Source organism: Tiliqua scincoides, chromosome 4 (genome assembly GCF_035046505.1).
Source record: "Tiliqua scincoides isolate rTilSci1 chromosome 4, rTilSci1.hap2, whole genome shotgun sequence".
NCBI classification, from domain to species: Eukaryota; Metazoa; Chordata; class Lepidosauria; order Squamata; family Scincidae; genus Tiliqua; species Tiliqua scincoides.
Window position 1 is genome coordinate 74,728,006 of NC_089824.1, and position 141,061 is coordinate 74,869,066.

General features: G+C 43.8%; 1 protein-coding gene and 1 pseudogene across 1 annotated transcript; one reads left to right on the plus strand and one right to left on the minus strand.

Moving 5' to 3' along the window:
• Window positions 1-62,198: 62,198 nt before the first annotated feature.
• On the minus strand, window positions 62,199-117,888 carry RNF144B (ring finger protein 144B). Its single transcript, XM_066626229.1, has 8 exons — window positions 117,646-117,888; window positions 101,104-101,291; window positions 82,419-82,523; window positions 71,137-71,197; window positions 70,294-70,498; window positions 67,749-67,893; window positions 65,806-65,895; window positions 62,199-65,692 (listed from the first exon to the last, which is right to left on the minus strand). Exons 2-8 carry the CDS (start codon window positions 101,266-101,268, stop codon window positions 65,552-65,554), a joined length of 912 nt encoding a protein of 303 aa, XP_066482326.1. The 5' UTR covers window positions 101,269-101,291; window positions 117,646-117,888; the 3' UTR covers window positions 62,199-65,551.
• LOC136650271 (5S ribosomal RNA) lies at window positions 105,015-105,134 on the plus strand (annotated as a pseudogene).
• Window positions 117,889-141,061: the final 23,173 nt, after the last annotated feature.

Sequence of the window (141,061 nt, forward strand, 5' to 3'; positions counted from 1 at the left end):
TCTTGTACTAACCTTCATCTTTCCAGATGATGCATATTCTTCTTCTACAGAGTCTCCATCTATTGTTGCATTTTCTTTTGCAATTTAAAATTGTGGAACGTTTTCTTCTGAACATTCACTTTCTAAGAAAACAAAGTTATCTGATACATTTTGCTGATTTCTTCCTACTATCACTTCACAGTGTTTGGAAACAAAAACAATTGTCTTTTAACATGTTAGAAGATTGTTTATAGTTTCAGCGATAGATAGATAGATAGATAGATAGATAGATAGATAGATAGATAGATAGATAGATAGATAGATAGATAGATAGATAGATAGATAGATAGATAGATAGATGTGTCTCTCTGTGTGTAGGGCTTCCCCAAGCCTCCTAATAAGGAATTTAAAATGCCAGTTCTGGTTTCTCCATAAAACCAGAAGTCACATGCTCTGAGCTCTAAAGCTTAGTCTGAGCCCAGAAAGGGCACGAATAGAGGTCCACAGCCTCTGATGAGCTCAGAAGTCCCTCCAGAGGCAAGAGGAATGGTGCTCCTCTCACCTCCAGTGGGAGCACGTGTGGGAAGGTCTGGACCCAATCTGCAGATAACTGAATCCATGGATATGGCCTCCCTCCTGTATTTCTTGTACCTCTGCTTATTGTACCCATGCAAGGGGTGAAAGTTCCCTACAAGGCAAAGAGTGAGCCTCTTTGTCAGTTTGAAGTCATTTAACTTACATATTGTGGGAGAGTTACACCTCCATCCTATCCAGGATTGGGCTGCTGGCTGGAGCACACCGAAACAGTGGAAGGCACTTTTGCTGTTGCAAAATGGCCACTAACAGTGCACAGAGTACTCCATCAGTTGCCATTTTGGGAGCACTGCGCAAGATGTGACAGAGTTCCGTGGCCATGGCCAGTTCCCACCACACCTGCTAGAGCAGGTATGGCAGTGGCAGGGGAAGCCACTACTATTTTGCACCTTTTCAAGGGTGCAATGAAGAACTTGTGACAAGTCCTGGTAGTCAGTAGCATGAACTCCTTGATTTAATTTGGCTATTGAGTTGGTGGTGAGAGCAGCTATGGTTGGAGACCCTTCTTTTGGGTGACTATGTCTTTGTTTACTCCAAGTCAGGAAACTGCCAGGATGTGACTTTTGTCAGGGATGGGCAAATCCAGTGTGATTTGACTCAAGTCAAGTCACAAGTCTCCATTCCCCTGCGACTCAACTCAAAAACAAGTCATAATGGGAGCACTTTTCAAGTCGCCCTTTCACAACTCGAGTCAAATAGCTCTCTTTAAAAAGCCTGCCATGGGAAAAAAAACAGGACTGCTGCCAGGGCATGTGTGTGTGTTTCAGAATTCTCTTTAAACACTCCCCTGATGCCCCCCTCATCTGTAAGCAAGATGGGAGGCAGTGGGACAGACTGAGTGAGAGCAGGACAGAAGCAGCAAGAGGGAGGAAGATTACACGCAGCAACCTCAAGGCTTACCAGAAGTAGTCCCACTACAGCCAGACATTCAGTGAGACTCCCTCCTCCTAAGTTACAACAGAGCTTACAGCAGCCATACCATGCGATTGGCAAGCATAATCATTACAAACCGCCTCCATCCTTCTCCCTGGATTTCTGCAGCCAATCATAAGGCAAGAACCACCTGGAGATCATCCTTCTGCCCAACCTCAGCCAAAGAAAATATCAGAACGCCCATCTTTTGTCCAATGATCATTGCTTCCTTCTTTCCTATCAGAGATGGGCAAGAGAGCTCCCACCTTCACCCCCCCCCCCCCGGGCTCAGATGCAAAAGCAAACATTAACCATTCCCTGCCTCTAAGCTAGAACTTCCCTGCTGCCTGCCCAGTCTGAATGATGGCACCATGAAGGGCGACTTGAATGTAAACAAGTCAGCAAAAAATGCTGATTATCACAACTCTGAGTCAAGTCACCTGACTTAAGTTCCCATCCCTGGCTTTTGTTTTGTGCAAGCAAGGGGAATTCTGCAAGAAACAGACAGGGAAGGCTTCTTTCAAGCTTGCCTGAAGGGGGAACCAATTAGTATGACAAATAAATGTGTGATCTACCTCTTAGCCTGTGGGGGCCCCTCACCATCAGTCCAGTTTTAAAGGCACATTATTGGTCTGGGAAGCACATGCTTCCCTGGCAGGTACACAGCACCATGTACATAGGTATACATGCCACATACATGCCTTTTAGTCAAATAAAAGGAATTAAAAGGCTGTCAAGACTTTGGTGAGGGACTTTGTCAAAAGCATTTTGAAAGTTCAAGTATTCAATGTCAACAGGATTGCTCTTTATTCCCTGCCATTGGCTACCTTCCAGTCCTCTGGCATAGAGGTCAACTTAAAGGACAGGCTACATATGGTTGTGAGCAGATCAGCAGTTCCTTAAGAATTCTTGGGGGGATGCCATCTGGACCTAGTGATTTATTAATAGTTCATTTGTCAATAAACTCTAGAACCTCACCCTTTCTAACTTCCATTTGACTCACTTCATCAGACTCTATCCTTGAGAAGGTCAGTTCAGGCACAGGTGTCTGCCCTACCTCTCCTGCAGTAAAGACATATGCAACAGAAGTCCAGACTGTGTTGGGCCTCCTTCATAACTTTCCAATTACATTTATGTTGAACTCATTAGTAATATGGGTCACTGTTCCTTAATGGTTCAACAACACTTCCATCTCACACTAACTCCAGGGTGCCTCTGTAGGATTAAGCCCAGGGGTGTCTCCCCTCAGATGGTTTCCAAGACCAATTGTTCTCAGGCACAATCATTTCACAAGTTTAGAAGGTTTTCCCTCTCTTCATTATGCCAATGAACATGAATTTACCCAGCCTACATGTGGGTAATTGAAATCACCCATGACTACAATGTTTCTGTTTTATTTTCAGGGGGACTTGCCAGCACACACTAGCTGCCCCCCTTAACCATGCATTCATCTCCCCAGGTTCACTAATATACAAGCAGAACTAGCACTGCTCTAGAATAGGTTATCTGAAACTCAAAATATATCTGAGCAGCTGCAGCGTGTGAGCGTGTGAACTGACAGGCTGCATGGTGCTTTAGTGTTCATGTGAATGCATGACACTAGAGGGGAGGAGTCTGATTTTAGAGATAATAATAATAATAATAATAATAATAATAATAATACAGGTATTTCTATACCGCTTTTCTTGGTCCTCAGATTTCTCCTTAGACTTTATTCAAGGCGGCTTACAAAGGCAGGCAATTTTTAAATCCCCGTAGGGATTTTTACAATTTGAAAGAAGGTTTCTATCTTTCAAGAAACCACAACATTCAGGTGTTTCTTTCTTGATCTGGCCGCACATTCTGGCCTCCATCCTCCCACGCTCAGAGCAGATGGAATAGCTCGGCTCAGCTTGTCAGCTGCTTCAAGGTCGCACGGTGCCGGTGGCCTCGAACTGGCGACCTTCGGATGTTATCTTCAGGCAAATGGAGGCTCAACCCTCTAGACCCTCTAGATATTGGGAACAGCACTGAACTCTGAAGAATGTCCGCTCACGCAACTTGCATGAAAAGTCCAATTCTATCCTTCCCCTACCAATGCAGCTGCACCAAAAAGATGCATGCTGCATCCAGTGGGCGTGTGCAGATTGGGAGTCTTCAAAGGAGAAACGGGAATTCTCTCCCCTTACCCCTCCACAAGTCTCTCATTCTGCAGTGGGTCTCCTTGGACCTACATCAGCAAGTTTGGTATATGTCCAAGAAGAAGAAATGGGCTGGGAGGCTTGAAAAAGAGGGAATAGGATCTGGTGTGCTTACAGCCTCCCTGCCCCATTTCTCCCCACTATCCCCCCAGTTTCACCCCTCCCTCACTGCTGTCTTACCTTGTCCAGTGGGCACAGCAGGGTCTGTCAGAAGGGTTGTGCCACTGCTGCTTCTAGCAGCAGCACTGGCAAAATGGACTCTGCTCTGTCGTAAACCCTTATGTGCAAGAGCTCAATCTTGCATAGGGTTGGGTTGCAAGTGTTTTAATAAGACAACCCCAAACAGACATAGTAGTAACACCAATTTCTCAGGAACAGGTATCATACATGTTACGGCATATTTAAAACTGCATTCAAAATGTCATCCTCCATTAAGCATCAGCTTGGCTGGTCAGGCTGTGCTAAGAGAGATTAGGCAAAAGGAAGCTATGACCTTCACAGAAGACTCTACTGCTATTTTACAACAGTTATGTTTCAAACAAAGCTGTGCAAACTTTTGGACCACTTACACTTGGATCAAAAGTCAGTATTTACAGATCCACTGAGATTCCCCCATCCACACCCCTCTCCATATTCTGCAGAGGAACTCTTTGTAGCAGAACCTCAGTGGTGTTTTCCAGATCAGAAGGAATCTCATCTCTCGTGTTACTAGACTCCAATTGTTACAAAGCATCCAGGCAAAACACAGAACATGTATTTAGTGATCTCACTTGAGGTAGGCAAAACCAGGGAGATGTTGATAGGTGTTTAATTCCATGTAGTTGCTCTCCCTCTAGTGACTACTATAAAAATTGCAAGTCAGTGATTCAGTACAAGCACTAAATTGTGGCACTGTACAATATTTTAATCAAAGATTAAGGCCATCATCACCCCAACCCAGTTTAGGAGATCTGTGCGCAAAACCTTCTATATTTGTATCACTTGTTCATATTAGGAACTATGAATGGAATTGGATGTGCACCCAATACGCATTTTGATTGAATATCCAATTCCATGTGCACCCCACATTACTTTCAAAACAATGCAAATGCTAATTTGAATGTGTATCCCCTACCTCAACCTGGCACAGCTAGTCACATGTTAATATTTTTTTTGTTCATGTGTGATGACAGCTGGATCAGGACATGTCTTCCTTTATATACCTGGGCAAGAATGGAATGAACAGCCATCAGTCTACATAAGACCTTGTGTTTTGCTAGTTTAAACTTCAGCAAAGTCATGGGCATTTAGATCTGCCTCTCCAATGAAATAAATGGGGAGGTCCTGCAGGAAACATTGTGAGTGCATTGATGCCTTCCAATACGCAAAGAATTATCTGAATGGAGCACATATAACTAGGCTGGGCAACACTTCCAAAATACTTGAAAAATGAATCCTACCATCTCCCTATTCATAATAATCCAAGAGCCACAATCTGGTGATACTTTTTGATTAAGACAAACCAAAAAGACACAAAATCTTAAGCAAGTTTCAAGTTGCCCAAGCTGAATATCATCATCAGACTGGATGCTACCAAAGCAAGAAGGGTAGAAAGATAATAGTCATGTTATAGGAGCCCCAAACTATACACTTTTAACAGACTTAAAACAGAGTTATACAGGAACAGTTATGCACATTACCAGTTCAAGCCTATGCATGTCTACTCCAAAGCAAGCCCCACTGAGGTCAATGGGACTTACTCCTACATAACTGTGTAGCGGCAGTTTTCAAACTCTCTGGGAGAGTTCGAACCACTCCAAGTTCTTGCGGGGGCGGGAGGAAGCAGCGGGGGGTGGAGGAAAGGCAGCAACACGATCCCCAGGATGGCGTCACTGAGGGGGCTGCAGGGCTTCCGGGGGGGGGAGCACTGTGCGGCCTGCTGCAGGGCTCCCCGAAGCTGAAGAAGTGAAAGAGGAAAGATTACACTCCACTTCCGATTTTGCAGAGGCGAGGCGTGATCGCTCCACTTTCGCTTTTGAAACTTCAGGGAGCCCTGTAGACAGTCGTGCAGGGCTCCCCACACCCCTGGGACATTGCGGGAGGCTCTGGTAAGTACAGCCAAGCCCCTGCAGCCCCCTGAGCAACGTGATCCTGGGGATCGCGTTGTTGCCTCCTCGCTGCCCCGCCCCTTAAGGGGGCAGAGGCCAGGGCCTTCAGGCTGGGGCGTCATGACGGCCCAGTTTGAAAACCTCTGCTGTATAGGATTGTAACCTTACAGCCAAATCCTAAGCATATTTACTTGAGCCATTTCTGCCTCATGTTGCATATACGCAACAGGGATGAAATGTGTACACCTGTGGGCTGGGCAGAAATGGGTTAAAACTCACTGTGTTCAATGGGGCCTACTCCTAAGAATGTATGCATAGAATTTGTTTCGGCTACAATCCTATGTAAACTTGCCAGGAAATAAATCCCATTAAACTCAGTGTGTTGTGTGCTTTATCCATTCAGTCATGTCCGACTCTTGGCAAGAGCTCTCTATGCTACCCTGTCAAGCATGGCTTCTTTCAATTGTTGAACATTCATCTTTGTATCTGTTTTGATGGTATCAAGTCTGCGGATTCTTTGCCTGCTCCTTCTTCTTGTTCCACTAACGACTGAACTCAATTGAACTTACTTATTAGTAGACGCATAGGATTGCACAGTTAGGGCACAATCCTAACCAATTTTTCAGCACCGAGTTAAGGGCAATGCAGCTCTGAGGTAAGGGAACAAACATTCCCTTACCTTGAGGAGGCCTCCATGACTGCCACCCAACAGCAGGATGCTGCACATGCCCCATTGGCACAGCTATGTCAGCGCGGGAAAGTTAGCTAGGGTTTGGGTCTTAGCCTCGCAAGGTGTTTTAACACTGATGTCAGGATGCGCCCTAGGCCTCTGGAGCAAAGAAACAATGGTTGTTCCATTGTTACAGTTACAATATAAAATCTAGCAGTTACTTAGTTCAGAGTAACGGGGAAGATTGTGGTTCTTTTATTTTCTCTTTTTACCACACCATATTTCTAAAAGCAGATTTTTTTTTAATGTTTGAAGAGAGTAACAGACTGCAGATGATTCTTTCAAGTAAACATACACCTTCTGCCCACCAGCAATGAGGACTTTGCATCATGCCAATTTAAAACTTTTGTCTGCTTCAGCAAAGACATGTGCATACAGATCTACTGCCTCCGTTGAAATAAATGGGGGGTCCTACTAGACAGGGAAACATGAGTGCATTGATGCTCTCCATACACACAAAGAATACATGGTCCAATGTCCAGAAATGTGTCTCATTCCATACTGGCCAATAACTAAGAGATTTCTAACTATAGAGAATCCATAATCTGGCTCATAGCATGAATCAAAGGTCCATATGAAAAGATATATATCCCTCATTTGTATGGATAATGCCATTATCAGTATCTGCTTTAACTAAACTAGAGACAGAATGTTGCACAGTATGGGGTTCTGCTGCTTCAGAGTCCAATCCTTTCTAAGACTGGACAGCCCAATCCTATCTAGGATTGGGTTAGCACACGCAGGGCTTTATGACAGGACAACTCAGTTCCACTGTCATAAAATGGCATGGAGCACTCCATTGGAGACCACTTTGGGAATGCTGCCACAAGAAGTGGCAGCGCTCCCTGACCACCACCAGACTCACCTAGCACCCACTAGAGCAGGTAAGGCAGCAGAGGGAAGGAGGTGAAACTGGGTGGGGAGGGGGCGGAATGGAGTGGGGAGGCTGCAAGGAGGGGTGGATCTGGCAGCAATAGTGTGCCCGGATCCTATCCTCTCTTTTTTCAAGCCTTCCTGCCCCTTTGTCTCCTCAGACAGTGAAATCGCGAGCACAAGACTGAGGAGCAAGAGGCTTACAGAGTGGTAAGGGAATTTAAATCCTCTTTCCCCTCTGAAACCTCCTGACGTGCCCTCCACTGGATGCAGCACACTTGTTTTGGCACAGCTGCCACATGCACCAGTTGGTGGGGGAGGATAGGATGTTGTAATGGATGTTGCTCCTTGCCCTTCTGCAGCCCCCCTCAACGGATCATGGCCTGAAACTAACAGCACCACAGGCTTACCACACCACAGAGCTAACACCAACCTGCCACCTCCTCCTCCAGTACTGGCAAAATACAGTAACATGACTTTTGGGGAGGAGGTAGATTATATAAATGTATTAAAAGGAAGAAAGATAGCAGCAAATATACAGTTTAGGAATTCAGCAGGTAGGCTGAAAACAACAGATGTGCGCGTGTGCACAGGTGACTTTCTATACCTTTAGCTCACCTTCTCAAATGTTCCCACCAGTCAGAATGGCTTAAAATCATGGAAGGGACTCAAAGACTGATGAAACCCACTCTTTCCCTCACCTAACCTAAACAGCACAGCAGAAGCCAATTTCTAATAAGCGGTGCAAGCACCTTGGCTTTGCAGCAATCAAAACATCTTGATAATGCAGGCACTTCTCATGACATATTTCTAACGGCCAGTTCCCCCACCCCCACCCCCCGCTACAGGGCCCAACAGTAGCAGAGCACTTTGATAAGCCCAACTGCCATTCTCATGGCTTTTACCATCTTTTCTCCTAGCAAGGGTGACAAGGGTTTGTCTTAAAAGATGCATTCCGAGGCATCACAAAATGGAGACTCAAATTCTTTACAGATGCATTTTGTGCCACATTAATGGAATCAAGAAGAATTTTTCATCTCTATCATGCATGGAGTTGGGGAGTATGGGATGTCTTCCCTGGAGCATGTGCCATGCTCCACTCCTGAAGTTAGTCACTGAAGCTATTACTCTGTATGCACTTGTAATGCGCCTGTTCTTTGTACCACACTGGGGTTAAATTGGAGTTCTTAAGGCAGTGTTTCTCAAACTGTGGATCGGGACCCACTAGGTGGGTCTCAAGCCATTTTCAGGTGGGTCCTCATTCATTTCAATATTTTATTTTTAATATATCAGACTTGATGCTACCATGGTATGTGACTGCATTTGGGAACATGTTACAGACCTGTACTTGTAGCAAGTTACTTGTATATTATTGTAACCATGACAGTAAATGGGACTTATTCCTAGGTAAGTGCGGGTAGGATTGCAGCCTAGGATTGTTAAAAATTTTCCTGCTTGATGATGTCACTTCCGGTCATGACATCACTTCCAGTGGATCCTGACAGATTCTCCTTCTAAAAAGTAGGTCCCGGTGCTAAATGTGCGAGAGCCACTGCCTTAAGGTCTACAAGATCATTTGTTGTTTTTGCTGCAACAGTCTAAGAGCCCGATCCTGTGGTCTGCTCCGTTCAACTGCAATCAGTTATGGGGCTTACTGCCGGGCTCCCGTCAGAGCTGGCTCAGCTCCAGCCAGCGCTGAGCCAGCACACAGCAGGCACCTGGTTTCCGCAGCTCAGCGGTCTCCGTGACCGCCAGGCTGCAGAATGGGAGATGGGGGAGTGGTCGGGGGTGTGGGGGAGGCATTCCGGGGAGGGGGGAGGCGTGTCAGGGGCGGGGGATTGGCGGATCTGCGAAACCGAGCTCCACAGGATCCAAGGCGCTCAGGTAGGGCTGCACACCCTACACGAGCACCTTTACTTTAGCGGCAACGAAACAGTCACCGCTTAAGTGAGTAGCCCCGTTGCGGGGCTGCTTCCCTTACTCGGGAAGGGGACGAACGCTTGATCTGGCGGAAGCCCTCCGTGGAGCCACCGGTTCCCGCAGCTCCGAGCAGCTCAGGATTGGGCTGCCCCTCAGCTGCCCCTTTGAAAGTTGGAATCCATGACAAAAGCTCATCTGTAACAGACTAGTACTATAGCTAGAAGATCATGCTTTTGAATGGGGAGTTGGACTATGTTACTCTTTGATCTCTTCCGACTCAATGCTACTGGACATTTAATCCCAGGACACTTGGAGTCAACTGTACATAAAGCACTTAAACCTGTATACCAGTTGTAACTTGCAATGTATTGCAAGACAGCATTCTCAGCTTCGTTTCAATGTACAGCAGAGGTTGAAGTTCTAGTTAGTATACTTATAACAGTTCCATGCCCTTGCTACAGCTACACACTAACCCCCTCATTCTGGCATGATTGCTAATACAAGGGATTCTTGTTGTGTAATAAAGCCTGCAATAACATCTGTCTTCCTCCCAAGAACTGGCCTTGTAGATAGGGCTGCCAGATGTCCTATTATTCCAGAACACATCACAGCTCAGAAGAGCACAATGGATGTTCCATAGAACAAAACACTTCTGTAGCACTCAACAAAACAGACATCACAGCTCCAGGCTGTCATTTATATTATCAATGGTTTATTGAAGTTATTAAATAAAACATCCCATTAAATATGTTTAATGCCTTTCTTCCCACATCACCAACTAGACCCCAATTGATCACATTTGTGTCACCACAGTGAAAGGGGCAACTAACCTGTGATCACACATTCTTGCATGGCAAGGTTGCTGTTGAAAACAGCTTTCCCATGCAAGTGGTCTTTATTCACAATGTTGGAAAGCACATGTGTGGAGCTCCTCTACCACACTGTTAATCCCCACACTTTCAAGTTTCTGTGGGTTACTGCAGAGACCAAGGACACTCCCAATGCGATGGTGGAGCTCCACAAATATTTGGGGAGGCAGTTTGCAGCAATATCCAGAATATTGCTGGCCTGTCATCACATAGCTATCCCCATCATAACAATATTCTGTGATGACAGCACTGCATCAACAGTTGCTTGACAGCAATGCATCAAGCAATTGTTAATCAAAATTGTTATTCATTTGTCTGTGTCATGCAGGGGTAGCATCAGGTGTAGGCTGGATGGGGCACTTAACTGAACTGACACCTGACACCTCAGACCCATATCTTTGCAAACTCCATAGCAGACAGTGAACCAACTGGTGCAGCCAGACCGCACTGGCACCTATATCTTGGTTGCAACACAGCCCTATTGGGAGAAGATTATTGTCAACCCCCACCTGCATGTTTCAGTTCCACAAAAACATTGACTTGATCAACTGAAGGCCCAGTTGCAGTCCCCTAGCAATGAGACACCCCTGCCCAAGGAAAACACAGATACAGTGGCCACAGTCAGACAACCCCATCTAAAACCCAGGGAGACGCTACCAGAGCAGTCTGGGGAAAGTAACCCGAGGCACGGGGGGAGCCAGAGGAGAGGGTATCAGCCAGCAGCACCGAGGAGCCAGTCAGCCAGTCATCCTGAGATTAAGGGCGCAATCCTAACCCCTTATGTCTGTGCTTTCCAACACTGGCATAGCGGTGCCAATAGGACATGTACTGCATCCTGCAGTTGGGCGTCACTCATGGAGGCCTCCTCAAAGTAAGGGAATGTTTGTTCCCTTACCTCAGAGTTGCATTGCCCTTATGTCAGTGCTGGAAAGCACTGACATAAGGGCAGTGGCATAGCTAAGGGGGTGCAGGGGGTAGCAGTTGCACTGGGCATCAAGCTTTAGGGGGGCAACAAGCTGAGCTTGACACTAGTGACCAAAATTGTGAAAATATTGGTATGTATGAATAATACCATCATGTTATAAATCATTGGAAAGGTAATTTAATTCAGAATGCGATGAAACAAACTGCATTGAAATAGCTGTATATATAATATCTGTATTATATATGGCCAATTAACCATAAAATAAAAACACAACTGCTTTATGGAACAAAAAGTGAATTTCTTTAACTCAAAACTGACCTATGAAACTGATTGTTCTGAGAGGTAATGACATGTTATTATGTTATTGACGTGTTGCAATGACATGCTATCATGATACAGCATGAAACCAATAAGGTGTTAATACGAGTCAGCTCTCATTTCCATGTATCATAATAAAATTACCACTGTTAACTGGGTAAAAAGGCACTTTTTCAAGTGGTGCCCCTTTTATATTTAGCAAGGGGAGAATAACCATCCCTCTTCACTCCAGCACAGTATCTCTGACTGATAAGGGGCATACTTTTTATATATATACTTAATTAAATTTGATTGCTGGGGGAGGGTGGGCTACAAATCTTCTTTGACCCCAGGTAGCAGATAGATGCCTTAGCTATGCCACTGACTGAGGGGAGGCAACAGAGCAAGTGGGTGGTGAGCTGCTGGGGGGAGGAAGTGAGTTCCTCCCAATTTTCACTTTTTTAAAAGCCCGGGTGTGATGTCACTTCCTGTTGTGACATCACTTCTGGGGCAACATTTTGAACTTGGCACTGGGCTACATGATCATTAGCTACACCACTGCATAAGGGTTTAGGATTGCGCCCTAAGTCCCATTTAACTCAGTGGTGCTTCCTTCTAAGTAGGCATGGATAAGAATACACTGTAAACCACTGGTCCTTCAAAAAATAAATAAAATATGAGATTGGGGACCCACCGCCAATGCCAATCCACTCATTCCCTGCCCGTGTCTCTGCATGCCCCCTCCCCACAATTTGAAGAAAGGTCCTGCAGAATCTCACTGATCCAGAATCATGCATACAATGTCCAGTGCGCACAGCTGAGCTGCCTTGCAAGTTGGGCTTCTGAGAGGAATTTTACCCAGTAGTAGAAAGCTTTTTAGGGCCCCTTCCAAAGTGGGAGAGGGTGGGGAAGTATAATAGGGGCAGGTATGGGGCAAAGCAGGGTGAGTTAGGGTGGCATGGGGCAGGCAGAATGGGGGCAAAACAGGGCAGGGGCAGGGTGGTGACAGCCATAATTGTCTTGGGAGCTTCCGGGTCAGCAGCTGGGTATAGTAATACAGAAAAGTAAACAATTCTAGGTCTCTCTAAAATCTTTTAAATATAGAATTGCACAAAATTAGCAACACTGTATTTAGGTTCACACTAGAATGGAAAGTGTACTGTGTATATCAAAATGTACGTCTGCAGCAGCTGTAGTCCCGCAGCTGTGTCACTGAGCTCCTAGACACTCCTTCATAGTAAGTGGATCCACAAGCCAAAGAGCTACCGTAGCAGGCCGGTTTCCTTCCAGATTTGACACTGTGTTGAGGAGAGTTATGTATGCATTCCTGGTAGCAGTAGCCAACACTACGTGCCCAGGGTAGGGCTCCCAGCATCCCCCGTGGCCGCGAGTCTGGGTGAGACAGGAAAATGTAAGATCCCAGAAAATTTCTGGGCCCCCTCCTTCGGCTCCTAGGCCCCCTTTTTGACCCTGGGCCCAGGTACAAATTACCACCTTTACCTCCCTCTCACAGACCCTGCTAACAAGGTCAGAATCCACCTTCGCCATGTCACCAACAGGACTGCATGCAAAATCTCACAGGATGGGGAGGCCAGGCAAAAACTTCTCTCCTCTGCTGTCATCATCATCCTGGTGAAGCCATGGAAGCTGGCCATTTTGTTGTTGCAAGTTGCTGCGACCCCGATGACCCACAGGTCGAAGAACACTGCTGTAATCAGGTTGTGGGGTGCAATGCTCACCAAGTCAGCTACTTCCATGAATATCAGTAGCCATTTACATGGAAGAAACTACCAGCCTGGATCCACCCCAACATTTCCATCTTCTCATATAGGGAAGTTCCCACAGGATCATTCAAAAACGAAAAGTTCTCAGAAATAATCATGGGACCCAGTGCTGACTACAAACCCTATCAGTGAATGTTCATCAATGATGCCGATTTACCAAGACAGATTTCAAACAGAAAAACTGTTCAGGTCAACTAGATGAATATTAAGTGAAGACCACATGGGCTGGGGGGAAGGGTGGTCCAGTATAAAAAAAATTTAACTGTGGAGCCCAAGACCTTTTCTTGAGCCACAATTCAAATGCAAGATCTGGATTAAAAATATAAAGCAGCCTTGTGAAGACCATGCGATGGACAAGGGGATTGTTCACATTTTATAAGCTAAAATGACTACCATGTCACCTTTCTCTATAGGTGACTGGGCAGGTGGGTGAGTGAGCATGAATAGGAAGGAGGTTGACTCTGCTGTGAGAGCAGGCTACTCTGTGAGGGCAGGAGGATATTGAAACCAGATGCGCTAGCACCAGCACTCAGCAGCAGAAGTCAGCTCTTGTGGGGTATGCTTATGACTCCAGGAAGTTTGGACTAAAGCCAAGGCCGACAGAAGAGTCATGCATCTCTCTTCTTTTCAAGGACAGCTCCAGCGAGTCATTCCAAGGATGCTCACCAACATACTTTCTGGGAAAGCACACCACTCAAAACAGCAAGGATACTGTCTCTCAGTGGAAGATGCTGCATTCCGTGTATGATTTATGTAATGTGCTATACCTCATTTTCATGCTCTGCGTGATGTCTTCCTAAGTCTTCCATCTCCTTGGAAGAAGACAGAAAGGGTCAGATAAGCTTATTTTGGTTTATGTGGTGGGGAAGAGCAATGACTCTGGGTGACACCAGCTAGACATACAATGTATTGCAAATGTTCAGGATGTTCCTCTATTATCCTAATCTACTCTGTGAACGGAGACAGGATAGTTAGAAACACTTGGGAGGAGCAAAAAGGAATTATGTATTGGATGAAATTTTCACCTTTCATAAACCAGAATCATTACGGAAACTTGATCCTAGAGTCAGGGCAGTAAATACATGCCCCAAAACCGTTTTCAACTTTACATGCTAGTCCTACTAAGACGGACCCTCATTAGAATGTTTTCTTCTCCTAACACTTATTTCAACTTTGAAACCTATCATACTTTCTTTAAAGAAGGAACTCATATAATCCCAACTATTGGAATAGGTTGTAATAGTTTAATACATATATTGTATATTGGCAACCTTCAGTCTCGAAAGACTATGGTATTGCGCTCTGAAAGGTGGTTCAGTCTAGTGTGGCTGAAAAGGCCAATCCAGGAGTGACAATCCCTTCCACACCGGGAGCAAGTGCAGTCTGTCCAGTACAGACAGTTTACAGTTTAATACATGGACTGTATATTTATCACAAATTGAAAAATACCTTATCAGTTGTTCTCAAACTGGTGAGTCATGACCCACCAGTCCTAGAAGCCCTGTCTCTGCCCCCTTAAGGTGCAGGGAGGGGGGATGATGGTTATACAATCATGAGGATTGCACCACCACTGGGGACACAGGGGCTTTTTTTTTTACATACCTCTGTCTGTGCCAGGCTCTGAGAGGGGGGGTGCAGGGAGCCCCCTGCAGACCCCTCTGCAGGACTCCCTGCACCTCATAACACTGAAAAAAATGTGGTTGCAACCCACTTCTGGTTTCACAATCGCAACCTGGAAATGGGTCACAATTTTTTCAGTGTTCTGAGGCACAGATAGCCCTGTAGAAGGTTCTGCAAGGCTTCCTACACCCCCTGGATGCAGGCACAGACAGAGGAAAGTAAAACAAATGCCCCTCTTTCCCCAGTGGTGGTACGATACTGGTGATCACGTCACTGCCATCCCCCCACAAAGACATCGCAGTTCTCAAATTTCCAGACAGCTTGAGAACCACTGCCTTGAATAAATATAAAATGTATATTAGAATGCTAGCCTAGGCATATTTACCCAGAAGTAAGTCTCACTATGTCCATCAGGACTTACTCCCAAATCAGTTTGCATAGAATTGTTGCAGTGCAACATGAACTGCCTATTGTCTCTCAGGTAGCCCTTGAAAAAGACAATGTTCTAGATTCTAACATATGTTCTCAGCACACTTCTCCCATTTGCCTCCTGCTGAGCCTGGTACTTCTTCTCAGCTGGAGTCCCATGAAAAACATTTCAAAGGTGGCACTCCCGATAGTAACATCAAGAGTTCCTGCCATAGAAGTCCCAGGCCAGGCTCTGCATTCCAGTGGCTAGAGTTCTTGGCGTAGGCATGGGGAAACTCAGGTACAAGTTCCAGTTCAGCTATGAAGCTCACAGGGCAGCTTTGAGTAATCTCTGTGTGTCAGCATGGTCAACCTCACATGCTTATTGCAAAGCTACAACTCTGCTCAGACTTGTGAGGAAGTGAGGCCTCTCGAATAGGAGGTTGCTACAGTCAGGATAAACAGTTAGGGGGAACAATATCTCTAACAGTTGTTGTTCAGCCAGATCAACTTAATTGTAAATAAGTTGTGCTGATTACAAAATGTGTAGAATATGTCTGAATGGCCACTTGAGAGAAGTGGTGAGGGTGGTATTTAAAGATGGTTCCAATCCTATACAGCAGAGGATTTCAAACTGGGATATCATGACGCCCTAGCCTGAGGGCCCTGGTCTCTGCCCCCTTAAGGGGCGGGGGCAGGGAGGAGGCAGCAACACAATCCCCAGGACTGCGTCGCTCAGGAGGCTGCAGAGGCTTGGCTGTACTTACCAGAGCCTCCTGCAGCCTCCTAGAGGTGCAGGGAGCTCTGCGCGACTGTCTGCAGGGCTCCCTGAAGCTTCGAGAGTGAAAGTGGCGTGATCATGCTCCACTTCCGGTTTTGCGGAGGCAGGGCGCAATCGCTCCACTTTTGCTTTTGAAGCTTCAGGGAGCCCTGCAGATGGTCACGCAGGGTTCCACACACCCCCGGGAGGCTGCAGGAGGCTCTGGTAAGTACAGCTAAGCCCCTGCAGCCCCCTGAGTGTCGTAATGCTGGGGATCGCGTCACTGCTTTTCACCTGCCTCCTCGCTGCCTCCACCCCTTAAGGGGGCAGAGTCCAGGGCCCTCAACCTGGGGCGTCGCGATACCCCAGTTTGAAAAGCCCTGCTATACCTGTTGCTTGGTTGTTTCCTGAAGTTGGAATCACTGAAGAAATAGCCAACCCTCCAGGATGGGCCTGGAATCACTCAAAATCAGTACTGATTTCTGGGTGATTATGACAAAAAGCAATCCTGGAGATTTCAACAGGAATGGCTTAAAGACATTATGAGAGTGATCATTCCCTTTCGTTCAATTTCAACATCTGGAACTCAGAGCAATATTGCCTCTGAACATGATACTGGGTGTACTTTAAAACATTTCACTTTTTTATTGTTGTCTTCTTCTCAAGGCAGCTTCACACATAAGGTCTTCCCTAAATTTTCACTAATATAAAACTTAAATTGGTGACCATGTACATTCAGCTTTGTTTCCCCAATATGTCCTTCATAGCAACCACCACAAAGGGCACAAATAATATTAGAGCAGTTCAAAGGTATATTTGAAGCTTTGTAAGCAAAAAGCACTTTATCCAAACCACTCACTGGTTAATGGAATTTCCAATAGGTCTTGAGATGCTGTCAGAAACCATAAATTCTAAGAGGTGTAGCATGATTTGCCCATCATAAGGCTTCCAAGCTTGTCACAAATCTCCTTGATTCACACCCAGTTCTTGCTGCTCACCATGGTACACAGATGGGACACAGACTGGAAATAAACATCTAGGGTGGTGGAGGAACTATAGTTCAAACTACCTTACACTTAAGTTCTGTGGGGTGTTTTCTCAGCATTTTTTTAAGTGACATTGTTGGGCAAGCTGTGACCATTGGGACAGAAGAAAGGGTGGAGAGATGCTGCTTAACCTTGTCTCTGCTGGTCATTTTTCAGATCAAAATCACCAAGCTGCTTTTTCACTCATAAGAACAAAGACATCAGGAAGATAGGAGGGCTGCATATATTTTCCCTCATGCGTGAAAGAACAGGTTGGGAAGAGGTATTCTGAACTGAAAAAATGCCTGGAGGGAAAGAAGTTTAAGTAGCATTTCTCATCTACCCTTTCTGTATCCTGACTAGCAGCTTCACCAAGCAGATCTGGCATTTTAGAAAGGCAAATAACATATAGCATGGAGGTTTTTAAGGGATGTAGAATCTCTCCTAATTTAACCCCACTGTCCATGAGTTCAAAACATAAAACATTAGTTACTTCCAGAACTTCCTGAAAGCTTGATTTCCTGAAAGTCCCACATTCTGTGCTGTTAGGAAACTGCAGACAACAAGAAAGCTACAGAATTGAATGTGCCTGAAGGGAGATGGAAAACTCTTTCTACAGAGTGACTCAGCCATTCGCTGACATTAACATTTCAGCTTCAACCAGCTGGACAGCTGCGCTGGCTATATGAATAGAATGGGAATGTTTTGTTCTTAACTGAGATCAGAAGAAGAAAAAGCACCCATGGCTGCATATATTTATGCCACTGTTCTATGGTCTCAGCAGTTAATGACCCCCCAAAAAGTTCCACACTGCCTGGAAATCCAATGCTAACAATCAGGATTGAAATCAGTTGTGATGCTTCATACATTGGAATCAAACTATTTCACCAATAATGATAAGCCCATTGCAGTCAATTCCAGAGTCTCAACAGGAGGCTGGTCTAATAATCCATTTTACACTGAAAGCATCAACCTCATAAGCATAGAAATTCTGAGAATGTGTCTAACATCACTGACTGTGTGCTGTGATTTTAGAAACCAGTGTTTATGAAGCTTCAGTATCATGAGACACAGGAAGGACTCTGTGTTCTGTGGAGCTTGAGAGCCCAATCCTATGCATGTCTACTCAGAAGTAAGTTCCATTAGCGTTAATGGGGCTTACTCCCAGGAAAGTGTGAATAGGATTGGGCTGTGCATAATCTAATATAATGAGTAAAATTTAGGACAGTTCACAATAAGAACATAAGAACAGTCCCACTGGATCAGGCCATAGGCCCATCTAGTCCAGTTTCCTGGATCTCACAGTGGCCCACCAAATGCCCCAGGGAGCACCCCAGATAACTAGAGACCTCATCCTGGTGCCCTCCCTTGCATCTGGGTGGCCACAATAAAAAAGAGGTCCAGCAACCCTACCTGTGCAAGCCACTCAGAATACACTGTTCTAGTTGAAGCACAGAACAGACCTTAGGGCAATTTGACCAGTTGAGCCAAATTGGGGCTCCCACCTGGAGTCTGCAGAGTGCCCACACCTGCAGCTGACACCTCACTCTGTAACTGACACTCCAGCATAGAATCTCCATGCCAAGGCATCCCAAGGAGAGCATGGCAAGTGGAGCATTGCTGCTGGGTGGCCCTCCGCTCCCGCCCACCCGTGGGTCTGTTTGGCTTGAAATTGGGGACGGTGACACCACTGCTGGGTGCCTCACAACTACCACTCATCCTGGTGAGTAGGGGGGCCTGCAGGAATGGGGGGGGCGCAAAAATGTTTTGCATTGGGTCCTGTAGCTCCTACAGCCAGCTCTGCTGAAGCGTATCTCCAATATTCAACCTGCATTTCTGCCCAAAGAACCAAATTTTAACCAGGAAGAGTTCTGTATGCAAAGCAATGTAGCCTCTGGCTAGTCAGGTGTTATTTAACTTTTTTTTTTCAAAATTGGTGAAGACAATGTTTAAATATTTTGAAAAAAACTTCTGTATATGCAAGTTTTCTTTTTAAGCAGACAAAAGAGGAAATTGGGTTATCCATTTTGAAATAATTTCTTCATTTTCATTGCAAAGACTTTCCAAATGCTGAAAACTTATAAAGGGCGCATATAAACACTTCATTTTTGTTTCAAAAATATAATGAGAAAATTCAAGAGCAAAAAGGTCTTGAACTGTTGATTGGAATATTTGCATGCAGAGTATTATTTTCTTCTCCTTGTTCCCTGAATAGCAAAACAAAAAAATTATATGTAATTAAAATGGAAAAAGTATCAATTAGCAGTGATTCTCAAGAGCTGGGATTTTAGTGGGCTAATGAGAAAGATCCCATCCTTTGGCAGTCTCATCACAGCAAGGTTGTTCTGGAGGAAGAAGAAATTCACTACCTAGTAAAATCTAAGTTTAAAAAACAAGAGAGAGACAGAGAAATAATGAAAAGGCTCCAGACATCCTTTATAAACCTTTCAAAGAAATTAAGAGCCTGATCCAACCCCAGACCAGCACCAATCTCCTGCACACTGGCTGGGAAACGGCCATCGCAAAAGTGCAATAAGGCATTTTGCCATGGCCAGAATGACCGAGGTGCCAGCAAGGAGGCCAGCACAGGTGGGGGCTGGGCCTCCATACCAGTCAGGAGAACCCTGGGAGCCATCAGGTTTCCTGCCAAGTGGCAGGAGGCTTTCTGGGGCAAGGGAAGACGGGGTGGAACTGGGAGGTGGGGGGGTGTTTCAGGCCCAAAAGGGGGTGCAGCAAAGGCTGCCACTGCATCCTATCCCCCCCTCCCATTCCTGAATGCATTACACGGGTTGACTTGGATCTGTGCCCGCGATTGAGCTGGTCCAGCTCTCAGTAGATCCATAGTGGCTACCGAGGCTCAACACAAAGTAAAGGAACAAATGTTTCCTCATCTCAGAGGGACCTCTAGCTGCCTCCCTGGCCCTGCAGCATCACTGTACCGCGGCATCGCATGGGCAGCCCCATTAGGATTGGGCTGCCTGGCTGCAATCTTATACATATGTACCCAAGAGTAAGTCCCACTGAACTCAAATGAACTTACTTCTGAGTAAACATGCATAGCACTGTGCTATAAGATTTGTACAAAGCTGTTGCACACAATACATAATTTGATGTGTTGCAGAAATATCAATGGCAAACCAGTTCTTATTCAGATCAGCATAGAATCAGTTGAGATGACCCAAATAACCGCGGTTTTTGGGTCATACACATGACAGAAAGCCCAATCCACCATAACTCCCCGTATGATAATGCAGCTGTGCAAATGTGGCACTCACTGCATCCCATGGGGCAATTCAGCCTGTAGCGGCCTCTTTGGGGTAGGGAAACATTTGTTCCCTTACCCCAGACTAAACCAGTGTCAGCCCACCAGGTCTTTTGGGACCTGTACCAGTGATATTGCTAGCCCAAGTCACAGCATAGACCCAGGTTGGGGGCTTGAGACCAAGAAGGGGAATAGGTTTCAGTGTGCACTGCTGCCACTGAAACACCTCCTTCCTAGTCCCAATCCACCCTCCTCCCCACCAGTCACTGCCCTGTTTCACCCACCTGTGCCCCATTTCACCCATGCTCCATCTCTCTTCCACCCCCTGCATGAACATAGCAGTGCTGGCAGGCATCCATTGAATTAGGGATCATAGCCTGTGATTTGGTTGGGAACAGGGCAATATTAATATGATTGTATATATATATGACTGCATCAAAGGTTTTTTGTGTGTAGTGTTTACCAATGAGCATGTCCACAAGGATGCATTGATAAAACAGAACCAAAAAGCAACCATGATATAATTGGATGTATAGTTGTAACAATATTCTTTCTGTGTAATTTTTACCAGTGTGCAGAATGCCATATTCGGGCATTAGTCCTCTAGGAAGGACCAACAGACATCCAGAGGCAGCCTTGGCCAGACAGTGTATCAAGATGGCAGCGTGGCTAATTGGCGTGCTCTTGTTTGCCCTCTGCATGTGCTTTTTCTACATGGAAGACTAACATCTTCAGTGTGAGTAGTGAAAGATAGGAAGACACTTACCAGTTTGCATTCTGGGATTTCATTCTGGTTTCTGCTTGTCTTTTAAGCTCTTTGCTAACTTTACCAAATTCTGTTTTGAGATAGCCCTGCCTCCTTTTCGAGGTATGCCCTGCATTTTTTAATCATCAACTTCCTCTCCCTATTTCTTTTATTTTCCTTGCTTATTCCATCTTCCAATAAACTCCTTGTTATTACTCTTTATTGCCTGCTTGGTCTCAGTCTCCCGGCCAGCAAGCTGCCACATTTCCCAGATAGTTCTGTTCTCACTATTGTTGAGTTTTATGTGGGATCCCCCTCAGACCAGGGACCCATTTTCTAACCTGGGGGGCAGTTTCTCTCTCAATCTTGAGTGGTGGCAGCAAAAGCTATCGGTTTTACCCATGCCTCCCAGTCTGACAAGCGGGAAGTGGGTGAGGAGAAAAGGGTCATTGCTAACTGCTAACCATTTGCTAACTGGAGCCATTTGACTCCATTGATCCTCCTTTCTATCCCTTTTCCAAATGTGCTGTCAACTCAAAAGGTGAGGCTTTTCTGACTGTTGTATCCACAACACAAATACTGTAATCCAATTATATTGTTAATGAAGAGACATATGCATATTTTTCAATATGCTGAATGTTGGGCAAAGCTCATAACCTGGAAAATGAAATAAGCTATTCATTGAACAGGTTTTCTTGGCTCTAAAACATATCTTAACAATATTGTATTTGTTTAATCAAACCGTTCACCTTTAATTAGAACTACACTGGGTTGTATCCAGATCTTGGTTTGTATTCAGAGTTGTGCATTGGCATGAGCAGTGGAATTTTTGACTTCTTCCTTTGGCGAGACAGATCCCCAGGCCCCATCACAACCTGCTTTCAAACAGCAGGAAAATGTTTGAAAAACAGCTTGTGACGTGGCATAGAGATCTGTCACTCATTAGAAAGAGATCAAAGATTTCATTGGGTGGGCCCACGCACATTGTGGGATTTGGCCCAATATTTTTTTTTCTTTTTGGTACCTGACACAAATATGGAGAACTTTGATAATATGGAATTATGTTCACGCCTAAGACCATTTGTTAAATGCTAAAGATTTGTGTGCCTGTAAATTTGGAACCCTTACTTTTGTTGTTAAGAAATAAAAATAGACACGAGTGCAATGTTGGGGAGAAACATGTTTGGCTCCTTTAAACATCCAGGCAGAAGGTGTTATAGACACATTAATTGTTAGAAATTTGCTGATAATTTTGGTGCTGTTTTCATGCAGCATCAGAACAGCTTCTGGGCCATTCTTCAGGCTAATGTATATCTCATGATAAACAAGGGACAACAGAAATTGCCAAGGCTTGAAATGTGACACCACACATCACAATTTAATGAGGCCTCCAGGGCTGCCAGAAATATTGCTTCTTTCTAATGACACACAAACCCTGATTCTGAACAGTGTGCGACTTCCAGAGTGCCCCACAGACTTAAGTACAGCAAATATATGATTTCCACAAGAATTTCCAGCTCCTTGGCAGCCCTTTCCTATGAATCAATGCACCTGCCAATACTGGCACATACATAAGATGACACCTGTATTCCTCAGATTAGTTGACATTGAATAGCGACCACTTTTTTCTGCCCAGCCCACAGGTGTACAGTTTTGATCCTTTTTGCATATATGCAACATTGAGCAGAAATGGCTTAAATTGGACTTGCTGTCAGGCAAGTGTGAATAGGATTACAGCCTCAGGGCCCAATCCTATCCAGCTTTCTAGCACCAATGCCACCATGGCAATGGGGCATACATTGCATCCTGTTGTGGTGGGGCAGTCTTGAAGGTCTCCTCAAGGTAAGATAATGGTTGTCTCCTTACCTTGGGGCTGCATTGTGGCTGCATTGGCACTGAAATGTTGGATAGGATTGGACCAGTTATGCATCTAAATGCTTTTGCTCCTGTGCTCACTGACTTGTGCTTTCACTGGTGATTCAAGGTGGCGCAGAAACATCATTTTGATACAGCAGCACAAGTTGATACCATGAAGCCAAGAGCTACCATTGCCACGTACGGTAGGCACAAAGAAGCATGATGGGACTACACCAAGAATGGGACCAGAAGAAACTCACATGTGCAACTGTCAGAACCCAGTTCAAAGATCTCTGTGCTTCAGAACTTGCCAGCAGTTCAGGATTCTACAAAGCTTAATTTCTAGAAAAACAGGTCCTGGGGCCCAACCTCTCAGGGTTTTTGACTGTGTAAAGAGGCTGTGCACATACAACGATACATGCATAGGCTCCCCTTTAGACATTGCACCAAATGTGCAAATGTTAGGGGGAGGGGCCAATGGGCATAGCAACATTGGGGGAAGGACCAGCAGGTGAAGTCCCAATCTCCCCTCAAAAATATTTAGTGAACACATGGAGGGGATCGTATGAACACCCCTGGTACCCCAAGTATTGGGAGGATACCATCTTTTTCCCGGATGTTATTTTGTACGATTAGTATTAGTATTGTGACATATTCTCTCTCCATTGCATGTTCTTCACCACATCAGCTGAACGTCTTTCAATCATTCAGTGAATGCAAGGGAAAGGGACAACAGGACCGTGGTGGCATTTGCTACCTCTTGCTTGTTCATTCTGAAGGCCTGCATAGACCCTAAAAGCAGGAAACTGTCTGCACACAGCATTGCATACAATCCAGAACTTTGCATACAATCCTGACTGTGTGAAGGGAGCCCTATGTATATACAGCTATGCCAACCTTCAAATGAATCCATGTCCAGAGAAATGCTGCTTTTAATTCATGAATCAAGTTCCTCTTGAACTTTACTATATACAAAGAAGTCATCACTAAGATTTTTCATTCCTAGAGTTCCTGACAAGGATTCATGAAGGACATCATGGTATCTCAACTGCTGAAGTGATAACAAAATGAAGTCACTTATGTCTCCTTTGAAAGGATCTCCTCTATGGAGAACTCGTGCAAGGAAAGCGCCCTACAGGTAGACCACAGCTGCGATACAAGGACATCTGCAAGAGGGATCTGAAGGCCTTAGGAGTGGCCCTCAACAAGTGGGAAACCCTGGCCTCTGAGCGGCCCGCTTGGAGGCAGGCTGTGCAGCATGGCCTTTCCCAGTTTGAAGAGACACTTTGCCAACAGTCTGAGGCTAAGAGGCAAAGAAGGAAGGCCCATAGCCAGGGAGACAGACCAGGGACAGACTGCACTTGCTCCCGGTGTGGAAGGGATTGTCACTCCCGAATTGGCCTTTTCAGCCACACTAGACGCTGTTCCAGAACCACCTTTCAGAGCGCGATACCATAGTCTTTCAAGACTGAAGGTTGCCAACAATGATGGTGGTAAATGTAGCAACAAATCTGGAACTGAGATCTAGCTCCAGCTGGTGATACACTGAATCAGGTTGAGCTTGGAATGCACTTATCATGCCACCAATAGATGACATAATTAGACCTCAGTGGCATACATGTCTGCATTGCATCATGGTCATTCAGAATACCTATTCAGGAGTTTAAGTGCTCCAGTTAAAAATGATACCATCCATGAGAGTGGTCCTTCAAATGGTACAATATCCAGCACTTCTAGCAACTACAGCTCCACTTTTTGTCTATGGAACAGAATTTATTTTTGTGGCCATATGACTGGCTTCATTCTATTATAGAGATTTTCATTTCTAATATTAAGTCCTTAAAACAAACAGCCAACTAAAGGAGGAAGCAAAACATTTAAGAAGAAGGAGAAGGATGTGACTACAACGTCACCCCAGAGTAGTAGGGACTCTATGGAGGGGATAGCTGTATGACGCAGTCTCCAGATGTATGATCTAGTCTCCAGATTGTAGCCCAGGGTCTGGCTCTATCCCTTTATTAAAAGTATTAAGTGGGAAAGAGTCTTGGCTTCAACTGACCCAACTCACTGAAGTCTACATCAGTTTGAGTCCAAGACCTCCTGATACCTGAGGCAGCATGTCAAATCCTGCCACCCTTACCCAATGATGTGCCAGCCTTCCCACCCCTCCCCAGATTTCTGTCTTTGTCCTCCTCTGCCTTTTCCACTCCTGGGAGTGGAAGGAGAAGGAGGCACAAGAGAGGCAAGTGGGAAGAGACAGGCTCACCAATCTACTGCCTAAAGTGACTACTTCAGTTGGTCTCATGGATGGGCTGGCCAAAATATTTAGCACCTTTTACCACCAGTTCAGGCATACAAAAAGACTAGAGGCAGAATGGCCTCAACTGCTCTGTCTTCTGCTTACTCTCTAGATTTAAACTGGGACAGAGCAGTTCTCTAAATTGTGACCTGGCAATCAAAGATATAGCTTCAAGTAGCTGGAGGCCAGTTCAGACTGAACATAGAATGGGATTCAGCCTATGAATGGACAACGCTTGTTTGTGTTTGCTCAGTAGGCTCTCAGCCTTTCAAAGGTACATCACCCGCCTGCCTTTTCTGGACCAATATAGAAGAAGGAAACATCAAAGTGCCTGAGAGGAGCCTAGCCACTCCTAGACAGTGGGGGTCAGATGCTTCTGCTTGTTTCCTTCCTCAGGACCCTCAAGAAAAGGGAGAATGCCCATTAACCAGCATATCAGTATTAACCACACAGTTTGACCAACTGATTTGCAGGGCTTCTGTATTTAAGCACATAGAATGCCAAAGACCAGATCCCCACCAGTTCCACTGTGCCCTTATTTTAGAGAAGTTGATCTGGCAACCCCACAATAGAGAGTGAATCGAAACACTTTGGGGGGAGGGAGGAGGGCTCTTGTGCGAGACAAGCCAAGCAATTGTTTCCCGCCTCTCATGTTCAGATGTGCCCTGCGGTAACCCTTGTGCTCTGCAACACTCATATTAGTTATTTCAAAGTTGGGTGCGGAGCTGTGCTTTCCCATGTCTGCCACTAATGACTTGCAGCTGTTGCTAATCTGTGCCTCTGATTTCCTTTGATTACTATGTGTATTGATGCCTGTGGTAAATAGGCATCTGCCAGGTGCCAGCACAATCGGGCAGGGGGAGGGGAGATATAAAAAGTTCCCTGTTTCACATTCAATGTGACATTGTGTGAGCCAAGAGGCGGCCGTTTAACTATTTAAGAGGGGGACCATTTCCTGGGATCGTCACTGGCTGCCTAGTTAGGGAAATTCCTGTATTTGGGGAGAATACAATCCTTTTTTCTCCCTCTCCCACATTCCTTTTCAGGAAACAGTTATGAGCAAAAAAAAAATTGGATTAGCTGAGGCATGTGCTCAGAAGTAAATCTTCCCTTGACTCTGCTTGCAGGCCCAGTCCTTAAAACTCTTGTGGTAAAACTGCTAGGGTTGCCAACTGACCCCCAGAATGCCTGGCCTGTTCTTGTGCCTTCTTGTGCAGCCTGATCTACAGAAATCAGCTGATTACATTTTTCACAGCATGGAGATAAGCACTATCATTTGCTGATGTCTACCGATCATGCTGCTGTTGGAGGCACAGCTTGTGATTGAAGTCATCCACTACAATGAAGACACAGGGGGTGAAGGTGAATGTGGTGGTCATGAGATCTTTTATTTTAAGGCAATAAAAGATAGTTCATATTCTAAGGGAATGTTTCTCATTACAGAACATGCCAGCTCCACTGACTATAACAAACTACATTTCATTTCAGAAAATGCTAGCTAGCTCAATAGCACTTCCTACTAGCATTGCCAGTTTTACACCTTGCAGGACTCCTGTATCTTCAGCGGCAGGTAGAAAACAGAAGAGGCTTTTCTGGGGTGAAGATTCAGAGATTTGAAAAGCAAACATCTGCATTTCTGTCTAGTGTTACAAGCATAAGAGCCCTACCAAGCACAAATTTGGCAACCCAAATATTAATGCCTTCCTTGAGTAAATAGGGTGAATAACAGAGTTGGTAAAGAAGAAATTCTCTTACTTAAGGATCTGAGAACATCTCATATTTAAAAGAATGTCCCTTATTACAGAACATCTAATGGCATCAGTTATGATGAATATATTCTGCTTCAGGACAGATATAGCCGCCCTGGGTCCCTTTAGGGAGAAGGGCGGGATAGAAATAAAGTTTATTATTATTATTTATTATTATATCAGCTCTGGAGAGCACAGACCTCATTCTTCATTGTCTCTCAGTTCTTTTGTTTTTTCTTTTTCAAATGTTAGTCTGCCATCCTTGCCTCACAGCCCAAGCTGAGAACTAGAGCCCTGCATGTGTTTGCTCAGATGCCCACCCTACAGATGCCCACCCTACAAATTTCAATATGGTTATGGAAAGGATAGCTAACCAGGTCCATCACCCAACACTGCTGATGTGCCACTGGCAGGGCACAAGCATGTACCCATCCACACCCCTCCAAAAACAGTCTCTCCTCATCCCACTCCTTCCTTACATGGCCTCTTGAAATAAAACAGGAAATCCCACACTTCCTGTTTTTTGAGAAGAGCCACACATGGTACAAGCAAGATAAAGAAGTTGATCCATGTGGCTCTGTCTGCAGTGGGGAGATGGTAATGTGGCTCTGTCAAGGGGGGAGATGGTAGCAGACTCAGGGTGAGGGTTGCCCTGAATTTGCTGCTTTCCCCCACCTATCATGCATCTTTTGCTCCATGGATGGGTTACTGTCAAAAATATCCCTCAAAAATATACATCAGGTAAGGTTACCAATTGGTCAGAAATGAATCAGCCTTGCCAGAAATTGTTTCTCTAGCAGCAGCTTGGTAAGTAGGAATCAAATCAGCAAAGGAACCCATTTTTGCGGCTCCCCTTTCTTCTTGCCGGTCCAGGAGGGACTGGAAGATCCGGGGTAGTATGATAGACACCCTGCTCCTTGACCCCGCCTTCAAGATGGACATCACACCAAGTCATAAGATTTGGCAAATAGGCCAGAGGTGTTCCCCGGTTGCCTCAGCTGGGTAGAATTGGTTGGTTGTTTAATGAATTAAGCAAGATAATGGCTTCAGAATTATTTGCAAATGATGCAAAAGAATCAACTCTTTCACAAATCTGTTTGATTCTACTCAAGCAAGATTTGGCTTAGCTGGCAAAGAATTCAAGGATAGCATAACAAAAGCTATTCAACAGAGCTGGTAAGCCTCTTATTGGCTGTTTATCATGTGCATCAACATTGTAAGCATCTGTGGCTGCTTGAATTGTTAGATGCTTTCTTTAAAAAAAAAAAGGATAATCCTCATTCTGAAGTGTTTCCCCACTTTTCAGATAATCTCAGGCCTACAGTCTTTATTCCAGGATACGAGAACACCTCGAGGCCCCAAGTTGTTTCTCTGTACTGAAACTCTCCATTATGAAATCACTACCCTTTGGGAGCCTGATTCTTCATGTCCTAAAAGCTGTATACAGGTTGCGTACCACATGAAGAAAATAAAATGTGATACCTATTGAGCAACACTTAGACCTTTTAAGGTGTATTCCTATGCATGTCTACTCAGAAGTCCCATTGGTTTCAATGGGACTTACTCCCAGGAAAGTATTATAGCAGCTTGGAGAGTTTGAGCAGCTTTAAGTTCTTGCAGGGGTGGGGGGGAGGCAGTGGCAGCGAGGGGAAGGCAGTGGCGCGATCCCCAGGATCGCACCGCTTCGGGGTTCTGCAGGGGCTTGGCTGCACATACCTGAGCCTCCTGCAGCCTTCCTGGGTGCAGGGAGCCCTGCGCGACCTTCTGCAGGGCTCCCCTCAGCTTCAGAAGTGAAAGTGTGGCAATCGCCACTTCCGCTTTAGTGGAGGTGGGGCGCGATCGCTCCGCTTTCGCTTTCAAAGCTGCGAGGAGCCCTATAGAAGGTCGCGCAGGGCTCCCTGCATCCCTGGGAGGCTGCAGGAGGCTCAGGTACATGCAGCCAAGCCCCTGCAGCCCCATGAGCGGCGCGATCCCCACACCGCTGCCTCCCCCCTGCCTCCAGGCTGCCCCCGCCCCTTAAGGTGAAAGTGGCCAGGGCCCACAGGCTGGGGCGTCATGACGCTCCAGTTTGAAAAGCCCTGTATTATAGGATTGCAGCCTTGGTGACTTCTTTCTGACTTTTAAAAAATGAATTTCAATAGATTTCCACAAGCAAATCTTTGGAGCAATCACTGCTACAGACATCATTCTAAACTAGGGGTGCCCAAACCCCGGCCCTGGGGCCACTTGCAGCCCTCGAGGACTCTCAATGTAGCCCTCAGGGAGCCCCCAGTCTCCAAAGAGCCTCTGGCCCTCCTCCTTTGTTGGAGCCCGCACTGGCCCGACGCAACTGCTCTCAGCATGAGGGCGACTATTTGACCTCTCGCATGAGCTGTGGGATGAGAGCTCCTTCCACTGCTTGCTGTTTCACATCTGTGATGTAGCAGCGGCAGCAAAGGAAAGGCCAGTCTTGCTTTGTGCAAGGCCTTTTATAGGCCTTGAGCTATTGCAAGACCTTCATTCATTTATATGTTCATATTTAATATATTCATTTATGTAAATTTATTCAAATTTTAAATGTAAATTAATTCTTTTTTTCCCCTGGCACCCGACACAGTGTCAGGGAGATAATGTGGCCCTCCTGCCAAAAACTTTGGACACCCCTGTTCTAAATGTTTGCTCCTCTGACTAACCTACAAAACCATTTGTGAACCAGAGCGTAAGCAAGGCCCTTTCCACAACTAGACTAGTGAAGAAGCTCTGTGGATATTTACTCATACCATTTGCCATGCTATTTATTCTACCTTCAGTTCAAGCCAAGGGGTCCTCCGGGCCCTGTGCAGCTGCTCCTCGCTTGCAGCCATCATTGCTGTTATGGGTATCAGGTAATGACTTCCAGCTGTTAATTATCCAGGACTACAACACCTGACCACATTCTTTGCTTTCAGTGTTGCAGCTTTCAAAGCAAAGCTTCAGTGGCAAATAAATGAAAGCCAATTATCTGGTGAAGACCAAAGAGAACCACCTGACTTTGAGGCATCCTGCAAGGGGGATCTTGTGAAGAATCACTGCATTGCTGACCATTTTGCTATCTGGACATTTTTCTAATCAAAACCATATTGAAAGAGAGTGTTAGCAATATCTTCCCCAAACACACAAATTTTAATTATTTCTTTGGGAGGCATCTTGGTCTGTTGGTCAATGCATTGTTTCTTGAGTTGTCATGATCCTCCATAGGTTTTATTTGGAAATAAGGGTTGGGTTGCAAACTTTTTATTGTGGAAGTACACCTGTGCTTTTAACAGGTGTGTGACAAGAGAAAACGCAGATGTGAAACTTTTCACACCACTGCATCTCCAGGCTGGGGGAAGCACCACAAACATTTCTGCTTGAGAGTCAGCTGTAAGAGGCGAGGGGAGGGAGTTGGCAATGTGAGATTGGAAAAATCAGCATTATTTTCACAAGTGTTGCAAGATTTTGACAAGTCACCCTTTCATTTCCTGGAAAATAAATGTTGAACCAACACTGCTCATTTTTTGCAAAAATGCCATTACAATTTTCTAGCATTATTATTATTCACAGTATTTATATACCGCTTTTCAACGAAAAGTTCACAAAGCGGTTTACAAAGGAAATCAAATAAACAATAATCAAATCCATGCAACAAACGCTTGTTCATTCTCATTGCTTTAACTTCCTCCCACTCTCAAGTGCCCTTGTCCTCAACAATATTCCTATGTGGCATTGTAATGTTGCTGTGTGATTCCTTGATCAAGTAGGACTGCCTGTGTGTCAGGCTAGAGCAGTGATTTTCAACCTTTTTCATTTCACGGCACTCTGACAAGGTGCCAAAATTGTCAAGGCACACCATCAGTTTTTTTTTTACCATTGACAAAGCACACCATACTGTTGGTAGGAGGCTCAAATCCCCCAACTGCACTACTAATAAATGACAGTCCCCAAAGTCCCACGGCATACCTGTGGACCATCCACAGCGCACCAGTGTGCCATGGCAGAGTGGTTGAAAATTGCTGGGCTGGAGAAAGAAGCCATTGTTGACAGGGTGGGTGAATGAAACTCAAGCAGTGGCATCGCTAGGGGATGCGGGAGCTGTGGACCGCACTGGGTGATGCGCACAGGGGGGTGATGCTCACTGGGGGGTGTGAAATGCTAAAATTGCGGTAGTTAGGAGTAATACCATCATGTTATATACTGTTGGATGTGGAATTTCGAGAGGAATGCAACGCAAAAAACCACAGTGAAATATCACCTTTCTATCAAATGTTATGGCCAAAAAACTGGAGAACAAAAAATGCATGGATCCCTATGGAAAGTGAAAGTGAGCCATATCACGCGTTTACTCATGAGTAGGCAAACGTGCCTTAGACCATTGGAAAGGGCAGGCTGAGAGCAATCCCATAACACCAAAATGGTCCTAATCCAAAGAATGCAGCCCCCAAAAATACCTAAGAAGGAAGTCCCTCCCTCCAAGCAGATGAATGTATTGAGCCCTATGGAAAGCGAAACTAAGGCTCACTGTCAAGTTTAGTTGACTCACGGTCAAGTAAGCAAAAGTGCCTTTTACTGGTGTGGAAGATCAGGTGAAGGAGAATGCAAGGCTACCAGAATGGTCCTGATCCTATGCACCTGGAGCTAAACAAGTGCTCCAGAAGGCAGCCTCCCCACCCCCACTATAAAGGATCAAAACAGAGTCTGCAGCTGATAAAGTGAACATTTTTTACACTTGCAAAGCCAGGTGGATCCTGACAGTGATCTGGTTTAAACAGAAGTTCTTAAATTGAACTGGGCACTGGGTAGGGCTGAAAACCTTACTGGTTTTGGAGGGAGGGGGTGTTATTGCAGGCAGGCTAGAGAGGAAATTCACTTGGTGGAACAGGGCTGGCTTCTGCTTATTTAATTATTCGTTTTACTTTAATTATTTATACTTATTTATTTTAATTTGCCTGATGATGTTACTTCCACCATGACATCACTTCTGGTGGGTCTTGGACAGATTGTCATTCTAAAAAGTGGGTCCCAGTGCTAAAAGTTTGAGAACTGATGCAATAAGGTGTTAGTAAGTTGACACCCTTGGGGGGGAGGGTGACACCACTAGTGACCAAAAACACTAAAATCATAATTTGGAGGAATAATACCATTATGTTATACAGTATATCAGTCAATACGTAATTTCATGCAGAATGTGTTCCATCTTTGTCCTATCACATGTCAGCAGGACATGTGAGAAAAAGGGAAAATCTGTACTGGTTGGGGGGGGGGGCTCCATGGGTGCACAGAATCTAGGCCTGTCACATGGAGAGAGCACATCACCTGGCCATTTCAAGTGCTGGGCTGGGACTGCCAGTCTCTATTTTGCAACCTAACATATGTCACAGGGTACTTGTGAAGGTGCAATGGTAGAGCAACCATTTACGATGCTCTGAGCTCTTTGGTGAAAGAGCAGTATAGAAATGTAATAATAATAATAATAATAATAATAATAATAATAATAATAATAATAATAATAATACAGCTATTTATATACCGCCTTTCTTGGTCTTTATTCAAGGCGGTTTACATAGGCAGGCTAATTTAAATCCCCGTAGGGATTTTTACAATTGAAAGAAGGCTCTATCTTTCAAGAGCCACAACAATTCAGATGTTTCGTTCTGATCTGGCCTCCATCCTCCCACGCTCAGAGCAGATGGAAATAGCTCGGCTCAGCTTGTCAGCTGCTTCAAGGTCGCACGGTGCCGGTGGCCTCGAACTGTCGACCTTGTGGATGTTATCTTCAGGCAAATGGAGGCTCTACCCTTTAGACCAGACCTCCTGCCCACATAAAACATAATAAAATCTTCACAGAACTCGAACCAGAGCTGAAAAAGATCTCTTCCTGGAGGATGTGCTCCAAGATACAGCGTAAGTCTGGATGGACAGGGCAGGATTGGCCTTCTGTCTGACTTGGCATAAAATGGTGCTTGATATATTCTTGGGGAGAGATTTCCAAGATGCAGTGCACGCACAGAAACAACATTTTTCAAAAACAGTGTTACATGAATGATGCGTCAATAGTGGGGAATTGTTTTAAATTCCTCCAGGTGTTCTTGTAGGTCAATGAAGCTCTTAGCAAACAAACAAAGGAAATATAACTTTTTTAAATTAATTAAAAAGAATTTATTTTCCACCAGCCTTGCAGTTTCAAGCTAAGAAATACTAAGAAATCGTTTAGTGTTCCCACCCCCCCTTGCAAATAAAGTTCCTTGACTGCGGTGGAGGAAACAGAAAAAAAAAAAATTAACAATGGTGTCCAAGTTCACAACCTTTTCCAATTAGTATGGTTACACTGACATCAAGAAGTCAGCAGGCTAAGAAAATAGCTTTCTCCAGTGTGACAGGGGATGAATAAAAGTACAGAAAGGTGTTACCTTTCACTTCAGAGACTCCCAAAGGTTCTCTGAAGAAGTTATAAGTTATTCAATACGCACCAAAAGAAAAGAAAAAAGAATTCCCACTTGGGTTTTTCTTTTGTTTATGGTATGATTTGTGTTCATGAGCCAAGAGAAACCTGTGAGGGAAAAGTGTTTCTCTTTTTAATGGCATGAGGGAGATGGGAAAGTTATGTTATTATCCCTGTTGGCATATCTTGTTTATGGAAACCTACATCCTATAACTTATGGAAGGCTGAACTATGTGTCACCACGCAGGGGGCCAAGTAACTGCGGGGAAACTTTGGGTCAGAAATAAAAACAGAACATTTTTTTTCTCCCAGGATGCAACTGAAATGTTTGCCTCACCTCTACTAGCAATGTTCAAGATGGACATATACATGAGTATATTGACTGTATCATTCAGATGACTGAGGGCCCAATCCTATCCAGTTTTTCAGTGCTGGTGCAGTCGTGCCAGTGGGGTGTGTGCTGCATCCTGTGGTGGAGGGGCAGCCACTGGGACCTTCTCAAGATCTGGGAAGGAAAGAATGATCATTGGACAAAGGATCAGCATTCTTATATTTCCATTGGCTGGGGGGGGGCTGAATAACCCTATACTGCAGTGGTTCTCACACATTCAGCACTGGGACCCACTTTTTAGAATGAGAATCTGTCAGGACCCTCCAGAAGTGAGGTCATGACCAGAAGTTACATCATCAAGCAGGAAAATTTTTAACAATCCCAGGCTGCAATCCTACCCACACTTACCCAGCAGTAAGTCCCATTATCCATCATTGTTAAAAGCATAGACATAGTAGCCTGTTCAAAGTACAGATCTGTAACATTACACACATACCAGTCACATACCAGGTAGCATCAAGTCTAATATATTAAAAATAAAATATTGAAATGAATGGGGACCCACATGAAATTGGCTCGTGACCCACCTAGTGGATCCTGACCCACAGTTTGAGAAACACTGCTATACAAGATCCAGCAGTAATATCAGAAATAGAAGGCCTGTGATAAATATTGAAGATGTTCCATTGGCTCACAATACCACCAGTCAAAGCTACACCTACAAGATTATAACTAGTAAGAGCCAGTGATGTATTTAAGTCCTTTACTCCAAGTCTCGAGTCAAGTCTCAAGCATTCTCCCTAACACAACCCCCTACCCTACCCTACCCTACCCCCTTGAATCTCCCTCCCATTGCCTCTGCTCTCATGCCTCTACTTGACAGCCCATTGCAGATGCCTTCCAGGATCGCCCAGCTAGGATAACCCCAGGAAGCTTTGCAGGGCCACATAGATGCAGGCAGTGGGCCAAGCCCCAGACAATACATATAGCAACTTGCTCAACTAAATAATAGAATGTTTATTGTTTAATATGTTGAATGTTTAATTAATAGAATGTCAAGTTGAGCCTCATTGCTCCCAAGTTGAGTCACTGATGCAACAAGTCTGACTTGGGAGCAAGTCAATCAACTCAAGTCTACATCACTGGTAAGAGCATATCATCTCAACAAATACCTACCTCTTAGACAACTCAAATTTCTGGATACTCCCAAAAGAAAATTAGGTTGCAGTGCAGGATCAGGCAACAGCTTGCATCTATTTACTGAAATCTGCACCATATTTTGACACTCATGGCTAGGGGAGATCGTGCATGCATGTGTTCGTGTGTGGGCGCAATCCTGCTCTTCACTTGGGCTGGCGCAAGTCCCTTGCGCTGGCCCAGGGGGGTCGCAAACGTGCCATAAGGCACATTTGCACCTCCTCAGGAGTTGGCTAGGCTGACACACAGAGGCGCACCAGACTGTGGAGGCTGGAATAAGACCCTGTGCTGATAGAGGCACCGAGCCTTGCGTCGGCCCAGCTGGGCTGATGTAAAGCTCTGAGGTAGACGGGGAGGGGGCGGGAGGAAGGCGTTCCTGGGCAGGGGGAGGGCAGATGGTGGGTGGCCCCAGGGGCAGGCGGGTGGGGAGCGGGAGGCAGGACTGGGATCTGCCAGTTATGCTGTATCCCAACCCCCGTTCCCGGGGAGATTGGAGCGACTTGAAGCCGCTCCACTCTCCTCGGACTTGCACCACCTCAAGAGGTAGCGCAAGTCCAAGGAGACCCATAGGGGCAAGGGCTCCTTCCCCAGAGATAAGGGGAAAAGTTTCCCCTTGCCTCTGGCTGAGCCGCTTTTGCTGCTGTCCTGCGCTGGAAACAGCGCAAGCCTCCAGGCTTGCCTGTTCTACCACAGGGTAGGATTGCACCCTTTGTATGTGATTTCCCCCCCCCCAACGTTTCTTGATTAAAATAGCAAATTGCGGTGTTATGTATTTTTATCCAAATTCTTACTCAAATGGGAATTACGGCATACTAAAGCACAATAAATATTTCAACTGCAAACTCCGTAACATTTTAGAGTTACCAAACATATACACATACATATTCATTGGTTTTCCAAGCTTCTCAAAAGTGTAGCACCACACAGACAAGCAGAATTTTTTTTTAAATCACTGTATCCCCCCTTCACATACCAGAATGGTATAAAATGTACAAAAAAGCCACAAAATGATCAAGTCAAGGTCCAGTACGATACAGAAAAAATAAAATTAGAGAAAGGCTTCACTGAGCTTTGCTTGGTTTTCCAAGTTTCTCAAAAGTGCACACAAGCTCCAGAAAAGGCAATTACAGAGCGTGGCTTGGGGCAGATCCAAGCACTTTCACCTAATCACAGATCACATACAGATCACAGTTTAGAACTCAATCACCTTGTCTCCAGATTACAGTACAGTGCTGGTACCCTACCTGGACATCCCACCCACTCCCCACACACTCATGTCTCCCCCTCCAGGCACCACACATGTCCCCGCCCTCTAGCAGATACTTTTACTCTGCAGATCCACCATCAGAAACACTTCAGGAGCTCACTGCCTTAGTGAAAACTACTTAGTGAAAACTTACTTAGTGAAAACTTACTTGAAAAGTAAGCAAAATTTTATTTATTTTATTTACTATATCTATATCCTGCCTTTCTCCCTGAAGGGACCTAAGGTGGCTTACAATAATAAATAAAAGAATACAAAAAACATAAACACAATTAAGAGCCCAATCTTGAGGTCTGCGGCACGGTTCCGCGCCGCAGACCACAGTTGCAAACGTACCATTAGGCACGTTTGCGGGGCTCACCACTGGACTCCCGCCGGAGCTAGCCCAGCACCGCAGCGGTTGCCCGGGTTCCGCAGCTCTGCGGTCTCCTGGACCACCGGGCTGTGGAACATGAGGCAGGGGCATGGGGGGGGGCATGTCGAGGGAGGGGAGAGGGGGATTCGCAGAAATGAGCTCCGCAGGATCCGAGACACTCGTGGATGGCTGTGCGCCCTACATGAGTGCCCTTACTTTAGCGCCGACCTTTTGGTCGGCGCTAAAGTGAGTAGCCCCATTGCGGGGCTGCTTCCCTTACTTGGGGAAAGGGGACGAATGTCTTTCCCTTACTTGGGGAAAGGGCGCAGGATCCAGCGGGAGCCCTCTGTGGAGCCGCCGAGCCTGGGTGCTGCGGGCAGCTCAGGATTGGGCTGCCCAACAAGTTAAAAACACTTCACAAAAAACATCTTAAAAACAGTAATCAGACATTTAAAAGAGTAAAAGAGCAACAGCAGCAATTTTATAAATGCCTCAAGTCTTTGAACCAGATGTTAAAAGATGTTAAAAAGACCAAGTAATCCGAAGGCTTGTCTAAAAAGAAATGTCTTCAGGCCTCACTGGAAAGTTTCAAGAGAGGGAGCAGTTCATAAATCAAAAGTGGTGTCATTTTGTGAAATGAGTGGCTTTTTGTGTTTTGATCTTAATATGCAGGGTGAACCAAAAGTAGGTGGACAGTAGCTGGAATAGGGTTTGTGTTAGGGTTATACAATAACGATGGTGTTCATTATAACAATGGCGTTTGTGTTATATTATATTAAATTATATTTAATTGTATTAGTTAATATAACTGTATATGTAATCTCAAAATAAATGTTATCATTTATTGTCCACCTACTTTTGGTTCATCCTGTATTTATATATCGCGATTTGAGCAAAAATTCTCATTATTTTGTGTTCTGTGTTGGTCACTGAAGAAACACCCCTACTCGTGGCTTCTTCACAAGGAACTTTATTTTTCATATTTTTATACTGCCCTTTCCCCAAGGAGCTCAGGGTGGTTTACATATTTCCTCCCCTACTTTTGTCCTCACAACAACCTTATGAGGTAGGTGAAGATAATGACTGGCCCAAGGTCACTCAGGAAGCTTCATGCTGAATGGGGATTTGAACTTGGATCTTCAAGATCTAAGTCCAACTCCACAGCACTGAAGCCATCATGCACCAGAAATTCTTCCATCCACCTGGGATGCTGCAGCCCCTGACCTTCTTGATGACTCTCAGTGCAGCTGACACTTCTCTCATTACTGACATCTTGAGCATTATGCATACGCAATCTCCATATGTTTTTAATGGCTGTTGTACTGTAGCTACTATGATCATTGCACCCTTTAGAGCATTAATTTTCAACCAGTGTGCCACAGCATATTGGTTTGCCACAAATGGTCTGCAGGGGTGCCCCTTGAGTTTGGGGGGGGGGGTGAGTCATTTATTAGGGGAGCCATTGAGGGATGTGAGCACCCCTCCAGCAGTACTGGGTGCCTTGTCAATGGCAAAAAAAACTGATAGTGTGCTGTAATCATTTTAGGACCTTATCAGTGTACTGTGAAGTGAAAAAGGTTGGAAATTGCTGCTTTAAAGGATTTGGTGGTCCTTTCAAGGATGCCATTGCATCAGCTTCTGTGCAGCAGGTGTTTTAAAAGCTGACCATATTTAAAGGGCCCATCTAAGTTGTTACAGGACAGGCAATTTAAATCCACAATATATAGTTCATTTTGAAACATTGGCAGCAGCACAGAAATCATGGTAAGAGAGCTGGCAGTTTCCTGGGTGGGACAAGGCAATAGCTGGAAGTGAATTTCAGTAGTTCAAGTCAGGCCAGTTCATGTCAAACCAAATCTATACACTCAGAACTATCTCAGTTCTGCAGCCTTTAATTTTTTGGATTTTGATCAAGTGTTCCTAATTTCTAGTGCCCTACAGTTCAAAATACAGTAGAACCTCCAAAGATGACCACCTCTCTATAATGACTGCCTCCTTAAGTTGACCTAATTTTCACAGAATGGACAGACACTGCATATACACTATGGGAGACCAACCTATCTATATTGACCACTTCCGTAAGTTGTATCTTGACCACTTCGACCATTGCACAGAGTATTAATTTACCCTCCGTAAGTTGCCCACTGAACGTGATACTGTGGGCCTGTGTTTTGTCTGGTTTGTCCCATCTTGGAAAAGCAAGAAGCCATGCAACAATCCCTCCCCTATGCCTGCTAGCGCGTGTGTGAAAGGGTTTTTATAGGTGGGCACACTGCACATAGTTGACAGAGCTGCGCCAGCTGCCGATTGTACCTGGACATGTACCAAGTTGTGAGGGAAATGAGGTTGCTTGTGCATAGTGAATCCACTGTCCTTTCACTTTGGTTCCCATCACCAGCACATTACTTTACACTTATACTGAAACACAACTGCTATTTTGCTGCCTATGCTCCTGGTTTGGAGAGATCCTTCTGGAGCACTTCACAATCCCATCTAGTCTTCACCACTCAGAAAAGCTTAGTGTCATCCACAAACTTGTCCACCTCCCTGCTTATCCCTGTTTCCAGGTCATTTATGAAGATGTTGAAAAGCACCAGTCCCAGGACAGATCCTTGAGGCACTCCACTTTCCACCTCTCTCCACCTTTTTTGTCAATTGCCCATTGACACCCACTCTCTGTTTCCTGGTCCTCAACCAGTTCCCAATCCATGAGAGGACCTGTCCTCTTATTCCCTGACTGTGGAGTTTTCTCAACAGCTTTTAGTGAGGGACCATATCAAACACCTTCTGAGGAGACCCGGCCAGGCAGCCTAAGTAAAAAAGTGTTTGTTTTTTTAGCTGTTGGGGCTATGTAACATGCTACATGCTATGGGCTGGCAAGGGATAGCATTGGTCTGCCTGTCTGCTATGAAACCAAGTATTTTTTTTTAACTTACAATTTTTTTTAAGCTTATGAATTTTCAGGGTTTTTTTTTTAAACACTTTAAAAAATAAATAGTAAGCATCACAAGAGGATCAATTCTCATTGATATTTGCAATAAAACTTTTTAAAAATCCAATCTAAATAATAACTTGGCGTGCATTTGTTGTCCTGGGAGCTAAACATGATAATATTTAAATGCCTTTTTTTCCTTATGTTGACCACCTCCCTATGTTGACCAATTTCCTCCAGTCCCTTGGGTGGTCAGCTTAAAGAGGTTCTACTGCTGGATAGCTGGATAGTCTAGACACGTGCCACATCATTCAATACCAGGTTATTATAGAGCAGGTCACTCCATATTCCACTTGACTATGCAAATATGCAAATTTCCTCCAGTCCCTTGGGTGGTCAACTTAAAGAGGTTCTACTGCTGGATAACTGGATAGTCTAGACATGTGCCACATCATTCAATACCAAGCTATTATAGAGCAGGTCACTCCATATTCCATTTGACTATGCAAATCATTTAAAAAATACTTGTTAGATCTGGCAGAGGAATACAGTGAGGGGAAAACCTGATTCATGTCCAAGCTTCATATTTTACCCGTCATTTAACATGACTTTGAAAATAGGTTAAACAGATTAATATCAGGCATATCGTACATCCTTGGCTTTCCCTCTGTGGCCCTTCATCCGTAAGTGATAATCCACAGAGTGAAGGGAACATACTTCACTCTAATTAGGGAGGAGCTAATTATCTCCCATCAATTAGATCCTACAACACTTATCTGTAAACAGTTGTTGGAGACACACATAAACAGATTAGGGACTGAAAGCCTAATTAATAAGGAGTAATGAGCTCCCTCCTAGGCAAGGTGGAAGAGCTTTGTTCTTCCTCTGCAGAGGCCACGGAAGAAGTGCCATAAGGAGACACAGGATACATGATGGGTGACATTTTGCCAACCACCTCTACCTAATTAGCAAGGTGCTTCGCCTACTTCCACCTCCACTACTATTACCGCTAACATTCTGAATGTGAAATGCCATTAACAACCATGGCATGTTATAGAACAGAGTGACAGATGGGAGGAAAGATAATGAAGGGGAAAGAACAGGCAAAAGGAAATGGCTGTGGTTTAATAGCGGGATGTGTAAGTATTTGGTTCAGCTCTTGAGTTCTTCAGTATGATCCTGTGGCTGCATGGCTGAGAAGACCATGAAAGATGTAGAATAAAAGCAGAATCTTTACCAGTTAGTTATGCTAAGGTCAAGATGATAATTTTTCAAACGAAGGAACAGCCCTAAACACAACTGGTGCATGGATCATTGTCAAGCTGACCCAGTCAAGTACTTGGCTATGCGCTTTGCAACAACCATCATTTGAAAAGTATGTTTGCAAGAGGCAAATTTAAAAGTAGTTTAATCATTCTGAGTTTTTGGAGAAAGTGCAAAGGAAAGCAGTTCACTCCTATGCTGGAAAAATAGAAAAGCTACACTACCAGTTGCCAGTTGATGGGGGGGGGTGTGCAAATCCCAGGGGAATTTTAAATTTTGGAGATCTTGAAGTTCTCTTAACATAAATTCTGAGGAGCTTTGTTGGGGTGCCTCTAAGTACTCATTTCTGTTGCTCAGAGCATCCTGAGGGTGCATGGCACTCATGCAGAGTTTACCTTGTGGAGCTTGGTGTTCTGGAAGTTCAGGGGTGATGTAATGATGTAACCACAGCACCCTTGACCTTCCCCCTTATCATATTGCTTTTAATGAGACAGGCCCGCCTCCAGACCGCCTCCATTTAGCAGTCTTTGACCCTCTCTGGGTGCAGTCGCTTCATGTTCTCACTGGCAGGCAGCTAAAACACAATTGTTGGCAAGAGCACAAGCTGAGGTGGAGGGAGTTTTCTTGTACTGAATGACCATTTTCTAGTTTTGAACTATGGACTATATCAGTGGTGTCCAAACCCCAGCACTTGGGGGCTCTAAATCCAGCCTGTGGGAAGCCCCCAGTCTCCAATGAGTTTCTGGCCCTCCAGAGACTTGCTGGAGCCTGTGCTGGCCCGACACAACTGCTCTCAGCATGAGGACGACTGTTCGACCTCTCACATGAGCTGTGGGATGAGGGCTCCCTCCACTACTTGCTGTTTCACGTCTGTGATGCAGCAGCAGCAGCAAAGGAAAGGCTGACCTTGCTTTGTGCAAGGCCTTCATTCATTCATATAAGTTCCATCTTAATATATTCATTTATGTAAATTTATTCAAATTTTAAATGTAAATTAATTCTTTTTTTCCCCGGCCCCCAACATAGTGTCAGAGAGTTGATGTGGCCCTCCTGCCAAAATGTTTGGGCACCCCTAGACTATATAAAAAGAAGTCTCTCTGGTTTGACACTTGGCAACATTATATACTGCTTTTCAACTTCAAAAGCTCACAAAGCGGTTTACAGACAAATAGCTCCCCATCCCAAAAGGGCTCACAATCTAAAAGGGCATCATAAAAACATAAAACAATGTATAAAATCACCAGCAAACAACCACTAGAAAAGACACTGTACTGGACAGTGGGAGGACAGTTAGTCTCCCCCTCCTAAATATAGGAGGAGCACCACTTGAAAAAAGAGCCTCTATGCCCAGTTAGCAGGGTGACATCAATCACATTGTATTGTATTGGCAACCTTCAGTCTCGAAAGACTATGGTATCGCGCTCTGAAAGGTGGTTCTGGCACAGCGTCTAGTGTGGCTGAAAAGGCCAATCCGGGAGTGACAATCCCTTCCACACCAGGAGCAAGTGCAGTCTGTCCCTGGTCTGTCTCCCTGGCTATGGGCCTTCCTTCTTTGCCTCTTAGCCTCAGACTGCTGGCAAAGTGTCTCTTCAAACTGGGAAAGGCCATGCTGCACAGCCTGCCTTCAAGCGGGCCGCTCAGAGGCCAGGGTTTCCCACTTGTTGAGGTCCATCCCTAAGGCCTTCAGATCCCTCTTGCAGATGTCCTTGTATCGCAGCTGTGGTCTACCTGTAGGCGCTTTCCTTGCACGAGTTCTCCATGGAGGAGATCCTTTGGGATCCGGCCATCATCCATTCTCACAACATGACCGAGCCAACGCAGGTGTCTCTGTTTCAGCAGTGCATACATGCTAGGGATTCCAGCACATTCCAGGACTGTGTTGTTAGGAACTTTGTCCTGCCAGATGATGCCGAGAATGCGCCGGAGGCAGCGCATGTGGAAAGCGTTCATTTTCCTCTCCTGTTGTGAGCAGAGAGTCCATGACTCGCTGCAGTACAGAAGTGTACTCAGGACGCAAGCTCTGTAGACCTGGATCTTGGTATGTTCTGTCAGCTTCTTGTTGGACCAGACTCTCTTTGTGAGTCTGGAAAACGTGGTAGCTGCTTTACCGATGCGTTTGTTTAGCTCAGTATCGAGAGAAAGAGTGTCGGAGATCATTGAGCCAAGGTACACAAAGTCATGGACAACCTCCAGTTCATGCGCAGAGATTGTAATGCAGGGAGGTGAGTCCACATCCTGAACCATGACCTGTGTTTTCTTCAGGCTGATCGTCAGTCCAAAAGGATGCCCTTATCTGACACACTGTACAGCCTGCTCTAGATAGAGTGGCTCTCCCCTTGAAACATCAGGTCTGCACTTTGGTCCTCCTCCTGGATAGGTAGCAAATATGGCCAGGAATGCCTTTGTAGAACTTTGCCTAGCCAAGAGTTCTCATTAGCTCTGAAATATGGACCAGTGGCCCATAGCTTTGTGAGAGTGTATCTTATAATACCATTGTACACATCGATGGTAAGGCCGCACCTGGAATATTGCGTCCAGATCTGGTCGCCACATCTCAAAAAGGATATAGTGGAAATGGAAAAGATGCAGAGAGCGACCAAAATGATAACTGGGCTGGGGCACCTCCCTTATGAGGATAGGCTATAGTGTTTGGGGCTCTTTAGAAAAAAAGGTGCCTGAGGGTAGAAGCTGACTGAGGCATAGAAAATTATGCAGGGGATGGATAAAGTGGATAGGGGGGTGTTCTTTTCCCTCTTATACAACACCATAACTAGGGGACAGGGGACATCTACGAAAATTGAGTGGTGGGAGAATTAGGTCAGACAAAAGAAATTATTTCTTTACCCATTGTGTGATTAGTCTGTGGAACTCCTTGCCACAAGATGTGGTGATGGCATCTGGCCTGGATGCCTTTAAAGGGGAATTGGACAAATTTCTGGAGAAAAAGTCCATCACAGGTTACAAACTGTGATGGATATGTGCAACCTTCTGATTCTAGAAGTAGGCTACTTCAGAATGCCAGGTGCTAGGGAGGGCACCAGGACACAGGTCTCTTGTTGGCTTGTGTGTTCCCTGGCCTGAGGCATCTGGTGGGCCATTGTGAGATACAGGAAGCTGGACTAGATGGGTTTTTGGCCTGATCCAGCGGGACTCTTCTTATGTATTGGATTGTAGAACTCCATGTCTTCCTAGGAGGATCCACAATTCACCTTTCCCTCCTAATTTTCTGCAAGAAAACTGGCGTTCAGCTTGTGTTATTAAGCCCTCAGTGGGCCACCACATTTGCTGGGTAGAGTATGTTTGATAAGGAGCCCAAGTTGAACAACCCCAAGCTGGCAAAAAGTTGCTCTTGAAAAAACTGCAAGCCCCATTTTTTGTTGGTTTCACCCTCAACTGAATGAGACGTCTTCCAAAAAGGTATGGAGTGCCTGGATCTTCTCCAAAATCGATCCTGAACTCATCACACGTCCACAAGATAACTCACCGAACATTGGCACATAGGTTCATCAGGCACAGCCACTTTGGGCTAAGCTATCACTGTTCCAAACAAGTCACCTTCATTACCATGATGTGTATTAATGTTGCTACAGCTGCAAAGTCCTTGGACTCAAAGTCACTAAGTTCTATGCCAGTTAGAATTCCTGGGTGTTTTTTTACCTTTCACATCTAAAACTTTCTTGAATTTTCAAAGCTACTCAACTGTATAAGTAAGCAGACAAATAAGACTTATTTATTCCAGATGGATACCTCATTAAATGGTCTGAACAGTCTCATTTTGTTTTCTGCATCTTAAGTTTGCCTTTAAAGTGTTTTTCAACCCAAGCTGTTACTTGTGAAAAAGAGGGTTGATTTTCCAAATAGGTTTGTTTTCCCCACAAGAAGCAAAAAGTTCTTCTCTATATCTGTGTAACCTTTTGAATAATGATTTATATTAACAAATGACAATGTACATATATTAAATTAATTGCATTACGGTGTACTCAATCCCTGCCTACAGCAACCTATACAGGCTATGGTCAGACATGGGAAACTCAGGCTGCAATCCAAACCACACTTTCCTGAGAGCAAGCCCCACTGAACAAAATAGGACTTACTTCTGAGTAGACCTGGTTAGGATTGTGCCGTCAGCTACAAAGCCTGCCATTCTGACCCAATAAGTTGAGTTCTTAGAGTCCTATGCTTAAACATGTCAATATTATTTTTTTAAAATGCCCTGAGTTTGATAGAAGAGCTGACCAACCAGTTTAGAGAGCTGTTTAAGTTTAACTGTGGATTTTCTTTTTCAGCTTTGAGTCCCTGGTGGTTGATCGTGTGAGCTTTATACACTAAGAGTGCAGTCTTGACAGATAGATTGTCCAGCGCAAATCCCCTGCACTGGTCCAGGAGTGTCACAAACTTGGGCAGGGATGGACAGACCGGAAGGTGGATCAGGAAGGGATGGGATCAGCCACAGCAGCGCAGGCAATATCCTAAACCCCTCTCCCCCCCCCCCCCCTTACAAGGGCCACTCAATTTTTCCCAGCAAATTCACGGGTGCAGATCCAAGTAGCCCCATAGGGTGGCTGGCGCATAACAAAGCATAAGGGGGAAAATATCCTCTTACCCCGAGTCGCACTCCAGCCAGCACCTAACTTGCACTGGGTTCAGCGCAGGCCATTTGGGTTGCATGTTCCAGCACAAGTTAGGATTGGGCTGCCCGACATTCTAGACAGAATGGAAGGCATGGAGTCTTTGTCATTTGTAGTATTTCTGTTTCTAATAAAAAAGACAAAAAATCTGAGTCAAAGTAGGAATGCATCAAGCAAGAATGGCCTTGTCTTATTTGTGTATTATCTTGATTGGGTACCCACTGGAGGTGGCAAGGAGAGCCTGACAGTTAATGGCAAGATGTAACCAGAAGTTATAACTGCAAAAGAGTCATGAACAAAGAGTAATATGAAAACTATTCACCATAAGGGAAGAGCATTGGCCTTTAGAGACTATGCTCTGTAGCAAACTCTCTTTGACTTTACCCTCCTGAGGGTCGTTGGGAAAACATGCAGGAAGTTTTTGACTTTGAGAATCAATTCAGGCTTTGCATCCTCCCAGCATTCAAAAGGTACCAGATGCCTTTCACAGAGAAGATGGATACACCTTTAGAGACACTCAGTATTGCTTTACAGCCTTGTTATGAGGCTTATCTTCTCAAGAACATCCCTGACACATGGCTCCCAGATCCACTGAAGTGTCTTATAAATTCCCCCATGAAACATGCATGTCTCCAGCATATGTGAAAGAGTAATCTCCAGTGCCCAGTTCTCTAAAGGGATTACCACTGATTTTCTACAAAAAGGGAAAAAAATTCTACATATCCATATTTTGCCAGGAGAAATTACACATTTGTTCTTTGCAAGAAGTCATTAACCTTGTTTTAAGCATCTCCTTGCAATGTGATTGTAAAATAAGGCATTGTGCCGCAATGCACCCTGTGATCTCTGCCCAAGCAGAGTTAGATTGTAAGAAGAGTGAATTAGGAGGGGAAACTCCATAATGGAAGCACTGACCACTTGCAAGAGCTATCTTCCCATATGGAGAAAGGATAGCACATTTACAACCCAATCCTATGTTGGGCTTACAGTGGCAGATCTCACAGTCTGCCACTGTAAGTCCCAGTTGGTGGCACAGCAGCACCTCCACTATTTAGCGGGCTGCATCCAGCAGTGCAACTGCCAGGAGGCTGTGTACAGGTGACAGTGGCTCATTGAACTGCTGCCATAGTCTGCTGCCATTTGTAAGTTGGTGGTGGGAGTGGTTTGGGGAGAGGAACATGGGCAGGTCAGGATAGGGAAGCAGGCCATGCCAGGGGTGATTCAGGGGGGCAGATCTCAGCAGTAGCACATGTGAAGGTCTTATCTATGTTTTCCTGCCTGAACCTACCCCCAGGAGTCTCCTCAGACTTACACCAGCAAAAGAGCTGGCATGGGTCCAAGGAGACTCATTGGAGGCCAAACAGCCTATGGGGAGGTAAGTAAAAAGATTTTACTTAGTTCCCCTGGACCATCTGGTCATTTCACCCATAGCATGCAAAGTGTGCTCCATCCATGGTGCTACGTGCTACAGGCTTGCAGGGGATAGGATCAGTCTGCATATATGTGTCACAAGGCCAATGCAAAGAGACTGAGCAGTGAATCAGGACTTCCCCAGTTCCAAACTAATCTCTGTCATGTTTCACTCCGTGGCTGTTGGCAAATCACTTCCTTCCCAGCTGTAATACGGGGATAAGATTTCCCTTAAAAGCTTGTAGGGATCTAATCAAGATAAGACCAGTGAACAGGGAAGGGTGACTTGACTCTGAAAACTCCTACTTGAGTCTCAAAACACGCATTTTTGCTGATTTGTTCACACTGAAGTCACATGTGTTTTGAAACCAGAAGTGACTTGGGATTCGGGAGTTTTTCTTGGGAACAAATGGAAATCACAGACTTGAAAATTCAAGTCTTTCAGACCACCACTTCATTTGGTGTGTGTGTGTTTGCTTGCTTGCTTACTTTTTTTCACGGCTTCCAAAGGACCTCGTGGGCGATCAGGAAACCACATTCAAACTGTCGCGAGAAAGAGACTTGGAAAGAGGAGGATAGATTAGCAGCAGTGGAGGAGAGGTGGAAGGGAGGAGGAAGGTTTAATTTTTGTTTGGGGGGCCTGCCCACCTGCTGCTTGCTCATGCTGCCCATCTCCTCCTGCCTTGCAGGGCTGGGACACCTTCTCCTCCCCTACTGTAGATCCATCCGTGCTTAGTACACCTTCTGATGGCAGAATCAGGCACCATTATATAAACGGGGGTGGGTTCGTGACTGGGGTTCATCAGGAACCGATTGGTACTTTCAGCACTGCTGTCCTCACTTGAAGAACAGCAGAGCTTTTGTTTACAGATGGGATGGGGACGTCAGGGGACTGTTAAATGTGAACTCTGACACATACACACACCTTGCCAACAGCTCTGTTTTTTCTGCAGAGCTGTGCCTGACTCGTTTGTCAAGAAGACTTGCACTCAAGTCAAACCGAGTCCCCAAAATGCTCTGGACAAGTCCCCATGGCCACCTATTAAGACTTGAGCATGAGTTGAGTCAAAGGGTGTGGGGTGGGGCTAGACGGTGAATTGGTGCATCCCTGCCAGTGAAGTGCTTAGCAGACTCAGAAAGTTATATACAAGTGTAAGTATTAATAATAATTTATTATTTTTTTCATTAGATGCAAGTCTGGGTAATTAGCTTTTGGGTTTTCCTGTATTGAAAACAGTTACAAAATTCCTATAGGGATGTTTCAAAAAAAGAAACCCATCGGAAAATGAAGTGCAAATGAGTTGTTGTTGAATCACAAATATGGACATTAATCATTGGATCATTTATTCTTCAAACCAGTGGCAAAAAGATTGGCAATGGCTGCTATGTCACCAAAGCCTGGCATCTATCTGACAATAAAAGATCATCCCACATCGTGTCCAACAATGCTCAGTTAATCTTAAAGACACTAAGCTGTCGTGGGAATCCTACTGAACGTGGTTATCTGTTATATGTTGACCTACATGACAGCACATTAAATCCATTCAGAGAATCTACTACTGTGCCACTTGGCACACACTGAAATCAGTGGAGAAAAGTTGTTTGCAACTTTACTGTGCTACCAGCAGGGGGTGCAAAGATACTATGCTTCAGGATTCTGGTCTGTAGGAAGTTCCTTAAAAAGAGCAAGCTGGAAATAGGTACAGACTCAGTTTGCAGTGAGAACTCATAATGGGATCGTGTATGGGTCAGATTGATCCACTACAGACATTCTTTTTTGTACTTATTTTGTATTGTACATGTCAGCAACACATGACTACAAATTAAGCTGTGTCAATGTTGAAAAATAATAAATGGGGCATCATTCCTTATAGGATTTGGTTTCCAGAGTGTTCATCCTTTTAGCTGCTCTTCTCAGAACCCTTTCAAACTTATCAGTGGTTTCCTTATAATGCAGTACCCAAAACCGGATGCAGCATTCCAAGTTAGGCTGGGCAGGATAGTTGAGCCAAATCAGACTTCTGTTTTATAGGGCTACACCATTTTGGGAATCAGCAAAAGAAGCTGAATTCCATATTCTGCCTGTCTGCCACCCAGTAGCAAGACCTGGCTTTCCTGTGCTGTTTCATCCAAACCAACTAACAGTTGCACAGTCATTAAATACCTGAAATGCTGGCAGGAGGGGTCCAAATTTTTGGTGAACCTAAATGTTCAAGGCCTAAGAATGCTTAATCTAATTCATCTTTTCACAAGCACTGCTTCTTGCCATGTCAATGGACATATTACGGGATGAGATATGCACACTCCAAATTCTTCCTAGATACTTCCATCTCTACACAAGTACTGTAATAAGATACAGACGATATGTTGAAAAAAGTTGTACAGTGATCTAATGTTAAGTTTATAATAGTCACTTTGGGTCCCCTGTGGGGGAGAAAGGCAGGATAGAAATATGGTTGGTAAATAAATAAAAAAAGAAACAAACAGGACCTGCAGAATTGATTCATTAAACCAATTAACTGATTAAAATCGCTATTTAAATCTCGCATTTTGGTAGGGCAGGCCACTGGCATGAACAGTGCTCATTTGTGTAGTACATCACACAGGCTAGCAGCAGTTGTACATTCAAACACAAGGCCAATGCAACTGTGTATGCAAATACATAGGTTATTTTAACAGTTAGTCAGTGTTCAATTTTAACACACAGGTCAGGCTCACATACAATGTTAATTCATGGTTTAACATCAGGAGCAGAATCAGGCAAGAGCTTTGCCCTCAAGCATGCTCCACCTTCTTTCCTCTTTTGCCTAAGCTGTGAAGGAGGGTATATAACACTTTGTGATTTGAAACAAACTGCAGTTTTCTGTATTATCCAAAACAAAAACAAAAAACCCAAAAATGTGGTTTGTAAAAAACCACAGTTACTCACAAACCAGAATATCCAATAAGGGTCAAACTTACTTTGATATCCTGATTAGTTAGCTAACTGTGGTTTGAACAATGCACAATTTCCTATATTGAAATTATACAGGAAACAGCAATTTGCTCCATGGCACAAAAGAAAACAGGAAATGTACTAAACGCACGTATGAGGGAGGGAGGCAGGAGCATGATCCTCAGTGGCGTAGCTAATGATCATGTAGCCCGGTGCCAAGCTCAAAATGTTGCCCCAGAAGTGATGTCACAACCAGAAGTGACATCACGCCTAGGCTTTTTAAAAAGTGAAAATTGGGAGGAACCCATCTCTTCCCCCCCCCCAGCAACTCACTACTCACTTGCTCTGCTGCCTCCCCCCAGTGAGTGGCATAGCTAAGGCATCTATCTACAACCTGGGGGAAAAGAACATTTTGTAGCCCCCCCCCCACATGACAAAACCAAATTTAAGTAAATAAATAAAAAGTTATTGGTTCCATGCTGTATCATAATAACATCTTATTGGCACTCAGAACAATCAGTCTCATAGGTCAGTTTGGAGATAAGCAAATCCACTTTTTGTTCCACAAGGCAGTTGTTTTCATTTTCTGGTTAATTGGCCATAACTTTTGATAGAAAACAGATATTCTAGTGCTGTTTGTTTCATCGTATTCTGCATTAAATTACTTTTCCAATTATATGATGGTATAATTCATACATACCAAGATTTTCACAATTTTGGTCACTAGTGTCAGGCTCAGCTTGTTGCCCCCCTAAAGCTTGATGCCCAGTGCAACCGCTACCCCCTGCACCTGCTTAGCTACGCCACTGATGATGCTCACACTTGCTTGTACACAGGATTCTCAGTCACGGTTTAACAGTCAAGCCTGTGAACAGTTCTCAAATGTTTTAGCACTGGGACTCACTTTTTAGAATGGTAATCTTTCAGGACCCACCAGAAGTGCTGTCATTAACCTGGAAGTGATGTCATGGATGGAAGTGACATCATCAATTTAGGCTGCAAACCTAAGCCACAGTCAGCAAAAGGTCCTATTACACAATGTGCTCATGCTGTTATTTGGCATAGCTTGGAATTCAAACATTCCAGCTTGGAAGTCAAAGCAGAACACAGACTTGGATTCTTCTCCAACCACACAGCCTTTCCCCTTTCCAGTGTCCCATCTTCTCACCAGTTCAAGGCAAAGCACCAGGCCTCTCTCCCACAGGAGCCCGCCCTGCCCAGCCGCTCTGTACCTTGTATTTTCAGCTCTGTATTTGCAATGGCAGCTGAGCTACGTTCTCTACACCCCACCTGAAATTGGCTCACACCTCGTGGTCCTAGCACACAGTTTGAGAAATGCTAAGCTAACTAGTGCAGACATACTAGAGTGAATACTAACCAATCAGGTCTTCATTTCTGCTTTTTGTATTTTAATTGTTCAGGTCATCACATAATTTATGTTGTTGCTTGTCAGAGATCCCTTGTTAAAGATATAGGCACTGTATCCACCAATCCATTCCCTTCCTGCCACATAGCTTTTAAAAAGTTTTAATACAAAACTTTCCTATTCTTTTGGTCTGGCAGTTTTTTTAGGAAATGCTAATTTCACATGTTACTTTCCTCTATGACCTATTAAGTAGTATTTTTACATATATCAGTGTGTTGTTCATATTTTACTCATTTAAGATATTTATGGTCTGCCCTTCAATGTTCGCATGTTCACATCTTCCACCAAATGCTATAAATTTTCAGAACCCAGTATTGCTGTTCAGGCACCACAGCAAGAAAGTTAAATTTTCTCATGGCATAAAACCAAATAGCCTTTCTGAGTCTTGCACAGTGAAAACTCCATAGGATCTTGTACAGCCAGAAGCAGAGGGAAACAATTAGGGAGTTTACTTTCTACTGCATTTTGTGACGTGGGAGACACAATGGATTACAAGACCACTTCCAAGCAGTATACAGTTAGCAATTAGTTTTTGAGATTGGTGAAGTTTACATCACGTCAGCTGAAAGCTATCATATGTACCATTGCTCAACCAATGCATTCTGGACATCCCATCCAGGACCACAAACAGAAACAAGAAGGGTGCTATTTTTAAAAAGAATGCCAATGTGGAATTGATCTAACAGTGCCTTTCCAAACAAGAGTAGGATTTAGAAAATCTGAAGCAATTCAGAAGCTCCATGCAGATCATGCTGTGCAATAAGAAGAAATTCAACTGATAAAGATTTCCCCAAGTAGTGATTGCCAAAGCAGGTGAATTTAGACTGCTCTGCCAATGTTATATGCAACCAGAGTTCCTGTTCCTGTCCTTTATGTCATGGCCCAGAGCAGCCAGCCAGCCAGCCACTGCCTGTTACCAGGCAAGAGAGTGACAGAATATTGGAAGACAAGTAGGATGCCTGATAAAATAATATTTATTATCAGTTTGCTCCAGTGTCATCTCCTTGTTTCAGGGAGGCATTGAACGAGAAGCCTAAATAAGCCACCCTTAATATGAGAGGTGAGTCTCAAGAGTCTCAAGAGTTTGCCTCACAAACCTTTTAGAATTGTTTGAAAAGGTCAACAGGCATGTGGATGCAGGAGAACCTGTGGATATTATATATCTGGACTTTCAGAAGGCCTTTGACATGGTCCCTCACCAGAGGCTGCTGAGAAAACTCCACAGTCAGGGAATTAGAGGGCAGGTCCTCTCCTGGATTAGGAACTGGTTGAGGTCCAGGAAGCAGAGAGTGGGTGTCAATGGCCAATTTTCACAATGGAGAGAGGTGGAAAGTGGAGTGACCCAAGGATCTGTCCTGGGACCTTTACTTTTAAACCTGTTCAAAACTGACCTGGAGGCAGGGTTGAGCTGTGAGGTGGTCAAGTTTGCAGATGACACCACACTTTTCCAAGTGGTGAAGACCAGAAGAGATTGTGAATTGCTCCAGAAGGATCTCTCCAAACTGGGAGACTGGGCAGCAAAATGGCAGATGCGTTTCAATGTAAGTAAGTGTAAAGTCATACACATTGGGGCAAAGAATCAAAACTTTACATATAGGCTAATGGGTTCTGAGATGTCTGAGACAGATCAGGAGAGAGATTTTGGAGTGCTTATGGACAGCTCGATGAAAGTGTCGACCCAATGTGCGGCGGCAGTGAAGAGATTCCATGGTTGGGATCATTAGGAAAGGCACCGAGAATAAGACAGATAATATTGTAATACTGTTGTTCAAATCGATGGTAAGGCCACACCTGAAGTATTGTGACCAATTCAGGTCGCCATATCTCAAAACGGATATAGTGGAGATAGAAAAGGTACAAAAGAGAGCAACCAAATGATTACTGGGCTGGGTCACCTTCCCTATGAAGAAAAGCTACAGCGTCTGCACCTCTTCAGTCTAGAAAAAAGGCACCTGAGGGGTGACATGATTGAGACATACAAAATCATGCAGGAGATGGACAGAGTGGATAGAGAGATGCTCTTTTCCCTCTCACATAACACCAGAGCCAGGGGACATCCACAAAAGTTGAATGTTGGGAGAGTTAGGACAGACAGAAGAAAATATTTCTTTACCACTCATGTAATTAGTTTGTGGAACTCTTTGCCACAGGAAGTAGTGATGGCATCTTGCCTGGATGCCTTTAACAGGGGATAGGACAAATTTCTGGAGGAAAAGTTCATTACAGGTTACAAGTCATAGTAGGTATGTGCAAGCTCTTGGTTTTAGAGGCAGGCTGTCTCTGATTGCCAGATGCAGGGGAGGTCACCAGGACACAGGTTGTGTCTGTTGTCTTGGGTGCTCCCTGGGGCATTTGGTGGGCCACTGTGAGATACAGGAAGCTGGACTAGATGAGCTTTTGGCTTGATCCAGCGGGGCTGTTCTTATGTTCTTAAGAACTCCCTTGGTAGTAGTTGTTTAAGAGAGAGAACGTAGACAAGCAAGAGGGTGGTTGGCAGCATCTAACAGTAGTAACATCAGGGAGTCCTGGTCTACATTGTAGACTATCTACTAGGCCTTGGCAGGTACCTAACCATGCCTACCACCAACACTGAGCCCAGGTTGTCCTGATCCTCAGATTGTCATGTGCAGCACCAAAATACATCCTACTGCATGGAGAGATATGAACAAAGAGCTGTATGCACTGGGGAGTGAATTTGAAAATATTATATCAGTAGAATGACCCAAAACCCATTTTAAAACGAGTCCATATTTTAAAGGTTTAGTGTAACTGCCCTAATGTTTGGGGTGGAAATGCTACCTTATATATAGATATATATATATATAGGCAACCTTCAGTCTCGAAAGACTATGGTATCACACTCTGAAAGGTGGTTCTGGCACAGCGTCTAGTGTGGCTGAAAAGGCCAATCCGGGAGTGACAATCCCTTCCACACCGGGAGCAAGTGCAGTCGATCCCTGGTCTGTCTCCCTGGCTATGGGCCTTCCTTCTTTGCCTCTTTGCCTCAGACTGTTGGCCAAGTGTCTCTTCAAACTGGGAAAGGCCATGCGGCACAGCCTGCCTCCAAGCGGGCCACTCAGAGGCCAGGGTTTCCCACTTGTTGAGGTCCATTCCTAAGGCCTTCAGATCCCTCTTGCAGATGTCCTTGTATTGCAGCTGTGGTCTACCTGTAGGGCGCCTTGTAGCTGCCTTGTAGCCCACAGAAACTATCCTACTAATGTTGAAGATCAAACCTTCTTGGACAAAAGTTCTTCTTTCCCCAATCCGAACAAGGAGTTAGGTTGCCCATAAAAGTACCCATGAGCACTTGAAGTAATGGAACAATAATCAATAACCTTGTCTGACAATCTATAATCATACTTTAAATGGTTTCAAGTCAGTAGAGTCAGACCAACATTACTCCAGCCACCAGCCTACTAAGGAGTTTATAATGACTGTGATGCAGACTCCTCAGAAGATGTTGAGTGGGCTGAAACTTTTCACATTCTCATTCCACCTTTAGGAGGATGTTGGCATCCTGTTCTTCCTATAATTATGCCTGGTTTTTTGTGACTCTCTACTGTATCATGCTCATCATTAAAATGTAAACACTTTTGAGGTAAGAATAGCAGTATTGATAATCAAAGTGGGAGGAATAGTGGTCGGATACTCCGAACTGACTCACCAAATCACTCAGCCTACTGCCATGAAACCACACAGGATGCTATTTTGTATTATTTTTCATATTTCGACTGCTTTAAATTCCTGGTGTGTAGTTCTGTTTTTTTGCCAAAACCATAGGTACACAAAAGGAAAAAGAGGCGCCAATAACCTAAGTAGAGCATTGTTGTCCCCTGACAAGTTACTATTTATAGTATCACCTTGGATCCTCATTATAAAACATGTTCACTCAATTCCATATGGTCGGATCTGAACAGGATGCATGACAAGATGACAAAAACTTTCTACACTCCAAATCTATATTGCATTTATACCGGTTTAGCTGACATGCTTCCTCCAAAGAATCTTGGGGATCTTACTTTGTGGGAATTCTCTGCAAGGGATCACCAGTCCCCCTCATGAACTAACAGCTCCCAGGGTTCCCTGTGGAGAGGCAATTACTTCCACCAGAGGGTAGATATGGCCCTTGTGACCTCTGTAACTTATAAGAAAATGCACATGCAACTTTAAAGAAATTTAAAGTCATCATTTACTACGGTCTCAAAATAATGTTCACTGTTCTAAGTCTGAGACCTCCATCTCACAAGTCCATTTTCTTAAGTGCTATATTACACTACAACATTATTACCCTTGGAAGGGGAAAGGCAATATAACTGGAAATCAATCCCACACAATACCCCTAGTGGAGAATGAGGGTGCCATCAGAACCGTCATTGAGATATCTCCCAGCACAAGGCTTTTGTTGTTATCTTTTTGGACAGAAAACCCTTCCCATGGATCAAACTTGCTAAACAGCCACTTATCCCCTCCAAAGTGTTTTGAAATCTGCATGTCAACAATAAAAAATCTCACTGGCCTTGGATTTAAAATTAACTGTGCGTTAGAAAAGGTTTCACAAAGGACTAGCAGCTAAGGATTTCATTCCCTTCCTTCTGCCCCCATTGTTCAACTGTACTAGGATTGTGACATTATGAAAAACATAACCTCTTGAGAGCAACCAAGAGCCTTATTGTCACTGTCATTTTAAAAAGACCAGATGAAATATAAATGGCAACCATTAACATTAATAGCAGGCTTTTAGCTATCTAAAACTATAAATAAACATGGTTTGGAATTTTTGTCAAATGCACAGTGCCCTGGAGAGGTTGGCAATGCATCTTATATACTATGAAACTTTTCATCTGGTGCACTTATTAATATAGAAACACCCAAACCATTGCCACCAACCTTATGCTGGTTAGTTGTTTGTTGGCAACCTTCAGTCTCGAAAGACTATGGTATCGCGCTCTGAAAGGTGGTTCTGGCACAGCGTCTAGTGTGGCTGAAAAGGCCAATCCGGGAGTGACAATCCCTTCCACACCGGGAGCAAGTGCAGTCTGTCCCTGGTCTGTCTCCCTGGCTATGGGCCTTCCTTCTTTGCCTCTTAGCCTCAGACTGCTGGCAAAGTGTCTCTTCAAACTGGGAAAGGCCATGCTGCACAGCCTGCCTCCAAGCGGGCCGCTCAGAGGCCAGAGTTTCCCACCTGTTGAGGTCCACTCCTAAGGCCTTCAGATCCCTCTTGCAGATGTCCTTGTATCGCAGCTGTGGTCTACCTGTAGGGCGCTTTCCTTGTACAAGTTCTCCATAGAGGAGATCCTTTGGGATCCGGCCATCGTCCATTCTCACAACATGACCGACCCAACACAGGCATCTCTGTTTCAGCAGTGCATACATGCTAGGGGTTCCATCTCGTTCCAGAACTGTGTTGTTTGGAACTTTGTCCTGCCAGCTAGTACATAACATTATAAAGGTGGCAGAGCAGCTTTTAAACTGATCCCTGGGGGGAAACCAACAGGAGCCGAGGGGCATCCGGTTCGGGACTCCTCATCCCTATGGGACGAGGATGGGGAGGTTAGATTGTATTGTATTGTATTGGCAACCTTCAGTCTCAAAAGACTATGGTATCGCGCTCTGAAAGGTGGTTCTGGCACAGCGTCTAGTGTGGCTGAAAAGGCCAATCCGGGAGTGACAATCCCTTCCACACCGGGAGCAAGTGCAGTCTGTCCCTGGTCTGTCTCCCTGGCTATGGGCCTTCCTTCTTTGCCTCTTAGCCTCAGACTGTTGGCAAAGTGTCTCTTCAAACTGGGAAAGGCCATGCTGCACAGCCTGCCTCCAAGCGGGCCGCTCAGAGGCCAGGGTTTCCCACTTGTTGAGGTCCATCCCTAAGGCCTTCAGATCCCTCTTGCAGATGTCCTTGTATCGCAGCTGTGGTCTACCTGTAGGGTGCTTTCCTTGCACGAGTTCTCCATAGAGGAGATCCTTTGGGATCCGGCCATCATCCATTCTCACGACATGACCAAGCCAACGCAGGCGTCTCTGTTTCAGCAGTGAATACATGCTAGGGATTCCAGCACGTTCCAGGACTGTGTTGTTTGGAACTTTGTCCTGCCAGGTGATGCCGAGGATGCGTCGGAGGCAGCGCATGTGGAAAGCGCTCAGTTTCCTCTCCTGTTGTGAGCGAAGAGTCCATGACTCACTGCAGTACAGAAGTGTACTCAGGACGCAAGCTCTGTAGACCTGGATCTTGGTATGTTCCGTCAGCTTCTTGTTGGACCAGACTCTCTTTGTGAGTCTGGAAAACGTGGTAGCTGCTTTACCGATGCGCTTGTTTAGCTCGGTATCGAGAGAATGAGTGTCGGAGATCGTTGAGCCAAGGTACACAAAGTCATGGACAACCTCCAGTTCATGCTCAGAGATTGTAATGCAGGGAGGTGAGTCCACATCCTGAACCATGACCTGTGTTTTCTTCAGGCTGATTGTCAGTCCAAAATCTTGGCAGGCCTTGCTAAAATGATCCATGAGCTGCTGGAGATCTTTGGCAGAGTGGGTAGTGACAGCTGCATCGCCGGCAAAGAGGAAGTCACGCAGACATTTCAGCTGGACTTTGGATTTTGCTCTCAGTCTGGAGAGGTTGAAGAGCTTAGGTTAGAGAAGGACAAGGTAAAGGTTAGACAAGGGGAGGTTAGAGAACAACAAGGTAAAGGCAGACTAGAAGAAATTGGGAATGGTAGCGTGATGGGATGTGATAGATGGTTTGGCACAATTAGAGAATTTAGGGATAAAGGAGCTAATAAGTAGCCCATCCTGGGGCATTCCGTGTACAAATGCTTTTATGCAAATGCCTGAAGTCTCCGAGCAAAGATGGGAGAACTGGAATGCCTGGTGACAAGGAAAAACATTGACATAGTGGGCATAACGGAAACCTGGTGGAATGCGGAGAATCAGTGGGATACCGCAATCCCGGGCTATAAACTCTACAGGAGGGACAGGGAGGGGCGGGCTGGAGGTGGGGTGGCCATTTATGTTAAAGAAGGGATAGAATCCAGCAAAGTAGTGATTGAAGGTGGGTCCAACTCCATAGAATCTCTATGGGTTAAATTACCAGGCCTGAGGAGCGATGTAATACTGGGGGCATGCTATCGTCCTCCAGACCAGAAACTGGAAGGAGACCTTGAAATGAGGAAGCAGATCAGGGAGGTGACAAGGAGAGACAGGGTTGTAATCATGGGGGACTTCAATTATCCTCATATAGACTGGGTCAATTTGTGTTCTGGTCACAAAAAGGAGACTGGATTCCTTAACATGCTAAATGACTGTGCCTTAGAGTAGCTAGTCATGGAGCCCACCAGAGGACAGGTGACTCTGGATTTAATATTGTCCGATACTCAGGACCTGGTTAGAGATGTCAATGTTACTGAGCCATTGGGGAACAGTGATCATGCTGCGATCCGTTTCAACATGCACATCAGGGGAAGAATACCGGGCAAATCTCTCACAAAAACCCTTGACTTCCAATGAGTGGACTTCCCTCAAATGAGGAGGCTGGTTAGAAGGAAGTTGAAAGGGAAGGTAAAAAGAGTCCAGTCTCTACAGAGAGCATGGAGGTTGCTCAAATCAACAGTAAAAGAGGCCCAGCGGAAGTGTATACCGCAAAGGAAGACGGGCTCGACTAAGTCCAGGAGGGTGCCTGCATGGCTAACCAGCCAAGTTAGAGAGGCCGTAAAGGGCAAGGAAGCTTCCTTCCATAAATGGAAGTTTTGCCCTAATGAGGAGAATAAAAAGGAACATAAACTGTGGCAAAAGAAATGTAAGAAGGTAATACGGGAGGCCAAGAGAGACTATGAGGAACACATGGCCAGTAGCATTAAGGGGAATAATAAAAGCTTCTTCAAATATGTTAGAAGCAGGAAACCTGCCAGAGAAGCGGTTGGCCCTCTGGATGGTCAGGGAGGGAAAGGGGAAATAAAAGGAGCCTTAGAGATGGCAGAGAAATTGAATGAGTTCTTTGCATCTGTCTTCACGGCAGAAGACCTCAGGCAGATACCGCTGCCCAAACGGCCCCTCCTGACCAAGGAATTAAATCAGATAGAGGTTAAAAGAGAATATGTTACGGACCTCATTGATAAATTAAGGATCAATAAGTCACTGGGTCCTGATGGCATCCACCCTAGAATTATTAAGGAATTGAAGAATGAAGTTGCTGATCTCTTGACTAAAATATGCAACTTGTCCCTCAAAACGGCCACAGTGCCAGAGGATTAGAGGATAGCAAATGTCACACAGCTCTTTAAAAAGGGAAAGAGGGGGGACCCAGGAAACTATAGGCCAGTCAGCCTAACATCTATACCGGGTAAGATGGTGGAATGCCTCATCAAAGATAGAATCTCAAAACACATAGACGAACAAGCCTTGCTGAGGGAGAATCAGCATGGCTTCTGTAAGGGTAAGTCTTGCCTCACGAACCTTTTAGAATTCTTTGAAAAGGTCAACAGACATGTGGATAGGGGAGAACCCGTGGATATTATATAGCTGGACTTTAAGAAGGCCTTTGACATGGTCCCTCAGCAAAGGCTGCTGAGAAAACTCCACAGTCAGGGAATTAGAGGGCAGGTCCTCTCCTGGATTAGGAACTGGTTGAGGTCCAGGAAGCAGAGAGTGGGTGTCAATGGGCAATTTTCACAATGGAGAGAGGTGAAAAGCGGTTTGCCCCAAGGATCTGTACTGGGACCGGTGCTCTTCATAAATGACCTGGAGACAGGGTTGAGCAGTGAGGTGGCTAAGTTTGCAGACGACACCAAACTTTTCAGAGTGGTGAAGACCAGAAGTGATTGTAAGGAGCTCCAGAAGAATCTCTCCAAACTGGGACACTGGGCAACAAAATGGCAGATGCGTTTCAATGTAAGTAAGTGTAAAGTCATGCACATTGGGGCAAAAAATCAAAACTTCACATATAGGTTAATGGGTTCTGAGCTGTCTGTGACAGATCAGGAGAGGGATCTTGGGGTGGTGGTGGACAAGTCGATGAAAGTGTCTACCCAATGTGCGGCGGCAGTAAAGAAGGCCGATTGTATGCCTGGTATCATTAGAAAAGGTACTGAGAACAAAACTGCTAATATTATAATGCCGTTGTACAAATCGATGGTAAGGCCACACCTGGAGTATTGTGTCCAGTTTTGGTCGCCGCATCTCAAAAAGGATATAGTGGAAATGGAAAAGGTGCAAAAGAGGGCAACTAAGATGATTGCTGGGCTGCAGCACCTTCCTTATGAGGAAAGGCTATGGCATTTGGGCCTCTTCGGTCTAGAAAAAAGACACCTGAAGGGGGACATGATTGAGACATACAAAATTATGCATGGGAAGGATAAAGTGGATAGATAGATGCACTTTACACTCTCACATAACATCAGAACCAGGGGACATCCACTAAAATTGAGTGTTGGGAGAGTTAGGACAGACAAAAAAAAATATTTCTTTACTCAGGTGTGGTTGGTCTGTGGAACTCCTTGCCCCAGGATGTGGTGACGGCATCTGGCCTGGATATGTTTATAAGGGGGTTGGATAAGTTTCTGGAGGAAAAATCCATTACGGGTTACAAGCCATGATGTGTATGTGCAACCTCCTGATTTTAGAAATGGGCTATGTCAGATGCAAGAGAGGGCACCAGGATGAGGTCTCTTGTTATCAGGTGTGCTCCCTGGGGCATTTGGTGGGCCGCTGTGAGATACAGGAAGCTGGACTAGATGGGCCTATAGCCTGATCCAGTGGGGCTGTTCTTATGTTCTCTCTTGTCCTGAGCTGAACTCAGGTCTAAGGGTACCTGACTTGTTTTTCCAACAGTAGTGAAGAATACATTGGCCCTTGTTCCTTATATTCCTGAATGGGTAGACATTCCAGGGCTCCAAAGCCCAGGATATGCGTCTTTGGATGAGAATGCAATGGTGGCTTTGGGCATCCTTATATTTACATAAGGATTTATGTACATTTACATTTACATAATACATCCTTATATTTACAATACATAATGCATTTACAAATATACTTATGGTCGAAGGAGAGACAAACCGATGCTCCTTCAGCTAGGAGCAGCTCTCTAAAGAGCAAGTTGTGTAGTCTCTCTGAGACTGCATCCCTACTCTCAGCTCCTTCCTGCTCAACTATTGCTGCAGCTGCTTTCATATGTACACATGCTTTAGAACCCGAGTCTGAGATCCAACCCCTGCAGATTAAATTGCTCATTCAGGAAACATCTACATCTAGGGGGAGCATATGGCTAAGGTCTCATGTCCAGAGGGCCCATCGTCCAGGTGGATCCCTGAACTCTCAGTAACATTGGCAGTGGTAGCATCCATTATGCAATGAGGGGCAGTGCAAGGCCTTGCTTCAGGGCTCATTGCTGAAGACCACAGATTATCTTGCAGTTTTTAAAAAGATGAAATGGTGTTCACATTTGGGAGTTAAAAGTGTGTGAGAAAAACAAAAGTGGTCTACAAGATATTATCAATAGTTCACACTTCATCACAATGGCCTTGGTGTAAATGTGCATAGATTTACATGTACAAAAGAACCAGGGCAAACGTCACTGACACTTTCTCTCTATTAAGTCAAAGGAGAATTGTAGTGAGCACAGAGTAGGATTTGACTTTTTTAAGGAATCAAGTTTTGACTTGTAGTCACTTTGTCTGATCAAGATTTACATATTTTCTCTGTCATTTGCAGCTAATTAGCTCGTAGGTGAGAACAAAGTGCTTATTTCTGATAATCACCTGCTTAATGACATCACTTCCTGCTTAATGATGCCACTTCTAGCCCCCAGTAGGCACTATGAATGTTAACTTCCCTGTATGAAATGAATTTGATATCCTGCTCTAGGGCCTCTAAAACATTTGAGAACCAAATGAAATAGGCCCATGTCTTTCACCCTGAGCTCCTTGGAAGAAATGTAGGGTCCAAGATTGTCATCGCTGTGCTGTGTTGATAAATCTACCAAGATTCCAGAACTGCACTTATGGCAGGCATTTTTCTGGCTGCCTTTTCTGCACATCCCCCACAATGATCTTAAAAATGTGACAGATGGCTTTGCAGCATCCTCTGTTGGTAACAAAACTTTACTAAATGTTCACATAATCGGCCTTAGAAGTAGCTTGTTGAAGACTGAAGCTGAGACAAACTGCTTTTGCTAAATTTTTAATTTTGCACATGTTGCATATTGTGACATTAGAAGGGGGGGAAAGAGCAAGAAACCTCAGCAGCTAAAAAGATGTCTGTATATGCTGAGGGCAGGACAGTGAAGTAATTTCCATGTTTAAAACTTCCAAATGCTGAATCATAGATCTTAAACCACCACTTGCAGCATCTCCACACACATCTGCTTTCTTTAAAAAACATAGAATAATAGTTTCTAATGAATCTTACAAAGATCACAGCTTTGGCTCTTCGCCATGCTAAAAATGGTGAAGAAAAGATTATTTGCTGAAAGCAATTAAGCCCAAGGAACTAAGAAGTACTAGTAAACAATGTTTTCTTTTGGATGCTTACATTAATTGTGAAGATGTATCTGGAATAGCTTAAAAATGTCTAGGGATGCAAAACTAAATATGCTTACCTGGGAGTAGGTTCCATCAAACTCAATGGGACTTACTTCTGAGTGACATGCATAGGCTTGAGCTGTTGGTTTTTTTCCCCCTTATTCTGCAAAATAAGTCCAATTATTCTATGAACCAGGAGATTTGTTCTGCCTTAATAGCTCTCTGTAAGTAACATCTATGAGATGGAGGAGTGGGAGGAAGGTATGTGGTTCCCTATAGCTGGGTGGAACATCTGCCACAAATATGAACAGCAGCTTGCTCTTACGAGGTAGAGCTATCAACTCCTTTTCCCAAATGTGACTCCTGTGCCTTGGTTACCAGCAGATGATCAATAGGTGGAACCTGCACACAAAAGGTGGCAATTCTGTCCCTCGCAGATAAGTGAATTCACATATAAAGAGAACTGACTGTAATTGCCATATTTGCTTTGTGTATGTACATACGTACACCCACAGAGAGAGGGAGAGGGAGAGAGAGAGAGAAACATACACTATGAGACATAACATGGCTTTTCCTGAAGCATCAGTTTTATTTACATTAGCAGTCTTCCTCTGGGTTTCTCAGTACAGAACAAAATGAGGCTACACTTAAGTACAGCAGTCAACCAGAAACTGCAGGTGATGGCATATGCAACCCTACTGAAAAGTGCTTCTATGCCTTACAGCACATTCCTATGCATGTCCACTCATAAGTAAGTCCCACAGTGTTGAAGGGGGCTTAACTCCCAGGAAAGTGCATATAGGATTGCAGCCTTACTTATACAATGTCACTTTTTACCTTTGGATTTCAAAAACAGCTTAGGGCCACATTAGATATGCACTAAACATGTGCAGTGTAAATTGTGCTTCCAACTGGAAGATCTTTTTTCTTTTTTAAATAAAATTGGCTGATTGGAAGGGCAAACCCGGACAGTGACTGGGCCACGTTGGGGTCCACTCTTCCCCTCATGCCACGTTAAAGAAAAAAAACCTGGGTCCCCAAAATAGCAATTTGCCTTGAAAGTCATAATTTTTTTCAAATGGTTCCTTCCAAGATAAATCAGGGCAGTTTTCATCTTTAAAACAGTGTGAAGGACAAGTAGACCTCCCTCCCTCCCTGTGGCCTGGCCAGAGTTTTCCCATCCAACTTGCCACTTTTATTAAAAACAAGAAACAGAGATTCAGTCAAAAGCATGATTAAACTGCACACACTTGCATGCACATCTAATGTGATCATTATTTTGATGGAGCACAGAATGACTCAGAATGACTATCCATATGCAGATACAATCAGGGGAAGACAAACAATGGGTCAGTTCCCTCCCCACACACTCTTTTGGTCTGGATGGTGCAGGTGCTCCTTCTGTCACAATCTAACCATTTCTCTGGGACTATGGCTCTTGCTATAAATGGGAGGCAACCAATTCATCTAAGAGTTTGCAGTCCTCAACCCTGTTTATACATAGGACCTTTTTTGCAATACACTTGCTGATGTTATTTTCACAGTTTCTGACTAACTCTGAGAAATAAAGCAGCGCATATTTGTTGTTGCATCCATATTTCACCAGTATGAAAACATCCCTAAAATAAAATAAAAAAATCAGAGGTGTACCATCAAAAAAAGAATGTGCCTGTAAATAAACATCTATTTTTCACTGAAAATATTGTTTGCACCAATGACAGCCAACCTTTTTGACAAGTGGACTGCAAGGTGTCACAAGTGAAGCCCCAAATCTGTATGGCACTCTAGTGCCACTGTAGCATATACACAGTAGACTCATCTACTGAGCTGGTCCAGAGGAACAGAACGGCAGCAGCAATGTTTGACAAGGAGTGACTGGAACATGAGCCTGACCCTATGTCATAGCTGGGCCAGCAGGTCCTTTGGCATACTGCGAATCTCCACCTCTTTGTGCCAGCCACTTCTAGCACCAGCAGCATATGTGGGCCACCCACGGGTTATACAATGCTTGACAATAATTTACACCTCAGTCCTCCTAATTGTTGGTATTGAGGTACTTTCTTGGCATATTATCATGCATCCTTGCAACAGCAGCTTCATGTCATTGTTGGTAATGCTGCACCAGTGCAGATTTCAGTTCCTTTTCTTGGTACAGGGTCTCAACTAGGATTTTAGCAAATGCACATTTCCAAGATCCCCTGCACATGCCTGATCTTGTCTGATCTTGGAAGCTAAGCAGGGTCAGGCCTGGTTAGTACTTGGATGGGAGACCGCTTGGGAATACCAGGTGCTGTAGGCTTATACCATAGTCTTTCAAGACTGAAGGTTGCCAACCAAGATCCCATATCCATTATGTTCAATCCATAATTTCTCCTATTTTCCTCTCAGAATCACAGAATGTTAGAGTTGGAAGGAACCTTGCAGGGCATTTAATCCAACCCCCTGCTCAATACAGGCAATGCTTGAAAACCCCCAATGAGAGAGAGCCCATGAATGTACAACACAGACTGTTCCAGGTACAGACATTAAAAAAATCACTAACTTCTAATAACAATGAATTTTTTCCTCTCACTCCACCCTTGAAAAGCTCATACATACAAGATACAAAGATTTTAAAAATTAAAAAAAAAACAGGGCTGATTAATTTGCCCATATTCCTTCACTTAACTGTATGACTTCTTCAAGAGATGCAAAATTAAAGTGCTCAAAACTAATACACATTCAGAATCTGGGGAAAAAACATAGATTGAGGAGGTGGATCATTTTACAAGTCCTGTCCCTTTAAAAGAAGGGAAGAAAGGAATTGGATCCAGCGCAAAACACCCCATTGCTTGAAATGCAACTTGCAAACAATGTGTCCTGTGAAACAGTAGGCACTTTTGCAGAAGTTGGCAACGAGAAGGTGAATTATTTGGTAAAGCATCAGGGCCAGAGGTCGGCCTTCATGTCTTCTCACATACTCAGTGTAGGCATTCAGACTCAACAGGCAGAAAGCTTTAGGTGGTGGGTGGCTCATGTTTCTTTTTCTTGCCTCGACAGGATTTGCAGACACAGCAGATAATACATGGCGAGGCTAGGAGTAGTAAGGGAGATGTGACCAGGGCAATGATCCCCAGGCCCACCAGAATTCCAACGATCTGAAAAGTTTAAAGGAGAAACATGCTAAGAAAGAGGAACGTTGTGAGTCTGCACACACTGAAAATCTACACTGAAAGTAGTAAAAGAGACACAAGCTCAGGGTTAAGCCTACCTGTGTCCTGTTCCACATAACTGAGGCACGGGAGTGGCCCAGTTTGTTTCGGCAGGGGCCTTTGTCATAATGTCTTAGAAAGATATCATTCTGAAAGACAGAAGGGAAAGAGCATGCTGAGTAGTCTACATGAATATGCCTGACCATGTTTTTGGGTGCAGGGCCGGCCCAAGACATCCTGGCAGCTGAGGTGGCTTGCCAAATGCTTCTCCCCCCTCACCTGAAGATGCACATCCCTGATCCTTCCGCTTCCTGGACTGGAAAAGAAAGAGGATTATGGAATAGAAGTATGGAGAAGAGAGTGGTGAACTAGAGTGTTCTAGTCCACCACTCTCCTCTCATCCATATGTCTTCTGCCCCTCTCTTCCTTTTCCAATCCGGGGAGGAGGACGGGGCAAGGAGCAGCAGCAGCAGAGGCACGTGTGCGGACGAAGGTGGATGTCCCACCAATCTGCTGCCTGGGGTGCCCAAAGTGGCAAGTTGCAATATATGGTCTGTAGGCCATCTCTGCTTCACTGAGACTGCTCCTCCAACCACTGCAGCCTCATACTGTAACAAATCTGAACTTCACCAGTGTGAATGCCACAAAAATACACAGCTAAATTAATTGCCAGGCACACAGGTTGAGAACAGAGAAAATATATTTTCATGTGTGAAAAATCAGGTACCAGAATTGGGGGAAAACCTACGTTTGCAAGGAGATAGCAAATAGAGTACTAAACAGAGATATTCAATGACAGATTGCATTATTACTGTGGGCTCTGATTAGGTCTGCATCTATGGGCACAATCCTAACCCCTTATGTCAGTGCTTTCCAGCACTGCTTTCCAGCACTGACATAAGGGCATTGCAGCTCTGAGCTAAGGGAACAAACATTCCCTTACTTTGAGGAGGCCTTCATGAGTGACACCCAACTGCAGGATGCAGCACACGTCCCATTGGCACCACTATGCCAGTGCTGGAAAGCACTGACATAAAGGGTTAGGATTGCACCCTATATCTGTTGCCAGGCTCCACTTAAAATACCTACTGTGAAAAACCTTATAATTAACAGTAACGTAAACAAGAAGATATTCTGTGTGCTGTTTAAATGACTGTTCTTCCAATCAGAAAGAAGATTTGGAGACAGTGTTACAAGAGAGGGTTGGGGGGGGAAGAGATTTTGAAAATCCAAAGTTCTTCCAAAATATATTAATTACATTTATTGTCAGAAATAATGCATCAGTACACTGCAAGTTCTCACTTAAAGCCATTTCATTTTAAGTTGTTTAATTATGAAGTTAATGAGAAAAAAAAATGGATTCAGGACAGCGAGTGCTAACTGTATGAAGTCTGCACGTTCTATCCATGTCAGCATGGAATTTCACCGGTCTGGAAAGCTCACGTTTATTTCAGTGTTTAATATTAGAAGTGTTTTGGGTCTTTACTGAAAAGTGTGGTGGTGTTTCTGAGACAAGAAATATGCTGTAGAAACATATCTCTTATGTACGTATATCAATTATATCAATTAACCAATAGTAACATTTGTTTCGTTTTGCTTAAAGTTGCCATTTTCAAGAACCTATCAGCAACTTTACGTGACTTGCTGTAGTAACCTTTTGATTCTTCCAGTTTTGTTTGCTATTAAGACCATCAGAACTAGTGCATGCATTTTGTTTTATGAGAGAGCTGTTGTACAATTCACAAAAGCCTACAGCTCAATATAAAAGAGATAATAGTTGGGCAATGAGAATTAGTCATTTGATAACTTAAATGGGTGGCTGTGGTGCAACTAATGAACTCATTCAATCAGAGAGAAATTTACTTTAGTCAAGATAACATCCTTTCATAGGGGGAGGGGACATTCAAATCAGATTGTCAACTTGTTATTCTGGTTACAACAAATGTAAAGGAATTGGAAGGTGTAAAGCTCAATCCCTGAACCTTTTCCACACACCACTTACATCCAGGTTCTGCAGACAGTACCAGCAAAATGTATGCTTGCAATTCTTACACATCATTTGGGCACACCCTTCATTCCGCTCAATATATATCCGGCAGACGGGGCACTGTTTAACTGGAGCTTCTGTGTCCATTTTGATCAGTGCTCTAGAAAAGGGAGAATAAGGACTTATAAAAGCTTATAGTTCAATATACAAAATTAAGAGTGTCACACCTATTTGATAGCCAAAGGGCTGGTTTTGAAGGAACATAAGTAGAAGGAAGCTCTTGCCAACAAACATGCCCCCTCTTCACCCGAACAGCACCCTGCACCATCATCCCTCTGCAAATCAGGGACAGGGCAGGGTAATACAGAGCACCGAGGACTGTGGAGGAAAGGGGATCAGCAAAAATCCCCCTCCATCTCACATGAATGGTAGTGGATTGCTTTTATGTACTTAGGATGCAACAAAATAGTTCAACAGAATCTATAGTTAAATCCACAGGTAAACTGCTTTTGTCACTTCGATAACCTGAAAATGTGAAACATCTGTAACCCATTCTGTTGTGATCAGTCACATAAGAACATAAGAACATAAGAACATAAGAACATAAGAACAGCCCCACTGGATCAGGCCATAGGCCCATCTAGTCCAGCTTCCTGTATCTCACAGCGGCCCACCAAATGCCCCAGGGAGCACACCAGATAACAAGAGACCTCATCCTGGTGCCCTCCCCTACATCTGGCATTCTGACTTAACCCATTCCTAAAATCAGGAGGTTGCGCATACACATCATGGCTTGTACCCCATAATGGATTTTTCCTCCAGAAACTCATCCAATCCCCTTTTAAAGGCGTCTAGGCTAGACGCCAGCACCACATCCTGTGGCAAGGAGTTCCACAGACCGACCACGCGCTGAGTAAAGAAATATTTTCTTTTGTCTGTCCTAACCCGCCCAACACTCAATTTTAGTGGATGTCCCCTGGTTCTGGTATTATGTGAGAGTGTAAAGAGCATCTCCCTATCCACTCTGTCCATCCCCTGCATAATTTTGTATGTCTCAATCATGTCCCCCCTCAAGCGTCTCTTTTCTAGGCTGAAGAGGCCCAAACGCCGTAGCCTTTCCTCATAAGGAAGGTGCCCCAGCCCCGTAATCATCTTAGTCGCTCTCTTTTGCACCTTTTCCATTTCCACTATGTCTTTTTTGAGATGCGGCGACCAGAACTGGACACAATACTCCAGGTGTGGCCTTACCATCGATTTGTACAACGGCATTATAATACTAACCGTTTTGTACTCAATACCCTTCCTAATGATCCCAAGCATAGAATTGGCCTTCTTCACTGCCGCCGCACATTGGGTCGACACTTTCATCGACCTATCCACCACCACCCCAAGATCTCTCTCCTGATCTGTCACAGACAGCTCAGAACCCATCAGCCTATATCTAAAGTTTTGATTTTTTGCCCCAATGTGCATGACTTTACACTTACTGACATTGAAGCGCATCTGCCATTTTGCTGCCCATTCTGCCAGTCTGGAGAGATCCTTCTGGAGCTCCTCACAATCACTTCTGGTCTTTACCACTCGGAAAAGTTTGGTGTCGTCTGCAAACTTAGCCACTTCACTGCTCAACCCTGTCTCCAGGTCATTTATGAAGAGGTTGAAAAGCACCGGTCCCAGGACAGATCCTTGGGGCACACCGCTTTTCACCTCTCTCCATTGTGAAAATTGCCCATTGACACCCACTCTCTGCTTCCTGGCCTCCAACCAGTTCTCAATCCACGAGAGGACCTGTCCTCTAATTCCCTGACTGTGGAGTTTTTTCAGTAGCCTTTGGTGAGGGACCATGTCAAACGCCTTCTGAAAGTCCAGATATATAATGTCCACGGGTTCTCCCGCATCCACATGCCTGTTGACCTTTTCAAAGAATTCTATAAGGTTTGTGAGGCAAGACTTACCCTTACAGAAGCCATGCTGACTCTCCCTCAGCAAGGCCTGTTCATCTATGTGTTTTGAGATCCTATCTTTGATGAGGCATTCCACCATCTTACCCGGTATGGATGTTAGGCTTACCGGCCTATAGTTTCCCGGGTCCCCCCTCTTTCCCTTTTTAAAAATAGTCCCTTTTTAAAAATAGTCCCTTTTTAAAAAGTCACCAAGAGACATGGTGTTTTCTCACCTCAGACTGTAATCCAATATTGGAAGCAAACATGGAGACAAGAAACTCTTGTCTCTTTTGCTGAAAGAGTATGAAACTTTCATACTCTTGCTGCACAATCCTTTCAAAACACCCCCCCCCCCAGCTGATGCAGTCATGCTATATGCACTGCATCCTAAGAAGGGGTAGACCCAAAGGTCTCTTCTGAGTAAGGGAACATTTCTTTCTTTGCCCAGGGGCTAAGTCTCTGTGGCCCAAATTGATCTACTCAGACTTGTACCAGCAATTTAACTGCGACATTGGTGGTGACGCTACTGCCAATATTGCCCCTTCCCAGCCTCGATCCAACCTCCTCCACATTACAACAACATGGAAAACGTGCACCATTTCATGAGTACATCTTACCCTTCCTCACTTGGAGCCACAATCAGTTGGCTGTCCCGGCATGCTCTCTCCAAATGCCAAGGTTCTTTGCATGATGAACAGAATGTCAAGTAGCAAGCCTGGCATTTTACAGGCACTGGTTGTCCAGACTCACTTGGTTCAATTTGGCACACAGTCTGACAGTCAGCAGAGGGACACCATGTCCTCAGTGGATCCAAATGGACTTCTGAAAATGTATATTAAAAATCCAAAACAACCATTTTAATCTGTGTATTTGCCATTTCCCTATGCTTATGCAGCCTCAGTCTTCAGTGCTTCATCAAATCACTGATGCCTTAAGCTTCAGTCAAATGGTAGCTTCAGACTCGTGAGAGCTTGTGATGGGTTGGTTTTTAACTGAGATCATGAGCAATGAAAGTCAATCAAGAAGAAAATGATCTAATATTACCTAGCTCTATTGGAACACTCTAGACACAGGAAGTTGAAATCTGCCCCCCTTTTCCACAATATCATTGGCTAGCAGGATGATTTCAATAAGATATGAATGCAAGATGAAATTTCTTGTTTATCCAGTTTAGAATTGTCAGACAGGTGGCATAGCAATCTTTGCTGGTTGATGTCCACAGCTTCACTGGGCACATCCTACTAGGAGCATCAATTCATTCAGGATACCACAATTTGAAATGGAAATAGCAAAGTATGAACATAGCAAATGCTTACCAGTAAAATCACATTTAACAAAGAAATTTTTTTAGACTTCTTACCAGTTCTTTGGGTGTTGTCATGACTACTTTGCTAATCTTAGTTATTCTGAGATATTCTGTTCCAAATCCCATTAAGGCATGTAAAATTAGCAAACCATACCTCTTTCTAATTTTAATTGCTGATATAACTGAAATTGATCAACAGGGACCAAATTGGAGATCTGGAATAAGAAGCACAAGAACAAGACAAATTTTAGAAATGAAAGAGGGTAATCATCCTAAATGTTGATCTAATAAGGATATCTGATGAAATACTTGCCTGTGTTCCCTCCCCCCACACACTCATGCCTCAATCCTATTCACACTTTCCTGGAAGTAAGACCCACTGAACACAATGGGACTTATTCCTGAGCAGATACACATAGGAGTGTGTTCACAATAGTCTCCTTTCTCAGCTTTCTTGCAGTCACTATTTTCACTAAATGACCCAGAAATCAGAAATGTCAACACATTCTATTTCCCTATACATAATTTGTCAGGTTGGTCTACCCCAAAATGTCTATATTTTTGATTGTGCATATGTAAGATATCAGGTTTCTGCATTTTAATGGGACCTCCCAAAAAAAAAAAAAAACTTCCCATTGATTGCAACATTTCCTACTAAATTACAATCATATCACTACTGCAAGCAATTCTCATCTGTTGGCCTATATCTAATAAATGTTTCGTCTGTTTCAATAAACCTGTTGGACATATAAGCAACTTGCTCTCTCTACAAATACCCAAACTCAGCCGAGTAATTGTACCAAGTATCCAATGGTACAAACTTACAAAGCAAACTTACCTAATTTTATTGCAGAATTTACAGGCACTTACCATGCTACACAGCCTGACATTGCTCAAAACCATTCAATAACAACAGGTACAAGTACAGGCTTGCAGGGTACCTCACTCAACTTGTCAGCCTTTGACGGCATTAAGTGTCTGCAATAGAGCTGGACTGATACTAACAAAACATCAAATACTTCAGATAGAATATGAAAGGAGACAAAATTAAAATAAATAATAGAATTTCAGTTATCCAGGATAATAAATAGAATATAAATCAACATGATGTATTAGCAGGGGAAAAAACAATGCCACATTGCTCTTTCTGTTAATACAGACTAGTCCAGCATTTCTCAAACTGTGGGTTGGAACCCACTTGGTGGGTCATGACCTGATTTCTGTTAGGTCCTGCAGAGCCTCCAATGAAAACATTGGCGATGGAAAGATCAGATAACTAATTACCTAAAGCCACGAGGCTATTCAAAAATTAAGTAGATGCTAACTGCCCTGCAAAGAGCTCAGCTCCTGCAGTTTGCAAGCTTGTGTTAATATAGGGCAGTGGCACTCAAACTTTTCCGGCCAGTGGCTCCCTTGACCCCCGTGGCTGTTGGCCATGACTTCCCATCATGTTCCTGTGGGCTGGAAGTGACATCATTAAACAGGAAGTGGCCAGAAATATTAACTATATTAAATATATTAAATATAATATTATAATATATTTATTATCACATAATATTAAATATCAAATATATATTAACTATATTAATATCAATTATATTAATCATATCATTAATTAAATGCAGATCTTAAAAATACAATATACATGCTTTATAAATGATCAGCTGCTGATCACTGTTGGAGACAGAATGCTGGAGTAGGTAGATTTTGTCTGGTCCAGGAGGACTCATTTTTTTAAACTTTGTAAGCATACCAATACAATTGTTTTATCAAATGAACTTGGTGAACAACCAGTCTGACCAACATTACACACACACACCCCTGTGGACCCCAATCCAACTAGTCATTTCTCCCATTCTCCTTGGATAGGATTGAACACTTTATTATTTTAATGAAATGAAATTTTTCCAGCAGCTGGTGGGGAAAACAAAAATAGACCATGAAAATATATCAGAGCTGATAAGGGTTTGGTTAGGATGCTGATTTGTCTCCTATACTAGGAGATGCACAGCTCAAGCCTATGCATGTCAACTCAGAAGTAAGTCCCAATAGATTCAACAGGGCTTACTCCCAGAAAAGTGTGGATAGGATTGGGCTGGCAATCACTTCATCAATGGCTGATAAGTATTCCCTTCAAATAGCAAGGTTCATCACTTTAAAAATACAGCCTTTCTTCTTCAGTCAAACAACAAGATTAATAAATCACTTTAAAAACAGTACCTTTTTCTGCTCCTGGCCAAGTAAAGTGTGTGCTTGTCTCTCTCCTCCCCCTTTGCCAACTGCATGGAAACAACTTTAAGAGTCCTGATGACTGGTAAAATAGGAAGCATTTTATTTGGGGAGGGGGAGGAAAGCGGGAAGGTTTGGAGATTGAAAGGGGGGAGTGGACAAGGGAGGGGGTTGAAAAGAGAGATTTCACTTTGATGAGAAGCAATCCCAGGCTGGGAACTAGAAACCAACCAGACAAGGATCAGGGAGGGTTAAGGACTGCAAGCTGAGCATGCTTGGTACTTGCCAGATGGGGGTTGGAGTCCAAGAGCTTTAAAAACAACATGCAGCGAACACAGAAGGCGACAGCCTTGGAGTCAAGAGGGCCGGGCGGCAGCAGCCACTCTGAGCAACTCCTGTTTCTTCTGCTTTAAAAAAAAGTGCAGACGACAGGCAGAAGATGGGCTCGTATTCTGCCCAGGGGTGTGACTATCACTGTGAGAGGAGATCCCGCGCCTCCCCTTTGAGTTCCTGGCACCTCCCTAAAGAGCCGCGCCGCACAGTTTGAATAACACTGATATAGGGAGATAAATGTTTGAGGGCGTAATCCTAACCCACTTTCCAGCACTGACCTAAGAACAATGCAGCTCCAAGGTAAGGGAACAAATATTCCCTTACTCTGAGGAAGACTCCCTGACTGCCACCCAACTGCAGGGTGCAGCACACATCCTATTGGCACGGGTAGGCCAGTGCTGGAAAGTTGGTTAGGATTTGGGCTTTTCTGATGTGTTTCTCCACCCCCAAGTCTATCAATGACAGGCAGTGGAGGCTGGGTCACATAACTAACAGCCCAATCCTATCCACATATTCCTGGGAGTAAGCCCCATTGACTCAAATAGGACTTACTTCAGAGTCGACATGTACAGGATTGGGCTGTAAGCCTCTTCAGCCTTGAAGAGGCTTCATTATGAGAAATGGATCAAGGCTGGTTTTAAATACAAACAAGTAAGCAAACAAACAAACACAAAAATATTATTTCTTCCTAGATCACCTTTTTTTTAAGTTTCGTAAAGCTAGGTGGGTCCCAATAGAGTGCCATTTTAAAAAGTGGGTTCTGGTGCTAAAAGGTTTGAGAACCACTGGCCTAGTCTATGATTTGGAAAGTAATTGTACCATGTTAGTTAATGCCATATTACACTTCTTTTAGTACTGTGTGCTGCTCCAGAAGTCAGTCCAGTTAGGAAACTGGACAAAATGTTTAAAGGACAATTCATTATAGGAAAAGGGCTGATGGAATTCTACATATCTGTTCTAAAAGAAAAGAAGAGGGAAATTTATGTGTATACCATTTTATGGAGTTAAAAAAAATATTAAAAAACCAAAGCAGGCACGTACTCTGACATGGGTGCCCAAACCCTGGCCCAGGGGCCACTTGCGGGGGTCACTCCGAGGGCCACTCCCAATCAGGCCCTCGGGGAGCCCCCAGTCTCCAATGAGCCTCTGGCCCTCCAGAAACTTGCTGGAGCCCGTGCTGGCCCAACACAACTGTTCTCAGCAAGAGGACAACTGTTTGACCTCTCACCTTAGCTGTAGGACAAGGGCTCCCTCCACTACTTGCTGTTTCACGTCTGTGATGCAGCAGTGGCAGCAAAGGAAAAGCTGGCCTTGCTTTGTGCAAGGCTTTTTATAGGCCTTGAGCTACTACAAGACCTTCATTCATTCATATAAGTTCCATCTCTAATATATTCATTTATGTATATTTATTCAAATTTTAAATGGTAAATTAATTCTTTTTTTCCCAACACAGTGTCAGAGAGATGATGTGGCCCTCCTGCCAAAATGTTTGGACACCCCTGCTCTAAGAGATGCAAGGGAGACAACAGAGTAATGGCTGGGAAGTAGAAGTTAGTATAAATTGGGGAAGATTATATAGTTATTTATCATGTATGTAGTCTTTCTTACAGTGTAGTACAAGGACTCAGGGATTGGGCCAGAGGTTTCAAGAAAAAATTAGGTTTTGAGGAGAAAGCATAATTTTTCAGATGTTTTAAGAGGATGAAAAAGGAAGGGGGTAAAAGGAAGGAGAATATAAAAGGTAAGAGGCACTTTTTCAAGTGGGTGCTCCTTTTTTTAGCAGAGGGAGAGTAACTGGCCCACCTCACCCCAGCACTGTCTGTTCTCGTGGCTGTCTGCTGGTATTCCTTGGCATCTTTTTAGAGTGTGAGCCCTTTTGGGACAGGGAGCCATTTAGTTATTTGATTTTTCTCTGTAAACCGCTTTGTGAAAAGCGGTATATAAATACTGTTAATAATAATAATAGCCTTCCCTTGAATATTACCACCACTACTTTTGATATTCAGTGTATGTCAGATTGTTACAACCCTGGCTCTAACAGGAAACTGTGCATTACTTTCATCATAAAATATTCATTTGTTCCATTAAAGAGCTCCCTTGCCATTTAGAACAAGCCTTGGTGGGTTTATTAGAAGTGGCAATGTATGTTAAGAGAGAAACAAAATTAATGGATATGCAAAAGTAAACATCTTAAGGTATCTTTGCTGCAGATTACAAAAAATAATAGCTGATGGAATTTAGGAGAGATGCCATACAAGAGACATATCTGATGATAACTACCAAAAGGTAGAGATTTATCCCTGTTCCAAACAATGAAGCTGCATTACACAAGACTTTATGGGACTCGAGGAAAGATGATGTTTGGATTCAAGGCCGGCCCTACCATGAATCAGAATGAAGCGGCCTGCTTCAGACAGCAGATTGTGGGCAAGTTCACATGGGCTGCATGGCAGCCCCCTAGAACATATACACCAATGGATGATCTACAGAGGGAAGAAGGGAAAATGGCTCCTTGCTGCTTTTCCTTTTACTTTCTAATAGAAAAGGAAGGTGAATAGATTTTAAAGAAGAAAGGAACAGAAGTTACAAGTAGGATAGAGAAAAAGAGACAGTTGCCACTTGATGCTTCACTTCATGGAGGAAAATGACATGGGCCAGACTACTTTGTAATAGCTCCCAGGTATAACTGACCAAGCTTTTCATCTGAGTGTATTAACTGGAATTTAGATTACCACCTACTACAGATTTGGCAGGATTGAGCATTTATTAGTTGACTTTCCGAAATTTGTCCAACAAATGTTTCCGTTAGTGTATCTGTTAAAACACGGACATGTCCATTTACCCTGCTTTTTCCTTTCAGAGTTAGAGTGCAGAAGGTTTGCCATGCTCCACCTCACACGCATGCCTCACACTGGTGATTAAATGCATCTGTCAGTCCTACATAGTTTCCTGAATACAGGTGGGGTGGCATGGGATGGAGCCACTAGGAAATGACAGCCACACCTTGCTGGTAATCCGTGGTCTATTGTTGCACTCCAGCACAGTAGGCAGGTATCATTTCTTCCTCCACACCTCAGCTAAAATGGCACCAGACATGCACAATGCATGAAGACTAAAGTGGCACCACACTGGAGACGCTTCTCAACCACTACTCAGTCTGATAGGCAAATACTTGGAGTTTTATTCACATGGCAAAGCTACTCATTCCAATATCATCCGGAGGCATCTTATATCAGACCTGAGGAAACTGCTACATACTGCCTCAGTTAGACTGTGCCATGATTATCCTTAACTCACCTGTAATTTCTACCATTCCACTTCAGTTGAAAAGAATGTCCTGTACTCAGGAGAAGCCTAAAATATGCAACAGTGCAATTAAAACAGCAACATGTTGCTATCTTTAGTCAATGGATACCATTCAAATGCTGCTACTTTCAGTTGCCATGGAAGTGCTGCAGTCTTATTCATTTTTGAAGCATTACTTGCCCTTTTTAAAAGAACAGGCCTCATACTTCTTGGAACTAAAACATGACATGATATTATGAAATGTTTATCTATAGTTGAAAACAGCTTCCTGTCCTCCCCACAGAGGGTGAGAAACAGAAAGCACCTCTTTTATTAATTTTATTAATTCACTTATATCTAATTTTGCTTCCATAATGAAACTTAAAGCAGTAGCTGTGGGGTTCCCAGGTGATCTCCCGCTCAGACACTGATAAGACCTAGACCTGCTTAACTTCAGCCAAGGTGGTTGCATCATGTGCCCTCAAATCACACTCTAGGATGCTTTTGGTCCAGCACAGGAAGAGCTTTGGGTGGCACTGGCAGTGGGTGGCTGCCACCCATTCTATGGGCTTATTAGATAGAATGTCCTGCCCCCTAACAGACCTTCTCCATGTTGATTGGCAGGGGAGGGGATTATAAAGGTAAATAGACCCACATCTGTGGGATAAAGAGGGCTAGATCCAGGAAAGAGTTCATTACAACTTTCCATGCCACTCATACACTAAGCTCAGCTTGTATCTAGGGAGCTATTACAATTAACTAGTTGCCAACTGGTTAATGCACCTGGGAAGGAATTGTACAGATGCCCATATTAGCAAGGAACCACTTTCCTTACAACAAAGCTACCGCAGATACTCAAGTATAAGTCAGTCTCACAGATAAGTTGAGGGTAGGTTTTGAGCAAAAAATAATAGAATTTTCTATGACCCTTGGAAAAGTTGGGGGGGGGGGTTAAAACTTAGGAGGTGTCTGACTATAGTTTTGTCTGATTTTACCCAAGGCCAGATCCTGAAAATAACTTACCAGTAATTGTTACCTAAGAACTGTACAGTCTCTAATTTATTACAAATATAGTAAAGTATCCTAAGATACATTTTTATTCATTAACTTTTTTAATTCTGGTCTTCACAACCTTTTTTGTAAACACTATCAGAGTAAGTGCACTGTAAACAACATACCAGTAGAATCATTAATCAAATCCTTCTTTAAGGTGCCTGCTGCGTTAAGCCAGAGGCTCTACATATAACATACAATATATAACACATAACTGGGAATGTGCAATTCAATTCACAGTGGAGAGACAAGGAACAAGGAATGACTGTGAGCAAGTGCAGCTACACATAGTTGCAGTCCTATTTACTCAGAAGTAGACCCATTGCTTTCCATGGGTGTTATTCTTATGTAATGGTGCACTGAGTTGTAGCCTGGGACCTTGTTTCAGATGGAAATGAGGATTACATCCTGGTGTTTAAAAAACCAGACATCTGCCAAACATTTGCAAAATGGTATGAGGCTGCATAAGGGTCTGCTAAAGCAAAGGAGGCTTGCTTGATTTCAGTGGAGCCCTCAGCTCTAGCTTAGGTTTTTTCTCAGGAGAATAAAAGGTTAACTTTTGCTGCAGCTTCTAGCCTCATTGCCTTGGAGACAAATAGCCCTTTAATTATCTCTGTATTGTCCCCTTACTTCTCCTGGTGCTACTACTTACCTGATCCCAGAGTGACCTCGAAGATAAGGCAAGGAGATGATCTAAGTTTGATTTATTGGCAGAAATTTCTCGCTCTATAGGGAAGTATATATGGTATGTTGGATTTCTTTTCCTCAATCTAATTTGTGAGAAATAACTTGTATCTCATACATTGTTCAGGCACTATAGTTCAGGAGGCAAGTAGGGGCAGGCTCCCTTTAAAATCCCTTTAAGGGGCATCAAGGATGTGGACATGCAGACTAGCCCACAATGGGGACTGGCCAGGCTGCATAAACCTCTGTCCATGCTGTCTACCACCTTGGGTTACTTTTCCTCCCTCATTTACACAACATGTAGGTAAATTGATTTATATTATATTGTTCTGGTTGGCCCCCTAAACAGATGCAAAGCAAGTGTGGAGTTGCAGAACATCAGAGATTCTCCAAGTGAGAAGCTTGCTCCAACAAGGGCTAGAGAGGGATTAGGTCTTAAACACTCCACACCCAGATGACCCTTTCCAGGTGACACCTCTCTGCCTGGAGTGCAGAGAGATCTGAAAGGAGCGGATTTTGGGGCTGGAGTCTTGCACTCATCCTTTGTTCCATTGCATTCTTCCTAACCCATTGCATGCTAAAGACAGCATGCTAAGTGCATGCTAAAGATAGCATGAAGTTCTGGGCAAGGTTGATCACCTGTAGAGCTCTGGGTGTGCTCGCTCTCCTGTACTGGGGCCTTGGACTGCCAGGTGTCCAGCTTGAAGATCTCCTGCATGGTGGGTTCAGCTCAGGCTGCAAACTGGAGTCGAGAGTCTGGGGCTGGATATTTTGAGCCCATTCCTCAAGGCTGAGCTGTAAGCTTTAGGCAGGGGTCATGACTTCTGTCAGCGGTTGGGCTGGCAGTAGGCTTATGATGTCCCTGCTGCTATGGAAGCTGAATGCAGTATGTGTGGCCCCATTTCAACCAAATTCTGTATGCAACACTTCATTTATGATCTGCTGCACTGACAAGGGTTCTCAGCACTAGGAAAACAGATTAGGACTGTGATAGAAAATAGCTATGAGGCCAGAAATCCCACTGATTTTCAGTGCTCTTAAGATCTCATATTTTCTATTCATTTTATTTTTCACATTTTTACCTTCCACCCTTCCTTCAAGGAGCTCAGGGTGGTGTATATGATTCCTCCTTTTGTCCTCACAACAACCCTACTCAATTTAGGCCGAGACAGAGTGACTGGCTCAAGGTCACCCAGGAAGTTTCATGGCTAAGCAGGGATTTGAACCTGGATCTTCCAGGTCTAACTCCACAAACACTATAGCATGGCCATATGGCATATTTAACTACATGGTGGCAGCATAGGGTCGTACATATACATCTCTCATGTTTAATTTATTATAATGCAGAGAAGATGCACACCAAAAATCATTGGCTGGCTCTTGGTAGATAACTATTCTAGTCAAACAATAGCTAAGAGGAATGTTGTTGTTTAAAAAGCAAAGATAGTGAAGAAGTGCCCCAAGAAGATGGACAATGATCTGAACTGGTAGAGAGATCTATAAAGCAGCATTTAGGAGGTCAGGGAAGCTACACTGTGTGTTAATTATAAGAGGTATCATCTGGAAGTTCACTTTTTCCTTCTATTCTTCTAGGAGTTATTGTTCCTTGCTGTAACACATGCCCAGGAAAGACCATAAATACATGAAGAATAATAACCCTGAACAGAATACAGTACATCCCATCATTCATGGGCCATTAAATACATTCTTTGGTTGTTTATTCATTCAATCCATAGCCTCGCAGAGTACCGAGGAAAATATTAATGGCCCATTAATGCACACCCTCTAGTGCCCTCTTGCTTACCTAATTGAAATAGACCTTCAGATTTCAGGAGCTTTACAAATACAATCACATTCCAACATCTATAATTGTTTTGTATTTTTCCAGCAAACTTTGAAACCACACACTCTTCATTTTCAAGACCGATGAAATGTTAGAGGAGTGAAGGCCTTAATACTTTAGTTTAGATCCACATTAGAACAATCGCTGTGGTATCCATGAGATCAATCAACCTGCACAAAATTTGCAAACTGAGGAATCCAAATTGAATGCCTGGCTTGCACCACTTGCAGATTCAGACCTTAAAAATCATGTAAACCTTAAGGGAATCCACAAAAACTTCACTTGTGTGACATCAATTTGGTGAAGTATTTTATGCAGGCTTTCATCCTGTTTCCATGGTTTCAGTTATTCATGGAATGAAAAAATTAATAATAATAATAACAGTATAATAACAGGTATTTATATACTGCCTTTCTTGGTCTTTATTCAAGACTTTATTCAAGGCGGTTTACATAGGCAGGCTTTATTAAATCCCTTATTAAATAGGGATTTTTACAATTTGAAAGAAGGTTCTTTCTTTCAAGAACCACTACATTCAAGGTGTTTCATTCCAATCTGGCTTCACATTCTGGCCTCCATCCTTCCACGCTCAGAGCAGATGGATTAGCTGGGCTTCAGCTTGTCAGCTGCTTCAAGGTCGCACGGTGCCGGTGGCCTCGAACTGGCGACCTTGTGGATGTTATCTTCAGGCAGACGGAGGCTCTACCCTCTAGACCAGACCTCCTTTATTAGAACATAAAATTTTCTGCATTTTACCAGTGCAGCGTGGTTTCTCTCTCCAGTCTCCTGCAAGAGTCTCTCTCCTCATTCCAGTGCTGTTTAGCTCTCCCGCTTTCTTCCCATTGGCTAGACGCAGCTCTACGCTCAGCTGGGCTCTGCCTGATGTGTGGGAGCCACTGGAGGAAGTGACTGGGGCTGGGCAAAGTGACCAGTGGGAGGAAGGGAAGCGGAACTGGCAACAGCAAAAGTTGCAGGGAAACCTAACTTGTGGTTAATTGGCTCTGCATCTGAAATGTTCTATCTATCTGGGACCACTTGCGGTCCTTGAGGACTCCTAATCCGGCCCTCAAGGAGCCCCCAGTCTCCAATGAGCCTCTGGCTCTCCGGAGACTTGCGAGAGCCCATGCTGGCCTGATGCAACTGCTCTCAGCGTGACGGCCAACTGTTTGACCTCTCGTGTGAGCTGTGGGATGAGGGATCCCTTCACTGCTTGCTGTTTCACATCTGTGATGCAGCAGCAAAAGAAAGGCTAGCCTTGCTTTGTGCAAGGCCTTTTACAGGCCTTGAACTATTGCAAGACCTTCATTCATTCATATAAGTTCTATCGCTAATATATTCATTTATGTAAATTTATTAAAATTGGAAATATAAATTAATTCTCTTTTCCCAGCCCCTGATACAATGTCAGAGGGATGATGTGGCCGTCCTGCCAAAAAGTTTGGACACCCCTGCTTTCAGGCAATGTGTGCATAAAGTATCCAGACATTCATTTTACTTCACCTCCAGTTTTCCCATGTGTCCAGGTGTTCAACAGAACCTTTGTGATTCCAAGATAGTAACCGTAGCCATTTGTGTCCACTACACACACCCTTTTGAGTACATGCAAACATCATGACCATCGCCTCTCACGTTCTATTCGCATTCAGCGGCACTTAACCATTTAAGCAGCAAGTGACATGTCAAACTTTTGGCACTGTGTACTCGACAACCCAGGATGTCGTACCCATTCCAGCATCAATTGCTAAAGGAGGACTGGTGACATTCAGACTGGGAATGTTCTGGCTTTTAAGCAGGCAATTCTGAGACTGTCTGGATGCCAAGTAAACATTTCCCCAGGAAAGGGAAAACAAGAGGAAAACCATCTGCTTGTTTCTAGTTTCTCCTGTCAATTGGGCCTCCTGCCAAGTAGTCATTAGAGGTAATTAAGGGGAGGAAACAATCTAATATATTCATTATGTAAATGAACAAAGCTGATGAAAAGAAAGAAGAAGGATGACAAGTGGCTATACCTCTACATCTTGCAGAGTCCCATGGTTTAAGCACACCATGTCTGGACAAGTGATGGGAGAACCACATCCTTCACGGATTGCCAGCTGCATGTACTGTTTTAAGCACTAAAGAGAAGAGAAGAAAAGGAACAGATAAGATTAGTTACAATCCACTTTTCAGTAATTGAAATTCTTACTGTGGCTGCATTGCACAGTGTATGTGCATGTCTTTTATTGGTAATCCGGGTGCTCCAGGGCCTCAAGAACACTAGTTGTGATTGCAGAGAAGATGATTTTAAGAATTCAAAACAAGAAAAATTCATTAGATATGAACTCAGAAAGTCATATCCTTCTGGGCTTATGTTTTTTTGTTTGTTTGTTTTTTTGGTCAATAGCTTTGAAAAGCATCAGGCTACGTTCTCCTCTAATTAAAATGATGGGTTTTACCCTGTTTTTGTTTGAATTAAGGAAGACTGGAGAAGAAGAAAAAAATCAATCTAAGAGCATTCTCTGTTTCCTGCAAGGCATGCTTTTCTCAACAAGCTATGATGTAAGCAGTTGCCACGATTTAGTAGAAATATCCTTTGGAAGTACAAAGATTATAAACCCCCCTCCCCCACCCCAAAAAAGAACATGCAGTTTTCACAAATTGCCACGAATTTCTGATGCAAATGTTCAGTGTTTATCATCACTGGCCCATGTCCACATCATTTTATTACAAGCGTCATTGTACTGTAGTGTTTAAAATAAACAAAAGCCAGGACACTCCATCTGACAAAGTCAACTGTAAAAGGGAATTTCCACAATACAGTCAGGAGCCCCATTCACTATTCAACCTCTGCAGGACTATAGATATGATTTATTATGATGCAATAAAGCAGACATGAAACCGTAGACACCAAAATCCAAGCAAAAACTCTGACCAAAATACCAGAACAAGTGGTGTATTCCAAAATGAGGCAACATCTCTTCTCCCCTGCATGTCTGCAAGATATATGTGCACTTCTGCCAAACTTTTACATTCGTTTCCACGGTTCAACTTAAATTGCTTAGCTCACCTCTTGGGACAGCCCTTCTCTGTGACGGTACTTAAGCTGCCTAACTTCATTATCACCTTTTGGAGAAATGTAAAAGGAACTCTTATGTTATGCCTATGATCTAGCGCAGGGGTGTCCAAAGTTTTTGGCAGGAGGGCCAAATTGTCTCTCTGACACTGTGTCGGGGGGGCCGGGGGGGAAAAAAGAATTAATTTACATTTAAAATTTGAATAAATTTACATAAATGAATATATTAAAGATGGAACTTATATGAATGAATGAAGGTCTTGAATTGCTCAAGGTCTATAAAAGGCCTTGCACAAAGCAAGGCTGGCTTTTCCTTTGCTGCCACTACTGCATCACAGACGTGAAACAAGCAGAGAAAGGAGTCCTCATCCACAGTTCACGCGTCAAATGTCAAACAGTTTGAGATGTTAAACAGTCGCCCTCACACTGAGAGCATTTGCGTCGGGCCAGTGTGGGCTCCAACAAATCTCCAGGGGGCCAGAGGCTCACTGGAGACTGGGGACTCCCTAAGGGCCGCACTGAGAGGCCTCGAGGGCCGCAAGTGGCCCTAGGGCCGGGGTTTGGGCACCCCTGATCTAGTGCAAAGGTTTTGTGACTGTCATTACTCATTGCCTTGCCTTTGTAGTTTCTGCTCATATTTATTTCAGATTGGTTTGTTTTCTGACCAGGACCCGGCCCAGGACCCCATTTGCCCGGATTGCCTGACATGGCCAAGCTTCCAGTCAGCAGGCGTTTCCACAGAAGCAGTAGCATTGACACAAGGCCTCTCCGCCTCACCAGCAGGGCTGGCCGTAAGGAGGCAACAGGAGCAGAAGCCCCACCCCTTCCTCCTTGATCAGTCAGGTCAGTCCCACTGTGATCAAGGGATAATCAAGGGACCTCTCATGACACCCCAATATTGGTTGCTCCGGGGACAGCTGTCCCTCAGTGCTGACATTTTCATTCTTATTGCAGCATTGTTTTCATGCTGCCCATTGTCCTGAATGCCTGCAAAGGAACAAGGGTGATTTGTATATCAGTGATTGAAAGGGAGCTATTTACCACTGTTTGTACATACGGGCAGAATATTGTGTGGAAAGTAGCAATTTCATCAGTCCTAATCACCGGATAACCTGGTTTCAGATGTTACCAGTTCAATATGGAACAGAAGCACAAAGAGTGGTTAGCACTCCTATAATGCAAGATCTAGTTAAGCATATATTTTATATATATAACAAGAAGCTATTGCAGAGTTATGGGGGGAGGGATAAAGGGAGAAAGTTTACTTACTCTGTTGATACAACAAAATCTCTGCCACTTTCCTGAGAAATCAGTAATATTAAAGCTAAACTTTCACCCAGTAATAAAGTATATTTGCAATGTCAAGCCTAACTCTCAAAGTTTTGATAACACTGATGTTTCTGGAAGCCACATTGATGCCACTAATGTTTAAGTAATCTAAGCCTTTAAGGTGTTCTGAGAGAACTGTTCCCCATCTGGTATATGATCCTAAGATGGTTTGACATTGGACTTCTAGTTTTTTTAAAAGTTATCTGGGGGCAGAATACAATATGTATAACAAAACCCTGGCAGGTTTTCTTTCCCTCAAAGTTAAGAAGGAGTCTCTGTTATTGGGTAAGGAAGCAGCTGGGCAGTAGGAGAGAGAGCTTAACCCTTTCCCCGCCAGCTGTTTTTGTGTTTAGAACCCCCCCCCCCCTTCCAGGAGTGTCTTCTCCTGTGGGTTCCAGATACATATTTACAGGGATAGTTTAGTTACACACAGGGCTGGCCCAAAACCTCCTGGTACCTGAAGCGGCATGCCAAATGCAAATGCCTCCTTACAAAATGAAGTGCCAGCTTCTGTGCCTCCTACTCTCCAATGCCTTATCTTAGCACTCTGTTCCCCTTCACATTTCCTTTTCTTCCCTGTTCTTCCTTTTCCAGTTCAGGGAGTGGGTGGTGTAGGAGGAGCAGCAGAGGCAAGAAGGTGGACAAGGAAGAACACCCCCCATCAGTCTGTTGCCTGATGAGGCAACTTCAGTTGGCCTCATGGATGGTCCAGCCCTGGTTACTCATCTAGAACCCCAATGGAGCGAGAAGCAGTTTGGGGGTTATAGAGAAGAAAAATGGCTGGCAAAGCGTTCAAAGCCCTCAGTGCATCATTAATCCTAGTCAGAGTGTTCACTTTTTGTAAATCATTGGGGCTTCATTATACCCATTTTTGTGTAACATGTAGTTTGCCCATCAGGCAGTATGTTCTGCTCTCATGTTGCTAGGTGATGGCTCAACAAGGCACTTGTACCTCTCGACAAATCCATGTTATTATACAAGTCCACTAATAGTCTTCCCTGATATTCACAAACAAAAAAGTACTGATGTTACTTGCATAATTGAAGTACACAGAGTTCTTCATTCAACATGTTCCATTAACTTTCCTCTACTTCAACACTTTGAAAGGTTTCCTGCTGACTAATTGCAACCTTTACTATTTTTAGAAAGTGAATGACAAAAGAAAACCCAGAAATGCAGCATGGAACATATTTTATCATCTCTTATTTTTTAACCCAAAGAGGTAGAAAGTGTCAGGATAACATACAAGTCAAGAAGAGAATATGAATACATGCTATGAACAGCAATACTAGGGCATTCACATGAATATTCACATGAATATTGGAAAACCTGCATGGAAGTTACTGGGAAAGTAGACAAAAAGAGGTATCTATATAAAATGTGAAATATGCAAAGTAGAAAAGATTAAAGATGTGCATGCGTTGCATAAGTGGGTTGCATAAGTTTGAAAACTCTTATTTACCTTACTCAGAAGTAAGACCATTGTGTTCAGTAAGGCCTCAAACTAGGGCGTTACAACCCCCCAGCCCGAGAAGCCCTTTCTCTGCCCCCTTAAGGGGTGGGGGGGAGGACAGAGGACAAAGGCAGTAACGCAATCCCCAGGATCGCATCACGGCCGAGGATGAATGGGTTTTTTAAAACTCACTTTCTGCAGTACAAGCCACTGGGGGATGTAGGGAGCCCCTCAGAGCCCTCCACAGGGCTCTCCAAGCCTCAGTATGAGTAAATATTGTGATTAGAAACCCCTTCCAGTTTTCAATTGCGAAACTGGAAGTGGTTTCCGATCAATATTTTTACTGTTACTGAGGCTCGGGGAGTCCTGCAAAGGGCTCTGAAGGACTCCCCACACTCCCCCCAGTGGCTGGCGCTGAAGGAGGTGAGTTAAAAATAACCCTGTTCAGCCCTGGCAGTGGCACAATCCTGGGGAACGTGTCACTTCCTTTGCCCCTCCCCTACATCAACTTACTTCCAAAGAGCTTGGGAACCACTGACTAAGAGCCCAATCCTGAGCTTGACGCATCGGCTTACCGTGGGCACTGGGCTAGCGCCGGGCAGGTGCCTGGCCTCCTCTGCTCAGTGGTTGCACAGACCACTGAGCCATAGTAAGGAAAGCAGAGGGAGGCGGGCGGAGGGCGGGGAGAGGGCGGCTAGGAGGTGTGACAGGGAAGTGGGAGGGGGAGAGAGCAGGCGGGAGACGTGCTGGGGGGAGGGAGTGGGAAGAGGGAAGCGGGTCTGGTGGAGCTCTGCTCCACCGGATCCTGTTCATTCGTGTGGGGCTCGGCGCCCTATACAAACTCCTTTACCTCACTGCCGATCTTTTGGTCAGCGATGAATTGAGTAGCCCCACTATGGGGCTATTTCCCTTACCCGGGAGAAGGGGATTAAAGTTTCCTTCTCCTGAAGTGCCGCCCACGGTAGCCCAAGGCACACAGGATCCAGTGGCAGCCATTTTTGGTGCCGCCAAAGCTGTGCGCCACAGGAGTTCATGACTGGGCTGTTAGGCTGTAATCCTATCTTACCAGAAACAAACACCTCTAGTCTAGGCATTACACATGTGTAATGAGAGACCCAGGATGATGTAATGGTTCTGGCACTGGACTTTGACCTGGAAGATCCAGGTTCAAATCCTGCTCAGCCCGGAAGCTTTCTGGATGACTTCGGGCCAGTCACTCTCTCTCAGCCCCACCTACCTCACAGAGTTGTTATGAGGACAATAGGAGGGAGGGAACTATGTGCACCAATCTGAGCTCCTTGGAAGAAGGATGGTATAAAAATGTGAAAAATAAAATTAATAAATGTGTAAACAGATAAAAACAGTTGGTCCTGATTTTGACAGCTGTGCCTTTAATGGCTTCTTTATTTATTAGATTTTTCTGATAACTGAGGTCTGTTTGTAATACTGTAGCTAATAACCTAGTCAGACACATCTAGATGACACTATATATATTTGCTGTGTCAAACTGACACAGTAGAAAGAAGGGTCTTAAAGAATAGTGTGAGCCTAGGAAGTTGCTGGAAGGCATGGAATCTTCAGCCAGCCAAGCTGGTCTGGTGACCTACCACACTGTAAAAACTAAATAAATGATGCATCCCTCTGCTGGACTGATTGAGGGTGCAGATGACAAACAGGAAATACTCTCTTCCATCTCTTTTTCCATCTCTTCATCCTTCAGTTAAGAACTGTAAACACATGGCAAGACGGCCAGTTCCTTCTTTCAGTCTATTATTTCCCAATCCTAGAAGCTTGGCATGAAAGACCAAGCAGTGTTGTCTCTTTTATTATTTTGACAGTTAATACAAGCCATTTTATATTTCCTTAGCAAGGCTCACTCGCTAAAACATTCCAACACCAAAACAGGCCTGAGAATCCTCTGCTGCAAAACAGACATATCCTTGTCACAATTCACCCGGAACCCATATCAGTTCACCCTGGCAACAAACATTAGAATTTTATTACAAGATAAACATGTAGTAGCAACTATTAGAAATAAATAATATATTGTGGATCAGAGGTTCTGCTGCCTTTAAAAAGAACTAATACAGTAGTCTTAAGCACATCACATGAGGAAGCAGACTCAAGATTGTGTCTACAGGTAGGGAGGAAAAGTATGGGACAAACCAGGGGCAATGTTTATTGCTACAGCACTGCAACAAACACTGAGCCTGTGCTATTACAGTAATATATCCTTACAACTGCTTGATATATGACATTTTTATACACACGGAAAAAATATGCCATGTATTTCAGCAAATATTGTGGTAAGATCTCATGTGTCTAGAAGCTGCAGTACACAGCACACAATATTGTATAACATAGTGTGAAGCAGTGGTTAAAAAAATTAAAGGATAAAAGTGTGAATGGAAAAGGAATAAAGCCTTTTAGATATTGATCTTTTATTTTAAAAGCTGCAATTTTTAAATGAAGGAATGATTAGTTTAGTTCTCCAGGATGACTTGCAAGCCATTTAGCAAACAAACAGTGGTGTCCAGGGTACTCAGACAATGCTAGTTTGCTCTTTGCTTGTTTTTGAGGCACCTGCACAAGATAACAGTACGCGTCTTTAGTGATGTGGTTTCATTTTTCCAAATCAGGCTGTCCATCACTACCAGGATACAGGGGGCCCCTGCTGTTTCACATATCCACTGATATGGGCGGCCTCCCTCCATGGTCTCCCACCCTCTGAATGCAAGGGGAGACCAGCAGAAAACTGGAAGTGACATTTTTATGTCCATAAAAGGCGTTAGGAGGGCCAGAGAAGCCAAAAACTGGATGTGACTTTTTTTGGCCGAAAACAGCCATTCCGAGGCTCACCGAGGCTGTGGGTGGACATCTGCAGCCTTTGTGGAGCTCAGAAGCACCTCTGGAGGGGAGGGGAGGGGAGCCAGGCTGTCCTTCCCTCCAAAGGATTCAGGCTGTGGGGATGGGTGTTTGCCCATATCCGTGGTTTCAGCTATCTGTGGGGGGTTCTGGAATGGGGATAAGGGGGCACTACTGTATATACCAGACTACATGCTTATTCTAGAAAATTACATCTGGGTTCTGAAGTGAGCACATACCAAATCTTAGTTCTGCCTTCATGAATACAAAGCAGAAGACCTGTTCTTACTTTAGGGAAATATATGATCTATCTGCTACCTGCAGCACCCAAAATGCTTTTTGTGGTATTTGAAAATGTGCAGATGAACCTGGTAAAAAAGTTTTCAGTACCCATAGAAAATTAAGGTTGCCATCCTAACCACACTTTCCTGAGAGTAAGCCCCATTGAACAAAATAGGACTTACTTTTGAGTAGACCTGGTTAGGATTGTGCCCTAGGTTACATACTATTCTCACATTTAGAGGGAGGTCAAAAGAAGCTCCAATTCCACACAAACTGAAAGTCTTGAAATTTCTCCACCTGTTAGATCAAAGATTTCTCAAGGGCTGCCTTAAGGGCTGCCTTTGAAGTTGAAATAAGACCGAAGATATACAACAATTTGGCTTTTTTTTTTTTAAAGATTGAAAGTGATTGGAGAGGCACCTCTTCTGATGGTAAACACAGACATGTTAATTTTGTTCCCCTCTGACATCTGGTCAACCAGCTTTTGTGGAGATGGGAGAAAAAAGAACCTTCTTATTCTGAAAGAATGTAGCATGATCACCAATTCCTCTTTCAAACCACTTTCCAAGCCTCTGAAAATCCATTATCTCTAGAACACCAGTATATGTTGCATCATAATGAGGGGCTACATTTTTATTCTTCTATAAGATCCCTTCAGCCTCTGTCTGACCTACAACAACTCTCTTGAAGTCTTAGCTGATCAGTTCTGAAGTCAAAGTGGGCCTGAACAGGGATGTCTTAAGGCTGAAATTTGTTTGAAGTCACAAGGAACCAGTGTTTAAATAAAGCACAGTTTCCATGGTATGAGCCTCTATGATGATGAACTCATGAAGACTGCTTCTGAGAAAGCACATTTGAGATTAGACTCTTAATGGTATTGTTTCCCTTTTGAACGCTTAAATTTTGAGACAAAACTTTGAACAAAAACATATTGGCTCAAATTGATTAAGGCTGATCATTCAAAAGTTCTGGAACTCTTCAGGAAATTACACTTGCTATTTGTAAGATGATCTGCAACATCCACCAGCTATAGTAAGATGTGTACCAGGGTAACGTGGTGCCCTGGGCAGGAACAGTGACATCACATGACATGATGATGTAATGTGACATCAGGAAAGTGACGGGAGCAAGCACTCATACTCACAGCAGCAACTGGAGCAAAATAGCCCAAGCTGTGGCTGTGAGTGCCCAGGCAGCAGGTGCTACTGTTGCTTCCTGACTCAAACACAAGGGCAAACACAAGGGCACTGTGAAATCACCTAACTGGCTTGTGAGAATGCACATGCGCTCCAATAATTTTGTACCTGGGGAAGCTATTGGAGCACATGCTCTCTCTCAGAAGCCGGCAGAGTGATTTCGCCCAACCAGCTGCTGAGAGCCGAAAGCTTGCATGTGATCCAATAGCTTCCTGACTGGGACAGCTATTGGAGTGTGTGTGCTCTCTCAGGAGTTGGAGTGCACTCACTCTCTCAGCTCTCAACAGCCAGTCAGGTGATTTTTCCTGACTGGCTACTAAGAGGGCACATGCCTTCCCTGTTGTGGTTCCATGGCTCTGGAATTCCTTCTCTAGAGTGCTCTACCTGGGACCATTATTTAGGCATCAGGCCAAGTTCATCCTATTCAGTCATACTTTTTATAGCAACTAAAGTTTAAGCTGCTATATAGCACAGTTATAAGATGCTAATGGTCATTTTTAAGATATTCATTGTTTGATTGTTTGTTTTTATTTCTTTAGCGGCGCAAACCTACCCTGCGCTTGAACAGGCAAGCCAAGAGGCTTGTGCAGTATCCAGTTCAGGATAGGGGCCCAAGGCAGCTCAGTCAGAGGCAAGGAGAAACTTTTCCCCTTACTCCTGGGTAATGCACATTTGGCCCAATGGGTCTCCTCAGACCTGCGTCACCTCCTCCTTGAAGCCACTTCGTTCTCCCCTGAAATGGGGGATGGGATCAGGCATAACTGCTGGATCCAAGCCCCGCCTCCCACTCCCCACCCGTCCACACCCAGGGCCACCCACTGCCCACCCTCCCCCTGCCCAGGAACAGGGGAGTTGGGGGGAGTCCTGCAGTTAGGGGGCACTCATGGAGGCCTCCTCAAAGTAAGGGAATGTTTGTTTCCTTACCTAGAAGCTGCATTCTTATGTTGGTGCTGGAAAGTGGGTTAGGATTGCGCCCTTACATACTTAAAGATTTTCTACCCTGCCTTTCCTTTGCTTAAAGCAGATGCCCAAGGCTGCTTATAATTTGTAGATTAAAAAAAAAAATACAATATACAGTAAAGTCAAAAGTAGAAAATACAATACAACAAAAGAAAAAGAAAATACAGTGTGCATATGTGTGTAGAGCCGGGGGAGGGGGTAAGTGGTCCTGAAAGAAGTAAGCAAGTCACAGAAGTGCAAGGAGCAGACTCAACCTATCCACCAAACACCAGACATATTTTCAGCCATCGCTGAAAAGTCATGAGAGAGTGGATGGTTCTTAATCCCCTTGGATGAAAATTCCATACACTACATGCCACTACGGAGAGGGCTCAGCCTCACATCACCATCCTTCTAACTTGGGACAGAGGTGGCACTTGCAGGACAACTCCCTCAGATGACCTAAGAGGGTGCGCAGGAATGTATGGGAGAAAACAGTCCCTCGGATAACCTGGACCCAAACCATGAAGAAATTTAAGGGGAAATACCAGCACCTTGAATTGGGACTAGAAATGAATAGGCAGCCAGTACAGCTGCTAGAGCAGTGGAACAACAGAGTCAAACCTCCTAGCTCCAGTAACCACCAGGGCCGATGCATGCTGCACGAATTGCAGTTTCCAAACTGTCTTCAAGGGGACTTTATTTCAAGGAGAAACTTAGCATTTTCACTACCTCCTTGTTTCAGATGAAAAGGAGGAATAGCGCCTGGTTATTCTTATTTATTGCTATGATTTAAATGGAAGTTGGTAAGATTTCTTCAAATTAGACACATGTACAAATGTGTACAGACCTACACATCCAACCAGAATGGCCTCTTATTGTTTAAAAAACAACAACAAAAAACTCCCATGGCGGAAATTCCAGTCACGACTGGGACGTGTGGGAAAAATTGCTGTCCCTCCTAAAACTGCTGCAATGAATCATCAATCAGTGGCAGACCTCCCATTAAGAATGATGGCATGAGCCTTTAGGACCCCAGGAAAGCCTCTCTGAGGCTCCTGACAGGGTCAGAAATTGTGTGTCCAGTTTTCCAAAAACTCAATAAAGCCTTGGGGAAACCTCAGGAAGCTTCCCCGATGTGGCCTGCAGTCGCACGAGGCTCCATGAGCCTTAGATGAGGGGGGGTTGGATTTCAGCACAGGGGGGCGGTAGCATCCTGTGGGAGGGGTGCCATCTCGAACCTTTGCCACGGTGCTGGGGAGGTCCACCACTGTCGTCAATTTAAGGAAGTGAGAGGAATTCTGAGAGAGATGTAGGGATTACAATGAATGAAAACAGTGCGCATTTGTCACAAAAAGATCAAGGTTGGATTGTACAACCGCCACGACTTGAGCAGGGCTGGTTCTTTCCTGCTAAAAGGATGGTTTCCCAGAGTTGTAACCTTCTGTCTAATCACGATCACCACAGCTGAAAAGAAATTGTGTGCCTCCTGGGTTAATTACATACTCTAACTTGCAATATCTGTGCTAATCCAGCCTCTTTCCCTTTGAAGCATAACCTAAATTACCAGCTAGAATCTAGGTGCCTGTTTAGAGCACAAAAATCTTAAGGCATATTGGTTTCTTCTTTTCCTTGTCACTCAAGACTTGAAAAAGTTATTTTAGCAATCCACAATGCCACGGTCAAATACCCAACTCACCAAAGTCAATTGTAAAATTTACATGGTTTTTAATGAAGCCAAACTGAAGCTGTACCACTTCCAATGAATGTAGTGACATGCTTACTTCTAGATAAAACCTCAAGCTCTAAAGGTTCATACACAACTCAGATGTCATTCCCTTACTTTGACAGAGACACCAGTTTTACAGAACAGAGCACTTATTGTAGCAGTTTCTAACTTCAGGTATATATGAACTGTTCCTGCCTAAGTGAATGATTACATTTCCATTAACCAATAGGCACTGGACAAATACTGACAAATGGGGAATTACAAGCTACACAGCCACACAGCACACATCCCATCATGCTAGTTTCACTTGTGGGATCAGTTTTACTACTACTTTCCACACCCCATTTGTGATGATGATGATGAGCTTCATAAGCAGTTTGTGATACAGCACAAAGGTCTGTGGTTCAAAATAAATAGTTATTTTGAACAGGCACTGAGCACACCCACAGTGGTAGACCGCCCCTCAAGGTGCCCTGGGGCAAAGTTTCATGAAGCTGCCCCCCCACATGAAGCTGCCCTCCCCCACTCACCTGAACCAACACAGAGCCTCATGTGACGCCAGGACCAATAGAAGAAGCTGTCTGAGGCTTCCCCAGGTCTTTAAACTGTGCTTTTAGAAAATCAAAGCAAATTTGATTTTCCTTTTCCACAGTTTCCAACTGCGTCGGGAGTCTCATTAAAGCTCCCTGCATGGTCCTAGAGTCACACGGGTTCTGCAACCAGGGCATCTGCCCCATTCATCTATGGGAAGTCTGCTGCTGCACACCCAAATCTTTGGGTCCACTAACAGCCCAACCATATGCATGTCTACTCAGAAGCAGGTAAGTCTCATTGAGTTCAAAGGGACTTACTGCTAGGTAAGTGTGCACAGGATTGCAGCCTAACAGTACAATCCTATCTTATGCTGGAACAGGCAGGCCATGAGGCCTGCACTTTACCCAGTGCAAGATTGGGGCCCAAAGTGGCTCAGCTGGAGATAAGGAGAAACTCTTTGCCTTACCCCTGGGTAAGCCACTGCAGCCCTAATGGCTCTCCTCAGACTTGTGCCACCTCTGGAGGTGGCATAAGTCAGAGAAGAGCAGAGCAGCTTGCAGCTACTCCGAGCTGCTCAGGTATGGGGGATAGGATCCAGCATATCTGCCAGGTCCCAGCCCCATCTCCCGCTCCCCGCCCCCTCGCCCCCGTGACCACGCTCTGCCCGCCCTCCCAGAACACCTCCCTCCCACCTCCTTCCCACTCACCCCAGACTCTTGCGTCAGCCAAGCTTGGTCAATACTACCTACCTGGAGCAAGCCACCACAGTGGCTTGATGCAGCCTCCATGCTCCAGCGCACCTCAGTGCACTGGTGCAGCTTGCTCACAAGGAGGTGCAAATGTGCTTTATAGCACATTTGCAACCTTCCTGGGCCAATGCAAGGTACCTGCGCTGGTCCAAGGGTACGTTAGGATTGCACCCTTAGAGTGACATGTTGTTTTCCATTGCCACACGTTGATTCTTAGTCTAGTACAGTGTTTCTCAACCAGTGGTAAGGGTACCACCAGTGTATTTGAGGTGGTGTTTAGTGGCACTTGCAGGACCCCTGGATACTTGCTGCCTGGCAGCAAGACCAGAAATGTGACACAACATTTCCTCTAAAGAAGAAATGAAATGGATTTTCCTCTAAAGAAGAATTGAAAATAAATCCTACTCATAGCTAAGAGCTTTGCAGTTTGCTGTGTCTCATGCACAGTTCAGATACCTCATCTACATTCTGTTTCGGTGCTGTGGATGGATTTTTTGGACTATCTGGGGAAAGTCCATTTACCCATTTCTTTTCTGAGGTGTGCCTCCTCCAACTAATATGCTTTTACAGAAGTAAAACTGCTGCAGTAACAGGACATTTGGTTTGTTGAAATCCCCTTTGGCTATCCTCATTATGGGATGTAGCTATGTGAAACAAGAACTGTTGGGATCTGCATTTGTGTTCTAGTTTCTCAAGTGCTAGGCATATTCATTCTGCATACACTTTGAATGAATTCAGATTGGAATATTAATGGGCCCCAGTAGTATCCCATTCCAATCACTTTACAACAACAACCCTGAGTACAAAAGGCAATGAATGGGGTTTCCATTTTCACGGCCCCCATTTCCTGCCATTCATTTTCATTTCTGCAATTTTAAAATGAAATGGAAGTTGTTGAAAGGTCAGATAATCATCCTACTACTTCGGTATTTGCACTGTAATAAGGTCAACTGTAAGGCAGAAGGCACCTCAAGTAGAGATGCATTTGACTCCTCCCTGCATTAGCACTGGAGAAGGACTTTATGATTTAAAAAGTTGTGAGCTGCTGTGTGGATGTGATGATTAAGAAGCAGATACAAGTTCAACAAATATGCATGCAAAGAATATATATATACGCACTGGCAATATTGGGTTGGAAAGTGTTGTTATTTCTATCTTAGATAGATAGATAGATAGATAGATAGATAGATAGATAGATAGATAGATAGATAGATAGATAGATAGATAGATAGATAGATAGATAGATAGATAGATAGATAGATAGATAGATAGATAGATAGATAGATAGATAGATAGATAGATAGATAGATAGATAGATAGATAGATAGATAGATAGATAGATAGATAGATAGATAGATAGATAGATAGATAGATAGATAGATAGATAGATAGATAGATAGATAGATAGATAGATAGATAGATAGATAGATAGATAGATAGATAGATAGATAGATAGATAGATAGATAGATAGATAGATAGATAGATAGATAGATAGATAGATAGATAGATAGATAGATAGATAGATAGATAGATAGATAGATAGATAGATAGATAGATAGATAGATAGATAGATAGATAGATAGATAGATAGATGATATGTATGTATATATCTCAGATAGAGATAACACTTTCCAACCCAATATTGCCAATGTGTGTGTGTGTGTGTGTGTGTGTGTGTGTGTGTGTGTGTGTGTGTACACACACATTTAAACCAGGGTACTTCGCATCCAAGTTATGTACACCTTCTGTTGTCGATGATCTATACCTAGTCAGGGATGGTCCACTGAAGCAGCAGCTTTGAGCAGCAGCCAGGATGAGGCAGTAAGTTGGCACAGTGTAAGATGGAATGTCACTGCCTCCCGCAGCCTGCTACCTGTGGTGTATGCCCCTCCCTGCCCCTCATCACGAAGAGGCAACTCAGCATCCTGGGCCTGGGGAAGGACACTGTGGCTCAAATGCAGGTGGAGAGCTTTCTCAATGCAGTCACTTCTTTTGGTAGAAGATAAGAGTGACATTGAAAAAAGTGATTGCAGCCCACTTCCTGGTTGCTATCACAAAACCAGATATGGGCCATGATAGTGTTTTTCCAGTGTTTAGAGGCAGAGGGAGCCCTGCAGAGGGCTCCGTGGGGCTCCCCACAACCCCCAGACATCGGCAGGGACTAGGAAAAGTTACAAAAAGCCTCTATGCCCCCTGCAGTGGTGCAATCCTGAGCATCAAGTTGCTACCTTCCCCCTTTCCCCTACCCTTAAGGGGGCAACAGTAATGGTTCTCAGGCTGGTGGGTTGCAACCCACTTGTTTGGGAACCACTGCTCTAGAGAGACTTTCCAGTGTACTTCAGGCAAATAAGTTCTTGACGGAAACCTAAGGACTTCTCCTGAATTTTGAGAGAAGAACATGTGAGAAAGTTCCAAGATCGTGATTGCAGAATGTTAACACAGCTTTCTTTTTATTTGGTTTTCTCACCATGGTTTTCTATTTGGCTTTTTATTTGGTTTTCTACCATGGACAGGCAAACCAAAATCCTAACTATATTTCAGGTACTGGGGTCTAGCACCACACCACTGCTGGTAATCAGTATTGTGAGTAAGAGCAATGAGAAACTATTGCACTGATATGGGCAAGCCATATCAGTGCAAATCAGTGCAAATCACAACCTAGCGAGCCTTGCTAGGTCAGTCCAAGGGCCCTTCAAGTCCAGTGTCCTGTATCTCATAGTAGCCCACCAAGACCATACAGGACAACAAGATACCTGCATCCCATTGCCAATCCCTTGCATCTGGCATTCAGAGATAGGTTATCTCTAAAACCTGGAGGCTGCATATAAGTGACTTGTAACTAGAGGTGTTTGAAAATAGTGTTATTTGTTTTACTCAGAAGTAAGTCCATTGTGTACCATAAAACTTAGGCTGCAATCCTTTCTTATTCGAAATAAACACCTCTACTTTTAACCTGTTTTCCTCCACTAATCTGTCTAATCCATTTTAAGTATTTGTGCAAATATATTCCACATGCATTCGCTACTATAGCGATGTGCCAAATGAGTGGGGAACCATTTATCTGGTGTGCTCCCTGGGGCATTTGGTGGGCCTCTGTGAGATCCAGGAAGCTGGACTAGAATGGCCTATGGCCTGATCCAGTGGGGCTGTTCTTATGTTCTTATGTTCTAAATGCATCATCTCAACAATAGAAGCACTACTTTGATGAAAGATCTGGAACTTGGAGGGAATCAGCAGCCTAACAGTCAAGTACATGTTTTACATACAGAAATCCTAGGTTCAATCCCTGGCATCTGCAGTTGCAAGAATCTCTGGTAATTCTCTGTCTGACATGTTGGAGAGCTGGGGTCAGGCAGAATAGATACGTAGTACTGGTCTAGTTAAACCAGTGATCTGACTCAGGGTCGTAGCTAGGGGGGGTCAGGGGGGTTTCGCCCTCCCTGAGCCAGCAGTTTACCCCCCCCCCCCCAGAATTTTTTCCAAACCTGTTTTCTTTTTATCTAGTCTGGTGTCAGTTGGGAATGATTTGAAGCCCTTTTTGCAACTTTCTTCATGCACAGGAGGAAAGAGGGCTTGGTGCTTCTGGCAAGGATGGGAGGGAGAGTGCATGTGTGTAGAGTGGGTAGAACAGGGTCCTGGAGGGCTCCTTGGAAGTTATGACTTCTGGTCACCCTGCCCCCATATAGAGCACATGGAGAGCAGGGCTGGTCAAGAGAAGCTACAAGGAAGGCAGGAAGAGATTTCTATCTGTACTGGCGGGGGGGGGGAGGGCGCTACTTCTTGTGGAACATGCTAATTACTACAAGGTATTGCTGTGGCAGTGCAAGGAGAAACCTCTATTTCTGTTTGGAGACTTCATGGTGGGGTCTTTGCCTTTCATATATATTTTTAAAATTAATGGCTGCTGCTTGGGGACTGGGGAGACCCTTTTCCTGGTGAAGAAAGCATGGAAAGCATTTGAGCTAAAGAGAACCAAGAACTTAAGTGTGGAGAAGGTTTTAAGTAGGGGTGAATCCTGGGGAGGCCATGGGTGCATACCTGCCCAACTGTCCTGCCAGCAGGGAAGGGCACACACCGGGATGGAGCGCAAAATCGGGTGTCAGGGAAACACCCACTGGGCAGGTACCAAGGAGAGCCCAGGTCTACCCACCAATCAAATCGTCACAGAAGCTATAAACTCAACCTGGAGCCCAGGTCCAGGTCCAGATTGAGACATACAAAATTATGCAGGGAATGGACAGAGTGGATAGGGAGATGCTCTTTACACTCTCACATAATACCAGAACCAGGGGACATCCACTAAAATTGAGTGTTGGGCGGGTTAGGACAGACAAAAGGAAATATTTCTTTACTCAGCGTGTGGTCGGTCTGTAGAACTCCTTGCCACAGGATGTGGTGCTGGCGTCTAGCCTAGATGCCTTTAAAAGGGGATTGGACAAGTTTCTGGAGGAAAAATCCATTATGGGGTACAAGCCATGATGTGTATGCGCAACCTCCTGATTTTAGAAATGGGTTATGTCAGAATGCCAGATGCAGGGGAGGGCACCAGGATGAGGTCTCTTGTTATGTGGTGTGCTCCCTAGGGCATTTGGTGGGCCGCTGTGAGATACAGGAAGCTGGACTAGATGGGCCTATGGCCTGATCCAGTGGGGCTGTTCTTATGTTCTTATGTCTACCCAAGCAGGTAGACCTGGGCTCCAAGTTCAGCAAACAGCCACAGAGGCATGAGGGAGGACATGATTGAGAGCTACAAAATTATGCAGGGCATGGATGGAGTGGATAGTGAGAGATACTCTTTTCCCTGTCACATAACACCAGAACCAGGGGACATCCACTAAAACTGAGTGTTGAGAGAGTTAGGACAGATAAAAGAAAATATTTATTTACTCAGTGTGTAATTAGTCTGTGGAACTCCATGCCATAGGAACTGGTGATGTCATCTTACCTAGATCCCTTTAAGAGGGGATTGGACAAATTTCTAGAGGAAAAGTCCATCATGGGTTAAGAGTCATGATAGTTATGTGCAAGCTCCTGATTTTGAAGCAGACTACCTCAGAAAGCCAGATGCAGGGAAGGGCAACAGGTTACAGGTTTTGTCTTGCTGTCTTTTGTGCTCCTTGAAGCATTTGATGAGCCACTGTGAGATACAGGAAGCTGGACAGGATGGGCCTGTGGCCTGATCTTCGTATGTTCTTATGTAGGCTATAAGTTCAATTGGGAGCCCAGGTCTACCCAAGCAGGTAGACCTGGACTCCAAGTGGGAACCCTGCTCTACCTGCCCAGCAAATAGCCCACAGAGGCTATAAGCTCAATCAGGAACTCAGGTTTACCCAGCAGGTAGACCTGGGCTCCAAGTCCAGGTGGGAGCCCAGGTCTATCCACCCAGCAAATGTCCTCAGAGGTGATAAACACAAGTGGGACCACAAGTCTATACAGCAGGTAGACCTGGGTACGAAGTCCAGGCGGGAGCCCAGGTTTACCCACCCAGCAAATAGCCACAGAGGTTATAAGCTCAGTCAGGAGTCCAGGTCTACTTGGCTAGTAGACCTGGACTCCAAGTCCAGGCACCCGCCTGGTTGACCTGGGCTCTGAAGGTAGTGCTCATGGTCTCCCCCACCCACCCCCATACAGACACTGAATCCACCCCGATTCTAAGGAGATTCAACTCTCAGAAAGCTAGAAGAATTCAGCTATACTAGGTAGATTCCATAATTCAAATCTTCTGTACTTTGCTTTTTAAAAGTAATGAATATTGTAAAAAAAAAAAAAAAACTAGTGTTCCAATGGCGTTACTGTATTTGACTCGCATATCTTTCCTCTTGCTTTTATGTAAAGTAAATAAATTTTATTTTAGTATGTATCAATGCATCAGCAATGTATCATCGGCTAATGAAAGGCTTTCAATACTAGCAAATACTACCAGCATCACAGTGATATGTTTTACTTTTGCAGGGATGCAAGCCTGTGTATTGTGCTGTGTAAAATGAAAGGATATGTTGCATGTTATTTCTATGTAGTCAAATACATTTTACATTGCATACAGAGATGCATTTATTCTATGCAAATTATTGTTACATTGCTTTACAGATAATGAATGCATGTTTCAATAACCCTCCAAAAATATTTTCTCTTCATGAAATTTGGGGGAGTTATAGGTCTTTGATGTTTCTCCGTACTTATTCCTTCGTTTTTGCACACCTGTATAGATACCCAACATAATTGCCCACCCCACTGAAAAAGTCACACACACCCTCTAGAATCCTGGCTACGGGCCTGATCTGACTCCGTATAAGGCGGCATTACAAATTCAGAACAGCACCAATCCATTCCACATTTACTGTGTAAAAAATGTATTTTGGAATGGATTCTACAACATTTCTAGCTCTTTTGTGCTTCAAAACATGGCCAGTCTTAGATTTTGTCACATGAGACTGTGTTAGCACATCAAAGATGACTTCATATTTTCAGTCAGTCTAGTAATCTATTGAGAACAATAATGAAGTTGCTTCCTGAATTAAGTTTACTCTGGTCTTTGGATATTAGTTAAGCCCCTGTAAACACTTACCGAGGTACAAAAGATGCAGTTGCAAGCATGGAGAGTGGTCATCTTATCCAGGGAATATTCACATAGGCACAGTTTGCAAGTCACCAAAGGCTCCAAAGATAATTCTCCAGCTTCAGATATTCCAGTCGTCATGCTGTGATAGCAGATCTTTCCAGCAGAGGCCATCAATTCAACCAGGCCCACCAATTCTACAAAGGTGTAAATAAGAGCATAAGCTATAAAGATAATTGCAAGGACTAATATTTAACCTAGCAGCATTACAACTGCTTGAGCTTCTAATCCAGGGGTGCCCAAACCCCGGTCCTGGGGCCACTTGCAGCCCTTGAGGACTCCCAATGCAGCCCTCAGGGCGCCTCCAATGAGCCTCTGGCCCTCTGGAGACTTGCTGGAGCCCGCACTGACCCGACGCAACTGCTTTCAGTTTGAGGGTGACTGTTTGACTTCTCACATGAGCTGTGGGATGAGGGCTCCCTCCACTGCTTGCTGTTTCACGTCTGTGATGCAGCAGTGGCAGCAAAGGAAAGGCCAGCCTTGCTTTGTGCAAGGACTTTTATAGGCCTTGAGCTATTGCAAGACCTTCATTCATTCATATAATTCATCTTTAATATATTCATTTAAATAAGCTTATGTAAATTTTAAATATAAATTAATTATTTTTTCCTGCCCCCAACACAGTGACCGAGAGATGATGTGGCCCCCCTGCCAAAAACTTTGGACACCCCTGTTCTAATCTATAGTATATCGTATTTACTTATCAAGACAGACTGCCAATTACAAAATGCAAGATATCAAGCTAAACACAAGGATACAAGATGAAATACTTCAACAAGAACCAACACATTTCACAAAAAAAAAAAAAAATCACCATACACAAGTACCAGATTCCGTTCAGCTGAAGAAAGAATTAGCAAAGCAATAGGATTTCTGATACAGTATTGTGTATCCTGCATTTTAGGAGGTGAGATATAAAACTGAGCTATAGTTCTCCAGTCATGTTCTTGATGTATTGACAGGAAATCTGTCCAAGAATCAGCACAGATACTGCCCAGTCAAGAAGCCCTACGTGCAAGTCTGGAAACCACAGTTCAAACAACACAATGTTGACAAACAAAAAAGGAATAGGATAAGAACTAAAAGGAGTGGTGTACACATTCTGGCTGATCTTAGCAGCCAGTCATTATTTGTAGTCACTATTGACCCCATCCCTCCCACACAGTGTCCTTTGGAATACATAGACAGGGTCTCATCTCTGATTTTTGCACTGAGTTTCAGTGGCATTTGGAAACACTAGGCTTCTTATTGCTTCCAAGTGACTCCAAAGCCCAAAACAAGATCAGAGACAAGACATACCTCTGGCACACACGGATGCCATAGGTGATGTCTTTCTCTTCTTCCTTCCCCCACTTTCCAAGCATGAAATAAGATTGACTTCCCACCTTCAAGTTGTATGCTACACACACACACACACAAAACTCAGAGAAGCGGTGGTGTCTCTCACTTTGTGTTAACTCAGTGACAAGTGGTCCCCAAAAGTTATGGTCATCACAGCTGGACTTAACAACTGTATTTGTGAACCTAGGAGTAGGCTGAAGGAACTAAGAGCCCAATCCTATGTATGTCTACTTAGAAGTAATTCCCGTTATAGTCAATGGGGCTTGCTCACAGGTAAGTGTGGATAGGATTGCAACCTAAGTTTATTTAATTGAGGGGGAATATTAGTGTTGACAACATTTTTAGATACAAACGACAACCGAAAGAAGGGCCAACCCCATTATCTTATTCACTGATAACAAGCTATGGGTTTTAAGCTACAGGGAGATGGATCTGGATTAAATTTTTGGAAGAGTTTTTCAAACCATAAGAACAGATCACAACAGAAGCAGCAGTGAGGATGTTGAAAGGTACAAGTACTTTATATCTCAAAACCAGCAGCAGCATGATAGACAACTCATCAATCACATATGGTTAGTTGTCAGCATCTGAATGACTGCTCATAGGTGTGATCACAATAGGCTTCAGCATGTTGCTTAGTATGGGTATGACCTATATCTGGGTCAGAGTGGTGTCAGAAGTGCCATTGCCATAATCAATCATCTTGTTGGTGAAAGGCAAGTTTTGCTGCTTCTGTCCACTGGAGAAAAACATGTATCTAGCTAAGCCAAAAGTCCAGTGAATTACAAGAAGCTCTAGCAGGAGACACTGAAGGGAAGCTTTAATTCAAGGACAGCAGACAATGAAAGTTCAGCAAATAGGTAATTCAAATAGTTGACATTTTGGAGACACTGCAATTATGCCTATGCCTGCACATGTCTGTAAGCCTAAAGTAAAGAACTAATACACAAACCAATCAAACTCCAAACCAATTTTGAACTTCAGGATTTGACAAGCCTGCCTATTAAGTCAGCCCCATATGATAAAAATTCAGACATAATCCCTTCACCTATGTATATTGGCTTCTATGTATGGGAAAAAACAGGGCTTCTTTGAACAACAAAATGGAAGTCTAGATCACTGTTTCTCTACCAGTGGTATGAGTACCACCAGTGGTACTTGAGGTGGTGTCTGGTGGTAATTGCAGGACCCATGGACACCTGCTGCCTGCCAGCGAGACCAGGAACACGACACAAACAGCAGCGGGAGGCTCCAAAGCATGCTTTTCCGCATTCAAAAAAGCCCTTCATCCACCCTGAGCCTTTTACTGGTGTTTGTCACATCGCATCTGGCCTCCCAATCTGGAAAGTAACAGGCGATGATGTCATTGTCGATTATTTCTGGTGGCACTTCCAATAGAGGGACCACGTAAAATGGTACAGCTGAGGACAAATGTTGAGAAACACTGGTCTAGATAGTTGCTGATGTTGGACAAAATTAATTTAGTTTCATGTGGCTTAAGATACATCAATTATGGCTCTATGCAAGACACATAAGCATAAATCCACTTGGTCAAATGTCCATGTGATAGAGTACAATCCTATACATGCTCACTGGGGAGGAAGTTCCATTGAATTCAGTGAGATTTACTTCTAAGTAGATATGCATAGGATTGAGCTGTTAACCTATTATCTCAGGAATGCTTCACATGCATTTCTCCTACATAAAAAATGCTGGAAGGTGAACACACATCTCTTCTTCACCCAAGGCTAAATAAGAACTCACACATCACAACTGCCTGTGTAAACATGTTTTCTACACAGAGATCATTTTCATGTAGGCAAAATGTTCAGTTAAAATGGCTCTTTGTCACTGATGGGATCAGCAAATGGTTATTCTTTTTTTGTCTGATATTATTACTAGGAGGAGGTATGCGCTTCAATTAGCAAAGGCACAAAGGAATTTTAAATGAATGCCACAGCAAAAGGTTATTGAATTACAGAGTTTTGTTCCTGGGAAAGTAACTCTCTGCCTCTAAATACTCATAAACCTCCCTGGTGCCCTTTTACATGCCATTAGAAATAACTAATTCCTTATGGGTAGAACAGGAATCACAGTTTTACCAAAAGCTTTGGGAACAATAGCACTTTTCCAAGTCAGAATCCATAAGCCACTGTTCTGCAATTGCTGCAACAATTATTATCAGTGAATCATCCAAAATAAAATGATGCATCAAGGGCTATATTTACTTGCATTTGTACTTTCTGTTTAATCCATGCCTCCAGAAAGGAAATACATTTTGGGGGAGAAAGAGTTGTACATTGGGGGGGGGGGGTAGAGAGGAGATACAAATCTCCTTGGATTTATGCCACCTCCGAACTTATGCCCCTTATCCCATTGGGGCTGTGGTGGCTTACTCAGGGGTAAGGGGAAGAGTTTCCCCTTACCTTCAGCTGAGCCACTTTGGGCCCCTATCTTTCATAGAATAGAGCACAGGCCTCCTGGCCTGCCTGTTCCAGTGCAAGATAGAATTGTGCTGCATGTTCAGCAACTGTTACCCTGCAGATGCCTGATCTTGTCTGATCTTGGAAGCTAAGCAGGGTTAGGCCTGGTTAGTACTTGGATGGGAGACCGCCTGGGAATACCGGGTGCTGTAGCTTATACCATAGTCTTTCGAGACTGAAGATTGCCAACTATTTAGTAGAATTAAGGGACAAAATATACAGGAGAGGAACAGACATGTTTATTGTTCACATGACTTTCATATATATAAGTGGAAATAGAGGAGATCTAATTTAACCAAATGATTAGCTGAAACTGTTCCTTATACCTACCTGCAATCTATTGCTCAAAGGTTTCACTCCAGCCCTACAACCATCCACATATAGCATAAATGACCAATATTTGAGAATATTTGAGCATAAATGAGAAAAGTCCCAGTACGCAATAGGATGTAGGATCATAATGCAGGAGAGAGTTCAGCTCCTTTCCCACCTCTTTTCATATGGCCAAAACCTCACAATTTATGAATGGGGAGACTCAGGAACAAACATGTGTGGCTGCTGTTTGTCATGCCTAGTTAGGCCCTATGTGGGTCCATAAATCTGTGGCAGTGAGAGATGGTGGAAGGTTGCAGTAGCCCATGGTGCACACATGAAGAAGGGTGCTCGTACAACCTCCCCATAGCCAGATTCTCCTCTTCCTGCTGCTGCAACATTTCTTCCCATCCTTGCATGCTCTACACTCCCCTATTCTTTCCTAAGCTTTTCTGGCTGGGGTGAGCAAGCAAGTGGTCGGGGATCATTCCCCAAGACTATTTGCATGTCCTTCGTCCTTCCCCTGCCCCCCCCCTTCTAATCAATCATACTTGCATGCTTGCTTGGGGAGCAACCAAGGGAAGGAGGAGGTTCCATCACTGCCCCACAGTGGAAGGTTTAAGGGGCCAACAGGCCAATCCTTCAGGAACATGGGCCCTGTGCCAGTGCCTGACCTTGTCAAACTCTGACAACAGCCCACTGACAGCTAATAAGGAGCAGAATTTGCCTATATGAGAGACTTCTCCAACACAGTCAGTTTTTCCCTCCTCAGCCAGTTGTCTCACAAAATGCCAACTTGACGTTTACAAAGAGGAAGGGGGAAAAATACCGCTAGACTTTAAATGATGTTACTCCACCACACTTTACCATAAAAGGACTCCAAAAGCTGGCATAGCTTAACTCACACAAAGTCAAAACCAAAAGCTATAGCCACCTATGGAACTTCTCCACAACTCAGACTGGCTGGAAGTCAACTCATTAGAATGTTGTGGCCCCTGGAGGTAGCTTCCTCTGCCCCAGCAAAAGATACTGTAAAACATCTCCTGCCACCCAACACTATTACCTGATCACATCAAACAACCCAAAAACACCAAATACCCACACAAGATGGCATATCAATGTGGTGCTCCTAGCAGCCAAGATTTAAGTTTGTAGACCTGGTTATGGGAAAACATTAGGTCAAAAGCATGTACTCTGAAGGGGGGAGCATACAAAAACAGTGCAATCCAAACCTGTTGATGGGGCAGCACAAGTCACTTACACCAAGCCAGAAGTGTTGTTAACATGCCACGAGACTCAGCTAAGCCAGTGCATGCATCCAATCTGCACACTGCCTTACAGCTTATAGGCACAGTCTCAAGTAAGGTTATGCCAGCGGGGGGGGGGGGGGATAGTGGGCAGAATGGGGCTGCTTCAAGTCAGGAGAGGGAAGGCAAAGGGCAGACTGATGGGTGGACCGGGCCCAGGAAGGGGTGGGACAGGCCTGGGCAACCTAGGCCTAACCCCCCTCCCAACCAGCCTGGTGTTACACTAGACTGTTCAGATCTGCGCCAGCAAAATTACTGGTGCAGATCTGAGTAACTTCATCAGAGTGGCTGCCGCGCAACATTGGGTAAGGGGAAATAAATTCCTATTGTAGCTTATAATCTTATGGCTGTGGATTGTCATGCCTGCCTTTGAATTTATTACAGCTTATAGGCAGCACAAATACAATTGTCGTACTATTAGTAGAAATACAGTTGGGCCAATAAGAAATGGTTCTTGGAAAGGTTATACTTTCCCCTAACTTTCCTATCTGCTCACACCTCCTTAGCAAGTCCTGCCTCACACTTTTTGAGGACCACAACAGTCAATACAGCGTCTAATCCTTACTAAAAAGAAAAAGAGTGATATTTTCAATATCACAACATACATCTTTCATAGTAAGATTCATCTTTCTTTGAGCGGCCTGCTTGGAGGCAGGCTGTGCAGCATGGCCTTTCCCAGTTTGAAGAGACACTTGGCCAACAGACTGAGGCTAAGAGGCAAAGAAGGAAGGCCCATAGCCAGGGAGACAGACCAGGGACAGACTGCACTTGCTCCCGGTGTGGAAGGGATTGTCACTCCCGAATCGGCCTTTTCAGCCACACTAGACGCTGTGCCAGAACCACCTTTCAGAGCGCGATACCATAGTCTTTCGAGACTGAAAGTTGCCAACAACAATATGAAGCAATATTCGTTCCTCTCAATCCTATTTCTTCACTTATATTTTGTCCTAGGCTGTGGGCCTGCTGCTGAAAAGGGATTATTCTCCTCTTTCCATTCTTACTGCAGGGTCTTTGTAATAACAGAACCGGGGCCATCCGACAGAGTGGTATGGCCAAGAGATTTTAATCAGTGTAAGCAGACTTTTCAAGAGAAAATAATAGTGGGCCTTGGGGTGAGGTCTACAGCAGAGGTTCCACAAGTTCACTTTGCAGGCTCTCAGCAAAAAACACAGCAGCATCAGCATCTCTGTCTATTCAGGTCAACTCTGCTGCTTTATCTTGGTGATCTCTAGCAGAGCTGAAGTGTCTTAATGCATCGCACAAGAAGTAAAACATAAATGGAGGTGAAGGAAAGGAAAGAGGTCATGAGAATGAATGAGCCCCCATCCAGCAGTAATTATGTCAGAGGTCATAAACATGTTCTTGCCTTTGGGTTGCCCAACTCCAGGATGACTTGCCCTTTCAAAGCCCCTGCTCTTCCCCCTCCCCCAGTAAAGCTCAGAACCAGAGAGCTACTTTGTGCAAACCCAAAGGGGTTCAGACTTTGTCCACTGATCAGCAGACATGGATATCGTCTGAAGCTGCTTTGGAAGCTCCCTCAGTTCCAAAAATAGCTGGCAGGTACCATGGAGGATTGCTGCAGCATAGCTCCTTTCAATACTGGCCCAAGCCGCCCTATAATACAGCTTTTTGCTTGCTTTTGTCATTAATAAAATGTGTGCACACCCACACTTCCAAGGAACAGCAACTATATCTGAAAAGGAAAGCCAGGCAATTTATACTAAAAAGAAACAAGAATATTCCCTCAAAATGTCAGCACTCCCTCCCTATATCTTTACAAGAATGTGGGAGGTAGTCTTGAGACTTCATCACACAATCTTTAAAAAAAAAAAAGTTGATGCTTCTTTCATTTCCCCTCCCTCCCACACAGATTACCAGCCCAGAATCTCCAAGAATCAGCATCAATCTCCAGGATAGCCCCTGGAGAAGCAATCCTTGAAATTTTCACAGACCTTCCAGAAATTCCCATCATTACATCATGTTGGAGGAAAAAATTTCCAGTAACAGCTTTAGAGTTACCAACCCTAGACAAAGTTCAGGTTGCATGCTGGGAGTAGCTGCTTCAAACAAACAAAGATTTACTGCTAAGAGACTATAGTCAGTGTTTGCCACCAACAACAAATTGCCAGTGAGTGGCTGACCTGTTTCTCTCTGTAATAACCTGAAAGAAGCTCATGCAGTTTACTTGAAATGTACCACCGAAACACTACAATTTATAGCTGTAAGGATGCCCAAAAGGCTCAGTCATGAATTCAGTGTTCGGCACACTTCAATCACCACTGAAGCTAAAGCTTCGTGTCAGTGCAAATCCATGCTCTGTCTTGCACTCCAAACACCCAGCACAGAGATGTCTCATTCCAAAATCCCTGCTCCAATAACACAACAGAATGGAAGGGCATATATTCTTTCTTGTTCTACTTTCATACACAATAGAATTCACAGCCAGGATTAATTTCAGACATTAATTAGTGGTTACTAGATTTTGTGGCCTAATTATGAGATTAGAGATTGTCAACAATATATTTCCTAATTCAGAAAGAGGCAAGGATTTCTTCATTGCAGTTACATTTGTATCAGGCCGCAATCCTAAGCAATTTTTCAGCACTGACATAAGGACAATGCAACTCCAAGGTAAGGAAACAAACACTGCCCTTCATTGAGGAGGCCTCCATGACTACCCCACAACTGCAGGATGCAGCACATGCCCTACTGGCACAGCTATGCCACTGGAAAGTTGGTTAGGACTGCGCCCTCAGTCTTTCTCCAAAAAACAAAAAAACAAAACAAAACAAGATTTCACACATAGGCTCCAATCCAGGGCTGGCTGGTCCCAAACTTGCTTATATTCAGCGGACCAATGCATGAGCACTCCATCTTCAAAGCACTGCGTCAGCTTCTAAAATAAACACCATTAGGGATGTGAAAACTGGAACTTGTAAGAGAAAACTGATTTAAAGACTTATGCAAGGTGAAAAACCAAGTTAAACTACAAGACTTACATTTACTTAACCTTTAAAATTCATTAGACCGGGATCTTTAGAGACCATGCAAGCACACTATATATGCTAAGGAACCTCTCTTTTCCTGGGAAAGTTATCTTGCCTGTCAACAGCACAAAGCCTCAAGCAGCTTTCCAGTCTTTCATGATTGTCTGGTGTACTCTTTCAGATGATATATTTGAAGATTAATCTGCCCAAATATCATTGAACACATTGATGGGGCAGCAGCAGAAGGAATGATAAAGAAATGGTTCATCTGTTTAAAAGCACAAAATGTACAAAGGTTCTTTTTTTTTATTCTTTTTTTATTTCAAGTGACTTTTTAGTCTTTTTTGGGTTCTTTTTTTATTTCAAGTGACTTGAAAAAGAACAAAGTGGCTGAGAAACTATTCCTATCCAATTTTCCAGAACTGATACAGCCATGCCAATGGGGTGTGTGCTGCATCCCGTGGTGGAAGGGCAGTCACGAGGGCCACCTCAAAATAAGAGAACATTTGTTCCCTTACATTAGGGCTGCATTGCAGCTGCATCAGCACTGGGAAGTTGGACAGGAATAGGCCCACTGTCTCCTAAATCATTTAAAAGTTTAATTCAGAAGGTATCTGAATGCTTTAAAAGATATCTGAATGCTAATTTGAATGCTAATGATATGTGGGCCATGTCATTTCTGGCCCATGTCATTTCAAGAGAACTAATCAGTACCAGTTTAGGGACACTGGGGAACCTGAGGCAAAACCACATACTGGGCCAGTATGGTGCCCCCCATTCATGCCATTCATGTACTTGGCACTACCACTGTCATCAATACTGAAGTTTCAGAGGTCAGCCTGTCCAGGTCATGTCTCTAATGAGTAGCCCCTCAGCTGCTCCACCTGGCCGACCCCTGACACCATCCCTGGAACTCGCTTCCATCCTAGCACTATACATCTTATGCCAGTGGCCATTTACGTGTCTATTCTATTCTGCTACTCATGCACCCATTTCCACTGATGCAACTGTGCTGAGGAGGCTTGTGCTGCATCTTTGCAGGTGGAACAGTTTGGGAGACAAGGGAAAATATTTTCCCTAACCTCCCAGTAAACTTCCCACTCACCAATGGATCTCTTTGGGCCTGCACCAGCTCTGTAGCTCTTTAGCTGGCACTAGTCTGAGGAGAGAAAAGGAGCATGCTAGCTACTTTTGGAGGGGATAGCATTCGGCACAAGTCACCCATGCCTGATGCTACCCCCTCCCGCCTCTGTCGTGCCCCCAGCCCTCCCCACCAAACTACCATTGTCAACACATGCTCCATCTGCCAACACCACATATATGCACAGCCATTTCAGCCTGTGTGCCAGGGTTCCAGAAGTGCACAGCTCTGCGTACTTTCAAAAGGCCATTCACAATGGCCGTAAAGCATGCCCTGCCACTGGAACACTAGTTCTAGCAGCAAGGATGAGAAACAGGATATGGCTACAATTCTATACAGTGATCTGGAAGCAAGTCCCACTGAACACAATAGCACTTACTTCTGAATAGACATGCCCTGGATTGTGGGGCAATGTATAAAAAAGGGTGGCTGGAGAGCCTTCAGAAACTTCCACCTCCCCTTATAAACCAAGGGTACAAAGAAGAGACACAGTGACCGTGGAAGAGGACTGGCAGTGGCCAAAGTCAAACTTATTCCAAAAGATCTACTAGGACAGTCTCTAAGAATGACCATTCATCATTGAATAAATCCACTGAATAAATTCCCAAACTGTGGGTTGCGAGCCAATTATTGGGGGTTACGAAGACTCCCAGGAGAGCGTTCTGAGGCCTCCAGTCCCAGTGGGAGACCTGAACCTGCCACACTGGCCAGGCTCATAATCTAATGTGCTTGAGCACTAATAAGAAGGTGCTAAGAGGAAGCAGTTTGGAGAGTTTACACAGAGCTACCTCTTCATACTTGCATGCTAGCACTTGCCCTCCAAACAGCTTCCACTTCAAGTCTGCTTGTTAGCACTTGCCCTCCAAGCACAGAGGAAGCTGTTTGAAGGGCTTGCATGGAGCAACAGTAAGTGTAGGGTTCACTATTATTCTCAGTTTTGATTATTTACATTAGCAGCAGGAATGGATTCCCTACATATGGCTGTAAGTAGTTTGGTCCCACATCTCCTCATACTAACAAGTCAATACCACATCAAAAGCCATCTCCATTACTTATTATGGAGGACAGTTTCTTATTACAATTGATGCTATCTGCTTTAGGTTAATGAAGAGCAGAAAAATCAGCACTCAGGAAAAATTAGGAACACAAGCACACAACCCTGCTGCTATTATGGTTAAACAAAATTTACTTTAACTTCCAAAGACAGTAACAAGGCGTTCACATAAATGCTCCTTCCTGTAGTTCTATTCTGCTTCCCTGATGGAATCACTTCTCTGTCACTTTCAAATGAGGCAGAACAAACCCCTTACTTGGCATCAATGCACATAACACTTTCCCAGTGTTTTGAACAAGATGCAATAAAAGACACAAGTCGTTTCAAGACAGACCGTGACTGTAAGATTAAAATTTAATAAGAAAAACTAAACGGCTGCTTGGCAAACTGAATGAATGTTTGTTAATGTTAAACTACAATGGGTTCTTATAAAAATTATTTATTGACAGTTGTGATACAGCCACATAACAAACACAGAGCCAAAATACAGGGCTTACTGCGTCAACTCCAGGTGAACTGAAGAAAGCAATAATGTTCCATAATGTAAGGGAGTGGTTCCCAAATCTTTTGGAGGCCCTACAGCAGGCATGTTCAACCACTGTGCCATGGTACACTGGTGTGCCACAAATGGTCTGCAGGTGTGCTGTGGGAGTTTGGGGGAGGGTCATTTATTGGTAGGGCCATTGGGGATGTGAGCTTCCCACCAACAGTAAGGTGAGCCTTGTCAATTGCCAAAAAACTGATGGTGTGCCCTGAAAATTTTTGTACCTTGTCAGTGTGCCGTGAGACAAAAAAAGATTGAAAATCACTGCCCCAAAGACTGCTGCCTGATTTATAAATGCCAAGGGCTGTGGCTATAATGGTGATTGGGCAGCAGTGTTCCCTCTGTCAAATAGCAGCTTATTTAACCCTAAATGCACATAACATAATCCACTTGTCAGTTTCGTGAACCACCAAAAATTGGGTCACAATTGGGTCTAGAAGAGTCCTCCAGGGAGCCAGAAGAGTTGTTAAATTCCAGAGAAATACACCCTGTGCATCAAAGCTGGTGCAAAACCCTAACTGCTGCAATCTGGATCGGTAGTTCCCAAACGTTTTCAAAGACAGGCAGAGAGCATTGCAAGAGACTACTCTGGAAAAGGGGGGGCATGAATGACAGCAGCCAGATCCTTCTGCCAGGAAAGGACACAGATGGCATACAAGCCTACGCTGTTAGAAAGCATTTTTGGCTTTCTAACTGCCACTAGCGCATCCAGCAGCAGGACAGGCTCCAAAGCCCTCCCAATTCACTAACCTGATCCTTATGGGAGAGCATGACTCCCCCCCCCCCCGCCAAGCAGATTAAATACCTACCCCCAAGGACATATTTATGCAACTTATCCAGGGAGACTCTCTCCTTTATGAATGACTCATCTCATGCACTGCTAAATGCTTCTTCCTTATTCCCATGACTACAGCAGAAGAAGAGAGAGAAAGCATTAAACCAGACCTGAGCTTCCCAATACTGAAAAGTCAATACTGTTAAGTGGGAGTGAGTGTGGGCACAATAGCTCAGGAGATTTTTTTTTTTAGCTTGCAAAAACAAGGCTGCAGTGTGATAATGCCCCCCATCACAATCTCCTCCTTACTCAAAGGCACAGAACAACTTGCCTAACAATCCAAAATATTGGAAAAATCCTTGCAGTTTACCATATAACTCTGACATGCACCTTCAAACAACAAGAGCAAAGGTAACCTGATTCCCTCAACCCCTCAAGTGACCAAGGCAGCTTAATTTCTTCTTTCACCAAATTTGGAGGCATTCCATTCACTTCAATGGGATCAGAAGGGCAATAAATGGCGGATTATTTAACATAAAAGTTGCATTCACTATGGACCAAATCTTGTTAAATGCTTGTGTGAAAGCCAGACACACATTGGTGTTGGAAAGGAGTGCAATGCTGTCCCTGCCAATGCTAAATCTTCTGGCTATTAGCATACGTTGATGTCTCAGGATGAAGGTCTAGAACAGGGGTCTCCAAACCCCAGCCCGGGGGCCAGATGCGGCCCTCAGCGAGCCTCTATCCAGCCCGCGGCCAGCCTCTTGTTCCCTGATAGCCTCTGTTCCACTCAACTGAACATGACCAGAGCTGTGCTCTGATTGCATCTGGAGGGTGTTCTGAGGGCCGAAGGCTGAGTGAATGAGCCCACTCATTCATTTATTCATTCATCTAAGTTCCATCACTAATTTATTTATTAAAATTTTATATTTAAATTTTTTTCCGGCCCTCAGCACTGCGCCAGATATTTCATGCGGCCCTCTGGCCAAAAAGTTTGGAGACCCCTGGTCTAGAACAACTATGCTACTAGAGCTAAAGATGCCCACGTGTTTACAGAATCTGGACTCAAAGAACACAAGATTTTTATTTATTCATATGCTCCATTTCTGCATTCCTCAGTTGTTGGCATGTATTTGCTTTTATAGCGGTCACTATAGCCTTAGGGCCCTGATCACCTAAAAGCTTGAAGTAACGTGGCACGCACCAAGTGATTTCTCTGAAACCACAGAAATTGTGAGTTTTGGCACACAAACAAGCACGTTTCTCCAGGTTTGGGCCTCCATCCAAAAGAATCATGTCGTATGTGTTTGGAGGTCTTGGCTGTACCATTTTAATTATATTAAAGTTATATTCCTTGTTACTATAAGGCCCAGTTAGTCTCTCTTGAACCAATAATACTCGTATGTGTAAGACAAAAACAATGGAACACTCAGCACAAAGCTATTTGGCACAGGTAACTAAGTAAACATTTGTGAATGCTGCAAACTTTCCCTGTACTTCAGCAGCACTCAAACTGCATTTTTAGTGCAAGCCAGACTCTAGGAGCAGAATATCTACTTTGTGCTCAACTAAGTCAGAATTGAATCAAGATCTTGTTGCCTCTGGATTTTATCACTGTTAAGGCTATCTGCTCTGCTGTGAATGATCAGGGCTCACTCTTTACTTGCTTACTGCGCTCATTTTCAAAAAGAAAGGGCAAAGTATCTTGTTCTCCATATCACACCAAAGTCCACTGCTCAGTGTACAGGAACTCTTTTAGAAAATGGCCTAGAAAGCTGTGTGAATCAGAATTACAGCAAACTCAAGAACACAGCAGGTTTTGGAAAAAAAAAAAAAAACAGGCTTTCCTTTTTTTAAAAAAAAAAAATTTTTTTTAATATTAAAAAAGCAAGTTTCTAATCCATGGCTGCAAAATAGCACATTGAAAGAAGATGCAAACCACTTCAGCTTTTCGTTCATAAAATATCAACAGTTTTTCTAGTTTTCAGAGTTATGCTTTGCTTCACAGATCCTGCCTGGTCCTCACAATGCCTTAAGCATTTCTTATACCCTTGCTTATCCATCCACTATCTTAGTTCTGCAAAAAAAAAAAAAAAAAAAAAAAGGAAAAAGAAAACTCTGGAGGAAGGGAGAAAAGGACATTGATTGATGCAATTGGCAAATCTGATCTTAGTTCGGGATCATACAGCCATGATATGGAACCAAGATCAGCTCATTCAGATTCACTGGTTAGACAATTTGTACCCCATACATCATTCTGTAGCTCACCAAGAAAGTGAAAGAGTTTCTCATGTCTGAACATGCTAATGTCGCCACAAACTAGCTGGCAGGTTTTACCTTGTGGTTTTACCTCAGGTCACCATGTGGTATGGAAATTTCTGACTAATTCTGGCAATCTTCCACTGAAAAACAGTTGCACAATAATCATGGCTCAAGGAAACCAGAAGTTTCTGCAGAGGAAACAAGATACTGTATACATGGTCCAAGGCTCCTACTGGTCTCAGGAAGTTAGCAGAAAGACCCAATAAGTGACACGTCCACAAAAAGAACAGACCTGCTCAGTTTACCATTTTAGGAAGTTAAAAGAATGAAACATGATGCTTATAATTTGATTAAAGTGAAAATGGGAATCCCCTCATTTCAGTGACTAGCAAAGCAGAGATTAAAGGAACAGAAACATATACAGTACTGTACTCAGTTTTCCCTTCTACTCCCAGCACCATGAAAAGTACAGCAGCTCAGATAACTGGGGTCTTCATCACTCAAGAATCCTAATTTGTCTGGCAATCAGAGAAATGCCCAACAATCTGTTGGTTGGAGGGATGGAGGCTGCAGAATAAAGTGACCATTAACAGAAAAGCTCTCAGATATAACCCAAGATGGAACTGGCAAAAAAAAGGTTTACCACACACTGTCCCCTTCTAATTGCTCATTGAAAACTGCAACTCGATATCACAGCTCCTCAAACTCCCAATTTTCAGCTTAAGGTCCATCAAAAAAAATGTGCATTACTACACCTTCCTAGACTGCAAGTCCTTTTAGGACTTGGAACCATTCATTTATTTAGCTACATAAAACATCTTCTGAACATTTTGTTGAAAAAATGGTATATAAATATTCTTATCCACTCAAACAGTTGATTCAAAAAGTTGGTCAAATTAGATAGAAAAGTACACATGGAAAAGGTAGAATCACACCTGTTGACACTGCTACTGACTCCCATTTAGTAACTTCTGCACAGGGGGTCTTGGGTATGCATGCCAGGGAGCATATTCTCCGGTCATGCAGTCTGTACCCTGCAGAAATGGATGGTTTGGTATAGATCTTCAGAACCTACATGCATTGACCTCAGAGGAGAAGTCACAACCATACAGTTTGAGGTTAGGCCCAGAAGACATATCCCAGTTCTACTCTTTCACATATACAGCTCTATCCAGTTTGATCATGTAAGAGCTAAAGTGTATGCAGGGTTTCTGATCTGCTCCACACCACAAGCCAAGGCTCCACAAGCATTGAAGTCACATCTTCAGAAACAACTCTGGCACAGTTATTAATAAGCCTAGAGAAACCATGCAACATTATTTCTTTAAATCTTTCAGGATATTTAACAAGAGTTCTGGATCTTAGAGCTGACTTGCACTTTATTACAGAACAATCCTTAAAGCAAAAAAAAAAAAAAAATCATTCACAGGCAAAGAGCAGAGACTACTTTGTATTGACATCACTGTAAACAAGATGTCTAGAAATATGCAGACACACAAACTTATATATGGCTTTGCTTTCCTGGATGTACAATCAAATAATGGACATTATGAACGCAAAAATATTTATATTACATAATCAATACATGTGAGCATAACATTATTTGCCTGAACAGGAAGTAAGAGATGAATACATAAAAATATTCTTAAAGTCTTAATGGAATTGGGAAACAAAGAATAATTTAGTGTTTAATTCTCTCCCATAAGGTACATAAGTTGTGCTACAGTGTACCAAAAGGTAGAAATAAATGACACAAGTACAATAAATGTATATATTTCTAGTAGCTCCTCTCTTTGGCACCCATCCTTTTACACACAGAATAGAATCCTACACATACTTACTTAGAAGTAAATCCCACTGAATTAAATGGGCCTTATTTCTGATGAGACATGCATAGGATTGCACTGTAAGTTTCCATCTTGAGCAGGTAAGTTTATAATGTGCCATTTGATTCTTTTACTGCCAGTCAAGAACAATGAACATTTTCAGTCACATCTCAGTATTAGTGCAATGCTGAGCTAATAAAAAATAGCATAGTTCCCTCCCTCCCCCCCCCCCAAGAAATCAATACATAGTTAATGCTTTGTGACATTTACTATCCAAGGATCCTCTTTCTGCCTCAATGATTTTCTAAGAACTACGATGCTGGCAGCTTACATTAAAATCATGAATCAGAAAGATTTCTGCTTTGCCTCCCTTTCTCCTTTTAGGAACTGAACATGAAAATTCCATAGCCTTCATTTAGCATCTCCTGTTATCAAGAAACACAGGTCACTCCAACGTACCTCTCTGAATGAGAGAAGGATTCACTTCCAGATGTTTGACTTTTCAACAGCTTCACTCACTCTTCAGTGCTTCCGAGACTCATGTCACAGCCAGCTAAACCTCAGAATCTGAAGGAAACAGATTTCATTTCTTTCTTTCCTTCCTTCTCACAGTGTCTGAGAGCTTTGCACGTTATAAGTCTGGAACAAGACTCATCTCCCAACCCTCTCGTCACTCTCAGGAATAATCTCCTCCCTGCTATTAAGTGTATGTTGCCATTATCTTTGAAAAGCACGTCATCACACATATGCAGTAGCTGTGGGAAAGCTGCACTTATTTATACAGGAAGCTTGAGCCACAGCACTTCCTACTTCCCTAGTCTCATTTCAACTGCAGGTGATTATTTTTAACCCTCCCTGAACCTAGCTAATACATACCACAACTTGTTTGTTGTGGGAGAAAAAAAAATCAAAACAACTTATTTCTGAACTCTAACCCAGGTGGGCTATCAAGACACTTCAGTTAGGTGTGGTTAAAGATTCAAATTATAATAAATGCCTCAAAAATTTCACATAGCCAATAACAAAACCCTCCTTTGGGATGATAGCTGACAGGCAGAAATCCAACAGGGAATGTTTCCTCTACTGCCACACCAGAAACGGATGCAGTTATTGAATTTCTACATGCCATGCATCTGTTAAATGCACAGACGCACTGTCAAAAAAAGAAAATGGCAATCCTATCCAGGGACTTGGAAAATATAAACTTACAGTACAATATATGCATTTGAGAACTATAATGCAGTAGAAAGAATCATCAATTTTATACTATTTAGAGGTGTTGGTGGAAGAAAAAAAAACAAAGAATTTTTCTTTCTTTTTCTCTGTAAGCATGTGTATGGAATTTTCTGGTCAACCGATGATGAAATTAGTTTTGATCTTAAATGCATCAGTGTGTACTTTTGCAGCTGCATGATCTTGATGCAGTCCAGATCAAGACCACAGCATAGAAGTAGGGGCTGTTTTTATTTCCATGCCATCTTTCCACCAAAAATCCCCACCCCAAGCTGCTATGGGTCCCTAACATACTATTTATTCAAAGGCACTTTCAGGGAGGATGTTAAGCAGGAATATGGTGTGCATTGAACAGGTTAAACACCCCAGACTTTGCATCACAATCCAAGTCTGGATCATACTTGGTACTGCAAAGTAAACCCCAAACTAGATGATGACACATTTAACATCATGTTCTGTTTGAACTCAAGGATAGCATTCTATGCATCTGACAAAGTAGACGATACTAGTCCAGAAAACCATAAGCTATTATTAATTACAGGCCTGAGGTGCCACAAGATTCCACATGGCTGTCTCTTATCACTTATCAAGCACCTCAAAAATCTAGGAAATGCACAATCACTGAATAGTACCTTGAGGTAATATTTGCACAAGCGTAAGCTACCTTCCCAACTTCCCCTACCAAAGCCCCCCCCCAATGAGCCACTGACAGCTCTAGCTGTTCGTCTTCTGAGTATCCCCCTCCCCTACATCCCATGATACCACCTAAAAATTGGAATGCATATACATTGACAAATATTGCTATAGTTTGGAACCTGGCTATGGCAGAAAACCAGTTTAATTTCTTATCTCATAGGCTCTTATGCTGTTGTTGCTTTTAAAGCTGTTGTAAAACTTTTCCCTTGAATATACTGCTTATTGAATATTTTTTTTAACTCTCTAGAAAAACTTGATTCTTGTTGTCAGTGGTGTTGCTAGGGGATGCAGGCCACACCAGGTGACACGCACAGGGGGTGACACCGCTACTCGCCAACATTTTTTGAACCTTGGTATTTTTGAATAATACCATCATGTTGTATATCAACTGAATGCAATGAAACAAACCACATTGAAATACCTCTATTGTATCAAAAGTTATAGCCAAAAAACCCAGCGAGAACAGGGTGATGGTACATCACCATGCCTACTGCCCAGGGCTGTTGCCCAGCCTACTGGCTGGGAGGATGTCCCTCATAGGGGTGACACACTGACCTCCCACACCTGGTGACACAAACCCTTCTGATGCCACTGCTTGTTGTTCATCTACTTTAGTTTCTGAATTTTGGGTTCAGAACTGCTCAACTCTGCCCACTACAGGTGAAGTGGTTGGATCACAAGGCACAGGTTTCTCAAGCCAGAAAGGACTGTGTTAGTAGAGGCAGCCACATTAACAAAAAAAACTTCCACTTGGTGGCAGTGGGGGAGTCCATAGGAAGGAAGGGGTAAGAAGGGCCCTAAGCAAGTTGTTTTTGCCCACCTTCTCTCGCACTCGCACCAGTTACTACCATGGAGTATGTTACAGCCATAGAGGCAGCAGAATGGAAGAGAACTATGTTCACACATCGTTAAGTTGGTTGGTGCTCAAATCCAAATTTTCAACCTGAATGGAATAACCTGCATTGTCTAGAATTGATGCTTGATCTATCTTCTTCATAACCTGGATGAAAAATAGCTGTAAGTTGCACAACAGCATGAGAACACACCAAAGGTGTGTTTCTTTCTGGTGCTGTGAGACTCGTTCTCTGCCTCCCTGGCATGTGACATGCTTTATTAAGAGAGCCCAAGAGCAAAAGGAAGCAAGGGTTCAGCAGTACTATCTGTAAGTTAAAAATCTAAATGCTGGGAATTCCTGAGGAATGTAGGCAGGGCCAGCTTTAAGCCAATTGGGCACTGCACCGAAGGGAGCCCTTTGCTCGGGTAATCCACTATAGTCTTGTATGCAATTTTATATTAAGATGTGCTGAGATCCACTTGGTCAATTAACTCACATGCACTTTTTAAGCGCACATTTTGATTGCTTTCCATTCTACCATAGAGATATAAAGCTATTTTATTTATATTGCTAAGATTCTACAGATCTTGACTGTGAACCTGGGGTCCCATAAAAAAATGTTCCCAATTGGGCTCCACAGCTCCTAAGGCCAGCCCTGATTGTAGGTTAGGTTGGGAGAAGACTATTTGGGAACTGGCAAGGAATCAGTGCCATCACAATGGGGGTGGGGCTGGTGTGGGCCGCACCAGGTGACACCCTTGGGAAGGGGTGACACCACCCGAACCTCCAGTCAGCTATCTTCAGTCCTCTTCAGGTCCAACCAACTCATGCTCTTACTGACAATCCAATTTTTGCCACTCACCCATGAACACAAAGCAATTGGGCCCAGAGAGGGCTGAAGATTGCCAAACAGAGCTGGCCTGGAAGCAGGCTTATCTCATTAAAAGCAATGCTATGGCCTGGAATATTGGGGGAGAAGCAATTACATCATTATATCACCCCCGAAATTCTGAAACACCGAGTTTGTGCAGGTAAGCACCACACCAGGATGCCTCTGCAAGGGATAGGTATATGAAAGTGTTGAAGGAAAAGGAGATGTATGTGCTGAGTAGGGCAGGGAGGTAGAGGGCTTCTCATAAGTAATGATGATTAAGTGGGTATGTTGGTTGCAACCCTCAACAGTATTTAAATTTTTGTATGTAGCTCTTTATTACCTCCTGACAAATAAGGTTCATTTCAGTTTGTTACCAGAAAAATCAAAATCATCCTCTAAATATCACTGTTGCTCTGTAGACCTGAAATTTTAATGATCCCCTTGAGCCAAAACATAATTAAGCTTTCTTATATAAGGTGTTTAGCTGTGAAGTATAGCCTATCACAGTGAATAATTTAATAAAACCTCTCTAGTAATAAGCTTCGGCAATAATGTGGGCTCTTGGATGTGAGCAAAAAAGTGAGTGAAAAGCCATGTCACCAAATAAGTCCACATTCTCTAATTCCAAAAACAGCGTAGTACAGAAGTTACTGGTGTATTTCCTTCTGAACATTTGATCCATCTGATATGGTTAAAATAGACAAAATGAACAATTTGATATTGCTAATGTGGGCATGCTGTACACCAGGAAAGAATGTAAATAGCTCCACCTACATTGAGCTAAATTGGCTCAACACAGCCCTTAAGCTAAAGCCTGTTCTGTCTCATATAATATGACTAACCACAATGGGGACCTAGTGCTTGACAGATATGAATAGTCAACCAGAAAAGAGGAGTCCACAAGGTTTGGTGAACAGACTTGGAAGCACTAAGCAACTTGGCTAATCTCTCAACCACCTGGAGATAGCATGAGGAAAGGGGATGCAGGGAAAGAGGTGGCAACATGAGCTTCCCACCACCACTTCCTCCTCCTTCCTTGCCTCCCCTTTCCTCGTACCATGGCCGCCTGTTAGTATTTTGGTGGCTCAGCTTCCATAAGTCACCAAAACACTGAGTGGCAGCAGTAGTGCAATCATCCTGTCGCTTGTTAGTGTTTTGGTCACTACCTGATGCAGAAGCCACCGAAACACTAAAAAGCAGCAGTTTCCTTTCACTTTTTGCAGTTCATCTACTCCCCCCCCCCCCATTTCTGTGTTTTGTGTCTGATTGATAGTCTTGTCTCAGTGGTATTTTGCTGTCTACCTCTTCATAAAGGCAGCTTCCTCCTTTTTTTCTTAGTTCTATTTTTCCTTTTCTATTTATTATATAATTTAACAGTAGCAGTTTATTAGTAGAGGTGGGACAAAACTGTTTTACTTTTTCATGGCAGCCATTACCCATGCACCCCTTTCCCCATTAAATAAAGAAAAATATTTTTCTTACAGACTTGGGGTTTTTGTTTGTTTACAAAAATTAGAAATGCAATGGTCCACCACTGGGATAGCAGCTAAACCTGCCCTAATGAGCCCAGAGAATTGACAAAGTTTTTCTCTCCATCTTAACTGTGTTCAAAGTCGCAGCCTGTTAATTTTGTCCCAGAGACCTTCTTGGAAGCTACTGAAAATAGTGTCATGCTTACTTGCATCTCTTTGCCCTGGTTCTGTTTGCTCAGGGGTGTCAAACTCATTTCATACAGTGGACCAAACAGCATTTATGGTGCCTGCTGAGGGCTGGAAGTGATATAATTAAGCAGGAAGTGATGTCATTAAACCATCTCTCAGATGATGGCCGCAAACAGGTACTTTGTTCTCATATAGAAACTTGTTGGCTGCAAATGTCAAGAGAAAATGTGCAAATCTTGATCATATTTTCAAGATATGGAAAAGTTCAATTATCATGTGGGTCACCCTTTAGCAGTGCCACTTCCGCTGCAGCATCACATCACAGCTCAGCTCAGCAGCTGAGAGATGGTCTGTGAAGTGATGTCTAGCAGAAGCGGCACTGCTAAAAGGGTGGGCTTGTGTGATAATTGGGCTCTCCCAGCACCTCAACAGCTTCTCCCGCTCTCACCCCTCTTGATCTGCCCCTTCCCCTGTACCATTCCTTGCTATAGTTTCACAGGACCTACTCCCAGCCTATGGGCGTTGAGAAACTTCCTTGCCATCTGGCTGGTTTCTTGAAATTCCTTTGAGACCTAAGTGATGATGCAAAGACCACACCCAATATTCCCTATTATGCGCAAAGCACAGAGCCCACTGTGGTTTCAAGGCTCAACATTCATTCATTGTGTGTATTTTAATGCTCTCCCTCATGACCACCCCACTAAACTTCCAACTACATGTGCTACACAACAATGTTCCAGTCAACAACAGATTGCATATACAACAGTGGTCCTGCCAAACTCACTGGACCAGTTTCCCTCTCTCCTTCCTTGGTGGCTCAACTGGGTAACCTGCATGCTTTTGCCAGTTAGCTACCTTCCTTCCTGCCCTAACAAGGCACTACCAGGCTGCTGCAAGACATTCTGGGGCACTACCCTGCTGCCATTTGAGGTAGTCCTGACAAAGATGACTGCACCTAATGACAAGGTTCACAGAATGTATCTCTGTCGTTTAGCAACATATACCTACTTTCTAGTTAGTAAAAAAAGTAGGTCATATTCTTCATCATGGACATCAGCAATGGCCTTCCCTTTCACACTATATTATCATATAACATATATTTGCTTGTTCTTTTAGAAAATTCCCAGCTTCCACTCTGCACTGAAATTCACTACACAACATAGGTACTTCTCAGTGCCCTGTTCCACATATGGTTGGTGCCAAACACTCTTCTCCCTAGTTCAGAGCAAGGGATGAGGCAGAGTCAGAGTAATCCTTTTGGAATGTTGTATCTCACACCCACTACCTGACAGCTGCATTCCTGAGATTAGCACAGTAGATTCAAAACAAGCAGGGCGGAGGAAGAATATTTTCACTTACACTGAAGTAATGTGGACCTTTCCATCATTGAGATAAAAACAGCCTCATTTTAATTTGGGTTCCACTGTAACTGACGCACACAACATCCCTTTTATGAAGGAAGAACCATTATAAATCATAGGCTTATTCTGCTTATTAAACTGGGTAAACATCAGCAATCATTGGGCCTATGTAGCAATAGACTATTGCTTAAAACATCCACCTCATACTCAGAATACTCAGATTAAGAAGAGTTTGTAGCAACACGTCCAGTGTAAGCCTAGTATATTGACTTGCATTCAGAGATGGCCTTAGATAAATTTGTATTATAAGCAGAAAATTCCAGTGGCTCCTTCCTCCGTGGAAGCCTGAACCTGCCCTAAGTACACAGTGGAGATCAAGGCTCAGGGTTTTGCACCTGCCTATGTTCACTCAAAGCCAAGACAGGGCAGTCCAGATGTAGTACAAACACAGCCTGCCCACCATCGGTGTGACAAGGCAAGGACTGCCTGGTCCGCAGCCAGGAATTCGGCAGTTCGAGCCCTTCTGCATATACCAGAGTTGCCTGGAGCAGAAGCAGGTTTCACAGGCTACAGGCCAACAGTCTGAATGAAGCTATACAGTTGGGCTGTGGTTTGCGTGGGAGAGGGAATTAAGTAGATTTCTAGCTACTTAGGGACACACAGCTGTTATGTTATCTGTTTGTATATGGTTGCCAAAAGAAAAAATGAGATAGATTTTATTCTGTGAGAAATTGTTTTTGTTCAGCAATAAGCTAATGTTCTTTAAAAGCCATTTATGCAATCTTCACCTCTTTCCTTTCAAAACCCAGGAAAGATCACAAACCATAATCCCGAAATCTTATGGGTGAGTGACTTCTTTGCAGTAAATACTCATTGTAAGTAAGCAGTATCCTTTCAAAAAGACAGTTTTATAATTGAGATATGGCAACAGTTCAAACACAACATCTTTACTATATGGAAAGAACTTCTATGCAGCAAGTCTCCCATACAGCAAATCACCACTTCACAGGCAAACATATCCTATATTTGGGCTTTTTGTCTTTCAAGTGACATGGGAAGAAAGAATTAACCTCTGCTTTCTCGCATATTCAGATCCTGACCGGAGCTGCCACCACAATTGCCCACTAATAAACAAACAAAGAGTTTATGGTGGAAAGCAAGCTAAAACTGTGCATGTTTGCATACACATCTGACTAAATCCTTAGGGTCACTGCATATTACAGGCATTTTTTAGCACTGACAGGCTTGTATCATAAAAGAGACTGCAGTTGTGAGGTGGGGTAATCTGGATTGGGACTGTGGAGACAAAGTGTTAAACTCCCACCTCCCCACCCTCCATAGCCCCAATCCAAATCCAGAGCAGCTACTACCACCATCCATGACTGCAATTCTAATTAACTTTCCAGCACTGACATAAGGTCAATGCAACTCTGAGGTAAGGTAACAAGCATTGCATTACCTTGAGGAGGCCTCTGTGACTGCCCCCCAACTGCAGGATGCAGCACATGCCCCACTGACACAGCTATGTCAGTGCTGAAAAGTTGGTTAGGATTGTGCCCTGATTTACTAGTAAAATACAGCCCTGTCAGCCTTAATGACAGCTCAATGTAATATGTAGTGTAATATGTGCAGTTTGGTTCCTTAAGAATCTGAATTTTTAAAAAAGATCATTTCTAGGCATGTTATAAAGAGTGCTGAAATACATGGGCAATTTCCACTGTAGATTAAGTACCAAAGGGGACTGGGTAGCCCTTGGGCTAGGGTATTTTCAGTCAGCATGCTGTCAGTTCTATTTCCTTGCACCCATTCCCCACTTCTTAACTTTTATTCTCCTCTTGCTCTACTCACACAATGCTCAGAGGACCCAAACTTTCTCTAGTCTGTACAGAAAATAGAATCCATTGCCTGTAATATATACTAAGGAAAAGTAAGAGATCAATTTTACTATATTTTTTATAAAGTTCAATTTAGTTAATAAACAGGCAACAAATATTTGAAGAAAAACTACTCAAACTGGTTTCACAAAGAAAGCTGTCAAACAAGAACAAGATCAAACACATTCGTACCTGCTGTAAAGATTCCTAAACAAATACTTGAAAAACAGCACAGGTGAAATGTTGTCTTTGAAGTCTTCCAATGACTGTCGACTGGGGGAAAAATTCTGAAATTCCTTATTTCTGAAAGAAAGAGGCTTTAAACAGAAAATTGTTCCATTCTGCTTTGTCTTTTATCTTTTAGAAGGGAACAGGGAGGAACAGGAGCATAAAATTGGCACCCAAATCTACTTCACCCTTTGAATTGAAAGCTTCTGTATAGCTCTACATATTTTAGAGGTGGGAGAGAGTTAAATTACACATGTATGTAATTTAGGCTGCAATCCTAACCACACTTTCCTGAAAGTAAGCCCCATTGAACAACAAAGGACTTACTTCTGAGTAGACCTAGTTAGGATTGTGCCCTTAGAGATTCCCACCTAATTGCTCAGTATTGTTACTGAAGCTACAATTCAAGCACTTGTGCCTTTACTGATTTATATTCTTAAGGCCAGGAATATAGCTGGCACTAGGTAAGCCTGATGTGATCCACAAACCATTTCGATCTGGCACCCTGCAAACCTTAAATATTTTACATTGAACTGTAGTCAGTAGTTTTGTCCACAGTATCACACCTGAGAGTGAAAAAGAGCTTGTTTTGTTTTCAAAAATTATGAGAGGCAGTCCATACTTTCACATCTGTCAATGGATATTATATGCTGGCCAGTTTGCACAGCCCAACATGCAAGGAAGAGTGAATACACACATGTGCATCTCCCACTTTCCTGGTGCGCAGCTCCCACAGTCTTGTGTGATTTGGGGGTGGGTGGAATGGCCAGCTCACATCTAATTGTTGACAGGCTGGCTGGCGTTCTTGCTTCTTGCTTTTTATATGAAAATCCATGGGGTTTGTTTGTTTGTTTTTAGATTTTTTAATTATTGTAAATTGTTTTTAATGATTGTTTTTAATGTTATATTTTTAAAGTCTGTGTAAGCCGCCTTGTGTGCCCGTTGGGCAAAAAGGCGGGGTATAAATTAATAAAATAATAATAATAAATAATTGCAGGGTTAGCTGCAATTTGGACATTCTATACATCCCCCACATGACTACACAAGCCTGGCAGTCTGGCTTGGGTAGGCAGACTTGTACTTGTATGCACTCATTGCATGCTGGGAAACCAGCCAGGCAATGATCAACTGAACTGGCCCAAAGATACCTTGGTCATTAGCAATGCAAAGAATAGTAGAGCCTAACAACCAATGAGATCGTACATATCAAAACATACTTACTGCCTCCAGATCACAGTAGCACGACAAAGAACAGAGCTGTTGCCAAATTCTTCTTTAGGTTATATGAGATGGACAGAGAGCAAAGGGACGAGTCCTTGTGCGAAGACACAAGGCCTCTCTGTTCTTTTTCAGAGATTAGTGTTAATAATTGCTGTTCTTGCAACCTGGTGAATACCGATTAGTTTGATGAACAACACAAACACTGTGCAACTCATTTAACCTTTCTGCTCTTGCTGGCAAATATAAATGTAAGTGGAAATATTTTTGACGGACACTTCCAGTGTTATTGGCAAACTGTCAGAAGGACTCTAGTTGAACACATTGTCCTGTACATGAAACAGCTCCAAGATACCACCGCCCTGAGCCTGTTTTCAACTTGTAGAGTACATTGCCTACCTTCTTAAAATAAGTCAATTGCTCAGAAAAATACTGTTTACTGGAACAATAGTCCTAGTGCTTGATATTCACCAAAAAAGTTGCAGTGGTCTTCACTGTCTTCCCTAGTGCAGCATGAGAGCTCTCTATGGACTCCAATGGGAGCATTCACTCTTACTTAACACCATGTATTATGTTGGCATCATGTTATGTCAGTGTCATGGGCGGGACTTATTTGTGAGTGAGCAAAGGATTTAAAATATGCTCCACTCCTTCCCTGCTATACCCCAGGGGTTGGTTTTGCCCCTTTGTCCCAATGGTGTTCTGCAAGTATACAGATTATACCATTTTAATGTGCCACTAGCACAACAGTATCACAAAGGATTTATACTGGTATAAATTTGATGCTGGGGTAATAGCTTGTTCTACCGGCATAAGGAAATTTAGAAGTGATCACATCCTACAGACAGAATAGCCTTACACAATACATAATTTAAATTTCAAATTGATTAATATTTTTACTAGTCAAATCAATTCTAGAAATTGCCATTTTTCCAGATGTCATTCTATAGTATCTGGAGGAGGTTCTGATTAATACTGTACGTAATTCACTGCAGAGGGTGCCCAGGGTTGCTAAGTCAGAGGCTTTACTCGCTCTCGAAACAAGAAAATCTCAAATGCAGAGTAATAGCTCATTATATGAATGTACACTTGGACCAGTGTTTATTTTTAAATTTATTGTCAAAAATGGAAGCAAACACTGCCATAGCAGTCAGATTATACAAAGTTACAGCCCACGCATGGCAACAATAATGCATCATGTGATATCCTGTACACTTTCTTACTGCTTTTCTCATGTTTCTGTATGATAAGATTAGCGAGTGCATTGTACTCCTATATACCCAGCTAAGGCTGACAATTCTGACAGAAGCTATGCCAGGAGATTTTTTTTCACAGCATGACATAAAGTTGGAATTCCAGGAGGAATTGCTTTCAGTAGTCACCTGGAGATTGATGCTGAATCCTGGGGACCCCAGGCCCATCTCGAAGGGTTGGCAATCTTCCGCCCATATGCAGGTTAGGATATGAGTGGCAGGAGAACAAACTTCTCACTGTTTATGGAGTTTACTGGTAGTGCTTTTTAAAGTAATGGAGGTTACTGGTAGTGCTTTTGTAAAGAAACATGGACATGGACTCATGGACAGGGAGGGCCCAAGACCTCCTAATCTCCTGATGCCTGAGGCAGCATGCCAAATGCTGCCCCTCCTTACCTGCTGATGTGCCAGCCTCTGCTCCTCTCACTTTCCAATGTTCTTCTAGCTCAGCACTCTCCTCCCCTCCACATTTCCTCTGAGTTCCCCTCTTTCTTTTCCAATCCACAGAGTGGAAGGCGGAGGAGTAGTGGGAGAAGTAGGCAGATAGAAATAGGCACCGCCCAGCAATCTGCTGCCTGAGGTGACCACTTCAGTTGGACTCATGGATGGGTCCCTTAAGCCGGCCCAGGAGAGTCACAAATGTGCCGTAAAGCAGGTAAGCCGGGCCCGTGCATGGAGGTGTGCCGGCCTGCGGAGGCTGACGCAAACCTCAGTGTCGGCTTCCTTGGCGAGCCTTGTTTCAGCCTGACTGGGCCAACGCAAGGCTCTGGGGTGGGCGGGGGGGAGGTGGGAAGGAGGTGTTCCTGGGTGGGGGGAGGGCGGTGGTTCTCAAACTGTCAGGATCTTTTAGGACCCACTAGAAGTGATGTCATGACCAGAAGTGATGACATCAAGCAGGAAATTTTTTAATAATCCTAGGCTGCACTCCTACCCACACTTACCCAGGAGTAAGTCCCATTTACTATTATTGTTAAAAGCATATACAGATTAGCCTGTTAAAAGTACAGATCTGTAACATTTCCCCAAATGTAGTCACATACCGTAGCAGCATCAAGCATCAAGTCTAATATATTAAAAATAAAATAATGACATTAATGGGGACCCACCTGAAATTGGTTCACGACCCATCTAGTGGGTCCTAACCCACAGTTTAAGAAACACTGGTCTACCGGATTGTGGGATTTCAGGGAAGGAAGGAGCAAAGCAACAAGCTCTCTGTTTTCATAGTGGGAGGCAGCTCATTAACTAATGCATAATAAATAATTTGTGCACAGCTAGTTCATTAATTTAAAATGGAACAATCAGTAGAATGTAATTACAGGGTTCTAGAGTCTAGGACATGCACTAAATGGAGCAACCCACCCATTAGGCAAATTAGGCCACTGTGTGCAGCAGGAATTCAACACAGAAAACAAAACTACGTCAAGAGGATGAACTTGTTGGGAGTACTAGAAAAGTTTTTTAAAATGTTTTTTTAATGTTCATTTTTAAGAATGCAAAGGAGTTCAACAAGAATGAATAAAGGTCATAGGTTGCCATCTTATAATACATTTACATGAGAATAAGCCCATGGAACACAGTGGGCCAGGTTGTTAGAAGGCCAGCCATATGAGGTATGGCCGAAGAAACTATGCAGTATGATCCTGTGCATTCCTAGAAAATACAAATGGGGCCACAGTACATGGCTGTAATCCTATGCATTTTTAATCAGAAGTACATTACACTGCACTCACTGAGGCTTTGTCCCAGGTAAGCATACATAGGATTGCAGCCTTAGTTTGACAGGACTGCTGTACTGGCCGTTTAGAGTAAAAAAAGACACTGTAGGTCTCTGTGTGCTTGCCTAGAACCAGGAAATTCTGTCTCTTTTAAGTATTTGCATACAGCAGTCAAAGTTGTAGCAGTGTCCCAGGCAAATATGCACTATGCAGATAGGAAGTCCCTGTTAGTTACACCCCCCAAATGTAAGTAAACTCCCATGACTCATCAGTCAAGGCAATAATCACATAGTAATCTGTATGGGAAAATACCAGTGGATAACTATCCAGTATACCTATTGGAACTGCTGGCCAAAATCTCATCTTGTATTCTTCCTTACAGGATAACAGTCAGGATAGGAAACAGACCACACAACAGTCTGAGAAAAAGGTTCCAGGTTAACTCCCTATAAAGGATGGGGTGTGAAACTGAAATTACTTAATGACCTTATTATCTATCATCCCCAACAGGTGAACCAACAAACATGGTCTATGAATGACTCACACTGCTTGAAGCTTGGAACAGAGATGTGAAGAATACAGTACTGAGTACTTGAACCAACTGCAACCAAGAAATATGAAAGTACGAGATTAACTTAGTGAGACTACAATATCTTGTAACTTATCTTCTGAAATACATTTGTTTCGAGAATAACAGAATGCATTCTAACTTTGTTGATTTCTTTTAAAGTCAGAATTGTAACAAAAAAAAAGTAAATGTATATATTACAATATAAGCAGTTATTTGTTAAATCTTTGCACATTGTAAAAGGGTAAGGCTTAATTCACATCCTAACCTTGCTTACTCTGATATAAATTCCACTAAATGCAGTGGGGCCTTCTCCCAATTCAGCTACAGTCCTAAATATATTTGAAAGATTTTTCTGCTCAAGCCACATTAACCTGTCACTACGACTGTATTTTAATACAAAGAGCCCCCTAGTGTTCACATACAGATTTTTCCCCAATAGATGGAAATAACCAACTGGAATCCAGTCCAGACTATTAATTCACAATACAGCCTTAACCAATACCCCTGAAAAAAGATTAAAATAGACATTATAACCAAAAGTTGTACTTCCTATGACTTAAAATGAAATATACTGTGGGTAGCCAAGGGCTGCTGTAACCAGTAAATCTAAATTTTGTCAAAATTTTGCGGAATTAAGAAAATAAATGTGAGATCCACAACTTAGCAAAGAACAAGGGGATGATCCATGGTCATTGTAGGGCTCTTATATCCATGAGTATACCAACAATTATTCTCCAGATCAGGGCCAATAGGGGTGGGGGATGTAGGGGATAAATTGTACCTTGGCCCAGGGTCAAAAAGGAGACTCGGGAGTCAAAGGAGGGAGACCCAAAAATTTCCTGGCATCTTGCATTTTGCAATTTCACCAGGGCCCATAAGAGGGGATGCAGGGTTACAACATACCTAGGCCTGGGGTCAAAAAGGGGGCCCCAAAGCCAAAGAAAGGGAGCCAGAAGTTTCCTGGGATATCAGAAAATGTTTGCATGTAATGTGTGAAGACTAGCATTTACATTTTGTGTAAGCCTACAGTTTTATATATCGTAATTCGTAGAAATTAGGATCCAATATGGTATTATGATTCAATGGAGAAGGAAAGGGTCCAAAAGAAACTTTGTGTGTCGTGTCCTGTCCCCGCTCCCCCCTCCCGATAAAATTGCTCTCAGAGGTCCTGGCCCCTGTTGCCATGCTTGGTCATTCAAACATCCCTTGCAGGATTTATGAACAACAAACTGCTATACCAACAGTGTTGTTAAAGCAACTATCAAATTTTTTGTGCACCTATAAAGCCCTAGCATGGTTTTATGAACAAATGACCGCATTTTTTGATCCCACTGAATAGAATTCATTATGGAATTCCCTCCCTTCCTCCCCCTAAGTTTTATGGGGAGCCAAATAGCCCAGAATAGTAGTGAAAAAGCTTCATTCCCTGGAAGGAGATGCAAGGATACCAAAGTCTGCCAATTAGAAGGAAAACTGAGCCATAAATTTAACCAGTACACAACTTTCCCCATTGTATATCACTGTTTTTTGCATACCTAGAACTGTTTACAAGACCAAAATCTCTTTTTAAAATACCATCAGTGGTGTTCCCTTATCACAAGTGGCTTGGGTTGTCTAGGCAGGGCCTTTAAAAAGAATCAAAGCAAGCAAAAAAAAAAAAATCTGTTGTACAATAATAAATGTACTAATCAGCACCGTGTCAGCCAACCATTTTTGATGTGCTAAAAAAATTGTTTATTATGGTCTTCTGGACACAGATTAACTTTCTTTGCTTGATGTTTACATTTCCATGCCTTGAAATCAGACCTGAGTAAGTGGTCTGAAAGGCTGCTAGTCCCACAGTAGAGTCTCTGTGTAGCTCTGCACCATTTCCGAATATGGTAGGCAGTTGCAGCAGAAGAACATTTGCCCATTGTACATGCATCTTCCTTGGTCTTCTAAAGGAACTGGATTTTTATTTCATAAAGATAGCACATCTCCAGAACAGCAAAATCACGGTTTAAGAATGGCGTGATGTAAAGACGGTCATCCATTTCTGAACTAAAATATGTATACATAACACTCAAATATGAATTCTGAATTGCTCAAAATTAGAATAAGAGAACATTTAGAAGTGACACCAAGAACATAATAGAATAAAGTGAACATTTAGAAGTGACACTTTTTAGTCGCTGAGGCATGTGACTAATGCAATAAAGTAAAAGAGGGCCTTTTAAAGTTGGTCTTATATTCTGCCCATTTGGCTCTTATATTCAGATCGCAAACATTGAAATTTTATACATGATTCTTACGAAATTAAGATATACAGTACATGTTAGGCTTCAAGCTTACCTGGGAGTGAGCCGCGTAAGACACAGTGAGACTTTTGTCCCCTTCTCCTGGGTAAGGGAAGTAGCCCTGCAATGGTAAAGATATTCGTGTAGGGCGCCAAGCCCCACACAAACAGACAGGATCCGGTGGAGCTCAGCTCCACCGGACCCGTCTCCCTCCCTCCCCGCTCCCTCCCCCCGGCACACCTCCCACTCGCCCTCTCCCTGCCTCATGCCTCCCCATCATGCCTCCTCCCTGCCCTCTCTCCACCCTCCGCCTGCCTCACCCCTCCCCAGAACGCCTCCTCCTCGCCCCCTCCCCGCCCGTTTACTGTGCCACGGCTCGGCCGTCCATGTGACCGCCAAGTGGTGGAGGCCAGACTCCCACCCAGCGCTAGCCCAGCACCAGCCAGTGCTGGGCTAGCGTGGGTGCTTGCCCAGTGGTAAGGCTCACAAACGTGCCTTATGGCACGTTTGCAACAGTACGCACCAGCGGTAAGCCGGTGCACACTGTTCAGGATTGGGCTCTGAGTTATTATGTGGATAACTGGTGGGGAACCATGCGTGCTGCCCTGAGCTCTTTGGAAGAAGAACAACATCAGAATATAAGAGAGCAACCAAACATATCGTGCAGCAAGCTGGGAGAGATTTGTGCCCCTTCCCCTCAGTACCAGGTGGCACTGCAAGGGTATTTTGCACCCTGACTAATACTTGCACTCCCCAGTTTTTTTAAAAAAAATAGACTTTAATAATTAGTTATATAACATAGCAGTGTTGTGGTATTTGTCTTAAAATCAAACATAAATTGTCAATTGCATTTTTACATGGGTTAAAAAATTAAACTGTATAAAACTGTGCCCTTCAAAGGTCAGTACTTCACTCCTTTGAGGTGTGTGTCCTAGAGGGCTGCCTAGCTGGCCTAATGACAGCACTGGCCCTGCTCCCTCCCCCTCCCCCCGTTTCATGGCATCCATACAGTATTAGTTACCCTCAGGAGAGCAAATCTGGTACGGTATGGCTTTCTTTCCATGTAAACTATCTGTGGGACTGGGGCCTACTGTCCATGGGTTTTGTAAGCTTTTGTAGATAAAAAATTTTAAAAATCTGCTGCCTGCTTAACCAAGGGCACTTTTTAATATTATTAAAATATTTTTAATTGACTCTGGATTGCAGCCCTACTGTAAACATACAAATGCTGTGAGATTGACAGCCTAATCTTATTAGGGGTGCTGCTCTGTAGTACAGCAGTGCAAAAACAACTACTGGGGTACCCTACTAGACCAGGGAAGCCGCCAGAGATCTCCTCGGGATAAGGAAACTTTGGTTCCATTCGCCCATTTGGGACCCTAGAGCCCCTATGGGTCTTCTTGAGTCTGTGCCGATCCAATTGCTGGTGCAGAATCAAGGAGATCCATGTTGGGCTCCTGAGAGGGGGGACAGGATTCTACGGTAGCTGAGGCTGCCGTCCCCACCCTCCTCCCAGGCCTAAACTGACCCCAGTCTGCCCTCCCCCCACCCATCCACCCCCTGACCCCAGTCTGCCCTCCCCCCACCCATCCACCCCCTCCTGGCCTTCCCCTGCCCAGGAATGCCTCCTCACTGCTCCGTGGAAAATTTAGTACTTCTGGGTCCAAGCAGGCTACCAACCAATGCAGAGGCTGAGCACTAACTAGCGCTGGCCTCCCCACCAGCGCCTTTTCGGTCCTAGTTGCCACAACATGCCTTAAGGCATGTTTGCAACGGCTGTTATGGCAGAGTGTGGGCCACCAGCTGTAAAGTCCTTTTCCACAGCCACCTCCTGGTATGATAGCTTCTGCTCACCATCAAATCCTATTCACTTGCTCCTGTCGGCCACAATTCACCAAGTCCAAAACCTTCTTCCCCAGCCCCTGATCCAGCTAACCCTGCCCATGCCCCAGTAAGCTCAGATACTAATAGAGTTTCACTTCTCATGGGCCTGTAAATGAAACTGAGAAGTTGCCAAAAAATAAAAATTGAAACACTGTTTGTAGAAGAGGAAAGTCGAGTCCTTTTGGCACATTCTCTGCCAAGCCAGACCCAAGTCAATCCAGGTCACATACCTTTAGAACTGAAATTACATTGATGGGATCAAGGCTGGGGTTTTCTTAAAGGTTGGATGCAACTTAACAGCAGCAACTATGATCTGTTTGCTTAATTCTAATAGAATATTACACTTGAGGAGTGTCGTGAATTTCAAGAGGAAAATATGTTGCGGTTTCATGAAGGTAGCTCACCTCAGACCACAGAAGACAACTATACAGGATTTTCAAATACTTGTTCTATTCCAAGCAATGCATACAGCATGCCAGCTATCACTTGAGCGCTGCTAGGCTTTGACTATTACAACCCTTTTATAAACAGAATATAAGAAAAGTCCTGGATCCGGTAAAGGCCCAATTAATCCAAATTCCTGTGGGCCACACTGGCCCACCCACCAATGGGAAACCCCAAAGTAGGAAAGAAAGATATACTTCTTTTCTGTTTCCCTGCAACTGGTATTCAGTGGCTTATTGCCACTGAACTTGGAGGAGGCACGTAGCCATCACAACAGTAGCCATGGAAAGATGGCATGTTATATATGGGTTTGAATTTGACAGGTCTGTTTCATGAGAACATTAGATCAGTATGATCTATCAGTGGACAAAATGGAGGTTATGTGCTTCAAAACAAGCTGCCTCTGATGTTACACATCAGAAAGAAATGCATCACTTAGGGCGCAATCCTATCTTGCGCTGGAATAAGCAAGCCAGGAGGCTTGTGCTATATCGAGCGCGAGAAAGGATACCACAGTGGCTCAGCCGGAGGTAAGAAGAAACTCTTTCTCTTACCCCCGTGTAAACCACTGCAGCCCTTATGGGTCTTCTCGGACTTGTGCCACCTCCTGAGGTAGCACAAGTCCAAGGAAAGCCAAGTGGCTTGAAGCCGTTCCACACTGTTCGAGGAACAGGGTTCAGATCCGGCATAACTGCCGGGTCCCGGCCCCACCTCCCACTCCCTGCCTGCCTGTCCCTGGGGCTGCCCACCGCCCGCCCACACTCCGCCCTGGGTTGCCTCCCTCCCGCCTCCTCCCCGCCCAATCCAGAGTCTTGCATCGGCTGAACTTGGACGATGCAAGGCTCAGTCCCTCCGTTGGCGCGGAGGCTGAATTTAGCCTCCGTGCACCGGCCTAACCAACTCATGAGGAGGCACAAAAGTGCCTTATGGCACATTTGTAATCCTCCTGGGCCAGCACAAGGGACTTGCGGCAGCCCAAGGGATGTTGCGCTAGAACAGGCAAACCAGGAGGCTTGTGCTATATCCAGTGCAGGATAGGTTCCCAGAGTGGCTCAGTCACAGGAAAGGCCCAGCTGGGCTGACACAAGGCTTGCCCTGAAGGTTGCCACAGAGGCTGGATTCGGCCTCTGTGCGCTGGCACGGCTTGCTCATGAGGCACGTTTGCAACCTTCTGAGGCTGGTGCAAGGGACTTGCGCCAGCCTAACATGCAGTTAGGATTGCACTGTTACTGAATGTTACATATTCAAAGGTAGGAGACAAAAAATGTCTGACATAATCACTTTATTGTGGGATATAGTGGTCACTTTTTTTCTTTTGACCCTGTTGCTGTGCCTTTACCAAAAGCCTGACATGCAAGAATTTATCAGGTAACACTTTTCCCATCACTTACCTCCATGAAAGAAAAATGTCACCCGTGAAATTTCTGCAGGCCCACAATGAAAAGTTAGTTGCAGGATCAACATGGCCCAAGATGAATCCTCCCACCACACAGATATAAAAAGATCAGAGAGAAGCATCTCAGTGTCTGGTTATGCTATTCTATAGTTCAGAAACAGTAGCCATTTTTCAACATGGCATAAGGGAGAGTTTTGCATAGAAATCAATTGAGAAAATCAATTGAGAAATCCATAGCTGTGATTTGTCACCAGCCTGCTCACCTCAAGACAGGAGTTTCTGCTTCTTCTAATTCATGCATTATTTAACACTGAAAAGTTTATTTTTCAAATTAAGTCTATAGCACCCATACAGCACTCATGGCCAGTTTCAGTTTTCAAGTTCAGCTTGTGTGACGCTCTGTCTTTTTTCTGTTTCTATCTTTGCTGCCAAGTCATCCCCCTGTTGCCCCAGAAAGTTCCCCCATTACTGTTCCTGAGGCACTGGCCATAAAAACACAATATCATAGTATGCTGCCTCCAACACACATGAAAGTGAAAGCAGTGAAGGAAAACACCAAAGGGAAATACTGCCCAGACCAATCTGTTCCCAGCCATATCTGCCTCTCCTCCAGGGCTAACTACAGATTAAGAACATAAGAAGGACCTGTTGGATCAGACTCAAGAGTGCATATGGTCCAGGATTCTTTTTCAACAATGGTTATCCAGTTGCCTCTGGGAAGTTTAAACCCAGAGCATGGAAGCAAAAGCCTTCCAACTGTTGTTTGTGCTCAGCAACTGGTACTCACAGGTAATCTCTGGATGTAGAGGTTCTGTTTAGCTGTCATGGCTAATAGCTGTTGTTGAGACATACCCTCTATGAAATTGTCTGATTTTAAAGCCATTTAAGTTAGTTTTGTTTTTATAAGAGCACCTCTTTGGGTTTCTCTAACCTTACACCAGCAGCTCTCTGTTCTTTTGACCTGCATGTCAAGAATTTCCAGAATTTGACCTGCAGCCTCAATCTCACAGTGCTAGTTGTCTTTTGCCTGCGATGGAAATGGAACAAATGGCTTGCAGTACAAGCTTTTGAATTCAGAGCTTGTATTTTGGAAGGAAAAGAACAAGTAATATCCATGATAGTCAAAGTTGAAAATACAAGTATTAAAGCCCCAACCCCTCCCTGCTGTGGTTTCATGGCATGCTGCATGCTATTTTAGGAAACACTGTGGCATCACTAGGGGGTGTGGACCACACCAGATCACATTCTCAGAGGTGGTGGCGACACCACTAGTGGCCAAAGATTTGGAAAAATGTGTATATGTGAATAATACCAAGAATCAGTGAGGTGTTATTATGACACAGCAGGGACCCAATAAGTATGAGTCAGCTCTCATTTCCATGTATCAGAGCTAATGCTAGAACTTTTATTCAGTTGTGTGTCATCAATTTGGCCACTGGTTGTTTGCTGGTTACTGATTGGCTAGATGACCTATACTATTATATATTAAAGTAAATAAAGTTGATGGGGGTTACACCAACCCTACTGATGCTACTGCATTTAGGCTGATGGGATCAAGGCTGGAGTTTTAATGAGACTTTAATAATTATATAACATAGTACTGCTGTTGTGGTATTTATCTTAAAATAAAACATGTCAGGCTTTTAGACAGTTAGCGTGACCATTTAGCTGGTGCAGATCAAAGAAGCCCCAAAGGGCAGGCTTACTCAAGGTAAGGAGAAAAATATACCCTTACCCCAAGGAGCTTTCCAGCTACCTCCTAACCTGCACTGGATAGAGTTTGGGCCACCCAGCCTGGCTGTTCCAGCAGAGGTTAGGATTGGGCTACCCATGGCAGAGAAGAACACTCTCAGGAAGTCTGATGCTCTTTGTGGAGCACAGTGTTGTCATGAACAGAGCCTTCCTAGTGGCCTGGTCCTTATCACATTGCCCCTCCCCTTGGTGCTCTGGTAAGTAGCACTTCTGTACACAAGTTTAGGGAGTGAGATTTGTTACTATTAATATATCTCCTCTAAATAATTATTATACCGATTGTTCCCTTTTTTACAAAATGCTAGCTTGAACTGATTTTGTCTCAGCTGTGCTCATGTTGTTGGCATGCCCAGGGTCTGCCTTTTCAGAAACTGGCTCTCACAAATTTCCTCACTCGTGTCTCCAACATTCTGAAAATGTCAGTAGTTTGGGACCTGGATACTAAGTGACAACAAAAACAAACAGTTAAATGGAAAAATGTGCTTTTGGGTGATGCCAGGAATGTATCTTTTGAACTTAATAGTTCACTAATTCTTTGGCAATGATGCCAAAGAACGATGAGAGAAAATAGCTCATCTAGCATCACATTATGGACTTACCATGTAACATTCACACAGTTTTACACTGAGTTCGCTGAAATTTTGCATGGAGATGATTATGTTTTGAAATTGATCAGAACTGCATTCTTTAACTTATGGGTATCCTTCATGTCCCGATTAGGCTTGCGTGGGCAACATTCTGGCTCCCTTGAATTCAGTGGCAAATTTCCATAACGTCAACTGGACCACAAGTTTCCTCTGTATGTGCAGGTTGGCAATGCTACGCTCGTGGGTGTAGTTGCTTCAAGAAAACTGTGGTTAAAGTAACTGATCCTCTAGAAGGCATTGTGCCCAACACACACACACACACACACACACACACACACACACACACACACACACACACTTCCCCACAAGTATGATTGCAATGCCTTGCCATAACTGTGCAAAGCTGACAGTCGGCAAAGGGAGACTTACAGGCACAGAAAAGATCATGCCAAGGGTTGCGGGGAGCAATTCAATCCACAGCATGCATGACAAGATCTGGGAAAAGTCCAATATTTACCAGTGTCCAGCTGCTTAGACTGAAGGGTCTCACCTTTCTCGTCTGGCTTGGCAGTTAAAAGACAGCTGCAAACAGGCTGGGACCCTTCTGCTGGATACAGCTTGCTTGTTCTCTTGTAACTGCAACCGTTTCTCCAGAACAGCAAGTAAAGGAACTAATGACAGCTTCAGGTAACAACCCCACCCCACCCCAAAAAAGTCTTGTTGTAGGTAGTCTTTTGTTACTCCTCTTCGTTCTCCGCTACACTCCGTTTAATTCCTAACTTACTGTCCTTCCACATTTTCCACATGGATAGGAGCTGCAGACATTCAGACTCTCCGTGTCCCAGCAGTGTCAGGCAGCTTTTTACAAGGACTTCTTTGCCACATACACATATCTTCAGCATGGGTTGCCAATTAGGTAACTGCTTCTCCAAAATCTGACATAGCCTGAAGAGGGACTTTACAACTGCGACCGTCTGCTCACGGCAGTTGATACAGGCAGTTTGTGTCTGAAGGCACCACCTCCTCCTCCTTCCCCTCCTCTTCCTACAAAGGGCAAATTCATTCTACATTTCAGGAATACAGTGCTAGAAAGAGTCTGTCTCTAAGGATTCCCACAGCTACTGCCTGCTGGGATGGGAAATAGGAAAGCTCACCCTGAAAAGAAAGGACTCCTGTGTACTCACTAGAAGATGACGCAAGAGCATATATTGTCAGCAGCCAAATATTTATTAAATGGGCATTCCTAAAAACAGCATAGCAGAACTACACAAAAGTTGTTGCTAATTAGTTTAGTGCAGGATACGTTTGTCAGTTTGGCAATAAAAAGACAAGACATCTGGTATAAACTGGTGTGTAGCCTGTCTTGTAAGTATATACCAGATTTGCTGCACTTTTTATTATAAATACTGTATAGACATAAGTGGAAGATTTGCTGGATACAAGTAAATGTTTACAGAACCAGGCATTCCATTTGTTTATTTACTTACGGACCACTTTTCTGCAATTCAGTGCATAAACTTGCATGAAATTTAATACAACAGAGGTCTGTCATTTTTTTAGTACAACTTACTCTGTGCTTATACAGGTGACTGCATACATAATTAGCTGCAAAATATTATGCTTGAAGGGTGAATCCTAAAGCTGGGAGAGTTAGTGTCATCAAGGCTTAAAAAACTGAAAAATAAAAACTTAACCTGCTCTTATTATCTTATCATGTGGGATCGACATGATAATGTCCTGGAGAGTTAGAAACAGAGCTCAGCAAAGATGTCTCTCTTGATTGTGAGTTTTGATCATTTTTACAGTACAGTCAATTCTCTTTATATGCAAATTTGCTATCTGCGAATTTGCTTTTCTGCAAGCGGCAGAACTGCCACCTACCTTTTGTTATTTGCAATTCTGTTCTCGTTATCCACTAATACTGCACAGGTACACTCGGGGTGGGGGAGTCTGTGCATTTATAAGCAGGCAGGTGGGCTGGAGAGAGGTTGTAGGGGGAGGAGGAGGAGAGACA

What these genes read in the sequence shown, in the direction of transcription:
- RNF144B (XM_066626229.1), bottom strand. Translation starts at nt 101,268, where the DNA reads ATGGCCTCTGCTGGAAAGATCTGCTATCACAGCATGACGACTGGAATA. An exon ending in GCAATTAAAATTAGAAAGAG is followed by an intron (nt 70,499 to 71,136) that starts GTATGGTTTGCT and finishes ATACATTTTCAG; the next exon opens with AAGTCCATTTGGATCCACTG. An exon ending in TTATGTGGAACAGGACACAG is followed by an intron (nt 65,693 to 65,805) that starts GTAGGCTTAACC and finishes TAAACTTTTCAG; the next exon opens with ATCGTTGGAATTCTGGTGGG.